Here is a 144,179-nt window from a genome sequence, read left to right as displayed (position 1 = left end):
ACTCCAAGCTGATGCTACTATAAGTTGATGAAGGAAATGCAGGCAAGGTTTGGGGAAGTGATCCTGGGAAAGGGACGACAGGCAGCAAACAGTGGCCTCTAGCTGGTCATCTCTGCAGGCAGCTGGAACCCAGGTGTGGAAGTGCCAAGAGATTAGCAGAGGGCTGGGCCCGTTGTTAGGCCGTCTAGCTGGTTCGAAGAGTCAGAGGAATGGCCAAGTAAGTGAATACAGAGGTCTGTGTTGGAACCAGGCCTGATGCCCCACAGTGGTTCCCCTGAGGGCTGAAGTGGAGCATTGGCCAAAATTGGTACAGTTGTCAATGTTCTAGGCAAGGTAGAGAGCTGTAAGCATGTGTGTGTATGGAATGTGTATGTGTGAGCGTGTGTGTAAGCGTATGTGTGTGAGCATTTGTGTGTGTGTGTGTGTGTGTGTGTGTGTGTGTGTGTGTGTGTGTGTGTGTGATTTTAGGGCTAGAGATTCAGTTACCAGAAGCATCACAACTGGGAATCCAAATGCCAGACTTAAGTCCCACTCTGGGTCCTGAGGTCTTTGGCCTCCCACTCATTGCCTGCTGGGAGCTTCCCCTGGATCAACAGGGTTGTCCAAGCCAATGTTAACTGGTAGGGCCACAACTTCATCTCTGTTACCAGGGCAGCCAGTAGCTCTAACTGGCTACTGTGCCTTTGAGAGGGGACACTGGAACGTTGGAACCGAGATACGAGTCACTGCTGTATTCCCAGCAGACATCTGTCAATCACACATACTTCCCCACATGCCCCTGTTCATTCTCTGTGGCCCTTAGAGGCAAAAGCATTTGAGAATAAAGCTGTGAGAATAATCCATCTTGGGGAAGATGAGAACTCACATCCAGACTGCTGACAGAGGATTTGTTTCACCGCCCCAGCGCCGCCTCTCTGGAAGGGAACCAGAGTGAGTGAGGGGAGCTTTGGGGTCTCCACCCTGGAGCCTGACATCCTCCATGTCTCCAACTAGGAAGCTTTTCAATCCAAACTGTTCATTTCCCTTTTTCTTTCAAAGATCAATATATATGTGTGTGTGTGTATGTGTGTGTATACACACATACACACACACACATATAATGCATCATTTTAAGTCTTGTTTACATAAATAACTATTTATTGTTAAATAAAGCACTTCTAAATGATTCCATTTCTGATTGATCTTTCGATATTTAGTATTGTAAATCCCTTATCTGGGTCAGTGGTGAATGGCAGATGCCTTGGGGAACATACAAATCCCCCAAATACATGTGCTTCTTCCAGCCTTCTGGGTGGCATTAAATGGGTTTATTTTTCACCCTGCACCCCCTCTGCCCACTGCACATCATGACCCTTATTAACCTTAAGTGTTCTTGCTTTGTGCAGCTTGAACGGCTGGCACACGGGATGTGTTTCAGGGAAAAAAATTAGATAAGAGTTAAAAACTCATGATTGTAAATATTCAGCAGGCATTTATTGTTTCAAAACAGCTTTTGTGATGTAGGGAACATGTTTTTCTGTCAGCTGTTCAATATTTATTTTAACATATTAAACAGCCTCAGAAATATTCAATGCACGGAAACCTTTCTGTGTCTGAGTGGATTAAATTCACAAGCTGAATTAATGGTATAAATTGCATTTACATAATTCATTTCCTACTAAGCAGAATTTATTTAGCTGGCATCTCTGCTAATATATATATTTATGGAAAAGGCAGCCCCTTTCTGTTGGTCATGTAGTTAATTTAGCCTAAGTAGAACTTAGAAGGCATCTTTGTGTTTCGTTACAGATGTCTCCCCTCCACCAGACACCATCTAAATGTGACAATTAAATAGCGTATGTGTGCACAGTCTCACACAAGGAGACAGATCTGCTGAACAAGCCAGAGTCCCTTATTTGGCTTTCCAGAACACTCCGTGATATCTTTACAAATCATCTATTACTTGTACTTTGCTAATTTTGTGTGAAATGGCAAAACCAGTAAGAGATGAACAGAACAGGCTGAAGATCTCACGGAAACTTTGAAACCGTTAACTCAAACCAGAATGGATTTAAGATGGAAAAACAGGTCGAAAGAACCAAGTCGGGATGCTGGCAGTGCACACAGGGACCGGAAAGGCTGTGATCTGTCCTTTAACTGTCCCGTCGTTCTCACAGAACAGGGTGACAGCCACCTTGCATTTGCTAGTACAATTCTGACTTTGAGAATGTTTGGAACAATGTGTTTTAAACAACATCAATTGTTAAGGGCCCCGTCGTTGTCCAGTGTTGGGTCTCTTACTCTGTCACTGGCAGAGAGGACATCACTTCACATGTGAGGCTTGGCTTCCTGAAGTGGGCGCTAAAACAGGCATTGTTGCCTCAATCTCCCCCTCTCCCGAGTGTTCCCCTCAATCTCTCCCTCTCCCTGAGTGTTCCCCTCAATCTTCCCCTCTCCTGAGTGTTCCCCTCAATCTCCCCCCTCTCCCCGAGTGTTCCCCTCAATCTCCCCCCTCTCCCCGAGTGTTCCCCTCAATCTCTCCTCTCCCCGAGTGTTCCCCTCAATCTCCCCCCTCTCCCCGAGTGTTCCCCTCAATCTCTCCTCTCCCCGAGTGTTCCCCTCAATCTCCCCCCTCTCCCCGAGTGTTCCCTCAATCTCCCCCTCTCCCCGAGTGTTCCCTCAATCTCTCCTCTCCCCGAGTGTTCCCCTCAATCTCCCCCTCTCCCGAGTGTTCCCCTCAATCTCCCCCCTCTCCCCGAGTGTTCCCCTCAATCTCCCCTCACCGAGTGTTCCCCTCAATCACCCCTCACCGAGTGTTCCCCTCAATCTCCCCTCTCCCGAGTGTTCCCCTCAATCTCCCCCCTCACCGAGTGTTCCCCTCAATCTCCCCTCTCCCCGAGTGTTCCCCTCAACCTCCCCCCCTCTCCCCGAGTGTTCCCCTCAATCTCCCCCTCTCCCGAGTGTTCCCCTCAATCTCCCCCCTCACCGAGTGTTCCCCTCAATCTCCCCTCTCCCCGAGTGTTCCCCTCAATCTCCCCTCTCCCCGAGTGTTCCCCTCAACCTCCCCCTCTCCCGAGTGTTCCCTCAACCTCCCCCTCTCCCGAGTGTTCCCCTCAATCTCCCCCCTCACTGAGTGTTCCCCTCAATCTCCCCTCTCCCCGAGTGTTCCCCTCAATCTCCCCTCTCCCCGAGTGTTCCCCTCAACCTCCCCCTCTCCCGAGTGTTCCCCTCAACCTCCCCCTCTCCCGAGTGTTCCCCTCAATCTCCCCCCTCACCGAGTGTTCCCCTCAATCTCCCCTCTCCCCGAGTGTTCCCCTCAATCTCCCCCCTCACCGAGTGTTCCCCTCAATCTCCCCTCTCCCCGAGTGTTCCCCTCAATCTCCCCTCTCCCCGAGTGTTCCCCTCAATCTCCCTCTCCCGAGTGTTCCCCTCAATCTCCCCTCACCGAGTGTTCCCTTCAATCTCCCCTCACCGAGTGTTCCCCTCAATCTCCCCTCTCCCGAGTGTTCCCCTCAACCTCCCCCTCTCCCGAGTGTTCCCCTCAATCTCCCCCTCTCCTCGAGTGTTCCCCTCAATCTCCCCCCTCACTGAGTGTTCCCCTCAATCTCCCCCCTCTCCTCGAGTGTTCCCCTCAATCTCCCCCCTCTCCCCGAGTGTTCCCCTCAATCTCCCCCCTCTCCCCGAGTGTTCCCCTCAATCTCTCCTCTCCCCGAGTGTTCCCCTCAATCTCCCCTCTCCCCGAGTGTTCCCCTCAATCTCCCCTCCCCGAGTGTTCCCCTCAATCCCCCCTCTCCCCGAGTGTTCCCCTCAATCTCCCCCTCCCCGAGTGTTACCCTCAATCTCCCCCCTTTTCCCCAAGTGTTACCCTCAATCTTCCCCCTCTCTGAGTGTTCCCCTCCATACCCCCCCTTCCCCAAGTGTCCTATTAAATCTCTTTGTGAAGAAAGCCAGCTGCTTGTTTTCGCTCAAGATAAGGGCTGAAAAGAGCATTTAAAACACTCCTGCGGAGCCTTCTTTCTGTAGGCCGTCTCTGTTCTCTTTGCTATCATCTGTCTAGAAGATGGCATTTACTAATTCCATGGTAATAAAAATTCACAGAAACACAAGGACATAATATGGTGTTGGAGTCCCCACGGAAACCGAGGGTTCTCACCTTCACAGGGCTTCTTCTTTCCCCATACTAGTTTTTAAACTAAGCTATAATTTTATATACAGTCAGATGTGCAAATTTTAAGAACATAATTTGCTGAGTTTGGACCAGTGTGTTTTCACACATCGCCACCATCTCCACTGAGATATAAGACATTTATTACCACAGAAAGTGCCTCCCCACCCCCTGAAAAGCCACTGTGGTTTGGCTTGTGGTCACCATCAGTGGCTTTGGCCAGATTTTGTACTATACATAAGCAGAGTCCTACAGGGCATATCCTCCCGGGTCTGGCTTCTTCCTCAGTACACCACTCTCGAGATTTATCCACCTGGGAGCACAGATCAGTGGCTGGCTGCAATGTCCTGGGCAATGTCCTTGAGCTGTTCTGTTCCTGGGCTTGTTAGTATTTTATTTCCAATTTTGGTTATTTCTAACTACAACAGTTAGGAATGTGTGTCTATATAATATACATATCTGCAATACACACATGGCTTTGTGTTGATATTTGCTTTCATTTCTCTTGATAAATGTTAAAGTGTATAATCACTAGTTTGTACGGTAGGTATGTATTTTACTGCGTAAGAAACCATGACAAGGCAAGACAGTGCACAGGTTCCCCCATCTTCTATTCTGGCTGAGGCCATTTCAGGTTCAACAGTAATTTGATATCCTTGATGGGAAGCCCTGTGGAATATTACCCAGCTCTATTCTAGGAACCTGACAGGGTCAAGATGTCCCAGCTAACTTTTCTTAACTTCTGTTAAACTGCCTGCTTGTACAAACCTCCCCATCTAACTGCACAGAGAGATACCAGGATGTGGTTTTTGCCTTAAAAACCCCTTGGTCTAAATGCTCAGAGCTACACCTGAGTGTCCAAATACCTGAGTGTAGCCCCAGCCGGCTGGAATAAATACTTTCAGTTGGCTATAAATTGTGTCTGAGTGATCATCTTTGGTGGGCTCCCCATGAAAAAAGTGACAAAGAGCTGTCCAAAGTGGCGATTGAGTCCTTTTCTCTTTTAGGAAAAATAAAACATGGATATTGAAGAAATAATGAATTTTGCCTCTGGTGGTTAGACCAAGAGACTATGGAATTTACCTGGGCGTCAAGGCAAGGTGTTACCTGTCCTGTTTTATTATTGTGGTTGTTTTGCTTTTTATTTTATGTGTATGGGTGTTTTCCATGTATGTGTCTGGTGCCCTTGGAGACCAAAAGAGGGCCTTAGATCTCCCAGAACTGGAGTCACAGACAGTTGTGGGCTGCCATGTGGGTGCTGGGAGAGCAATGAGTGTTCTTAGCTGCCGAGCCTTCTCTCTCTCTTGTTTCTGCTATTCCTCTGCGTCCCATGACCATATGACGATGCACATGCGCCACATGCCCAGCTTTGCCTTTCTTTTTGGCACACTTTTACTTTGGGGTCAGTGTCAGGTCCAAAGGAAACTCCAGTTCCCTAAACTCCAAAAGGGAGTCCATATATCCAGAAGTGAGGACTACAGAGGATTTCTGGTGGTAGATGAAAGCCAGATTTCCTTAGGAAACCTGGAAAGTGGTTCCTGTCTGCCAAAAGGAGCCATTCCCTTCTCTTCTGGAAGGGACAAATGATTACTAGCAGTTGTATATCAAGCACGTGCCAGCCTCTAGCCTCCCTCAGTATCATATTTGTTATGTATTTGATATACATTTCAAAGACCGTGCTAGTAGTCCTTCTCACCTCCACAGGCTTCCCTCCTCCCAGATACTCAGTCCCCCCATTAGCATATCAAAGTGGACCCTGGCTGCCACACTCTCCCAGGATCTCTTAGTCCCTACCTGTTACAGGGTCCTGAAGGCTGGCACACTCCTCTACTCTGAACTCTTCAGCCCAGGGGCTTGGCTGCCCTTCCCCAGCTGCTCTTCCCTGTATAATCCAGCCATCTTGGCTACATCGACCATTTTCCCTTTTTAGCTTTTTTGTCTCCTGGTCTCTTGGTCTCCCCTCCCCGCTCTCCTCACATGGCCTGATCGAGTCTGCCCCGTATGTCCACTCTGGACTCTCCCAGATGTCTCTGCTCATTCCCATACCTAGGAGCAGTCATGTCCTGTATGTATGTATGTATGTATGTATGTATGTATGTATGTATGTATGTTGCTGGAGGGCTTCTCTCCAGGTTCCCCAAGCCCCGCAGTCCCACAATCCACTTATAAAATAATCACTCAGATGCTTATATCACTTATAAACTGTATGGCCATGGCAGGCTTCTTGCTAACTGTTCTTTTATCTTAAAATTAACCCATTTTTATAAATCTATACCTTGCCACGTGGCTGGTGGCTTACCAGAGTCTTTTCATGTTGCTTGTCCTGGTGGTGGCTGCAGTGTCTCCCCTCTCAGCCTTCTGCTTCCCAGAATTCTCCTCTCTCCTTGTCCCACCTACTTCCTGCCTGGCAACTTACTTCCTGCCTGGTCACTGGCCATCAGTGTTTTATTTATATAGAGCAATATCCACAGCATATATATGTATGTATGTATGTATTATTTTTCATTCATACAACAGCTGGCCTTGAACTCAGAGATCTGCCTGCTTCTGCCTCCTGAGCACGGGGATTAAAGTCGTGCAGGTCCTTCCCACAGCCTCTGCTGTTCTCACTGTCTTCTCTCTATTCTCAGCTCCCTGCTATTCTCCCTCCTCTTGAAGATAGTCCCCACCACGTCCAGACTGCTGGCCATGTTCAGTCCACTTCTTTCTCTGCTCTGGACTCTTCCAGATGCCTCTGCCCACCCCCTTCCCCCCACAAAAGAAACCCAAAAAACCTTCCCAAACTGTGGAGCAGTTACCTAGGCAGTTTCTTACCACACCCCCTCAAGTACAGAAAGGGCCTAATTTTGCTTTTTGTCAACAAAGACATTTGAGGTGTGACAACCCTACCTTAGTTAGTAAGTGGTATTTAGCTTCTCTTCTGCTTTAAGAAGGAGGACCTGTGCCCACGACCCAGGCTGGCAGGAGCTAGATATAAATTTGAGCTACATGGTTAAACAATCAAGAATGAGACCCGGGGAAGCCTGAGGCAAGTGTTCCCAGGAAATATGCCTATGTGCCCCAGGTGTATGCTCTAATAGACACAAGACCAGATCTGCAGGTTCCCCCATGAAAGGAGTTTGTCTCTCTGTAGCAGAGCTCAGTCCGCATCAGTCTCTGATGCAGGCCGCAGGAATATATCATAAGAACTCAGCTGGTTATGGTAAAGTCACTACCTGGAGGGATCAAGGAATTCCTCCAGAAGAAGCCAAATTCCAAGGAGCTTTTGGTGTTATTTGACTTGTTATATATCAGTTGTATTCTGTTATGAAAATCATGTGTGCCTTCATAGATTTCCCAATTGACTTTTCCCTAAGAAGGGCTAACAGTGTGGACTGATCACTCTCTGGACATACACATTCCAGGTATTTGGAGAACAGCCTCAGGAAAGGCTTTCTCTGGAATCAGATATCTCCCTTAGCCACTTTCAAGGACTAACAGTAATAACAATCCACATGAAAGTCTCCTGATTTAAGGTAAATTCCACAAGGAGACACCGCCTAGGTCAGGTGGATGTTAAGTAATAGCTTTACACAATTTAGCTCGGACCCTCCTTTCTTATAGCCTTACTAACTTTATAGACCTCTATCTCTTTACCTAACCACTTGTAGGGATATTTAGATAACCTTCTGTGCTAATAGCTATGCTCAGCCTGAACCCCAGTTCAAGCCTCCCTGTAATTATCATTATTGGCAGCATCTGGCCAGGTCCATCCCCAGATGGAGGAAAGTACCTTATCAGAAATATCTCTGTACTCTCTAAGAACAGACTTAAGCATCCAGGCTACGTGTTTGAGAAGGCCTGGCAGATGTGCCAATTAAGCTTTACTTCCTCCTTTCCCAAATCTTGCCTCTGGTTCCGGATCTCCCATTAACTACCACCACGACTGAGCTCACTTTCCCCCACCCTACAGAAAAACGGCAGAAAGCTTGGATAGATAGGAGCCACAGGAAAAAAGAAGACAGTTTTATTTTCTCCCATTGACCTAGCAACTTATAGATTCTTAACATTTTCTACCAATCATGTTTAAGATTATAGTTGTGCACGTAAGATCCCTCTTCTTAGATATTACCCAAATTTAGCCTTTAGTTAATTCATTTCCCCATTGGTCACTTCCCTTTGGGGCTGCAAATGATAATTAATGGTTATTGCCTCTCTGTGATTCTTATCACCCCTCCGTTTGACCCTGGAAGCCTGGCTTTGACTTCCGGGGCACGTGGAGAACAGAGAGACGGAGAACGGGGAGGAATAAGGAGGATTTTGCCCAGAGAGTACGTGTGGACGAGATGGAAGATGAGGAAGAGTCAGATGAGGAAGTACTAGCTGGGTAAGAATAAGATAAAAAGGACCCAGATGAGGCAGAATTAAGACAAGAGAATTAAGATAGAATTTAGAGGGAGCAGTAGATAAATACAGAGAGAAATCAGGCAAGAAAGGAGCTAGGCACGAGAACAGAACTGAAACTGTGTATAGGATGTTATGCCAGAGGAATTAAAGCAAGTGGACTATAGAGCTCGGTGTGCTGAGATTCCATTTCCCAAAAATAGTCCTCACCATTAGTAGTTCTCTCTTCTGAGCCCCTGGGATGTATAATAATAAGGCTGGTCCCTCTAATATTATACAAGAAGTCTCTCCATGGCAACACAGATGTCTCATGCTGATCAGTCAGAGGAAGGAGAAGAAGGCCGGGAAACTTGACAGCTTTCTCGTGAGCTCTGGGACAACGATGAAGACTCATGGATAGTGTCATGCCCAACAAATGTGTGGACCTTCTTCACACACAAGTTGCTCAGGTACCTTAAATTTGCCATAAGCAAACTGGCTTGGATATTTTGCAATGTTTCTGATCAGTTTATCTTGATGTGACTGAATACTGCTAATAAAGAAATAACACTGTATTCTGCCATCTAGTTTTCCAGTTTGGCAAGGCGAGCCAGGGCCTGTGGTGTGAGCAGGGTCGTGGGTATCTCCCCCACCTCTCCCCAACTTTACAGGCAAGTTATCTTTTTTTCTTTTTTTTTTTTTTTTTTTTTTTTTTTTTTTTTTTTTTTTTTTCGAGACAGGGTTTCTCTTGTGTAGCTTTGCGCCTTTCCTGGAACTCACTTGGTAGCCCAGGCTGGCCTCGAACTCACAGAGATCCGCCTGCCTCTGCCTCCCGAGCGCTGGGATTAAAGGCGTGCGCCACCACCGCCCAGCAAGGCAAGTTATCTAACCAGCAGAGTCCTGCTTAAAGTTCAGCATCCCTGGCTTCTTAGTTTTGAAAATTAACACCATACTAACACTAGAGCTGCCCAGTCATATAAACCAAAAGCCAGAAACCAAACAAAACAAAAGGAATGAAAACAAAAACAAAAAACCAAAAGAAGAAGCCTGGGAGATGCTCAGAGGGTGTCATCGTTTACAGCATAAACCTGAGTTTACTCCTGGGACCCACAGAAAGGTGGAGGGAGGGGCTGTCACTTACCCCTTGGGTTGTGGGCATGCTATGTAAGAAAGGCCTTATTTCCGATTCTTAAAACTTTTTTCTTCTGAAAACTCAGCAATATTATATTATCATTATGTATCACTATACTACGCTAATGTTAATCATCACTATAGCTATACTCGCTGTGCCTTGAAGAGGTGCTGAGATTTTGCTCACTGTTGCGTTAGATCTCACATGTCCCTGCTCAGCCCATCTGCCACTCCCTGTTTCCTGTTCTCCTTGGTCTACAGCCTGTGGTGTTCTTGGGAGGTGGCCTGGCCCTCCAGGAGGTGGGGCCTACCAGAAGGAAGTGAGGAAGTCCCTGAGGGTGAGAGGTGTGGTGGGGGACGGTGAGGGAGCAGATGCTTCTGAGTCCCATTGCTTTCCTGGGCAGTTGCAGCGGCAGGAATTACCATTTTTCTTAGAAAGAATTCCAATACCTCTAGGCTGGAGAGACAGCTCAGAGGTTAAGAGCACTGGGTGCTCTTCCCGAGGACCTGGGTTTGATTCCTGGCACCCATATAGTGGCTCCAAACTGTCTGTAACTCTAGGCCCCCGAGATCCAATGCCCTCTTCTGGTCTCTGTGGGTACTACATTGATGTGGTGCATAGATACATATGTATACAAAAACTCACACACATACAAATAAAAATGTTCTTAAAAATTAAAGAATACAACATGACCATACTTCTTGCTAGTTTCTAGATGTGTATGCGAGTCCCAACAGGAAAGCGCTGTTCAACAGAGTTGAGCCGCTGGAGATAATGTCTTGTTTGGGACATCGCTACTGCCAATCAGCCCAAAAGGATTTGGGATCTAGGACCCAATAGTGTTGAGAAGGCAAGTCAGGAGCAGGGGAATTCTACCTTCTGTTGGATCCTTCAGCTCCTAACAGAAGGAACTTGAGGATGCCCCTAGTGGGGGGAATTTAGCTAAGTACTATGTCAATTGCCCAGTCCTTTCCTTCATTGTCAAAAACTCCCTTTCTTTTAACTCCAAGACACCATCCCATCAACTCCTTTAAATCTATATATAATCTATATATAATATATTTAATTATATAATATATATAACATATATAATATACTCTGTGTGTGTGTGTGTGTATTTCTGCACTGAGAAAAAGTCAGAGGAAGGGTCCATCCTGGGGGTGCATAATAGGACAGTTTAAAAAAGAACAGATGCAAAGCAGGTTCAGGGACCTTAAGTTCCTTGGCAGCAGCAGGATCTTTCCAAGGCCCAGGATGCTTTCAGAGAGGAAGTCAGCACTGCAGAGTGAGAAACAATTTCATGGGGCCTGGGAATGGTGGTAGGAAAACTAGATCCCCTTCCCTCCCCCCCCCCCACCTCACAGGACAAAGTAGGTGTGAACTGAGGGTCCATAACTTTTACATCATAAAGAATTGTAAGTGAGCTCGGTGGCGCACGCCTTTAATCCCAGCACTCGGGAGGCAGAGGCAGGCGGATCTCTGTGAGTTCGAGGCCAGCCTGGGCTACCAAGTGAGTTCCAGGAAAGGCGCAAAGCTACGCAGAGAAACCCTGTCTCGAAAAAACCAAAAAAAAAAAAAAAAAAAAAAAAAAAAAAAAAGAATTGTAACTGTGAGGCTGGAGAGACAGCTCTGAGGGTAAGAGCACGGGCTGCTCTTCCGGAGGACCTGGGTTTGGTTCTTAGCACCCACACAATGGCTTTCAGCCATCTATAACTCCAGTTCCAGGGGATCCAACACATTTTGTTCTGGCTTCTATGGGCATCAAGCATGCATGTAGTACACATATGTACATGTAAGAAAACCACTCATGAACATAAAATGAAAGTAAATAAGTATGGTGGCATTTTATTTGTACTAAAATGGAGAGGAAAATTAAAACCATATATGGCTAACATAGCTATGAACCTGTGGGGTCGAGACTTGTTGCAACAATGGAATACTCAGATTAACATTCCTCCAATCTCAGAAACAAATCATAAACTAGCACATGTTTCTGAGAGAAATATTACAAGGCATTATTCTGAGTGGTTACCAGCCAGCCATATTATACAAGAACAGGGCACAACTGATGATCTCCCAAAGACACCAACAGTTCTACCTTTAAAATGGTTAATAGACAAGCCTGTATGGGTTCAGCAATGGCGTTTAACAACAGAGAAACTCTAGGCTTTAGAAGAGTTGGTAGAACAGTTAAATGCTCAGCATATTGAAGAATCAACCAGCCCTTGGAATTTTCCTGTATTTGTTATTAAAAAGAAATCTGGTAAATGGAGAATGGTAACAGACCTTAGAGCAATTAACAAAGTAATTCAGCCAAGAGACCTCTCCAAAAGAGAGCTACTTCCTGTCTATTTGTCTTTATATAGACTTTCTGTTCTGCCTTCTCATTGGTTGTAAACCCAACCACATGACTGCCTCGTCACTGCCTGTCTGTACAGACCTCCAGGTCTTCTATGATTGGTATTGAGATTAAAGGCGTGTGTCTCCAGTGCTGGCTGTATCCCTGAACACACAGAGATCTATCTAGCTCTGCCTCCAAGTGCTGGGATTAAAGGGGTGTACCACCACCACCCAGCTTTTGCTATGGCTCTAATAGCTCTGACCCCCGGGCAACTTTATTAACATACAAATAACATTTTAGTGCCGGGCGGGCGGTGGTGGCGCACGCCTTTAATCCCAGCACTCAGGCCAGCCTGGGCTACAGAGTGAGTTCCAGGAAAGACGCAAAGCTACACAGAGAAACCTTGTCTTGAAAAAAAAAAAAAAAAAACAACAACAACAAAAAAAAAAACAAAAACAAATAACATTTTAGTACAAATAAAATACCACCATAAATAAGTCTTTTAAAAATGGTCACTAGAAAGTTTTATAACTTTATTTTGTTATTTTAAGCTAGTGAAGCCTGGGCACTTGGGCTTTTTGACACATAGAACTGAGTGAGGCCTGCTTGCTGTTCGTTTTTGCTCACTTTGATTATCGGGGAATGGGAACAAGGCCACCGGCCCTTGAAAATGAGGAGTAAACTGTGGTGGAGAGGAACGTTCAGCCCTCATTCTGTAAAGTTAGAGACACAGTGTAACATTCCATATCTGACTAGCTCTCATTCTGTAAAGTTAGAGACACAGTGTAACATTCCATATCTGACTAGCTATCATCACTGACGTTAGTGTCCGTGGGCTGGATCTCAACACAGGCTGCTCCATTTGTGACTGTCATTCACCTTAGCAAACAGGATGGCAGCTGTTCCCCTTCTAGCCTTGAATGTGGCATCTGTTCAGATCATTTGCCTAGCCAACCCACTCAGTGTCTGAATCCCATGTCTGCTCCGACATCTGGGGCTGGCTCTCCAGCTCTCCACTTGAGCAGCCCTGAGTGCTTGCCTGAGCCGCGTTGCTAGCCAAAAGGAGAGGAAACTGAACAGCTGTGTCTGCAGGCTCCTGACGAAGCAAACAGGAACAGGACTAGTGTCCAGCCCAGGATAAGAGTGATTCGTTTATTTTATTTTTTTATTTACTTAAGTTCATATGCTAATTTGAAAAAAATGAATGAATACTATTTGCAGAATAATGATTAAAATTTTAATACCACCATGGGCTGGAGAGACTGCTCGGTGGTTAAGAGCCCTGGATGATCTTGCAGAGGACCTGGGTTCAGTTTCTAGAACCTGCATGCTGTCCCACACCCTTTATAGCTCCAGTCTCAGGGGATCTGATGCCCTCTTCTGGCCTCCTTGGGCACTGCCTGCGTGTGGTGCACAGTATGTTTTCCAGTGCCAACACCAGGCATGCGAGTTCATCCTGCAGATACTCACGAGTCCAGTTTTGGTTCGTCTATAATCAAATGAGTGACCCCAAGTGAGAACCACCCAGCTGAGCCCATCCTCTCCCAGCAATTTGAGGAGCAACAGTTAATAGTTGGTTACTCTATTAGGCTTTGGGGGTAGTTTTTTTGTTTTGTTTTGTTTTGTGATAGTAACAGGAACGACTTAATTATGAGACAGATGTGATAGGTTGTAGTTTGGATTTTAGTTACAATTCTCACTCCTGTTAAATTTCATGATAGATGAGACTAGCTTGGGAAAATGCCATGATTTATGGTTTAGAACAGCATTGGCTAGAGTGCATTGAACTCACTGATTTTATGCTTGGAATGGGCTTTTATCTGAGATATATGTATATATTTTATCTCTGTAAATGTCCTGAAATGTAGCTCAGTGTCAGAATGCTAGCCTAGCATGCACAAGTAGCCCTGTCATGCTTTTAATCATTTCCAAATAGAAAAGCACCGTAGAAGCTGAACATATGGCCACCTTGCCTAGCCAGTATCACCACTGTCCTGAAATTGGAGGCTTAGGAGTGTGGCCCAAGGCCACATAGCTAGTGAGTGTGGGAGCAGGGTTTGAGTCCATCTGACTCGATGAGTTTGGTCTCTGGGCATTTGACTGGCAACCCCTGAGGTGACTCATTTCCTGGCATTCTATGGCTAAGGGTTCTTGTTCTCATTTCCCCTTTCCTCACTAATCCCCTCCGTGGGATGGCCTACCCATGCAGACTTCTGTTTCTGGCTTAGTGGAATGGTGAATATAAAGCATCCCAAAGTTCATCTGGGTACAATCTTCGTTTCACATGAGCACTCTAGCCAGTGGGTGTCCTGTATCCAATGACTGTTTGGAAGCAGCATGGTAATTTAAAAATTTTAAGTGAGAGGCAGACAATGCCTATTTATAATAACTAGAAGCATCATCTTGCTTAATAGTTAAAAATTAAAAGTAGAACGCTCTAAGCAGATAGCACATACCTTTAACATAAAAAGACTGTCTGTAGGGGCTGGCAAGATGGCTCTGTGGGTAAAGGCACTTGCTGCTAAGATAGATGATCTGGGTTCAATTCCCAGGAACCATGGTGAAAAAAATAGACTCCAGCAAGTTGTCCTCTGACCTCCACATATACACCTCACCCTCCTTCATTACACACTAAATAAATAAGTGTAAACAAGAAACCAAACCCACAAACCTGTGTTTTGGAGACTCTTTTCATGAAGGGTTTTATGTAGGCAGTCAAAGCTTACATGTTTTTGATAGGTTAAAAAAATGAATCATGTGTAAAACCTCCATAAAACTGTGAAAGAAAGGCCAAGGAAACTTGAGAATGTATTTGGTTACAATGGACAGGGAACATCTTCATAAAGCGAAGGGCACGTGAGCACGTGCAGGTTGTAGATCTAGCTGCAAATCTGCCCGGCCCTGCATGCAACGCAGAGGAGAGCCCTTGGGAGCTGCGCCAGTGTAGAGCAAGGACACCTCTCACCTTCCTGGACATCAGGTCCCACCCCTCCGCTCCCTCCTCACACTCCATTCCCTCAGAGCTCACTTCCCTTCCTTTAATGAAGACAACCTCTTTGGTCTTAGCCTTCTTAGGATCCACACTTTCACCAGGAGCTGTGAAAAGGCTTTAGACATTGCCATGTGTGGGCTGTGGAGATAGTTCTGTGCCTGCTGTGCCAGCCGGACCTGAGTCCAATCCCCAGAACCATGTTCAGAAAGCTGAATGTGGCGCCATGGACTCACAGTCTTTGTACTGGGGAGGTGGAGACAGGCAGGTCCCTGGGGCTGGTTGGTCATCTAGTCTAGCCTATGTGGCAATTCCAGGCCAGTGAGAGACTGCCTCAAAAAACCAAGGTGGATGGTACTTGAAGAATGATACCTGAGGTTGATCTCTGGCCTCACATGTGCACCTGTGTACACGAACACACACGTTTCTGTTTGATTACAGGCAGCTTAATAACTTGATCATTGAGTTAAGGGTGTGTGTGAAAAGAGATGAAAATTAAAAATTCACATTAGCCAGTGTTTTCTACAAATACAGTTTAGGAATAGAGGAATAAGATGAGTGGCTTTTTGGTAGGAAATACTGGGGTCTCCTAATGCCAATGTGGCTCATGCCGCATCTACAGTTCTGTCCCGGGGCTTTGTGGTCAGTCTGAAATAGAGAGATGAGTGGTGTTATCTCAGCAGCAGAGTTGGTGGTGGGAGGAGGAGGTTGTAGGGGAAGGTGCTTCTCTGATGCTAGTTGGGGAAATAGTTAGGGAGGCTGTGTGTGTTTAAGTCTGTGGCTGGAAAATTCCCTGAGTTAGATGAGACAAATTTCAGGATTCCTTCTGAGCTGCTGCGTGTGTGTGCATGCACTGTGTGTGTGTGTGTGTGTGTGTGTGTGTGTGTGTGTGTGTTATTAACCATCTTTCCTGTTTGCTCTTGGGTTGGGTTATGTTCTCTCAGAAGCCTACTGGTTGCCAACTATTAGCTTGGTTTGGACTGACGGATTGTGTTCTATTAGGGAAAGCATCTGTAAATACAGCCCTGAGTGGGAATTAATCAAAGCATTTTCTACAGATCCACTCCATGGAACTCATGTAGAACTGACACTTGAAGTTCAATGTGTCACGGGCCATGGCATCCTGGGCATCTCCCCAGCCTGGGAGCGTGTGTGTCCATGGCCAGGGCTCGATGTGGGACAGACCTCACATGTGGCTTCGTTTTCTTTCCTATTCTCTCCAAGGCTAAGAGTTTCACCTAGATACATTCCATGAAATGGACCCACTTAAAATGTGAAATCCCACGTTTTTTAGTGTGCTCAGGATTGTGCAACATCCGCAGTTAGCAGAACCCTTTTCCCCCTCGAGAAAGAGCAATCATTCTGCTCCACAGCCAACTTCTGTTTCATTAGCTGCTGCCCTGCAACACTGAAGCGTTTTCCGTCTGTGTAAACGACTCTGTTAGAGACATTTCTGTGAAAACAGAATGGTACAACATCGTTTGTAACTGACTTTAAAAATTAAGAAAAATGTTTTCAAGGTTCACCAATGTAACTGTTAGTATTTTGTGCTTTTTAAACTGTCAAATAATATTCTATGATAGGAACATACTACATTTTACTCATTCATGTTAAAGTTAAGGGGAGTATGTGTGTTAACACTTTTTGGTTCAGCTATAAACAGTGCTGTGTGAGTCTTTGTGTAGACACGCTTTCGTTTCTCTTGGCTATATACCGAGGAGAAGCTGCTGAGTCATACGCTAACAGCTCTTGCCTCTGGAGGAACGCCAGGCCAGGCCACTCTGAAGTGACCTCACCTCCTCCCATTTCTTCCACGCCGCTGGGCAGGCTTATGGCTGTCGTCATCCTGCTTTTCAATTGTCACCATCCTAAGGTGGCACAGCCCACAGGGGTTTGTTTGCATTTCCCTGATGGCCAGGGATGTAGTGTATCTTTTCCTGTGACTCTTGGCGATTTGCGTATCTGTCTTCTCTGGAGAAATATCCGTTTAAAGTCTTTGCTCACTTTTACATTCAGTTATTTGTCTTTTTTGTGACGGAGGTATAAGAGTTCACTGCACGTCCTAGATACAGATGCCCTTCCAGATGTGCCGCTTGAATTTCCCCCTTCACTCTCTGGTCCTTTTAACTTCCTGGACGATGCCATTTGAAACAGAGAGACATGTAGTTGTTATGAAGCTCTTTGTTGCTCAGGCTCTTGATTTTGTATCTAAGAAACCAGAGTGGCAGAGACCGGCGGCCACTGTGACTTTGTGTTCTCTATCTCACCAACAGGAAAGTGCCTCCCGAGGTTCACAGTGGGCCCCCCCCCCTCAGACCTCGAGGTCTGTGATACCTCACTTGCTGATACCTCCTACTCCCCAGCCTGTCGGCTCTTCCCAGGCACTCCCCGGGCCAGCCTCCTTCCTCCTTAACTTCCTGTCTGTTCCGGTCAGGCTCCCCAAGCCGTGAGCCGCACTGCTCTCGCAGGGGACCTGTGTTGTGGGATAGTTGTGCACTGTGTGAGGATGCGTTGCTGTGATTGGTGTAACAAAAAGCTGAATGGCCAATAGCTAGTCAAGAGAGTATAGACGGGACTTCCGGGCAGAGAGAGAACTCTGAGAAGAAGAAAGGAGGACTTGCCAGTGAGACACAGGGGAAGCAGGACACACACCCAGAGGTGTGTTTAATGTGACTCTAAGCCCAGTTGAGTTGAGTTGACAGTAAATATCAACCATCACAGAGCCTGCTACTTCAACAAGGTGACACTTTACAGACTCCAGGACTGACCTGTTACAGGAGAGGAAGCAATTTGTTCCTTCACTGTTACACTGACCAGTTATTTCTCCACTGTAAAATAAAAGATGGTGGTCTGTGGGTATGACCGCATATCCATTCTGAAATTTTTATCAAATACTGACTGGCAAGTCTCAGCTAGGAAATGAAATACATGGTTTATAAACCTGGCCGACTTGATGCATGACCATGTGATGACCGGTATAATGGGCATAATTAGTATGAAGAGTCAGTATTTAAAAGTGAAACTGGGTCCTGAATGTTGTTTCTTCTCTAAAGTTATTGGGACATCTTGCCTCTGAATTCATCTGGCACTTGTAGTTTTCCTATGCCTTTGTGGGGTGTGTGTGTGTGTGTGTGTGATCTCTCCCAGCAGACGTTTCTGAGGGATGATGTTGGCTGAATAGTTGACATGGCTGACACCCCACGGGATGTGTGGAGGGAGGGACGTCTTTCCCAGAGGCCCGTGTTGTCATGAGGCTGTGTTCACACTTGGTGTTCCAAGACACAGTTGACTGCACTCGTAGACACACACTAGAACTGCACAGTTCTTTACTAATTTCTCTTCCCCAGCCATTGTGACATTTGAGGCGAGTCAGGTGACCACGGAGGGACAGGGTCAGTGTGTGCCTGTGGTACCACACCTCAACGCTATACAGAAGTGGTTTGTCCATGGTCGCTGCTAAGCGGAGTTTCTGTTCCTGTGACTGGGGACTAGTTTGGAGTCTGGGGAGGCCTGCAGGAAACAGCCATTGTCCCGGGTGTGTACAATTCCCAAGAGGGTCTGTCTGTCTCAGTAGTACCATAAAACATCCCAGGCTAGAACCCAAAATGCAAAGGACATTGATCCAGTCTGCGACTGTGTGGCTGCCTATATCCAATACATCCCGAGGACTGCCACAAACTGGGGTATTTGTGACTAAACGTCTGGGGCGTGTTCCTCAGGCAGCTTCTAAGCACTTGTGGTATCCAGGGGTGGAAGTGTGGCCAGGACAGGTGTGTGACAAGTGGGCAATGCACCCAGGAGCTGCTGTACTGACCCCCGCCTCCAGGTGACTGACATGGAAAGGCACCCGTGCAAATGCAGGTGGCCGTGGACCCTCAGGCATCCGGCTGCGTCTCTTCAGACTGGGCCTCGGTCTGGAACTGGAGGAAACGTCACTGGGGAGGCACTACTGAGGTGGCTGTGAAGGAGACTGAGGCTGACTAGAAAGCTCTGGGAAGCAGTGGATCCAGCCAGGACAGCGGAGCTTCAGGGAGTGCGAGGGGCAGACAAGGGGCCTTCATCCTGCAGGGAGGTAGAGAGGCGAGAAGACACAGTAGTAAGAGGCCAGAGGTGGGAGGTTCAAGGGGAAAGACACAGGGCAGACTTGACTGGGGGAGGTGTGAGTGCGGTGTGGACAGCTGTGAGTCCATTAACACTCTGGGAAGGCATCTGGGAGCTTCTCTTTCCCTAAAGATCATTTTGTTTTGTATGTATGGGCGTTTTGCCGACATGTATGTATGTGCACCATGTGTGAGCACAGTGCCCTCAGAGGTCAGAAGAGGGCATTTGATCTCCTGCAATTGGAGTTACAGACAATTGTGAGCCTTCATGTGGGTGCCAGGAACTGAGCCTGGGTCTTCTACAAAAGCAGCCAGTGCTCCTAACCACTGAGCTTCCTCCCCAGCCTGGGGAAGCAAAGCCGCTTTTATACATTCTATAAACACCCTTATTTAAGGAAAACTGTGTAGGAGGAGAAAGCCCTCTGTCAAAAGCCTGAGGCTCACCAACACGCTGCCAGATGATCCGCAGTGCAGAGGGCAGCTGTGGTGGTGGCCAAGGCACCTGGTGCATGCTTGACAGGCGTCTCGGTAACCTCTCCTCTTACCAGTAAACCCCGGCTTCCTACCATTAAAGCCAAGAAAGAGGTCAGCAGGGCACAGGAGGGTGAGGGGTGAGGAGCTCTCAGCTGAGGAGAAAGAGTTGGCCAAGAGACTCGTGATCTGAAAGAGGTTGTTTAAAACAAGGCAGGGCTCACTGCTGCGTGGCTGCCATCCCCCCCCACCCCACTTGAGAGGTTGAGTTGTGAAGACCAGGAGTTTGAGGCTAGCCTATGCTCCACCGTGGGTTCAGGGCAAACCTGGGCTACGTGAGACTGTTTCAGAGAGAGAAAGGAGGAAGAGAGAGAAATGAGATTTAGGCCAGAGGAGATATAATTCTGTGGATCAGGCCCTGATTCAGCTACCCCTTCCCCATGGAGTGGGGACTCGGATGAACGTGAGTTTCAGGAAGTCAAAAAGCTCCATTATTGTGTACATTTGTGTTGAAATGCAAAATATTTCTGATCCCACACACACGGTTCTGTTTTACTGGGAGCATATGGACGTTTGCCCTGTCTCAGTCTTTCTACCCTCATTCTTCCCTCTCTGCATGTGTTAATGAGGCAAATTTAACAAACTGCGATAAACTTGTTTTACTGTCTTCAGCACATTAGTGAGGGGTGAGAGACAGCATTCCCTGTCTCGAAGCGGCACAATGTCTATCCGACAGGGAGGGGTGTGGTTGGTTGTTTAATTCCTCAGTGGTGTGACGGAGAGATCTTTCCTAGTCCCATATCACTAATCTAGAAGCTCGACGTCAGAAGACCTGGGAATGTGCCATCTCTGTTCAGAGAGCACAGAATGGGTGACATCCATGCACTCTGACAGCAGGTGCTCGGGTCTGTGCTGGTGAGCTCTGCCAACTTGACGCGAGCTAGACCCTCAACTGAAGAACCGCCTCCATCACACTGGCCTGTGTCTGTGTCTGTGGGACATTGCTTTCCTCATTGCTAATTGACGTAGAGGGCCTAGCCCAATGGGAGCAGTGCCATCCCCAGGCAGGTGAGCCAAGGAAGCAAGCCCAGCAGGGCAGAGAGAGTCAGCTGGGAAGCAACACTCCTCCATGGTCTCTGGTTCAGTCCCTGCCCTGGTTTCCCTCAGCGATGAAGTGTGGCCTGGAGGTGTAAGCCGAAATAAACCCTTTCCTCCCAAGTTGGTCAGGATTTCATCACAGCAACAGAAAGCCAACCAGAATAGGTTCCTCTCTCATTCTTGTTTCATAACAATTTTCCTTATCTGAGTTCTAGGACAACAGGTTAGAAACCAAGATAAAGTGGAAATGAGTCGGGGCCAGGCTCCCTGGACACAGTGCTGGCTTCTGACCATCAGACCCAGGAATCAAGAAGCTCCATGTGGTACCTGATGTTCAGTCTAATTGCTGAATGTGAGGACTGAACTGGAAGGAGGGAGCTGGAGCTTCGGGCCCATGGTCAGGCGGTTTCATTATCTTGACTATGTATGAAATGAGGACCTTTGCTGGGATCTAAGCAGCCACCAAAGTTAATCCTTAAAGAGGCAAATGCAGATGACACTTAACTCGGCTTAAAAGGGGGCAGGCACAAACATAAAGCCATAGAGCCATGGCAGTATCCGCAGACCGTAATTGACCAAAATATTGTGTTGTGACTCAATCTAAACATGACATGAAATTGGTAGATGTCAGAGAAGGACCCTGACGAAATTTGAAAAGGAAAGTGACATAATCCAATAAGTCAGCATCCTGCAGCATGATCTTTGGGAGTCAGAAAAGAGAGGGAACTGAGCCTGCCCTTGGTTCCCTTCCCCATGGTCACACTCCAAGTGTGAGTTTATCAAAACTTTTGATGTACTTCTCATGAGAAAAAAAAGAAAAGTAAATCATTCTTCATGAGGTCTTGTAAAGAATCATTATTGCGAGAGAATGCTAACAAGGTGCAATTTACAACGCAGCCTCGGGAGCCACGCACGGCCCATCTAGATTCAAGTACAGAAACCAGGGACCTGAGATGAGGGGTCACACCCACTCGTCAGGGGAGACACTGAAGTCTCACTGTGTAGGAGAAGGCGGAAAAATGGCCTTGAGTCTTCAAGTGTCTGATGTATGCTGTCATTGGACCTAACTGAAGACCTGGACTGATGAAAACCAGTGTTTTAACCCACGGGCTCCATGCATGCTGTTCAGCATCTCAACCGTTAATTAGTTCATCTGCCTGGAAACATCCTTTACCACATAACCCCCCATATTTCCTCGGCTAATTTATCTGTTAGTAACTATTTGTTGAAATATAGGAAATGAGTTATTACGGCATTTTTACTCATTTTAGTAACTGTTTACTGTTGTGGGATATTTGTGCAGTGTATGAAGATGTATTGCTGTGATTGGTTTAATAAAGAGCTGAAAGGTCAATAGCTAGGCAGGAGGTATAGGCAGGATTTCCAGGGAGAGAGAGAAAGAGGAGGAGAAATCAAGGAGCAGGAGAAGCCAGGAGACACGGAGAAGAAACAGGAGGTGCAAGACAGAAGAGAAGTAACACCATGGGATAGAACGTAGATTAATATAAATGGGTTAATTTAAGTTATAGAAGCTAGTTAGGAAAAAGCCTAAGCTACAGGCTGAGCTTTCATAGTTAATAAGAAGTCTCTGTGTCATTATTTGGGAGCTGGCTGGCAGGACAGAGAAAGACTTGTTACAGTTTACATTTGGACTTTTCTGTGGCGCGGGTGAGGAAGAAATGAGAGGCCTGAGTCTGTGAGGGCTGAACTTCTCTGTGCCCTGCAACCACACTTGCCTCAGGGAGCCACTCTGGATTCATAGGATTGAGAATCAGAAGGGAACCAGGCTGATGGGGGTTTATACAGCTGCGGGGGATCCTATGTAATAAAAAGATTTTTTTCTTAAGTGTTTATTTGCAAAGAACAAGTGTTTATTTATAATGGAAAAAAAACCCCAAACAATCATAAATGAGAAGTCAAGGTATGCTAATTGGGATATGTATGCCTTTAAGGTGTTCTGTGCAAGTGCCTACCAAAGATTAAACTTTTATTAGGTTTGAGGCAAATTTTATTCTGATAATCACAATGCCCCAACCTTCACACCTTCCCCCAGCAAACTCAGTGCTTCCAGGTTTTTCTTTTTCTTCCATTTTTAAGATTTTATTTTTAATTATGTGTGTCTGTGTGTGGGTTTGTATGTGCAGTGCCCACAGGGGCCAGAAGAGGGCATCATATGCCCTGGAGCTGGAGTTACAGGTGGTTGTACCTGCCAGATGTAGATGCTGAGAACCAAACTTCAGGCCCCTGCAATAGCAGCCAGTGCTCTTAACCACCGAGACAGCTCTCCAGCCCCAGCTGTCTTTGAGCTGCCCACAAAGAAGCTAGTTAGGGTTGATGAGCTACTTACATATGCAAATGAGCCCCTTGTTAAGAGACCCCCTCCCCCGGCCCCCATAGATCAGCATCTACCGTAGAAACGTAGTTCCTTGGGCTTTGCTTCCTTTTCTTTTTTCCTTTCTTCTTTTTTAAAATATAAAATGTTATCATGGGACTTGCAGGTTCACCACCTGTAACTCTGTAAGAGGAACCAGATGAGGCGAATGAGGAACTTTTAAATTCTACAACCATAAATTGTGAAGACTGATGCGATTATTGGTGTTGGAGATGAAGGGGCTCCACCCTCAGGAAGTCCTGCCTACCATCCTCTTTAAAAAGAGAATAGCCAACAGGGAATTTAAGATGTAAAATATATGTATCCTGCATACAGCTAAGTATTCGGTGGATTTCAATGGTGACAAGCAGGTTGTCATCATGGGGTGAGAGGCGTCTCTCTGTGTTTCATCTGTGTTCTTTCCTGTAGCATTTTGCTTGGGTAACAGCAGGCTTCATGAATGTTTGATGAATAAACATTTATGGTACAATAGGATTCCGTTTTATAGGGGTGGCAGGACCCCGAGGGATGGATGTGGGCTGGGCCTGCAAAGCTGGGTAACTTCACAGGCCTGTTGGTTATGTGTAGAGTAGACTCACAGGGAAGCCAAATGCTCAGAGATTCTCCATCCACCTCCAGCTAGTCTAAGTTCCTGATGGATAGAGTCAAGAGAAGTAATATTGGGAACCAAATAGACATTGGCTTCCCACCAAGTCAAGAAAGTGGTCTCCCGAATCCAAAAGAGAGATTGTATTCAAGTGAGGCAATAAAGACTGGGATGACATTCACATCCAAATGCCACTCCCTCAGGGCCTAGGTACTCGGGGTGGGTGCTCCCTGCTTTGGCAAGAGAGGCCACCTGGAAGCTGTCTAGAGCCAGGCTAGCTGTAGCATAGATAGGCAATCTTAGAGACAGTCTAGGAGATTGACTGGCATTGACTTGGAGACTCGGGTCACCAAGCTGGAGCATCACGCTGTTCTGGGCTCTGTTACAGCTGATGCTCTAAAACTACTGCTGTGTGTTTTGATACATGACATATTCTCTTCTGGGGCTTCCAGTGTCCATGGAGTTCCTTCTGAATCTTATTATAGGACCCCCATGGGTTATCACTGATGACCCCTTCTGCACAAAGAAACTAGAGTAGTGGCTCTTAACCTGTGGGTCGCCACAGGGTCACATATCAGTCATCCTACATAGCAGATATTTACGTTGCTATTCGTATCAGTAGCAAAATTACAGTTATGAAGTAGCAACTAAATAATTTTATGGTTGGGGTCACCACACCATGAGGAACTGTATTCAAGGGTCGCAGTATTAGAAAGTTTGAGAACCGCTGGTCTAGAAAATCTATTCCAGATCTATTCGACCGTCTTCCCAAACTCTAGTCCAGCAAGCTCCTGGAATGCCTTGAGCATTGGCACAGACTTTGTAACGGGTCTTAGAGCCGCCCTCCTCCATTCCAGGCAGCTTCGTGGTCTTAAAGACACCCAGATTCCAGCAGTTGTTTTCAAAGTCTCTACTGATTTGGGCCATGCTGTTGTGTGGTGGTTTGGGGGAGTATCTGGCAATGGAGTGTCCAGAAATCTGCCTTGCACTTTGGAATGGGAAGTCAGATCCCTTTCAGGGCACTCATTGGTGCTGGGAGTCCATAACACACGGACACGTCCTCTCTGTGTTCTGAGAGCAGATTTCTTGTCTTTGTGTGCGCTGTGGGTGTTGGGCTGCAGGCGGCCTTCTCTCAGCACTTGGCAGCTGTGGTCCATGTAATGTTTCATTTTGAGAAATGTCATTTTCTTAAGACCCTGTCGTAATGAGATGAGGTGAGGTGATAATGTGTTGTGAAGCACTCAGAGGGAATTTAGAGACATAAATGAGGTCACCCGTGTTAAACGTTGACAGCTTACAGCACTTTTTGGCATTTAAATAAATTATGTGTAAGGAAAAAGGGTTCAATCAAGTCACCCCATGATGTGAAATCCCCAGAATTCTCTGGGGCAGCTGAGTTGGGCCCAAAAGGCAGAATGAGAATGTGTGGGGCCTCAGTGGACTTTCTCGGGTTCTTTGTGCGCCAAGGACTGGCCTGTCACCCCTGTCCATTTCCCTCCCTGTCTTCTTAAACATGGCAGGCAGTCTTGTTCCTCTCTGTTTTATGTTATCATATAATCTCTTCCCACCACACTGGGTGGTTTCTAGGCAACAGATTTCTAGTCTTCAGCCTGTTGACTTTGAGACGAGTCTCAGTACAGCAAAAATAGTGAAATACATTCTTTTGAAATGTGTTATATCGGATTTTAGTCACTTATTAAAAACAAATATTCACATATGACATAGGGCTGTTTCCTTTCTGTTCCAGGTTTTTAAAATATTTATTTGTATTTTTAATCATGATTACAGTGCTTGTGGAGACGTAAGGGATTGGATCCCCTGGAGCCAGAGTTACAGGTGGCCTGTGTGGGTGCTGAGAACCCAAAGCAGCAAAACCCTTCTGTTCTAGTTTGTAAAATTAATTATCTTTTCAATTCTTTCCTTTGGTTTTCTTTGTGTGCATGGGGGTGGGGATGGGGAATTCAAGACAGGGTTTCTCTGTGTAACAGCCCTGGCTGTCCTGGAACTCACTTTGTAGACCAGGCTGGCTTCGAACTCACAGAACTCCACCTGACTGCCTCCTGCACCCTGGGATTAAAGGTGTGTGCATCACTGCCTGGCTCCGTGTTTAAGTAACTTTTAAAAATATTTATTTGTATTATTTTTAACTGTGTTTAAGTGTGTATATCAGCATATGGATATGTGTCTGTAAGTGTAGGTGCCTGTGGAGGCCAGAGGTTCAGCTCCCCAGTGCTGGGAACCAGACTCGAGTCCTCTGGAGGAGCAGCAAGTGTTCTAACCACTGAGACATCTCTCCAGCCCCTTAAGCAACTTCAAAAGTCAGCAGCATTTCTGGATGTTTGAAACCTGAAGCAGGCTGTGCCTCATCTTGTTAGTCACAGTTTTCTTTTACCTAACTGGAAAAGCAATCAAACTTTATCTATATGAATACAATTTAAAGAGCTAGGTACTACTAAAACTTCCCTTTTTTTCCCCACACAAATCCATTTTCTAAAGATGAATATTAAAATCATCTGTAACGTATCCCCTGTTGGCTGACCTATAGCTAAAGAATGCCTTTCTAACAGTCTTGATTGGATTTCATACTTTCAATTGTCTTCCCATTTATCTTTAAATCCTGATGAAAAGTTACCTTTTTAAAATTCTGTCTTCCTTGTCATACATAATCAATTACCTTTATTCACGGAATCAATAATCAGCCTTTACATGCTTATGCCTTAGTTGTAGAGGGACAGAATGTATTATGACTTCCCTCCTGCCGGTCACACGCTGACCAACCTTACTTTCCCAAGAGGCAGATGTGTGTGACAATTCAGCCGCCAGGTTCCACTTGGCTCTGGACTCAACAGCTGTGCTGAACAACCCTGGGTGGTGCTGGACACTACCTTCCTGGCTCCCTTTCCTGATCTTTATTCTTTTTCTTTAAAGTATTTATTTATTTTTATGAACATGAGAATTTTGCCTGCATGTATGTCTGTGCACTGTGTGCATATCTGATGTCTGAAGAGGTCAGAAGGTCTCAGATTTCCCTCAACTGGAATTACAGACAACTGTGAGCCACCGTGTGGGTGCTGGGGAACTGGAACTGAGTCCCTGGAAAGGCAGCCAGTGCCCCTGTTGGTCTGACAGTCTCTAACCCCTTTCATTCTGACTTCCACTGCCCCTTGCTAACTGCATAGTACCTGGTGTTTGGGGCCCAACTTCACCAGGAAAATGGCAATAATGAGGTGTTTACTTCCCAGGCCTGGGGTAAAGAGTTGATCAACCTGTATTTGTAAAGCAGTTTGAATGGTGTCTGGTCCAGGAAGCACTATGCATACAGGAGCCATTATTATATCTTGTCAGGACACCGATGCGTTAGTTTCCCTGAAAGAGGTCGATGGGAAGTGGGTTTTAGAGAACTGATCTCAAAGCCTTATTCTCACCATTTTCCTTGTCGACCCTTTGACTAAGAGGCCTTCCAGGGTGAGGGCATTTTTCAGTTAGTTCATATGGCAATGCTTTGTCTCTGTGCTTAAGCTGGTGCGATTCTGGTGACATCCTCTTTGCACAGGAGTCCTTGTTTTTCCTGGGAGCTGCTGGAATCATCGTTTAAGATTCAGTTTTGGATTTCTGTTTGATGATTCATATTCATTCACTATGCTGAGAGTATCAGTCTGGTAGATATTATCATTATCATTGGAGTTGTTTCCATTTTTATAATCTTTAAAAGATTTCTTTTTATTATTTTAAATTATGCATGATGTATGTGTCTGTGTAGACAGATTTTTTTTGGGGGGGTTGGGACCGCTGGCTCCCCAACAATGACATGTAGACTTATTATTAATTATAAATGATTGGCCCATAGCTTAGGCTTGTTACTAACTATCTCTTACAACTTAATTTAACTGGTATTACTTATCTATACTCTATCATGTGGTGGTACTTTTTTTCAGCACAACATGTTTATCATGTACTTCTTCTGCTTCTGTCTGGTGACTCCACCCTCCTTTCCCCCAGTGTTCTTTCAGTTTGACTCTCCGACCTAACCTCTTCCTGCCTAGCTATTGACCAGTCAGCTTTTTATTAACAGTGAGAGCAACACATCTTCACAGTGTACAAAATGGCTATTCCACAGCATTTCCCCCTTTTTGTCTAATTAAAAAGGAAGGTTTTAACTTTAACAGTAAAATTATATACAACAAAACAGTTATCAAGTAAGAATTATAGTTATAATATCCAGTCCATTTCTATTTGGCAAATTTAGAGTATATCTGACAGACATTTCTGAAAAGCAGGGAGTTTTGAAGGACTGTCCTACCTTGTCTTGGCAAAGTTTGGTAGTTGCTTTTTTTGCATCCTGCAGGTCCAGTTTGGACAGCATACTGTCAACAGTCAAAGCAAGGACAGTTTCCCCCCCAAATGACTAGGTTTTGCCATAAAGAAAGCAAATTCCATATGGAGTTTTTTCGATGCCACCATCTTCTCTGAAGTAAATTGGTGCTGCCAGGAGCAGACATGTCTCACTGTCATGAAAAGCCTTACATTATTAAAACATTTAAAATGCCATATTCTGTAGGTCTTTGAAGTGTTTGAAGACCATCTACATATCTAAATATATCTGTTTAACCTTGAAAACATACCTAATATGACTACAAGTTTGATTATTATAGATGACTAATTACTAACCTGTATTTTTTAATTATACATTACATTTTTAAATGAGTTATATAAACACAATACCTAAAACAAGAATAGAAACATACATACAGCACAGCAAAAATAACTTTAAATTTGTATTAATAAACCAAAATCCATGCCAGTGTAAAATAATTTGAGATTAATAGGTGTTTTTTGGATTAAAGTAGATTCAATAATTTACTTTTTTCTATAATTCCTATATCTCCCCTTTTAAAATAGATCCAATAATCTACCCTCTTCCCTCTCATTCCTATATCTTCCTTTTTTCTTCAGAAAGAGATCTTTGAATCTAATTCTTGTTTAGCATTTTTTTTTGACCATGACCAATAACAACTTGTAACCAACCTCTGCCCTCTCCCCAAATAATGACAAACACCCATAACCCATTGCTTGGCAAAGTAGGTGTTTTTTTTTTTGACTGCTTCCTGCTATCTGGGGACACTAGTGTCTTTGGGGGAACCTTGAAAAAATCAGGATAATGGTTAAGTTTTCACTGGAGTAGTCTGTGAGGCTGGATCATCTCAGCTAGCAGCAACCTTGAAGTCATTCTGGATACAGAACTCTGAGGAAACTGCAACAGAGGTGCTCTGAAACATTGGATCACTTGAGCCATCCATTTTATTCGTGTCTGGTCTCCTTGTTCTGAAAATACATAAACTTTTATAGGTAATATGCATATCTGCATTAATATAAGTATAGACTGTGTGTTGTTCACAAGTTAGCCAAAGATCATTTTTTGTTATGTTTGAGTAGGTAAAATATATGTTATGTGTCTTATAGTTTTTCTAGGTTTATTTCTTTATGTTTATAGCCAGGAGTTTCAGGGGGTCTTCCCCAATCAAAACTGATCATTTTCAACATTGAACAAAACCACAGCCTTTCATTTTCTGTGGGAACAAAACAGAACCTCTTCCTCAAAGTAACACATCTTTTGACTTCCACTTTGAAGTCTAGACGCTTTTAAAATACATAGGCTGGTTTAATCCAGCAGCCTTCACAATCAATGTCTCTCAGCAGCTGTTGTTTGTTCATCAGCAATCAAAGAATTCAAAGACAACACAACACCATACAGGGTCCAGACTCCCTGTGTATTTTCCATCTTTACATGGCTTTTTTCTTTTATGTTACTTTACTCCTTTTTTTTTTTTAAGGACTTTACTATTATTTTTAAACTTTTTTTCTATGACTGTCTAAATCCTTCTTTCCTTCTCAAGCCTATGTATGTTTTAAAACACACTGTGACCTATTTAGAGGTTTCTTCCTCCAGGATCTGTCTTTATTGAGCATCTGTAGTGTTCTCTGATTGCATCATATGAATATTAAACTGTTATGTCAGCCACTGGCAGGGCTCAGCTTAGTGTGTGGTGGCTGGTGGCTGGCTCCATGTTGCAGGCAGCTTCCAGGAGACATATCTCTGTACTGTGGCTGGCATGAGACTGTGAGACTAGAAAGCCACATTTGGCTTCATTTCTGTGTGTTTGGAACCTTTTCTTAAACTTTCTCAGGTCTTGTGTGGATATACATGGCCAGATGATGGGTGCCATTTGTAGATGGAAGTTTCTGTCCTGCCAGTCAGCTCCCAAATAACCACACAGAAACTTATTATTAATTATAAATGCTTGGCCAATAGATTAGGCTTGTTACTAACTAGCTCTTACAATTTAAATTAACCCATATTTCTTATCTATGATCTATCACGTGGTACCTTTTTTCAGCATGGCATATTCATCTCCTGTTTCTTCTGTGTCTGGCTGGTGACTCTGCCCTCCTTTTTCTCAGTGTTCTCAGTTCAGCTCTCCCACTTAACCTCTCCCTGCATAGCTATTAACCAGTCAGCTCTTCATTAACAATGAGAGCAACACATCTTCACAGTGTGCAAAAGAATTATTCCATGACAAAACACCATTGAGCTGAGGTTCTGGACTAAATAAGAAGGGGAAAGTTAGGCAAGCACAGTATTCCTCTCTCTGCTTAGACTGTGGACACAATATGATCAGCCTGTGCTCCTGCCTCATGCTCTCCTACCATGATGGACTGTATCCTCAAACTCTGAGCCAAATAGACCTTTCCTTCCTCAAGCTGCTGTGATGGCTGATCTTGGTCGTCAAGTTGACTACATCTAGAATTAACTAAAACCCAAGTGGCTGAGCACACCTGTGAGGGAATTTTCCTCAATTAAATCATTTGAAGTGGAAGGACCCACCTTTGATCTATATTTTTTGGGGTGGGAAGAGCCATCTGAACCACACCTTCTTATCTGAACCACATAAAGGACATGGAAGAAGGAAGCTCACACTTTGCTTGCTGTCATTCTCACTGGCAAGTCCATTCCTTCACTAACATTAGAGCCTACTTCTCCATGAGCCCAGTAACTACTGAAGACCAGCTGAGACATCCAGTCTCGTGGCCTGGACAACACCTGGATTCTTGGATTTTCTGTTGATAGACAGCCATTGCTGGACTAGCTGAAGCACAGCCTGTGAGATATCCTAATAAATCATATATATATTTATATATATATATTTTCATTCATTCCATATGTTCTGTTCCTCTAGAGAGCCCCGACTGACACAGTGGCTTTTAGATGTACTCTGTCACAGCAATTAGAAGGTAACCCACCCACTGCCATCTCGAGGGATGCTTAGAAGCTCCATGATGGTAAAATCTCCAGGTGAAACCTCCCCCCCATTTTGTCATTCATGGGTCCCCAGAAGGTGAGGTGTGAGCTCATGTTGGACATCTTACTCTGAGGGATAATGGAAGGATGGAGCTCCAGGCTGGACTTCAGGGCCAAGTGGATACTTACAGGGAGAGATCAGTGGGTTTTCCTCCCTCTCATTTCCAGGAACCCCATGGTGCTGCACACTTAGGGCAGCCTGTGACTACTCACGAATCTGCTCAGATTTACCCCTTTCCAGCACACTTTGAACTCTTACTTGTGACCTTGGCTTGTAAAGTCCTTCAATATCCGGCTGCAGTGCTGCTCTCTGGATCCTGTGCACTGATCCAAGCATGGCCACTCCATCCTCACCACGTGAGCCCTCACGTCCCCACTCTGCACCTTTGGTCATCATGAATGTTCAGAATGCTTCCTTGTTGCTGGAGGGCTTCTCTCCAGGTTCCACCAAGCCCCGCAGTCCCACAATCCACATATAAAATAATCACTCAGACGTTTATATCACTTATAAACTGTATGGCCGTGGCAGGCTTCTTGCTAACTGTTCTTATATCTTAAATTAACCCATTTCTATAAATCTTGCCACGTGGCTGGTGGCTTACTGGCGTCTTTACATGCTGCTTGTCCTCGAGGTGGCTTTCAGTGTCTCCCTCCTTCTTCCTGTTTCCCCAATTCTCCTCTCTCCTTGTCCCGCCTATACTTCCTGTCTGGTCACTGGCCATCAGTGTTTTATTTATATAGAGCGATATCCACAGCACCTCCTCTCTTTCACCTCCATGGGCCTGCATGCTGTCAGGGTTAAGGCATCTCATCTTCCTGGAAGCCACTCCATGTGCCTCCCAGTCAGAGCTACCACTTCCTCCTCAGAACTCCTGTGGCATGCTTCTGGCTCTCATGACACCCTGACCTTTGACCTTTGGTTAGTTACTTGTGTTATGACTCATTTATCCTGCTACACTGAAGTTTGTTGAGGGTGGGTCCACGAAGAACGTGTCTAGTCCTTGGGTGATATGCTACACATAGCAGATTCCTGGTCACCATTTGTTGAATAAACAAACTGGCAAACACTGACCAAAATCCATGGATATTAATGTTCTTGGAGCAGTGTGTGTTAAAGTCCATTCCAGGAACTATTCACTTGGGATGGAGTCAGGAATGTATCAAAAACACAGATGCATGGACCCAACTCTGGATTAGAATCCACAGAAGGGGAAGGTGAGGCCTTAGAACTTGCTTTTAAAATAAAATCCCCGAGAATCCAGTCCTTGAGAGTTCATAGAATTCTAAATAGGCTCAGCTTATTTTGACTCAGACTCCCTTAAGTTAATGATCTAGAGAGTGAAGACTGCCATGTGCAAAGGTTTGATGTGCTTGTGAGAGGTTTGACTTCTTGTGTAGTGCTGTTGGGCCTGTTAGGGAGTTCATAGATCAGTGGAGAAGCCTGAGATAGCCCCCCTGGCACCTCCTGAGATAGCCCCCTGGAACCTCCTGATATCTTTTCAAGAACAGACTGTCCTGAAAGCCTGAGCTGGGGCCCACCTGCTCTTGCCTCCTCTCTGGCTGTGTGCCCACTTGTTCATGGTTGAATCCCCATCCCCATCCCCACCCACACCCTGCCCACCATCATCTGACTCACTTGGGAAGGGAGAAGGCTCTCACCAGGATGGAGCTCTGTAGGCACCATGCCCTTGAAGACCCCAAACTAGAACAAGCCAAGACAGAACTCGATAGACATGATGCCCTTGAAGATAAACTGTGAGCTGAATGAATATTCTTAATCTTTTTATTCTTCTTTTTAAAATTGGCATATACTCAGTGTACATACTACTGGGTTTCATAACGATATTTTCATATACATATATAATTTCCTTTGACCTGTGCTCCCATATCATCCTCTCCTCCACTCCTTCCCCACCCCTCCTCTTTGAGCCCTTCATTGGCCTAGACAATTTTGGGTTTACTTTCATATCATTTATACATGTATACATAACTTTATGTATCTATATAAAATATAGTAATCATAAATTAGAGAGAATGTGATATCAGTCTTTCTGTATCTGGCTTAACTAATATGATTATCTGCAGTGGCATCCATTTTAATTGCCTTCTTTATGACTAAATAAAATGTGTGTGTGTGTGTGTGTGTGTGTGTGTGTGTGTGTGTGTGTGATCTGCTTCATTGATTCTTGTTACTGGACACCTGGCTTGGTTCTATGATTTAACTGTTGTAAATAGTGCTGCTGTGAACATGGATATGCAAGGATCTTTGACTCACTGATCCTGAGTCCTTCAAGCCAACACTTAAGATGGTACAGCTGGGTCAACTTTTAGGGTTTTTTTGGGGGGTGGGGGAGCGACCTCTAAGCTGATTTCCATAGTGGATGGACTAATTTACATCTGTGAACAGTATTGCTCTATTTAATGAGGCAATTCCACATAATTTATCTGGTAATCAAGAGAGGTTTATTTCTGGGACAACTTACAGCCAATAAGGATTGGTGACAGGATCCAGGAGAGATGAGGTACTGTCCAGCAGAGAACTCCGGCTTGGTCTCCCATCCAGATTCCAGGACCATGAGGTATCCAGAAGAGAGAGCAAGCACATATGCACCTTGAGTCTTAAGGGGGTCCCTCTTGGCCACGCCCCAGAGGCAGGTCAGCCCCAGGGGCAGGTCATAGTCAGGTGTGGCAGTTACCTGCCATCACTCTAGGGGCAGCATTTCAAGGTCAAAGCTGGAACAGCTACCCACTACAGAACAGTATGTACAGGCTCCCTTTTCTTTGCATGCTGGTCAGCTTAGTGATTGCTATTCAAATCCCCCTTCTCATACTTAATCTGCAGCAGGAGTTTTATTACGGTGTCAGGGCTCCAGGGGAATCTCTATCCCCCTGATAGAGAGATGGCATCTGTACCACTGTTAAGGTTAGAAAAGGCAGATTGAGAGGAATATTAGTCATGGTTTGTTGGAAACCTGTCAGGAACTGTACCCTGGAGCAGACAGTTTGTGTGCACCTACTAATCTGTGTTGGGTCCAGCGTCGGACACCTGGGTAGAAAGTTCAAAGATAACTGGTTTGCTGAACAGACTCAAGCACTCTTATTAATCACAAGCTAATTGTAAGTGAGGAGAGCAATTAGGGAAAGCAGCCAGGCTTAGTGCTCAGAGTGAGGCAAGTGTTGCTGGAGGGCTTCTCTCCAGGATCCACCAAGACCCACAGTCCCACAATCCATGTATAAAATAATCACTCAGACGCTTATATTACTTACAAACTGTATAGCCATGGCAGGCTTCTTGCTAACTGTTCTTATATCTTAAATTAACCCATTTCTATAAATCTATACCTTGCCACATGGCTGGTGGCTTACTGGCATCTTTACATGCTGCTTGTCCTGGAGGTGGCTGCAGTGTCTCTCCCTCCCTCTTCCTGTTTCCCCAATTCTCCTCTCTCCTTGTCCCGCCTATACTTCCTGTCTGGTCACTGGCCATCAGTGTTTTATTTATATAGAGTGATATCCACAGCACAAGTTCTGAGGGATGTGAAAGAAAACACACAGTGCCCAAGCGAGCATTTAATGGTTCTGAAAGTAAGTGTTGATAGGGAAGGAAGATGGATCCCTGTGGACTTTAATTACTATTGCCGGAGGATACCAAAGGGAACTATTCTTCTGTACTGACTTTTCAGGTCACTTTAGCCAGGTGGAAAAGCTATCAAGAAAAATTTAAAAGAAGCATCTCTAGCATCCTGCAGAGAAGAGAAATCCAGAGAAAATCATCGTGATCTTTACGGAAGAAGTCTTCTCCTGCAGTGTCGAGGCTGGGGGTGCCAGGCGAAAAGGGAAGGAGGCTGCAGAAACAGCAGCTGGCTGCTGCGTGGGAAGACGGTGAACGAAAGAGGTGAACCACAGGGAAAATGGACCCAGTCGCTCCCAGCTCTCCCCCAGGTCAGAGTCTGCTAACGAGGGCTGTCAGCACGGCCTGCACACCTTTCAGCTCTAGCGCGCGCACACACATGGTTCTGGTTCTAAAACAGAAGAGACAGGCTTTTCAGTTGCTAGAGCAGGTGAGCAGCCACTAGCCCATGCCCCCATGATGCCCTCTCTCTTTTTTTTATTCAGTTTAATTTTCAACTTAATACTGTTCATTAATAGAAAGTTCACCTGGTTGATAATTTATTATCTTTAATTTCTTTATGGTGCTGGTGATGGACCCCAGGGTATTGCATACTCTATCTAGTGTGGCAAACACTATGCCACTGAGTCACAGCCCCCAGCCCTGGCTTGGTCCTTTACACACAGGTTATGGACTATTGTGTGGCTAACAGCCGTGAGTCTACCAGCTGCGCGATGAATCCTTTCCACTCAGTACTCCGAAGAACACTGCCACTCCGGGTTTCCCATGGTGGCCCTGGAGGCTTTTTGAATCTCCTCTTTACCTGGTAGGGACAACAGTGGGACGTTTCAGAGGACCGACAGCATCATGTTTCTCTTTTTTCATTCTGAAAAAGTGAACAACCTAATGCGGACTGTCAGGGCTGACGAGGTCACTGGGTCATACTCTGGTGGCCTGATGGTATGAACACCTGGAAGGACCTCATTTGCTGTCTCAGTGTTACCCACACAGAGTCCTTGTCACAGTGTCTTATGCCCCAGGGTGGGCACATTGAGTAAATGGATGAAAAGATGGGGCCAATGCGCTTGGTTGCTGCTTGGCTGGGGTGACAATTTCCACCTTGGTCTGCTGCTCCAGTAGGTGCTTAGATCAGGCTCCTGGGGAGGATCAAGTCAGTTTCTATTCCTGAAGGATTTGCATGTGTAAGCCTGGCATTACCACCGTGGCTACTGAGTATTAAAAGAGAAGTCAGAATCCTGGATCATCCCCTGTGAAGAGCTTTGCAGCTTAAAGACGCACAAAAGACTACCCAATGCCTGGTGCTGACTTTAGTAACTGACTCCTTGCATCCCTGGCTTGTGAGTTTACATCAGACTTCACCGCTCTGTCCATCACTTTGGACTGTCAAGGACCCTTGAATGCTGAATTATTCTGTCTTCCCCATGTACTGTCTCTCCCACGGCTGTTGGGATCAGAATTACCTGGTCTGCTCTTTGTTATTTACTTTTGGTGTAAATTTGAATCAGGATATTGGCATAAAGGTTCAGAGCCTGGAAAGTAATTTGTCAATTTGGAGTTATTTCCTATCTGTGTAGACCAGGCTACCACTCTTCCTAATGTAGCAGACAAATTTAGCCTCACTAATGGGAGCACCTAACTGTTCAGTGTCTCCTGATGTAGCATGATATGAAGCATAATACAGCTTTTTCTGATGTATTCTAGCAGATAAATATTATAATTTAATACTTTGGGTATACTTTCCAGTTTGCAGATAATATGATAATGGGAGAATAAGCTTGGTGACAGAGCCTAGGGAAGCAAAGAGGCGAAGAAATGCCGAGGGTAAGCCTTCAGCTAGACTACTGACATGCTCTCTTCTAAGGCCTGCTGATGTGTGATTGTATTTATGTATTTGTGCAGACTCATAAATATCATAAGCACATATAAGTGTGTGTGTGTGTAACAATAACAATCGGGGGGAAGAACATCCTCTCAATCTGAGAGTGGGGAATATGGGATGAGTTGGAGAGAGGTGTTTTAGAAGGTGCTGGAGGGAGGAAATGGAAGTGATGTCATTGTATTTTAATTAATATGTATAAAAAATAAAGTAATGATATTAGAACAATGTTCAGGATGAAAGGTGATTAAGGAAAGTAACAGTTTTTATAATGCGTTGTCCTAGATGGAATGTTGGATCAGCTAAACCAGAAGAAACTGGGACGATGAGGGATGTTTGAAAGGTATTAGAAGAAAATGAACTGACATGGAAAGGTAATTTCCCCTAGACACAGCTAGATGACTATGTGTAATCTATATGCATAGATGGTACAGAGGAAAGGTGTGGAACATTCTATGCGCAGGCATAATAGGGAACAAAACATGTTAATTTTTGTCTCTTTTTTCAAGACAAGGTTTCTCTGTACAACCCTGGCTGTCCTGGGACTCACTGTGTAGACCAGGCTGGCCTCAAACTCACAGAAATCCACTTGTGTCTGCCTCCCGAGTGCTGGAATTAAAGATGTGTGCCACCACTGTTCAACTTCTAACTTTTTAATATTGGACAGGTACTGCTTTTTCTCATTACAAAAGGTCATTTTTTAAAAAGTAAAGAGACCATCACTGGGCAGCAATGACAAAAAGAAACCTTGAAGCTAAGTCAGCCCTGTGCTCACTCACACTGAGTACTTGTGAACACTTAGCACACATCTCAGGACCCCCTCTCACTGAGGGCTTGTGAACACGTAGCACACATCTCAGAGGACCCCACACACACTTGTGAACACTTAGCACACCTCTCAGGACCCCAGTGGAGACTGTAATTCTTCAGTCATGTAGCCTCACTTTTTTCAATCTGAGTCCAGATGAGCAGTTTAGTATTTATCACAACAGCAATGTATGAGCACAGAGACTTCCTCTTGGTGGCACAGTCCAGTCCAGTCAACCTGCTATGGAGGGTCTGGAGGGTCTGGAGGGTCTGGAGGGTCTGCTGCCAACTGTGGCATGGCACTCTTTATTATTATTTTAAAGTTCATCTTATTTTTAATTGTGTTTATGTGACATAAGTATAGGTAGCCACAATTATGAGCCACCCGATGTAGGTACTGGGACTTGAACTCAGGTCCTCTGGAAGAGCAGCACGTGCTCTTAGCGGCTGAAGCATCTCTCCAGCCCCGGGTGCCCCCCCTTTACAGTGAGGTATTCTTTTTCAATGTAGATAACTCCAAGAGCTGCTGCTGTTGTCATAATTGAGTGCTGTCACTGAGCATCACTATGTTGCTGTGTTTTCATGTGACTTTGTGAGTGCCTCAGTGTGAGGAGAGGTCAGGATGGCCGCAGCGTCTGGGAGACAGAGCTTGGCGGCGGCTGCGTTGTCATGTCAGGGTCCACAGTTGGCTGACACCTCAGCATACAACTCTCTCCTCTGACTGCTCACCAAAACTGGGCTCTGGGATTCCCAGAAATCACCCTACCCTCGTACAGGAAACTTCATGCCTGTGGTAGCAAACTGAGGTGGTGCAGACAATCCCCAAAGGAATGAGCCTCTCTGCGTGGCTGCAGCATCCCTGAACTTGAGACAGCTTTCCGAGGCCGCTACTTTGGAGGTCACAGGCTTGCTCAGACGTGTAAGGGCTGGCTGTGTTTCTTCTAAACCAGCTGCCTTACTTGTTACTTTATAGTCACACCTTGGAGGGAAGATCTCAGGGTGTCCAGGGTCTCTCATTTCCCAGGTGAGGGTTGTGATCTGAGGTTCTCTTCCGAGAGGCTCAGAGCTGGATCACTGGGGGCTTTATTCTACGGTTTGAGTTTTTCCTTCTGCTGTAGCCACAATGCTCCTTGGACAGTGGTGTCCCCAACACCATTTTTCACAGGGACAACTGTTGGTCACATAGCACGAGCTGGTACTGATATTTTTCTCTCCCTGCCTCTAGTTTTCTGGTGGCTAGGGTAAAGAATTGTGACTTTTTGGACACAGTTAAATAAAAGACTGAAATTAGTAACACTTCCAAAGAGATGATGGAGTCTGAGGCTCAGTCTGAACTAATTTTCTGTGTCATTTTAGGCAAGTTTATCTACCCCCTTGAGACAATTTCTTCTTAAAAAAAAATGAGGACATTGAAATAGACAAGGCTCTAACCATACAATAACCTTGTAGAAAGCTAGGGAATTATTTAAATTCTATTACATTTAAATATTTACCATTGCAGAGGAAGAAAGGGAGAAGGCAGCTCTGGAACGGGGAGGCTGGTAGGAGTTGGAAATATTTGAAGGTATTTCCCTCTTCCTAAGAAAACCTAATAACAGAGTTCTAGGGATCCCAGAGAATGGCTGTCAACATTCAGTTTCTTGATCCCTTCACACATTTGAAAATTGGAATTCATGCAGTTAGTCATTGGTGTTGGAACGAGACTATAGCTGTGTGTGAAGGCTGATAGTGTGTCTTCCGCTGTCTTGAACACGAGCCATCAATTAGACAAAAGGACGGCATTTACAGGATTTTAACTTGGTTTTGGGCTGATGTGAGTTGGAGTATTAGCTTGTCGTTTTGTATATCAGATGTCAAGCAGGATCAAGACCAGAATAAAGGTGTGCTCTCCAGTGACGGTAGAGTGCATGGCCCTCACTGGGGACAGTCTGCCACCTTGTGGCCAGCTGTGGGGCTTAGCACTGCACACCGTCACTGCAGCAGGCGGCCTTTGGCTGAGCTCACACAGGAGCAGTATGTGACGGCATTTCCAGGTTTGAGGACTGAAGCGATTGTGGTGGACTCTGTTTGTGACCAGAGTCTCATGTTGACTGTAAAGTGCTGGCATGCACCTGATCCAAGGAGCTCAGTGGGTTCGTGGATGGTGGGAGCGGAGGCTAAATATGGGGCATTTTGTGCTCCTGAGCTGAGTCTTGTTTGTTCTGGAGCTGGAGATGCCTGCTGTTTCCTGGCTCTTCAGCTTAGCCTGAACTTTGGGAAGACCACCAAACTCTGTCAGTCACAAATTGTGCTTTACTATGGTTCTTGGCGTCTGCCTGTGGCAGATGATTAAGACTCGGGGCATTAAGTAACTTGCACAAGGCCACTTAGGTGACAGACAGTGGAACTGGGGTGTGACCCTTGGCAAGCTGGCTCCTAATAACCTTTCTGCCCCAAGTGAATGAAATGATGTAAGAATGCCTACTCCAAGCTCACAGGAAGAAGCATCAGACTCAAGATAATGATATAAAAGCAACTTCATAATGAAATTAATATGTCCCTACATAATTAAAAAGATCAATATTCCAAAAATTGCAGACACTTCATCTCTCCTCTACCTGCAAAGCTCCTGGCTTGGAGATGGCATGGGGATAACATCTTGACAAGTGCTGGGCTAGCAGGTGCTAACTTCTCAAAGTCTAACATTTCAAAGTGGTATAAGCTTGAGGATGGTATAGAAGCAGGTATTTAAAGAGACAGAGTTTTCTCCAAACACTTTACTTTCTAAGTTGTAGAAGAGTTCGGCACTCTCTTTTCTTCCTCACCAAGACCTGATGTGCTCAGTTGAGTGTGACCCTAAAGTGTAGTGATTTGATGAGGCACTTTTACCGCTGCAGCTGATCTGGCCTCCTGACATCATAAGAACCAATGGGCATGGAGAAAACATCCCTTCTCACATGGCAACTGGTGCAAACTAGTCCCCATCTATATGTTTCCAGGCTAGGGACTCTGTACAGAGCCTGTACAACCTGTATCCTAGCAACAGGAGGATGCTACAGTTGACTTTGGTTTTCCAAATGCCCTGGAAACAGTTTTCCCTCCCAACCCCCCAACTCCTTTCTTTCTGTTGTTTCTCAGGTGCAAAGCTGTTGAAGTCAGAGCCTGAAAGAAACAAGGTGGGAAGAAAGAACACAGGACATTAGTAATGTTGGTAGCAGGTGTGTGCGAGTTGGACCAGCGGGAATTGTGAAGCATGAATATTAGGGAAAGGAGTGAATTGTATTCACTGAGGCAGCTTGGGAGATAGGTAAGGAATGAATTACAAGATGTTTACTCTGTGAAATATTAATTAACCATGCCTGGTTTTTGAGCATAGAAGACGAAGAATCATTGTTGCAGCTTGGTACCATGGTGCTGATCCCCTGAAGTTCACTGTATAAATGCTTCTGTGAACCCAACATTCTGAATTCACTTAATTCCTAAGGCTAGTTCTGTAACATAGAGATGACAGACAGATAGATGGTAGATAGAGAGATGACAGATAGTAGATAAATGACAGATAGACAAGTACATAGACTGATAGATAAATATACATCTAATGCTGATTAGAATAGATAGATCAGTGAAATAGAACAGAAAAGCCCACAAAACTCCAACATGTGAAACTTTATCGTGTGCTAAATGGCGTGTCTACCTAACAGAGGTATGGATGAGGGATAGATTGATTATTCTAGAAGATGAGCTGCAGATGGCTCATATAAACATACAAAGAGATGCAGAACCTCACTTAACTAAAGTACATTAAAGCTGCACTGCAATGCTGTTCTTTTGTATTTTGTATTTGGTAAAAAAAAAAAATATCTTTGAAGTTCAATAAAAGACAGCACTGTTGATGGCTGGTGGGGATGTTACTGGTTAAATCTCCACAGAGGGCAACATCTTTTGAAATAATCAATTATTATGTCCTAAGTTTTAATAGCTCTATTTTCCACAACATCTCCAAGAGGTGAACTCGTACATGTGAAGTTGATAGAGACCAGAGGATGATTACAGTTCTCCAGACATCTGTAGAAAGGACCCTGTGTGTGTCCCAGGGGAGACTAGGAAGAGTGTGGGGAGTTGGTATTATCAGGTACTACAGACCCCATAGTCTTGGAAGAGCCTGAGCCCAGATGTCCAGGAAGACAGGAAAGAGGCAACAGGCAGACTGTGGACATCATGAATTGGGGGGGGGGGCATAGCCACCTGACCCCAGAACAAGCTGGGGCTCCTGGTTGATTAACTGCCTTTGTTCTCCTCCCCTGTGAGAACTGCCAGCTGGAGATGAGATGGTAAGGCCTTGGCTCTGGAGTATCAGCCGGCCACCTTCTCAGGGGACGGGCTTTCTGCATAAAGCACAACTTGGAGATTCAATTCCCGCCTCCACTCCTGACACTTGTGGAGAGATGTAGCATGAGCCCTGGTGAGCCACTTACGGAGTGACGTGTGCAGAGGCTATTGTTGTAGTGTTTTGTAGAAATGAAAAATGGATGCAATATAAACAAGGACTACTAAATAAATCATAACAAAGACATATGCTGTGTTCAAAATAATGAAAAAGGTCTTTTTTCGTTATTGAAAGGTAATGGAAATTATCTTTCATTTGGAAAGAGCCCAGGATGTATTGTTAGAGGATGGAGCAGGGCTGAGAACAGTATGCATAGTTAGCTGCCACAGTGGAGCAGCTGGTCACCCTGCACACATGGGAAGCCATGGGAGTAGGACAAAGAGTTCTGCTTTTGCCATTTGCTGATGGAATTGCTAGCCTTCCTTTGACTGGATAAATAGATACCAGACAATCAAGGACTTAGATGCACACTGGCCACTCTGCTGTTGCTGTCACATTGGTGGGATCTCCGTGAGCTGGGACCCCTTCATACTGCACTGAACCTAAAGATTATAACCACTCAGAGGTCTTTGTTTTTCTTGTTGAATTCATGTTGGCATTATAAAGGCTGAAGACACAAGGAAACCCTGTTAAGTTAAAATTCTAGAAAATGCCTGAGTCAGATGACGGTAACCTGGTTCGTCATTTCCCCAGTGGGTTTTTACAAGTGGTTTAGTGGAGGAAATCCTTCATAATGGGCTGGTGAGACGGCTTAGTAGGTCAAGGAGCTTGCTGTGAAAGTCTGGGTGACCTGAGTGATTTCTGGAACCCACAGTGGAAGACTCCACAAGGCTGCACTCCCTCTCTGCATACAGGCAGTGGCATATGTGTGCATGTACCCGCCCACGTACATCATACACATCCACATGTCCTCTCCCTGCAACACAAATACTCACATACATACATATTAGATAAAGCTGATTTTTTTTTGGTGGGGGTTGGAGACAGGGTCTCTCAACACAGCCCTTGTCTGGAACTCACTATGTAGACCAGGCTGGCCTTGAACCTACTGAGATCCACCACCTCTGCCCCCCAAGCTTGGATTAAAGGCGTGCACCACCACTGCCTGGCTGTTAGTGTTTTTTTTTTTTTTTTTTTTAAAGGTTTATTTATTTATTATGTATACAGTGTTCTGTCTGCATGTGTCCCTGCAGGCCAGAAGAGGGCACCAGATCTCATTATAGATGGTTATGAGCTGCCATGTGGTTGCTGGGAATTGAACTCAGGGCCTCTGAAAGAGCAGTCAGTGCTCTTAACCTCTGAACCATCTCTCCAGCCTGTTAGTGTTTTTTAAACTATTTATTTTTTAAATGTATGAACTTTTGCCTGCATTTATACATGTGTACCAGTGCCTGAGGAGGCCAGAAGTGGGTGTTGGACCCCTGGAGCCAGAGTTACAGATGGTTATGAGCCTCCGTCTGGTTGCTGGGAATTGAACCTGGGTCCTTTGCAAGAGTAGTCAGTGCTCTTAATGGCTGAGCCATCTCTCCAGCCCCAGGGTTATTAATATTTTCCTATAACGAAGCTGAGTACTTTCATAGGAGCATCTTACAAAGCCGTGATCACAGTGGGTTCCCACCAGTGCAGCTGGAGTAGCCCAGCACAGGGCCTGGGAAGTCCCCCTGAACCTGAACCTCTGTCTGGCCCTCCCAGACCACTCCCAGGTTTCTATGAAGTAGCTAGCCCCTGGGTGGTGTTGGTGCACGCCTTTAATCCCAGCACTTGGGAGGCAGAGGCAGGCGGATCTCTGTGAGTTCAAGGCCAGCCTGGTGGACATAGCAAGTTCCAGGACAGCTAGGGCTCCATAGTGAGACCTTGTCTTGAAAAATAAAAAAAAATAAAATAAAAAGAAAAAAGAAAAAATGAGAGAGAGAGAGAGAGAGAGAGAGAGAGAGAGAGAGTTCATTTCCAGCTGGTTATGGTGGCACATGCCTTGGATCCCAGCATTTGAGAAGCAGAAACATGTGGATCACTGTGAGTTCCAGGCCAGCCAGGACTGCCTGGTGAGACCCTGTCTAAAAATGAATTTAGGGGCTGGAGAGATTGCTCAGTAGTTAAGAGTACTGGCTGCTCTTCCAGAAGACTAAGATTCACTTCCTAGGAACCATTTGTAACTCTAGTCCCAGGGGATCTGATATCTTCTTCTGACTTCTGTGGGTACTGTATGTACATGGTGTCCAGACACACATTTGGGAAAAACATAAAAATTTAAGAACTTGAGAAAAAATTAATTTCGTTTTCATATTCTCTAGAGGACCAGGAAGGGCAGAGCAACCTCCACTCATCCTGCTTTAAATAGAATTCTGATTGGATTCCTTCTGAATACTTAGTAGCATTTGAGCAAACAAAAACCCTGAGTATCCAGCTGCAGTCTCCCTGAGCACATCACATTCTGCACCTCTCTCTAGTTGGAGGACTCCATAGTCTGTTGCTATGGAAACAGTAGTCAAGTCACTCTTCGACAAAGGACCTCTCCTGGGTTCGAATATATTGTTTCCTTCTGTTTGGTTCGGTATCCATGGAAACCCGCACCTTCTGGACAATCTGCTCTCCATGGCTGACTGATGAATGGATGGGAGAGCACGTAGCTCTGCTGTGAGACGCTCCTGCCAGGTGGGCTACAGGGTCTTATCTCACCCTTCCTCCCTTCTTCCTCACTCCTCCCCCAGTCTCTCTCCTCTTCTCTCTCCTCTTTGCTGTCTGTTTCCCTTCTCTTTTCGTGGAGTTTCACTGTGTAGCCCAGGCTGGCTTCCACCTCATGATCCTCCTGCTGTAGCCTCTCAGTGGTGGGGTCACAGGATTGTAGGCTGTGTTTGATCAGATAATTTTAATGAGACACACATGTTATAGAACTGGCCCGTCTTCCAGATAAGCAGGAACAATTTTTTATAACAACCAAATAACACAATTTTCAGCTGGTGGCATGCTGTGACTCACAGGCTGCTGGAGGCAGACTCTGTTACTGAGCAGAGCTCAGTACGCATGCACAGTGACTTTTCCATAGTACTTTCAAACAACTGGTGTTCATGTTTCTTCCCCACTCCCACTACTGTTCGTATACTATATCCATATGACATCAAAGCCAAATGATTTTTCTCAAACTTGTGGGAGACAGTTTCCACATCCTCTTCAGCATGAAGGAACCTTGCGGTGTTCTGTCTTGCTCCTTTTGGAGGCTAATCATTACTGGCTGTCTTAATTTGGTCTCTGTTGCTGTGATAAAACACGGACCAAAAGCAGCCTGGGAGAAAGGGTTTTATTTCACCTTAGAGATCACAGTCCATCATAGAGGGAAGCAAGGGCAAGGAACTCAAGGCAGGAGCCTGGAGGCAGGAACTGATGCAGACACTGGAGGAATGCTGCTGTCTGTCTGGCTCTCCAGGGCTTGCTTAGGTTGCCCTCTTTGCAGCCCAGTCCCACCTGCATAGGATGGCACTGGCCACAGGGGACAGGCACACTCACATCAATCATTAGTCAAGAAAATGCCCCCAAGACTGTCTACATCAGTCTGATGGGAGCATTTTCCCAATAGAGACGCCCTCTTCCCAGGTGGGTCTGATTTGTGTCAAGTTGATGAAAATGAATCAGCACCCTGGCCTTCCTGGTGGCCTCCTGAATCCAGAAATCGTTTAAATCTCTCAAAGAAACCAGTAAGTACAGAGGGTCCCCAAGTTTGAATCAACACCAGTTTCTGCCTCCCGCCATCACTCTGATGGTTGTGAAGGTCACTGGAACCCCCCTTCCCTATCACAGTTCATCATCAGAGGCAGTTAGGGCAGGGATGCAAACAAGACAGGAACCTGGAGGCAGGAACTGATGCAGAGACCATGGAGAGTACTGCTGACTGGCTTTCTCATCATGGCTTACTCTGCCTGCTTTCTTATAGAACCCAGGACCACCAGCCTAGGGGTAGCACCACCCCAATGGGCTGGACCCTCCCACTTCAATCACTAATTAGGAAAATGCCACATAGGCTTGGCCACAGCTTGATCTTATATTATTATTGTTTTTTTTCGAGGACAGAATTTCTCTGTGTAGCCCTGGCTTTTCTGGAACTCACTTTGTAGATCAGGCTAGCCTCAAGCTCCAAGAGATCTGCCTGCTTCTGCCTCCTGAGTGCTGGGATTAAAGGTGTGTGCCACCACACCTGGCTCACAGCTTGATCATATGGAGGCATTGTCTCAACTGAGGTCCCCTCTCTCAGAGGGCTGTACTTTATGTCTGGTTGACGTAAACCAGCACAAGCACTGTCCTTCCATTTTTGCAAAATGCACAATAGTTTAGAAGGTCTGACCTGATATGAACAGATTTACTTCTCAGCGCTTCTTGAAGCACAGCATAGACGTAATGAGCAGGGTTGGACGGACTCCCTGCAATGGCCCGTAGTAACATGGCTAGTGTGATGTAAAGGATAACAGACTTCTTATCAGAAGCTTGTATGGTCTTCAGAGCAGGAAACAGAATGAGTCAATGTATTCATTTGCTTGAGGTTAAAAACAAAGTTAGTAACAGCCTGTAAAAAGTGGCCTCTCCGAGGTTGAGAGACAGATGACTCAATGGTTACAAGCACTTCCTGTTCTTCCCGAGGTTCAGGTCCCAACACCCACATGGTGGCTCACAGCTGCCTGTAACCACAGTTCAGGAGATCCAGTGCTCTCTTCTGGTTCTTGTGGGCATCAGACATGCATGTGGTGCACAAACAGACATGCAGGCAAACACTCGTACAACATGAAAAAGAAAACCAAGTAAATCTTTACAAACAAACAGACAACCCACAGAAAGTGACCTCTCTCAGGACCCCTGCCGGCTCATTGGACCACAGAGCTTAGCGTAACTAGATGATTCCTTCTTAGTTCCCAGCCCTGCCCAGTTGGTGTAGTCTTTTCTGATGGGCTGTGTCTTTGTTGGCTTTAAAGCCTTCTACAGACCTATGCCTGAGAAAATCATCTGGGGTGGGAACTGAGAATCAGCTCTTCTGGGCAAGGCACATCATTGCTATTTAGAGTTCCCTAGCAGCCTAATTAAAGTACAGAAATCTAAGAGCAATTAGGTGGGAATATTTGCAAAATGAATGCATATTAGTACTCTGCATAGTTACAGGGACCTGTCACTCAGGTATGTGGATATGTTGATTTTACCAATGTGTGTGTGGGGGGAAAACAAAGAAAATTATCTGCCTTTCATGACTCTAGTCTATTCTTGGCTGAGGTGCTAAGATTTCCCCAGGGATAGAGGGTTTATTTATAAAATTGGGAATCACTCACATTTGGAGCCATAATGCCGTGTATGAAAAGGCACTTTCAGATTAGTGAAAAATAAACCAATGTAAAGACAAATTGAAGGAAGGTTGGAGATTAAAAAAATATTTTTTATTAAATCTCTGAAAATATCACAATGCACCCAATGTATTTTCATTACATCTTAATTTCATTGTACTCAATTCTGGAGTTCTTTGCTCTTGAGGCTGCACCTTCACCATTGGCCGCTCACAGCCAGCACAGCCGATCTCCACGATGCTCCCTGAGCCTTGGAAAAGGGTATGATGTAGATTTCTCTTCTAAGGCTGAGAAGAGACTTATTTTCTACACCTCGATTAGTTGTGAGTTTCTGCATTAACCACTGTCCAGTGCACAAAGGAACTTCTCTGATGAGGTCTGAGAGATATACTAATTTATATTATGTAGAGAGATAGCTACTTAGAAGACAGTGGGATACTATTCATTTAGAAAACAATAGTAGTAGGTTCACTCTTGGGGGTCTATGAATTCCAGAGTCCTGGACTCTTGGCCAGATTTAGAGTATCAAGCAAATACTTCTTCCCACGGAGCAGGCCTCAATCCAGCCAGGGAGCAGCTGATTGGCCCATAATCTTTGTGTCACTCTCGCGTCATGGGCATACTTTGCCACACAGTCACCACTGCAGCTTTCAGGGTTCAGTGAATAAAGCTGTCGGTGGCTCTTCTCCCCCAGCAGCCTGCATGGTGCCTTCTGGTATCACAAGAGCTGGCCAGCAGGGAGGACGCGTCCCAGTCAGTACCAAGTCCCAAGTCAGTCCCATGTGCTGTGAGCAAAGTCATCAGAGACAATGGGGTTCTCCTGGACATCCCTAGACAACTGTAAGGCAGGTGCTGTGGAATAATCTTTTTTTTTTTTTTTACACTGTGAAGATGTGTCAATCGGATTGATTTAATAAAAAGCTGAACGGCCAATAGCAAGACGGGCAGAGAGGACGCTGGAAAGAAAGTGGAGTTGACAGCCAGACATGGAGGAAGCATGGGCAGTACGAAATAAAGGTACTAAAGCCACAAGGCAAAAAGCAAATTAATATAAATGTATTAATTTAAGTTATAAGAGCTAGTTAGAAACAAGCTTACACTATTGGCCGAGCTTTCATAATTAATAATAAGTCTCTGTGTCATTATTGGGGAGCTAGTGGTCCTGACAAAAAGGTCTGACTACAGGCAGGTATCCCACACTTGATGTTGAACTTTTTATTTGGTGTCCTGTGGCTTTTGGGAACTTTTAGTCTGAAGAATTTTCCAAAGTAAATGTCACAGCATGGACCAACTGAGGCCTTAGACACATGAGCACACAGAATGGTTAGCAGGCGGGTACAGGACACACTGTGAGAACAAGCAGCTGCTGCTTCTGCGCCTGTGGAAGTGAGAGGAACTCAAACAGCACCAAGCTTGAGATATGCACACTGCATCTTAAAGACTTTGTTTGATAAGGGAATATAAAACATCTCCTTGAAATACTTTAAATTAATCTTACTCTTTACTGCTTTTCTTTCTTTCTTTCTTTCTTTCTTTCTTTCTTTCTTTCTTTCTTTCTTTCTTTCTTTCTCTTCCTTCCTTTTCTTCCTTCCTTTTCTTTCTTTCTTTCTTTCTTTCTTTCTTTCTTTCTTTCTTTCTTTCTTTCTTTCTCTCTCTCTCTCTCTCTCTCTCTCTCTCTCTCTCTCTCTTTCTTTCTTTCTTTCTTAACAAGATGGCTAATTGGGAATCTTAAATTACATATTATTTGATTGTATCCCATTCCTTTTAGGGAGAGTCTTACTGTAGTTTAGGCTGGTCTAGAACTGTGTAGCTCAGACTGGTCTTGAAATTGGGGCAATTCTCCTGCCTCAGTGTCCAAGTACTGGGAATATAGTCATGAACCCCCACACCCAGATGGTATTATTTTCTATGAGACAGCACTGTTGTAAGAATAGGAAGGCACTGGTTTGTAAAGAACATGTACACATGCTATTTGAAGTAGCAAACCAGAATTGTGCTGGGGATGACCAGCATGGGGACAGACACATTTTCTAGACAGGAATGGATATGTATTTTAATAAAGAATACACACTGTAGTCAGAAACAGAGGGTAAGCACTCACATGTGTAAACTTGTCAAAGAACAAATTTAATTTCTTAAAGTGTGGCTTGATCATAACATATCTGAGCTTGGAAGGGGAAGGCGGGTATCACAGCCCACCTTTAGCTGACTCAAGCATAAAATCCCACACTTAGCCATGGAACTACTGGCAATTGTTAGTTTCTGGGAGAGGGAGGACCAGTGTTTGATAAGAGTGTGACCCCTATTTAGTTGGCCAGGCCCCGGTGGAAGACCACTCATTGAGGAATATTGGGGCAGTACAAATTGGTTTTGGTGGGTTTAAAAACAAACAAACAAACAAACAAACCACAAAGTTGGGTGGGAAAGAAGGGAAGTGGATCTGGGAAAACTTGGGGGAGGGAGATGAATATAATAAAAACACGTTGAACAAAATTCTCAAACAATCAATATTTTTTTAAAAAAAAATGTGACTTAAGAGCCAGGCAAAGCAGCCATACCTTTAATCCCAACACACAGGAGGCAGAGGCTGGTAGGCCTCCATATTTGAGGCCATCTTGGTCTACGTAGTGACTTCCAGGCCAGGTAGGGCTGCATAGTGACAGCGGCCACTTTATCAGGTGATCTAACTTGATTATATCTATATGGCCTGGGGACAGTGGAGCAGAGGCAAGCAGAAAGAAAACAGAATGCATCTGTGCAGACCACCTGGCCCAATCGACTCCTAAGGTTAGAAGAAAGGTTTATTTGGGCTCACTTTCAGAGGTTTCTGCCCATGATAGATTGGATTTCCAGTATTGTGCCTGCAGCAACATAGTATATTATGGTAGAGGTGGGTAGTGGAAGTGGTTGTCCCACTTTCTGGTGACTGGGAAGTAGAGACATAGAAAAAGGAGAGATTGGAATCCCAGTACCCCCTCAAATGCATACTGCCAGCACCTAACTTCTTTGCAGTGGGCTCGGCCTCCTAAAATATCCTCCACCTTCCAGCAGTGTCACAGGCTGAGAAACAGACCTTCCACACATAGACCTTTGGGAAATATTCAAGATCTGAACTCTAGGGAATGTCTAACTCCATCCCCCCTTGGCATTATATTATCTCACTTATAGAGTGCCACACACGTGTGTATCCAGATGTTAAAAAAGAAAGAAAGAAAGAAAGAGAGAAAGAAAAAGAAAGAAAGAAAGAGAAAAAAGTAGAAGGTAGCCTGCAAATACTGGCTCTTTTGTAGTCGCCAATGCTCTGCGTGCTTCTGTGTGTTGGTGTAAACAAGAAAGGTGTGTGTACTAGTCAATTACCAGTGAGCTCTGTGGCTCTGCTGGCCAGAGAACCAGGGTGGGCAGAGTGGAGAGAAAGACACTTAGTTATGTTTATATAAAACTATTATATATGTTAGGTTTTTCTATCCCAGTTTTTAACATAATCATTGTTTTCATTACAAATGTCTATTTTGCAAACTAAAGAGGAAAACCTGTTGACAAACATGGTAGTAATTGATTTCCCTGAAGCAAGCCAGCAGACTCAGAGAAGAGTTAAACATTCAAGGAATCATAACGACCAAAGACAACAGTTAAAAAACAGCTTGACAGAAGACAGGCACACTAGAAGCAGCAAAGAGGTCCTCTCAGGGATTCTCAGGAAGGAAAATACACTAGAGAAAAAAGTCAGTGAGTTAGAAAGCATCAGAGGACAGTAGTTACAGCAGACAAAGAACAAACAACATACGAATAATTGACACTCATGATGTGGAACCGTAGGCTGTAATTAAACCTTATGGAGCACAACGACTTGCAAATGGATTTTCCTAAAGTCTAAAGACTGAGATTGATGTAAATAATAAAAAAATTAGAATTATCTTGATCTATTTACTTCAGGAATAAGAAGTCATGTAACTCCTCCTCCCCCACCAAATGTAAAGCAAAACCAACAAATAATTCCAACTATATATATGTAGATTATTTTTAAAAAATTGCTCTTGTGCATGATCAGAAGGGGAAACAATAAATCATTTAAGGTGTTGTGTCACCCTTTCCCCATGGAGTCTCTTCCTTTTGAGTCCCTGTTTGACTCAGAGGTGTCTGCGCTGCCCTGCTGACATGTCCCAAATGCTGACACTCAGGAGGCACGTGGTGATGCCGGTGTCTGTTTGGCATGTGTGGAGATGCCGGTGTCTTGCTGATTGATGGAAGAATCAATGAAAGGCATTCCCATCTCAGTCAGCATTGATTTTCCTTCATGGTTGGTCCTTACATGGCTTTTTGACTGTGGACTAATGTTTTACAGTCTTGTCATCAGGACTATAACAAAATTGCACAGTTACAGGCCTATAAATACAGTCTACCCAATGACAGAGACATGGATAACAGGCACCTTGGTAGTCTACTGTATTATTTTCTGAAGTGTTCACCATTCTCTTCCTGTGATAGGATAATTCATTTATGTCCGCAGATATCATGTCTGTCACAGGACTTACTTTGGCTCATAGTATATAGTGGAAATGAAGAATATTACAACCTTGCAGAAGTTCTGTTGTTATGCTTGGAGACATGGTCTTGCTAGGTACCCCATGCTGGTTTGGAACTCATAATCTTCCTGTCTCAGTTCCCAAGTGCTGGGATTACAGGAGGGTCCCACCAAATCTGGCTCCTGGCAGAAGTTCCAGGAGCTGTCATGTTGTTTGTGCACGTTCCCCTAAGGTCAGTGAGCCCCACAGGGGCTGCTGCCTTGGCCTGGATACTGGAAATGGACACAGCATAGATTAAGTCCACTTTCAGCAATGCAGAGACTCAAAGCTGATGAATGTGCTGAGAATAAGAGACTACTGGGTGCTCAGCCCCAAACCAGACATTTCTACAAACTTCCTCAAGGCACAGGAGTAGCACACAGGCCGGGGGGCGGGGGGAGGGAACAGAAGAACCAGGGAATGGGGAAGCGTACTGTGGAATCCTGTCTTCTGGACACGACTTGGCTCTGCCTTCCTGAACTCACTCTAGATATGGTTACTTGCACAAGATCAAGTCAACATTCCATCGGGCAGCACCAGACTCAGTGAGTTACAGAACAAAGAGCAGACATGAATGTGAGATGGGGCATGTTGAGGGATGTCTGAGGAGAGGTAAGGGAGACTGGGAGTTGGGGGTAGGTGTGATCAAAATACATTATATGCATGTGTAAAACTGTCAAAGAACAAATGAAAGATATTCTTAAGAAAATACAGTATTAACTTTAAAAAGATATGACCTGAGTACTTACAAGTCTCTGAAGTTTATGAGACTTAAATCTTGAAATCGAACATTTCAAACATACAAGGAAAAGATTTGTAAGATGTTGAAGTTTGGGGGAATTATTGCAACATAGGTATATATAAGCTGATTGCTTAGAAGTCTCTAAGTTTATGGACTTATATTGGTTTTCATGTGGCTTGCATGGTTCTCTGAAGGACTCTTGATTTAAGAAGAGGGTAGCCAATGAGTGGGTCATTGCAGATCAGCCCTCTTTCCCATGAGAGTCAAATTGAAGGTATTTCAGATAACTAGAGCGAAGGTGGGATGACCTTACTTGAGATGTGTTTAAATCATATCACCCTCAAATACTTAGAGCACTGTAAGAGGTATGGCCAAGTCATAGTCCAGTTGTTGGGGGGCTACCACATGTATGCACACACACATATATTTTCTCATGAGATCCTTGAAAATAGGAAGAGAACATTATTTGGACTGAAGATCACACCTCGGTTCGGGACGTCATCATAGAAGTTCTCCATGGAGAGAGGGTGGTCTAAGAAGGGAAGGGAGGGAGGAGACACTGTCACTCGGAAGGAGTCACTCCAGACTTTCTTCCTTCTTTGCCATTAGAGCTGAGTCCGTGGTGGATTCATAACTTGTGGCAATAGCTTTCTATGCCCTCCAGAGCAGAAAATCCAGCATCTGCACAGAGAATCCCACTGGATACATGGTCGAGCTCACGGTGTATTGGGGACCCAACTGCAGTTCAGTGTTGATGGGTTCAACAACTCACAGCAGCTCTTCACAGCGTAGAGGCTGAAGTTCCCTCCCGGGATGACCTCATTTGGTCCCTTGGCAACAGTGCTGGTGGGAGCAGAACCAAACTGTTAGTTGGGCCTCAGAGGGCACAGGAGGGGTGTAGACAGTGATGCATTGAAAATGGTAAAGGCAGGAAGCTGATTTCCTTGTTCCCAGGCAGAGACCCCTCAGGGTTAGTTAGTTTTGGTTCTCAATATTCTGGGTGGCCTTGAGGACTCCCCCTGTTTATCTCAGAATAGCAGTGACCGGATAGGATCAATTCTTATTAAAACAAAACAAAACAAAACACTTGAACAGGAGTTGGAGAGATGAGTAAGAATTTAAGAGCCCTGGCTGTTCTGGAGGACCCAGGTTCAATTCCCAGCACCCACATGGCAGCTCACAACTGAACCTCCAGTCCTGAGGGAATCTGATGCCCTCTTCTGGCCTCCATGGGCACTGCATGCATTCAGTGCAAAGACTTACAAGTGTATACACTCATACACACAAAACCAAAATCTCAATAAAAACAAAAACCAACAGCTTGTACATTAATAAGAACTGTGAGGGCACTGATCTTGCAAATCAAAACTGTAGAGGGTGGAGATGCATGGCAAGAGTCACTGGTAGCCTAGCCTCTCATCCGCCTTTGCCCTTTACCATGCTGCCAGAATCGCCGGGATTCTTTTGAAAATGAGGCAGTAAAAGGAGGAAAAATGGTAGGTAGCTAGTTAGAAAATAGCAGTCTTGAGGTCACTGATGCTTGATTCCATCCCACGAAATCAGCCTCTGCCCCTACTTCCTGTGTCCCTGTTAATTTTGCAGGTGAAAATTAGTGGCAGGCAAAGGAAGGGTCCAGTTCACAACTGGACCACCTTAATTTTTAAATTCTATATGAAATTCTAGGCAGAAGGTCTGCAGGCTGAGGTAGCAAGCAGGGTTCTGTTGCTATCTGCCAAAGAAAGGCAATTCCTGGGGAAGCATGGCTGTGTTTACAGATTTCTTTCTTTAGTTCTTATCTGCTCTGTCACACATTCTCTGTGGGTCCAAGAGTGGGATCTGGTCCTATCTCTGTCCCTGGGTGGAGACAGGACATTTTAAACTGCCTAGGAGATCCTGACATCTCTATCTAGTTAGAAGGTTTCTGTAAGGAACAAAGCTTTGCCCTCCCCTTTAAGAACTAACCTAAACAGACCTGCCAATCACCCGGACGGAAAACACTCCCCAGGAAAGGATTTTAAACAATAGCATAAATACAAAGCTTATCTGAAAATGTAGGTTGGCCTTTGTCCACTCTCATCCCTTGAGGCTGCTCCTCTTTACTCTGGAATAAATATTACACTCTGTGTGTCTCATCCAAATTCTTTCAACTGAGATCTCTAGGACTGTGGACCTGAGGTGAGGCCAGAGCGAGATCCTAGCAGCAATAATTAAGGACACTGGCTTTGTGGACAGGCCTGAAGTTCTTGTCTTGATAATGCCGAGGCTGATGTTGCTTGAATAGACACAGCCTCAGCAAGGCTTCATTGTGTCAAATGCAAAGGCAAAGCTGATTGAGCCTAACTTACATGGTGACTGCAAAGTTTAAGCGAGTTTGTTCACACAAAGTGTATAATGCCATACACTTGTGAGCAGCCTAGGGAAGTGTTTTAGTTTCTAGTTTTCTAGTCTTATCTGAAAAGGAAAGGCACAGGGTTGTCAGAAATACCTTGAGTTTTCTCACATGACAGTTGAAATAAACAGTTAAGGAAGCCATGAAAACAAATGGGTGTGGTCTTTATGCTGGGACTGTAGTATGGCCGTTTGCTCCTAAGATAACGTGATCACACTATCTGCCTTTCTGCCCACCTTCATGGAGCAGAGATAAGCTTGGCCAGTCGTCATGGCAACTAAGTAAGTGCAGTAATAGCATGATAGCTAGGTCTATGGTAATAGTAAGAGATCGATTAGCATTCCCTGTAAGAAGATGGGGGAGGAAGGCCAAGAAGCTTTTACCTGGGATCTCATCTACCACTTCCCACCTCTCAACCACATGCAGTTTTGGGAGGTGCTAGAATATGCGTCACATGGAAGGTTAACTGAAGGTGGGACCCTATGACACAGTAAGTCGTCACCCTTACTGGCATGAGACTTTTCATTGATACTGCCATTTTGGGGCTACCCACACTTCTGGAAGGAAGCCTACTAATCTCACTGGTTCACCGAACAGGCAGGGCTTTGAGGAACTGTACACTTTGTCTATTGTCCGTGCCCTACCTGGAGTGAATAGATATTTGCCCACATCTCCCCTAGGAAAAGGCACACAACAGTTGGATTTATTATTACTAAGAGATCACAGAATAATAAAAAAGTACCTGTTCAACAGACTTTGGCAACAAGACACCACTTCAGTTGTGTTGCTGAGTAAATTGTTCTCTAGAATGTGATGGCAGTTGATATCTACGGGGGTGCTAGAGAGTATGCCTGGAAAGGAACAGAGTGCCATTTATTGTCATAATTTACAGAACTCGCCTTCTGTTCTCAGCTTCTCCACTCCATCCCACGCATTTCACTTTACAGTGTGCTTAGCCCTGCTCTGGTTCTCAGCTTTCTGAGGCAGCATATGCTGCACATGCAGCCTGGAAGCCTGCCTCCCTGAAAGCTTCTGTCCTGTGGGCACCCAGGGCGTGAAGGATGAATGTCATACCTGCGATACAGGCTGTCATGAAGCAGGCAATGGTCCCCGCAATCAGGGCTCTCATTGCTCCAGAGGCAATGTCACGCTTTCTGGATGGAGCTATGGATGCTGGAAGAGAAAGAGGCATTTGAGGATTAGGTCGATTAGAAACCCAAATTTATAGCTTCTGATAACTCTTTTGTGACTGGACTCTCAGGTCAATTGAAAAGAAACAAGTCGTAAAATTATCCAAAGGGCCCAAAGAGCACTGAGAACACAGCAATGTCAACGGGTTACCAGGAAGAATCAATCAGCAAGATTATGTCTAGTTAGCTGTTGCCATCTATGTCTACATCCATGGCAGACATCAGTAACAAATGACAGCATCTTCTATAGTAAACTTCCATGGGCCCCAGAATCCCTCTTCAGATAGCTGTTATAAATCTATGAGCATCGGTAACCAAGAGACTGGTGATATTGGCTTGAGAGAAGTATCTGTGTGTTTGAACATATTTATCTTGAATACTAGAGTGTGCATAAGAAAACTGTAGTCCAGAGCAAGGGGGCTTTATTGTTGAAGGGCCATTTTCCCTGACACAACATTATAGAGCAGGATGGACTCATAAAGTCACAACTGTTGTTGAAGAATATTCTTTTCACTTACTAAGTCCGCCGATCACTATTCCTAGGGAACCAAAATTGGCAAAACCACAGAGGGCATAAGTCGCAATGGTCTCCGAACGAACCTGTAAGCAAGCATAAACACTGATGTGCACATGATCTGACACACCTTCAGAAATCTGACACCTCAACTGGGCTTCATTGGCTACAAAATTAATGTTGATAAATAAGTACACACTGTAGACTATCTAATAACCATTGATGGTTTCTTTGTGCTCTTTAATTTTGAGGGAGAGTGGAAAGAAGGGTCTAGATTCAAGGAACACTGACAACAGACTGGGAATTAGTGGATTTGACATCTAGAAATGCTACTTCCTGTTGATTGATAACTTCTAATATTCCATATAACTTGGTCACCTGCTGTATTATAACAGGCACAGTACTAGTTGGTGGAGATAAGAAGTTGGTCTCAGAAAATATTTACACTATATTTATCTGACAAAAGACTTACTTAGAATATGAAAAGAGCTGCTACAATTAAAAAAGGACTATTGTCCAAGTTTTGGATACATTGCTACAAAAGATATGCAAATGGATAATAAGCATATGGAATAATGCTCAGTATTAGTCAACAGGGAGGTGCCAACCACTGTATGGAGAGCCAAATAAATCCTTCTTTAAGTTGATTTATTTTAGGTATTTTATCAGTTACTGAAATAGCTAAAATTAAAAAACAGAAATTGCCTATACTAAGTATGTCAGGATGTAAAGCATCTGGGATGCTAATGCGTTTCCTTTAGGAATGTTATACAATGTGCTCTCCTGGTAAACCAGTGGAGTCTCACTGAGGTCACACATGCTTCCTGAATTATCATTGAAAAGAAAATAGAATGCATCACATGATGCATCCAAAGAGGCCACAGATTCCTGAGAATGTGGCAAAGCCAGCGGTTACAAGGAAGAGCCTGTCTATGAGATGATGTCTCACTCAGTTGTCACTGTCTGTGTCTACACCCCAGGAGATATAACGACGCAGGCTCACAGGAAGACTGCTCATGAATGTTTGTGCAAATTTGCTCACAGGAGCCTCACATTTAGAACTCAAATGTTCTTCATTAGAGGAATGTATAGACAAATTGTGAATATCCATAGAATAGGACATTGCTCTGCCAGAAAAGGAAAAGTAGTATGCATGATAGATGGCATGGATGCTAATGCAGTCTATTTATTCAAACACACAAAAGTCATTATTATGGTTGATCTTGAAGCTCACGTTGAAGGCCTGGTCCTCAGCATAGCAGTGTTTAGAGGTGGGGTCTTCGGGAGATATCTGGCTTATGAAGGCTCTGACTTCATGAGTTGGGTTGCTCCCTTTATGAATCCATAGCTGGATGGGTTTGGAGGAAGGGGTTTGTTGTAATACTGAACCTTGTCTTTAGATTCCTGACCTACACCATGCACGTGCCTTACCATTACCAGCAACCATAATGAAACCTCTAAACAGGGGCTCTGAGTAAGCCTTTTGATTTATCTCAGGTATTTTGTCACAGTAATGAAAAGTGATTACAGTCATCTACAGTGAAAAAAAAGTCATTAGTTGCCAATAGCTCTTGGGGGGGGGTTGTCTTTTAATGGCCATAAGGGAAATTAATTATATCAGTAAATAGGAATTCTTGAGCTGTAACAGGAGCTCCCTTACAGTCTAGCCTGCCTTTGTTCTTCAGCTCAGACAATCCCAGGAGAATGTTAGGGTGTCCATTTGGAAATGCAAGAGTGAGTAGCCTTTCCTGGGGCAGTGGGAAGACAAAAGTGAATTATCGAAAGGGGGCGTGTGGGGCTGTCTCTGTTCCTACTCAAGGCTGCAAGGTCTGTGACTGTCTCTCAAGTTGAATGAAGGGTCCAGCACAGAAGTTTCTGCTGACTGGTGAGTCACTGCTTCTCTGCAGCACACTGCTTCTCTGGAGAACACTGCTTTTGTAGACCACATCCAACCAGTAAAAGCACTGTTGAGGTCAAACTGAGGACTGCCTTGAGCCATTGCACATTATATAAAACAATGGGTTTCCAGATTGACCCTTGTTCTGAGAGATTCCATTTCACAAACAGTATTTGACTCTATATTGAGTGTGAACACAGGATGATTATACTTGGTGGACACTGAAAACAGCTCCACCTGCCTGGCACCATCGATGAGGCCCAGACTAAGTCACTTATCCTAAAAGGAAAAAGAGTGTTACCTATATGCTTATCAGAGTAAGTATGGCATATGCACATATCAGCATCACACCAAGAACCAGGCCTGAGAGGCCCCTGGACACAGAAGATTGAGGAAAATATGCAGCACCTTGACCCAGACCCCATAGGAGACATCTAACACTTTAGTGCTCATTGCTGACAGGGATCTGGCAGAGGTGTGTGCAGATGTGGCTGTGTATAGTTTTATCAGAAGTAGAAAAGGAGGCTGGATGATGTCACTTTCTTTTGCCCCCAAACTCAAATGATTATGCAGTGGAACGAGATGGGCTGTACTAAGAAGATAATGGTCTCCCGTGTGTGAGCCAAGATGCTCAGAAATTTGGAGTAACTGCTTTTTCCCAGTGCGACTCAATAATAGCAGAACTGTTTTCACATGGACCCTGTGTGCCTGTCTTCAGCTGGACTCACTCCCAAATGGAATCATCTCTACAATTGGGGCCCCGCCTTCCCAACAGGCTTTTCAGAGAACCAATTAGTTTTGCCAGAACTGGCAGCTTGCTTTGCTCATTAACAAAAGCACTTTCTCCTGGCAACGGGGAAGTAGAAAACATGTCAGTTAATTTAGCCTATTGTTTACTCTGGGCAGGGAAACAAACGCTTTAGATGGCATCCAGACAATGAAGATAGCTGTCCGTGTTCCACTGTCAGGTTACCTGAAAAATGAACAGTGGGGACAGAAGACCCACGACCCCCAATCCTGTCAGATTGGGGCAGTGCTGCTGCCAAAGTCATTGACATGAGGATGCCCGGGGCACTCACTCCTCTTATATACTCCATGTTTGGTTTTGGGGAGTCCAGGGAGGAAGTGGTGGTCTCTGGGTGAGTATCTAAATACTGGGCAATAAGCTTTAATGCTGGGGACAATAACTCCAAATGTGTTGTTTCAGAGAGAGACAGAGATGGTTAGATATGCCCGTTTCTCTTACTTCTTTATGTGATGATTCTGATCTTTGGAGGGAAAAAAATTGGTTATTCAGCTGCAAATACTTCTTCATCCTAGTTAAGTTCCTCACTCCATCAAAGCCTAAGAAGACATGACTGCCTCTTTGCATGATGATGGTGTGACTGACCAAGGTTTCCATCACAGATGGAGGCGTTTTATCTCCCTCCTCCCTGTCACAGCGGCAATTGGGCCTCATTATCTTTCGAGGGTGATAAAGTGCAGAGGGACTTGTAGTCAGTTTCTCAGAACCTGTGATGCTAGAAGAGGCCTTTGTGCTCAACTATCAGCTCCAAGAAGGTAAGACCTGCTGTACTGAGTGTCTCCCACAGGCCTCTGTGCTCAAGGTGGGAGTTGACGGAACCTTCAGAAGGTGTAAGGACAAATCTACTTGACACACCCTTACTTTCTGAAGAGGGACCCTCAACTGAAGAATTGCCTAAATCAGTTGGCCTGTGGCATGTTTGTGGGGTATTTTCTTCATTGCTAATTGATGTAGGAAGGCTCAGCCCACTGTGGGCAGTACCATTTCTAGGCAGGTGGGTTGTGTAAAAAGGTGCTGAATGTGAGCCCAAAAGCAGACAGGAAATAGTGTTCCTCCATGGTCTGTGCCTCCAGGTTCCTTCCCTTGGCTTCTCTCAGTGATGAACTTTGCTGAAAATGTAAGCTGAACGAAACCTTCTCTTTCCCAAGTTGCTTTTGGTCATGGTGTTTATCACATATCACAGCAACAGAAAAGCAAGTGAGGCCAGGAAGTCAGGTCCAGGAAAGGAAGGTAGGTCCCTGGACCATGCCCTTGAAGGGATTTTGGGGCTCTGTCCTCTCCTCTTCCTCTCTCTTTACCCACCAGTTTCTTTGTGGTGAAAGTCCATCCCCACCTCGATGAACTGCTTTGTATAGAAGATCAACGAGGCCAGGGGGTTGAGAGCCAGAAGCTCTGAAATTGTGAGCCAAGAGGAGCTGCCTTAAGTTGCCTACCTTGGGTGTTGTGTTACCATATCACAAAGGTGACTAGAGAGGCCATTGGTGCCCTGGTGTTACCTTAGTACCCGCCACTCTGAGCATAGAGGGCACTGGATAAATCTGGGCACCAATGCCAGTCCCAGCTCATATGACCCTGGGTTTGTGTTTATAGTCTTTAATTCCCTCCCTCTTCTCCCCCCTCCCTCTGTCCCTCCTTCCCTCTCTTCCTTTCTCCACACAAATATCACATGGTCAAGATAACGTGACTGCAAATTATGCTGTGCTCAATATAAGCTCTACAAGATCAAGGTTTTGGACTGTTCTCTTCTATCACTCAAGTTTCCGACAGACAGAGGAACAAATCACAATGCATTTGTGTGATAATTATACATACCGACATATATTGCTGCACGCCATTTACAAATTTGGGTCCAGCTGCTTTTCTCAAATTGATCCATTTTGAGAGGTAGTCATAAGCCACAAATTCATTGAAGAATGTCTTGTAACCTATGAGTTTGGCGACCATAAAACTGTCTTGCCAGTCGACTCCCATCATGAAGGAAAAGGGCATGAAGATGTAGGAACAAATGAACTGCAGAGACAGAGGTGTTGACATGGATTAAACAGCACTTTGCCTATAATTCTGCCACCCACCCCCTTAGTGACTGGGGTGTTCCTGCCTCTTCTGGGCACAAGGAACCCCTTACATTCAGCTGCCCATCTTTATATATCAGGAGCATGTGGGTAGTCTTCAACAAAACAGGTGCCAAGGCTTGATTCTCATGTAGTGGCATCAATGGGCACATGACCCTTAAAAATCAGTGTCTTTCTTATATTGCATTAGTTCTCTGTGGAATCAATTAATTTGAGAGAGTATTTGTTTAAAGACGGTCAGCTCCTCAGTTCCCCTTCCATTTTGAATGTGCCTTTTTCTCTTCTCTGTCTTACATGTGACCCTCACCTGATACAATCCCTCGACTGTGGATTCTCAGCTTTCAGAAAGTTAGACAATCCTTTTTTCTTTATAAACTTCCCAATCAAGTGTCCTGTCATAGCATAGAAAGCACACTAAGCAGGAATTGGGTTAGAACTGGGTCGTTAGAAACAGCATGTATTCTTGGGAAGAGGTCAGCAGAGAATGAATGACTGCTCTGGGGAAAGAGGGTGACAGAAGACAGCGCAGGGCGGGATGATGGGGGTGACCGACGTGTGCCTATAGTGTATGAGGGAGTACAACATGGTTGGTTAGGAAAGGCTGCTACACTTTCATGACTTGTTTCCTGGGCCTAGGTCTCATTCTGTAGCCCACACTTGGCAATCCCTGTCTTGGCCTCCTAAGTGATGGGATTAAAGACATGAGCTATCATACCTGGTTCCTAAACTTAAGCAAAGATAGTCAGAAACAAAACACGACAGAATCATACCTCAAAACTCAACTGTGGGTAGTCGAACATGTTTCCAAACCAGGACAGAGCCGAGTTCACAAAAGACAATAAGGCCAGGAAGGCGATGAGATTCACAGCAATGTTTGCTACCAGGGGAATGGACGAGGATGCACCCTGTGTTGCCGCCTCCAGGAAATTTCTTGAATCACTTCATCAAAAAATGGGAATTCCAGAATTACCACAGAGTATCTCTGGATGGATACTTCAGCACAGCAATGGCCCAATCTTGGTTGCTGGGTAAGAGGTGAACCCTTAGACACATGCCTTCTTCGTCAGAGTACTAAGTCACTTACAGCCTCAAAATCATCATGGGGCTTAGAATTGTTGATTCTCAGTGGTGGGGATGTGGGACTCCACTCTACTTCATGCACACTAAGTATACATACCCATTCCCACCCCTAATCCAATAGTGCTTTTTAAATTGGGGGCATTTATAATTAAAAAAAAAACAAGAAGTGACAAAATTGTATAAGTTTAAAAACTATTTATCAAAAATAGCACCAGGGAATATTTATAAAATCTCCTGGCTCGGCTGGGCAGTGGTGGCGCACGCCTTTAATCCCAGCACTTGGGAGGCAGAGCCAGGCGGATCTCTGTGAGTTTGAGGCCAACCTGGTCTCAACCTATAGAGATTGTTTCAGGACGGCCAAGGCTACATGAAGAAACCTTGTCTTAAGCCCCTCTCCCCAAAAAGATTGAATCTCTCTGTGGGCTCGTCTCTGACTTCCCATTTACCCCTATAATCTCAGAAGCCTACCCCTAAATCTATTCATCCCTCCATTTTCTTTATCACTCACCTACATGGCTGTATCCTTACATAACATACCTTATGTAATATACTAAGCAAATCTTCATGGTCTGGCTCTAAGTAGAACCTTCAGGATGCTATTCTTTATCCCAGTTATTTAGACCAAAAGTGTTTCCTATTTTGGTGTTTGAGATAGTTGTGTTATCCATAACAAGGAGTCTTGTAGAAGGAGGGTAAGGCTTAAAATCTAACTATATTAACTGATATCTCATATATACACCTAGTACACACGACTTGAGAGTAATTAAATATTTATTATTTGCTATTATTTTTCGTGTGAGCATGATGTGTATGGCCGAGGTCATAGGACAACTCTGTGGAGTTACTTCTCTCCCTCCACTCTGGGGACCAAACGCAGGTCTCCAGGTTTGTACAGGGAGTGGCTTTACCTGCCGAGCCCTCCTGCAAAGCCCTATACACTATCTGAAATAACCCATGCCGAAAACAGAGCTGGGCGGCATGGATTTTCCACTGGTGCCATCGTGACAGAACTCGCGATTTCAGGTTTCTGGGTTAGGGATGCCCACCCTTTATTTAATCCCTTTGACAGGTTCTTTTCATACTTCTGGTTATGACTATTTCCATGTGAGTAAGGGATGAAGCTCAGACACGCGCTGGTTAAGTTACGTGAAGTGTGAGATACTTATAAATATCTTCGCTCCTGCGGTTCCTCTGCCACTTTGTATTTCTTTTTTCATAGAGCAGAGGAAAATGAAGCGGCTTTTTTATTCCACAAGGGACCTTGGAAACAGTCACCTGTGACTTCCCAACAGTGTTAGAGCAGGGCTCAGGGAACACTGGGTGTATTTGCTCGGAATCACCTTTATCACGGGCACTTAAGAAGCAGATGTTTGAAAAGGCTCTCCTGAGTATGGAAAGAGTTTGTTTTGTTCCTTAAACTCTAAGAAGTCATTGTGAAATTAAATGTAATACCATTCTGATGCCAAGATTGGCTGTGCTTTCTTGCTATTATCAAAGTCGATTTTGGCATCCCTAGCCTGTACAATTATTAATTAGGTGACATGTCGACTTACCCACTTTCAATTTTCATGGCATTCTTGAGGGTCACTTTGGGTTTTTCTGTTTCAGGCCAAAAGAGTTTGGCCACAGCCAGGGATGCCGGCGCCGACATGACCGAGGCGGTTAGCAAGTGTGTGGCTGACACCTGTGGTGGAGAGGAAGAGGCTGATCTCGGGCCAGAGAACAGTGTTTCCTAGGAGGTCTGGAAGAACAGCCGCTCCCAGTGTGCCCAGTCCTACTGGGAGCAGAGGACAAGACAGGAATTCATGTCACCTGACACCTCCTTGGGAAAAGCACGAAACTTAAATCTGATTATTTGAGATGAGAACTAATCCTGCATTGTAAGAATTTTCAAAGACTTCTCAACTCCTCTGCTGTCGCTGAACATTCAGCTGGCTCTACAGTCCATATTCTGTCACATTCCCAGTTCAGATGGGGGTGTGCGAGGCAGAAGGACATGGAGAAAGGACAGAGATGGACAGTGCCTACTCTTCCTGCCTCTTCTCTCTTTACACCATTAACTCATCCTCTCTCCCTTTGTTGTGTGAAGTATTTCTCCTTTCCTCATTGCATGTCTAGTCCCTTCTCACCTACTCCACACTGGAATTGTTCTGGATTTTCTCCCCTTCGGCGAGGGCTCATCTTGGTTGTCAACTTGACTTGTGGCGGTTTGAAAGAAAATGGTACCCAAAGGGAGAGGCACTATTAGGGGGCATGGCCTTGTTGGAGGAAGTGTGGCCTTATTGGAGGAAGTGTGTCACTGTGGAGGCAGGTTTGAGGTTTTATATATGCTCAAGTTACTGCCCAGTGTCTCAGACCACTTCCTGTTGCCTACAAGATGTAGGACTCTCAGCTACTTCTCCAGCACCATGTCTGCCCACACACGACCATGTCCCACCATGATGATAATGGACTAAACCTCTGAAAACGTAAGCCACCCCAATGAAATGTTTTTCCTCTATAAGAGTTGTCACTGCCGTGGTGTCTCTTTACAGCAATAGAAACCCTAACCAAGATACTACATCTAGCATAAACTAAAACCCAGGCCTCAGGCCACTCCTGTGAGTGATTTTCTTGATCAGATTATTTGAAGCAGAATGATTCACACTAACTGTGGACCTCACTTGCAGCCCAGGTGAAAGGACATGGAAGCCAGCTTGGCTTTTTGCCTGCCTGCTCTCACTCTCAATGGCGAGTCCATCTATCTGTTTGCTGTGGCATTCTTCCACTGGTATTACAACCCACTTCATCTGGCTTCCAGTGTAAACAGAAAGGCCAGCTGCTTGCCAGGAATCCTCTGCGTCTTCAGGACCAGGTTGGGACAGCTGAGACAGCTGGCTCATGGACTGAACAACTGCTGTGCTCAGGGCCTCTTTAGTGTAAGACGGCCATTGTTGAACTGCCTGGACCATATCCTACAGGCCAGTCTAACAGATCATATCTACATATGTACACACACACACACACACACACACACACACACACACTTCATTCTGTCAGCTCGGTTCCTTTAGAGAATCCTGACTATATTTTCAGAGTCCCAGAAACAGTGTCTCCCCCACTCCCATTACCATTACACCTAGCTCATTGATGAAGACAGCGCTCCTACCTACAGCAGGGGAGGGTGGACCATTTGTGAACTTCATAGATTGCTTATTCTCATAGCAGCCCATGATTTTTTCCCCTTTTCCTACTCCGGGGTTCTCTCAGGTCTTTCTGAAGATCTGGTATGAAGTTCACATATCTTCTAAGAAATCCTGATGCCCACTGCATTGCTAATTTCCCTGCTAGGCTCTCTATCAATGTGGGGCCTCAGCATGTGCCAGTCTTAAAAAGTGGCCACCAGCTCTCAGAATTCAAGTTTGCCAAAAAATATTGATGACTAGGTCTCATTCCAAGAAATTCTTCTTTAATTACTCATGGGTGTGTGCCAGAAAATTAGGAACTTTAATAAATTTCCAGGGACCCTAATGAATCAAGGTTTAAGAACACTGCTCTGCATAAGAAGCCCTTTCTTTCCAAAGGGTCAGGTAAATATATTTGGCTTTGATGGTCAAACTATTCAACCACACAAAACAAAAGAATAGGAGAATCTCATTTTCGACAAAGGCTTCTAGAAAAATCTAGCAGGATCTATATTTGGCTCATGGGATATAATTTGCTTACCCTTCGTTTAGACCAGGGTTCTTACAACTTCCTAATGCTGTGACCCTTTAATACAGTTCCTCATGTTGTGGTGACCCCCAATCATAAAATTATTTTCAATGCTACTTCATAACTGTAATTTTGCTACTGTTAGGAATTGTAGTGTAAACATCTGTGTTTTCCAATGGTCTTAGGTGACCCCTGTGAGAGGATCTTTCACTTCCCCAAAGGGGTCATGACCCACAGGTTGAGAATCGCTGGTTTGGACTGTCTTTGTTGATGTCAATAATGGGTATTGTTATTTCCCCCCAGATTGAAATTTTTAGGCAAATAACCTTGTCATATACTATCACTTTGTGCCGGGCAGTGGTGGCGCACGCCTTTAATCCCAGCACTTGGGAGGTAGAGCCAGGTGGATCTCTGTGAGTTCGAGGCCAGCCTGGTCTACAGAGTGAGATCCAGGACAGGCACCAAAACTACACAGAGAAACCCTGTCTCGAAAAACCAAATAAAATAAAAATAAAATGCTATCACCCTGTTGTGGTCAGGTACAATTGTAGGAGGGTGGCAGGAGTACAACAGCAAAGCCCCCGGTCTCCTTGGGGTCACTGTGTTCAAATGCCAGGGCAACAGTGGCTTCTTTTGTCATGCTAACAAGGGGGATGCTTTCTTGGTGTCATTTTCCAACAGCAACAAGAAAGAAAAGGAAACAATAAATAAAAAGTGGGAGATCGAATTTACTTCAGTTAGTTATATACCAAACATTCTTACCCCAAAAGAGATGTAGGCACCCAATACGCTTCCAGCGATCGTAGCAAAGCCAGCTGTCATAATGGCATGGAGTTCTGACCTGGTGACATGTGGTAAATATGGCTGGACCAGTAGTGGAGACTCTGTCTGGAAACGAATGTTAAATGTTAGCTTTCAGATGTTTAATGTTGTATTCCCTATTGCAGTTGTTAGACTCTTAGATCGTCTCCAGTGTCACCAAGAGCTCTGGAAATGCAAGTCCTCCAGCTGGAGTCAGAAACGCTAAGGTTGCTCCCCCCTCCCAGCCCAAGTCTGTCCTTTGACAGCTTTCCAGGTGATTCCTGAAGATTGGCCAAGTAATTCTACCTAGTAGTCTCCTTATAGACTGGGGATTTCCAAACCACTGTAATTTTCCGTCTTCCAGGTTGATCTTGACAGAATCAAACATGTTTTGTGGAAATAGAGACCATTATGGAAAAAAAGAATAGCATCAGGTACCTATAGGCCCCTTCATAACTAAGACTTTGACAGGCCAGGTGTAGTGGAGCAGGCATGAATCTCATTACAGAGGCAGGCAGCCTGCAACGCTGGGCTCTCCATCAATAACAGCAGTACTTCGGGCATATTAACTATTAAAGTGAGCGCCACAGACACATGCGTCCTGTTTTACAATTTTCTGCTCATTATTTCTAATTGTTCTGTGAGATTGAATGTGTTGGGTCTCAATTTACAGACTACATGGGAGCCCAGTGTGTGAGACCCTTTACCCCACAGGTACTAGCCATCATCTCAAGACTGCACCTTAATTAGTCCTGAGAGATTTTATGACTATAATTATTATAATTGCAGCTCCCAGGGAAGGAAGCATTTTACCACCACACACACTAAAGACGGCTTCAGGCTGGTGAGCCAGCCTTACCCAGAAGGCTCAGCCTGCCTTGAGCAGTTGCAAGCCTGGGATTTGGGACTATGTATTTTCTCTGGCATGGTTTTTGCTTCAAGTCCACTTTCTTTGGGCAGTGTTGCTGGCAGCATTGTGGGATTTCATTTTCCCTGAAGCTATGTATCTGGAGCGGTGCAGCTCAGTGGCATTCCTAATCTCTCCATTCCTTATGGTTGCTCCAGTGTTGAAGGATTACAGTTCTTTGTTTTAATGAGCTTCAGGCAAAGGGGTATTTATTCATCTGATGGATTAGGAAAGTGAGAATCATAGCCTTAAAGTTTATCTTTGGGCCGGGCGGTGGTGGTGCATGCCTTTAATCCCAGCACTCAGGAGGCAGAGCCAGGCGGAACTCTGTGATTTCGAGGCCAGCCTGGTCTCCAAAGCGAGTTCCAGGAAAGGCGCAAAGCTACACAGAGAATCCCTGTCTCGAAAAACAAAAACAAAAACAAACAAACAAAAAAAGTTTATCTTTGATGAGAAGAAAAAACCCTGAAAGCATTTTCTGCAGGCTCAGCAATGGTGGATGGCTGAACGTGTCATGGATGAGGCTGATTTACGTGTCAATAAGACTGTTGGTGGCAGCTTTTCTCTGTCCTCTTCACTGCCACAAGCATTGTAGGAAGGACCTGAGGGTCCCTATTTACTATCTACAGCTCAGACAGTGAAATCCATCTGAGGTGAACAGCTACTACCCTCTGCAGACTTGACCAAAGGCCTCAATGGATAAAAGATTTGTGGAGAATGTGTACACGAGAAGCCCTATGATTTGATAAAAATAATGGTGTTGTCTCTCTGAGCTTCCATATCCCTTCCTCTTTCTACACACACACACACACACACACACACACACACACACACACACACACACACGATACTAAGGATTTCTTATTTTATACTCTTCACTCTACGATAAAGAGGTGATGCATCCATGGGCATCTTTATCTGCTTTGGAAAGAGAGCATCCCTATCAGTAACTGCTTTGCTTTGCTTAGTTTTTGTTATTACAACTTACCTGCCCAACAAATATGTTGCCAGCAGCAACTACAGACTCAATGGGAGATGACCCCATAGTGACAAGCATTAACCATCCAACCTAAAAAGAAGAAAAGGACAAAGTTAGCAAAGAACTATTTATATAGCAAAGACTTAACAGTCGGCTAAAAATTGAATCTGCGTTAAAGTCACTGGGCTCTTTAACGACTAATGGTGGGTTAGTGATGGGCTAAACGTGTGGAACTCCTCCAGCCACAGAGCCAATCAACCACGCCTTCCCACTCTAAATCTGCACTACTGTATCTAGTTTTGATCACTATAGAAATGGGTTTCTGTAGATCAAGTAAAAGTAATGAATAAATAATTGCTACCATTGACAGAAACTTTTTCTGTGGTCCAGGAATGACTATAAGCAGCAGACCTGAGTAACCCATCTATTCCTGGCTCCTTGGAGCGGATGCTGTCGTTCCCTCTATTGCAGAAGAGGGGACAAAGGCTCGGGGCAGGTACTCAAGGCCAGCCCACAGGAAATACTAAGATGGGTGTGGCTGAAGATGTTTTCCCTTCTTAATTCAAATGAGCACATTTTTGGGGTTCCTCTTTTGTGATGGCTTCATAAGATAGTTAGATCTAGAGAGGCCTCCAAATGTCTACACATGAAATGTCTGGTACACAGCCACAGTGTTATTAGGAAGTGGTGGCTTTTAAGGGGTGGGACCTAAGGGGAGGCCAGAAGCTGTTGGAAGGCACCCTTGGAGAGATCTGGGGATTCAGTCGTTCTCCCTCTATTTTGCTTTCTAGGCATGAGGCCAGCATTTTGCTCCACCTGACACTCCTTTACCTTTTATTTATGTGTGTGTATGTTTTGTGTGGCTGTAGGCCACATGTGTGCAGATGCCTACAGAGGCCAGAAGAGGAGGTCAGTGGAGCTGATTGTGAGCCCTGGTTGTGAGTGATGGGAGCTGAACTCAGGCAGAGCAGAAAGTGTTTTTATCAACTGTGCTCCCTCTCTAGCTCCCTTGTGTGCTGATAAAGATGAGGACTCAATTGTTGGGGCACAAGAATACGACTAACTTGCTTAAAAGAATTCTATGCTTATAAAACTCTTTCCAGAGCAAAAGCAACTTCTTTTTGTTTCTATTTCTGTACCATCTGCAAGGCCTGGAGGACCTCTGGTAGCCCAGTGGGAAGCCCTGACTATGACAAGGAGAAGTAATGCTGCTTCCCTGGCAGGCATCTGCCCTCTGTCCCCTCGCTGCAGAAGTAACTTTTATGGATTCATGGAGATATCCAGTGAGTTGCAAGTCAAAGTCCCTTTGAAGGTTCCTGAGGTAAAATTCTTGATATGGACACATGAAGGATTATGGGCTGGGACTTAAGAACTTAGAAGGTGGTAGAGGAGAGTCTTTGTAGAAAGAATGGGATATATGTAAATGCCCGAATAACATGTGTTAGGACTTTGACTGAACTAACTCTACATCAGCCAAGTGTACCCCAGCAAAGTCTGAGTTCAAGAGAGAGAGGTCATTTTCAACAGCCCTGCACCCCAGTACCTTTCTGATGATCCATTGCATCAGCCCCACATAGTAGAGCACAGACATCACGGTGCTGAAGAAAACCACGATTGGCAGGACCTGTGGGTGGGATGGGGCACAGACGTGGCCACTGGTCAATGCAAAAAGTACCACGAGTTTCCTACTAAGCATACATACATACAAACAAAACACTCATACCCACTAAATAAAATAAATAAAGAAAAAAGATGAGATGAAGTAATTAAAATGGGATGCCCATAACAGAAGTAATGGCTCCCTTCTCGGACCCTGCCCTACCTCGCCCTTCCCCCACAATCCATAGCTAATTGGCCAGAGGCAAGATGCCAGAAAAGGGGCTGGAGAGATGGCTCAGAGGTTAAGAGCATTGACTGGACTGTTCTTCCAGAGGTCCTGAGTTCAATTCCCAGCACCACATGATGGCTCACAGCCATCACAACCAAAAGAGATTTGGTGCCCTCTTCTGGCCTGCAAGCAGACAGAATGCTGTATATGTAATAAATAAAATAAATCTTAAAAAAAGAAGATGCCCAAAAAATTTGTGCAAGACCTAAGTTAGAAAAATCTATTAATAATACCCCTAAAAACACATTTTGTCTCAGCATTAGTGTTCTTTTTATTTTAATAAACAGGCAGAGAAAAGGTGTCTGGAGTTACCTTAAATGCGAAGAAGTGGTCTGTATACTTCTCACCGAAGACAAACATAGCTCCAGTATCAGTGTACCCCAGGAAAGTCTGAGTCCAAGAGAGAGTGAAGTCATTACAAACCATGAACCAGTACTACGAGCCACAGACGAACCTGAGGCCCTGCAGAGGATGGATGGGCCAGCACACTCATTAAGCAGACTTGGGAAGTCAATATTCTCAGCATTGATGCTCTAGTGCGTGCTATGAATTCCTTCTTTTGAATCATCCCTACATGTAGACTTCCTGCCATTTCTGACACTTAGTCTGACTTGCATGGACTGTGGTCATCAGCTCCAATAAGCCATGGGTGCTGTACCAGGGGGACTCTAGTTACCACTGGATGCAGAGAAAGGCTCTTTCTCTATTTTGGGGAACTGTCTCAGAAGTTTGGCACCCCTTGGGGGATGATGGGGCGGTAGGGATCAGGGTGTGGTCAATGGATGACACAGGAGGAGGCAGCAGCAGGCTCAATCAACTACACAGGTGAACGTGTGATACAAGCAGCAGCCTAACCTGTGTTATGGAATTGTAATTAGGGCACAATATTACAGATGAATTACCTACTTAAAATAGTCCTGAGGGCCACACTTCCCAAACGTTAAAAGCACAAGTACAAGTGTTTTTTGTTTGATTGTTTTTTTTTTTTTTTTTGACAAAGTCTCATGAGGCTCAGGTTGGCTTCTCACTTGCCTTGTAGCAAAGGCTGGTTTTGAACTCCTGACCTCCTGTTCCAGATCACTCAGCTCTCTTTTGAACTGCTCACCTGAACTTGTTTTCCCAGGAAATCAAAAGTAATAAATCCAGGCTTAGTCCTTAGAATTAAGAGCCCAAGAAGAAACTGTAATCCAATTCCCCAAAAGACAGGCCTCCAGTAAACCTGTGGAGAAAGATGGAGACCGTTAAATATCATGCTAACTTCAACATTGTGATGAGGCTTATATGAACAACCAAAATTGGGCATACAGAGCTTTCAGAAATGGCAGCAGACACATTTTGGTCGTAGTTATCTTATTAGGAAGTTAATGGTGACCTCAACATAGATGTCCAAGAGGCCACTGTTCCCTTAGGAACATTCTCATGTGTGACATGTGGCTGGGGAGGCCAAGCAGCCAGGAGCAGAGAATTGTTTTCCAATTGACTAAATTTTGCTCTTTGACAATTTCATACATGTATATAATCACGCCGATTACTCTCACTCCCTAGCCTTGCCTGTCTCTCTCCCAGCCCTGTCTATCCTGCTCATCCTTACAAATCTCTTTCTCACATTCCTATTTGCTTTGTTTCATAACTCACTCAGTTTAAACAGGGTTGTCTGTGTGACCATGAATTTGGAGCAATCCATGGGGTCTGGTGGGTTCAGCAGTGGGTGGCACAACTGAAGACAATGACCTCACCTCTCCCAGAATTTATCAATAGCCTATAGCAATGGGACTAATGATTTTAATCATAAATATGACACACATAGAACTATCTGGGAAGAGTCTCAATGAAGGATTGTTCAGATTAGGTTGACCTATTGCTGTATTTATTAGGGATTATCTTTATTATATTAATTGAAGTGGGAAGATATGCCTACTGTGGATGGCACCATTCCATACACAGTCTCTTCTGAGTAAGGATGGAGAAGGGAGCTGAGCTCAGGCATGAATGCATTGATTTATTGCTCTCTGCTCTTGACTGTGAATAATATGACTAGCTGCTTCATGAAGTTCCAGCCACTTTAATTTTCCCACAGTGATGGATTATAACCTGGAATTGTGAACAAAATAAACCTTTTCTTTCTGAAGTTGATTTTGTTGGGGTACTTGTCAAAGCAACAAGAAATGAAACTAAGACAGGCCCCACAGAAGTAAATTCAATGCAGTGGTTGTGTTGTGTCCAGGATGGCATTTCAAAGCCCTTCTGTCTTTCTCTGGATCATCCATTCTTCTTGCACCCTTTTCCACAGTGTTCTCTGAGCCTCAGAGGGATGTTATAGAGGTCTTATTTAGAGCTGGGTACTCAGCCATCACTCATTCTTAGCACCATGGGCAGCTGCAAGTCTGCATTCACCCACCACTCACTACAAAGAGAGACCTCAGAGAATATTTAGATAGAGACATTCTGTAATATATATCAGGGCTGTATCCACTCTTTATAAACCTTGGTGCAAAATCTGAAAAAGTATGTAATTATGAAGTCCTGATAAATGACTTGGGCACAGAGAATCGTCTCTGAGACACCTGGTCAAATTGTAAATGTTACATGTACAACTATTTCTCCATTTGGAAAATGGAAAGGTAGAAATTGATTTTTCTGTGTTCAAAGCTTGTTTATCTGACAATTTATAAGTGAATTAGATGAAATTTGACCCGAGTAAGGGACTCTTGTTCCATAATAAAGGAAGCAATGACCTCTAATGCAGACCTAGGATGACAGAGGAAATGGACTGTCATATACATTTATCTCGTAGCAGAAACGAGTGACCTAAAAACTTGGGATTGATGGCACAGAGAATGGAGATATTCATTTGAGCAGGGCAAATAATTTTCCTTGTATTAGGTCAACTTGTTCTCTGATTAATGTTTTTTCCGTGGGTCATCCTTTTAGCCAGAAAGGACTTCTACAGCTTGTCGTCGTGATTTGCAGGCAAAAGATTTTAGTCCCAGAATTCATACCCATTTCATGGGCTGAAGGCTGATATATATATATATATATATATGGAAGAGGAGTGAGAATTGGATACAACAGGGGAAGAGTGTATCAGGACAAATTTTGAGAATGAAAAAGCCCAAATCATAAACAGAATTTTCATAAAATACAGGATTGAATTTTATGAGAGACATAGCTCAGTTGCTGGAAGACTTAGTTAGCATGCGCAAAGCCTTAGGTTCAATCCCCAGTCCCCTATAAACTGGGCATTATGGCACCTGCTTTGAATTCCAATACTGAGGAAGCAGGAGGATCAGAAGTTCAAGGTCATCCTTAAGAGAGTTTGAGGCGTCTCGAAAAACCAAAAAAAAAAAAAAAAAAAAAAAGAGAGAGAGTTTGAGGCTAGCCTGGGATATACAAGTTCCCATCTCAAAACTAAAAAGTACAGGACTGAGTATAAAATGGGTCAAAGGGCATGAGTTTTCCTGTGTGTTTGACAGGAAAGGAACCTGAGTGGACATAAGGAGTATTTTACTTGTATAACTGGAAATTACTAGAAATAAAACAGTCAGACAAGCACCCTTGCCACCTTAAGGACTCACATGGGGGGGGGGGATGTTCATAGTTAGGTTCTTTCCCATTCATTATTTTGGAGTCTCATGCATCCCCTCTTCCCATGACCAGTTTGTACTTACTCTGGTTGGATGTTTGGAAAATAGAAATAACAGCACAATGTACATTATGAGTCCACCAAAGGATACCAGATGCTGTTTGCCCAATTTGGCAGTGTCGAGGATCAACCAGAAAATAACCGCCAGGATCAATGAGCTCCACATCACCCTGCGAGAATGGAAGGAAGGAGCTGCTGTCCTTTATTGTGACAACTTGAGCAACATGAGGAGGCTTACACTAACAAATGAAAACTGACGGTGAGATAACACACTCCAGACCGGAAGCTGTGCTTTCAGTCCGCTGTGGCTATAGTCACATGCGCCCCTCTTACCTTCCAGCGCAGACCCTCATAAGTTCAAAGATGAGCATCAGAGAGGAGAATGGCTGTTTGTACAGGAGTGTCTGGTCTCTGTTTAAAGGTCTTTGAGAGACATGTTAGTCTCCCTCTGTCCTTTTTGGGATGGGTATTGCCTTCCTTCCTTCATGAGAGAACATGTTTTCTGTATTTGGGGGACCTCGGCAGAGCTCAATCAGACTGTGCATCCTGTCTTCCCTCATGAGAGTCTGGTGGACATGACAGGTGACTCATGACTCTGAAGGCAATGAGGAGTGTATGGCGAATGCACTGTCCTGGTGAACTAGATGAAGGTGGGTGAAGTGTCCAGGGTGGCCCACGGGGTTCTAAATGGAGAGAACCAGCCCTGTGAACTGCCCAGCAGGGCCATCTCTAAGGAGGGGAGAGAACCAGCCCTGTGAACTGCCCAGCAGGGCCATCTCTAAGGAGGGGAGAGAACCAGCCCTGTGAACTGTCCAGCAGGGCCATCTCTAAGGAGAGGAGATCCCATGGCAAAAAGTCAAAGAAAAGCCCTGGGGGTCATTGTGAAATGTGGGTCCCTTTAAGGGGGAGTTAGGTCCCGAGGAGCCAGCCCCATTCCTAGAGCAGGAAGCCCCTCCCTAAGTCAGAGCTATCCATGTCCTCATCTTGGCACTGGCTGTGAGGCAAGCCTAGAATCAGGACATGGGGAGAGGGAAAAGATGGGGGTTTGCCTGAGTCTTCTCTAGCCAGGGATGGAAGGAACATCTCAAACTGAAATCTTTACATTTTGGTACAACATAGAAGATAGATATTTCCCACTAAAAAAAATGGGATGGGGGAAATAAAAATGTCATAATTTTAGTACATAGCTGACACAGAAACTTGTGTGCTAGACCTTCAGCATCAAGTGGATTTTAGAGATCTAGGTTTTTTTGTTTGCTTTTGATTTTTTTGATACAGGGTTTCCCTGTGTAGATATGACTGTCCTGGAACTCACTTTGTAGATCAGGCTGGCCTTGAACTCAGAGATCTGCCTGCCTCTGCTGGGATTAAAGGTGTATGCCAACACTGCCCAGCAAGATCTAGTTTTTAAGAAGCAAAAGACATAGAAATAAATGAGAGGAATTGAAATCCTAATCTAAAAATTACTGAATTCAATATCCAATAAACAAATGCAAATAATGGGATACCAGTTGGTCCAACTTAATATATAAAAATACTGTGTATCTTCATTGTGCATTGAAAACACACACACACACACACACACACACACGCACACACACAAAACCCCAAGTTATCATCTCATCTTGGTCTTCATTTCCTGTTTGAAAACTATGGGTAAATAAACTAATAATAATAATAAATAATAAGTGGAATAAAGCATATTCAAGATTGAATCTAATCTATGATTTCTATTTTGTAGAAGAATTTAACAATATTATGCATAATTATACAAAAGGGAAAAGGTTAGAAAAAAATGCAAGCTCACATTGTCATCAGTCTTTACTGTTTTGTACTTATAAACCAATCTAAAATCAGCACTGAAACCAGACGGCATTGTGCAGCTGTTCTCTGACCTGGGGCAAGACAGACATTACTGATTGATCATGATCTCATTCTACTGACAAGGTGGAAAGAGAGCTCACGCCATCCCTGTGTGACTAGAACATTGCATTGTCCTATGTTCTTGGCTAATTCTTAATATGTAGATACCTAGGTGTCTCTCTAATACAGACATGAAGATAAGCAGATTGTCTTTGGACATTTACCATTGAACCAAGGGGCTTGGTAGCACACTTGAATAACTTCCCCATAATCCATTATCTCAGCCTGGTCTTCATTTCTTGCTTGTCAAATTTCTTGCTTGCTGTAACTGATTGCCTAGCATCAGTTATTTCTAGCATCAATATCCCATAAATGAGGATAGAATTTTAGAACATGTTTTTGGAAGAGTATTGGAGAGAGCCAACATACCTCCACTGCAGTAGGAGAAAAAGTGGTATTTACCATTTCAACCAGAACCAATGTCTGTCGAGAAGCCTTCTGCCTGGAGACAAGAACTCTTCAATTCGCTGCTCATATTTGGCCATCAGATGATCCCAGATAACAAAGAAGATGGTAACCACGGTGATAACAAAAAGAGGAAGGGCTCTGTGGAAGTTCAGTACACAGGCTGCAATCAACAAAGCCAGGAAACCTGTCCAGGAGGCAAATCCAGACGGTGAGTTTACCAAACCAGTGATCCTGGGCTTCCCACCTGGGTCCTTCCCCTGAGCAAGGGGAGGCTTAAGTATCTACTGAATACAGCGTGCTTTAGTGTGGATACAGACTTTTTAGCTGAGACCTTTGCTTTTCTTTCAAGCAAGTCCCTAGGATTTCACCATGTTGGAGAAAGGACGCTGTTTTTGTTTTTGTTTTCCTCTTACAGCACCTTCTTAGTTTTTGAATCCTGACACTTAGTCACTACTGCTGCATTTAAAGAACAGGTTACAGGATAAGAATACCAGGTGTGGTAATGCACACCTTTAATCCCAGCACTTGGGAGACAGAGATAGGTGGATCTCTCTGAGTGCAAGGCCAGCCTGGTCTACATAATAAGTTCCAGGACTCCAAGGGTTATACAGTGAGACCTTGCCTCAAAAAAATAAAATAAAGTTTCTTATCCTAAAAAGTCAGCAAACAACGGCCCACAGGTTAAGTCTGACTTGCTCCTAGGGAGGTGGCAAGATCAGTGGCATTTGCTGTGTGTACTTGTACCCTCCAATCAAGCAGTATTGCTCCACAGCTGTGCCTTTCTACTCACATATTATCTGCGGCTGAAGGTCCAATATGGCCAGACCTAAAAAGGCTCTCTGCCCTGCCAGAGGGAAGATGGCTAACCTTTGCTATTCCTGTTCCAGCTGTTTGAACACCAACACAACTCTTGGCTTTGGAGGTGTAGCATTCTTTACAAATGCCTATGGGCTTAGTGTGAAGGTTCACATTTTATAGACAAAGTTTTTTTTACAATGAGCTTTGAAGACTTTTGTTTTGGGAAGACAAAAATCAGGGTACATTCTCATGTGCCTGTAGGATAAATGCCCTGGGTCTTACTTTGTATTCACTCCTACAATTACTTTTTGTTCTTGTTTAACCTGGTGTTCATTGCAAAGTCTGCCAGTTGCCCAGGTATTCTGGATTTGCATTAGCCAATGCACTTCCTCAAAAGCATGTCACAATAACAAGGGCTCTGTGAGTCCCAGGAATAAGGTAGTACTATGGTTTGAATGTATCTCCCCAAAGTCTGTGTGTTGGAAACTTGATCCCCACATTAATATAGTGATAGTAGCAGAGGTGGGGCTTTGAGGAGGTAATTGGAATTGGATGGATCCTAAGGGTGGAGCCTCCATGATGTTACTAGTGGCTTTAAAAAGAGCAATAGAGACATGGGTCAATATGTGTTATCCCATGCTGCAAGGCCCCCTCCATGTTACAATGGAATAGAAGGCCCTCACCAGTGCTGGCACCATAATCCCGGACTGTGTTCCAGAACCTGAAGAACTCTGTGATTGAGCCTACAGTATTCAATTACAGCAAAGAAAATGGACTAAGACAGTAGGAGACTCAAAAACAAAATTTCTGGCTGCCTTCATGAACAAGGCAGGCAATCGATCTGTGTAGGCACTCCCTCCTGGGGCTTGTCGATCGACTTCACCACTTCTCTGGATAAGTCTGTGAGGTCCAGCAGAAGGAGTGATTTCTTTCTTTACACAGAAAGCTAACACTTAAAAGATCCCAAGAAAAGACAACAACATTCCCACAGCTCTTTGGTATTTACCAGTCAATAAAATGCCCCCAATGATGCGCCGAAGAATGATTCTGTGCTTTCTACAAATCTCACAAATCATATCATACTTTCTTTCCAAACACCTGCAACATAAAAGCAAAAGACCCACAGAGTAAACACCCAAACACAAGATATCTGGCATTTGAAGCCTGGGCTAGGCTTTGTAAACAACACAAACAGGTTTCTGGCCGGGCGGTGGTGGCGCACGCCTTTAATCCCAGCACTCGGGAGGCAGAGGCAGGCGGATCTCCGTGAGTTTGAGGCCAGCCTGGGCTACCAAATGAGTTCCAGGAAAGGCGCAAAGGTACACAGAGAAACCCTGTCTCGAAAAACCAAAAAAAAAAAAAAAAAACAGGTTTCTGAAGCCATGTCTCAAAGATGAAATGGAACATTTGTCTTTGACAGACACTGGCCATAAGGTGGATTAACGACTGAATGAGTGTGCCAAGCTCTGAGGGAGAGAACAGAATGGGGATGGATAACTGTTATATACCACCAGGTATACAACCAATTAACCAAAGGAAGGGCAGGGCTTCTGACTAGAAGACACACAATGACACTATCACTGTGGGAAATGTTCATGGTTAGGAGTGTATGTGAAAACGTATGCTGAGATTCCGAAATACCACTCTAGAAGATGTTAGGTGAATTGAAGTTTCGGGGTCTAGTTCAGGAAAAGCCAATAATGCGTTATCCCCTCAGTGGAGGAGATAGTGTTTTGTTTGTTTTTAAAGTAGCAACAGTACAGAGCCACTTTAAATAGACCCTCTGTCCGCTGCACATTGACTTTACCAGATCTTTTAAAAGCAGAGAATGTGTGTAATTCATTGCAGCCATCGACCCTGTGAAGCAAAGTCACTGGCGTAGACACCAGCTTCATTCGGCTGTCTAGGATGAAATTCTCAACCCACTGGTGATTGCTTCAGTGCCGTGAAAACTGGTGAAACCCGAGGACACGTGACTCCTCAAGAGACTTTTGCAGGCCCCTGGATCAGAGCTTCATGAAGTAAATGAAGGATGAAACTTGACAAATGTCCTTGACAGTGTACATATATCAAGATCTCTCAGCCTCAATTCTAAGTGGTGTGAGACACATTATTCTGAGGCATAAGAATAACAGTTCTTCTGGAGCTGGAGATGCGCTGTGGTGAGGAGTGCACACTACTCCTGAGGAGGACCTGGGGATTCCCAGCACCCAAACAGTGGCTCACAACCATCTATAGTGCCAGATCCAGGGGATCCAATGGCCTCTTCTGGCCTCCACTGGCACCAGGTACATACATAGTACATGCAGGTAAAACACACATACACTAAAAATAGAGAAATCTTTAAAAAGTTCTTTAGCAATTTATACAAAATTTTACATAGGAATTTAGAAAATGGACCCATGTAATATGACGCAGTATCAGCCTGAAGTTCTGGACTGTTTGCTCTCAAGTGGACTGACCTTGGGTAGGTCACTTCTTCAAGTTTCATTATGCTAACCCAAAACCAAGATAATAATACTGCCTCAACCAGGTACGGTGGCTCACACCCATAACCCTAGCATTGGAGAGCAGGCAAGAGGGATGGTAAGGGCAAATTCAAGGTCACACCCGATGTCTCTCCTGTCTTAGGAGATTATAAAAACTTGAACCAATGCAAGGCTACAAGATAAGAAAGGCAACAGTTTAATTTTTGTCACTGTGTTTCTTTGTTTCATGTGTGTATTTGGACACCTGTGTGCACAGAACAGATGGGGAAATCTGACAATGCTCAGCAACTGGTTCTCTCTTTCCAGCAGGTAGGTCCTGGGGGTTACCTGGTGGTTGCCGCCAGGGCACCAGGCTTGGCAGCAGGTACCTTTACCACCAGCCATTGCCCCGGACTAGTTCCCTGAGATTTAATGTAGGCTTTGAGAAATCAATTGCTATTGATTGCTATGGAGAAGAAGAATTGACTCTTTATGTAGGGATTGGAGCCATTAGTTAGTAATTTATACCTTTAATGAGAAGACTGTCCTGGGTGAATGTAAAAATAAATACTGGTTCCTAGAGCAACATCTTTTCAAACTGACCACATCTATCACCCCCAAAAGCCATTAATTTTTTCCAAGTTGTGCTGGATGGGTGAGGCTCGAGGTGGTGACAATTTCTAATGAGGCATAGTAAAATTTAATTTAGAAGAGAATAAAGCAAAATGACAAAACATGGAATAAAACACACAGCGGGTAGATGTGGTGATATCCCTGGCTTAAGAACGGTACCCTTTTTGATGCTCATCTTGGTCATCATCCTCCACGTCTTCTTTGTTTCCTAGAGACTCCTGCTCAATCGTGATCTTCCTGTCACCCTGGAGATCAAACATTGGAGAGAAAGAATAATGAGAATCTGGGCACCATGGACTCTGGATTCCTTTGCTCAGCATTCAAACAAAGAATGTTCAACAATCCTTTTAAAATTATTATACAGGAAATGGCTCCCCTCATCTACTGCATGGGCATTTTTTCCCTTTTATAATCACAAGAAATTCAGGATCACATTTACTTCCTCTTCCCTCCCAGAGGAGCCTCTGGTACCCACCCCCCATCACCACCTTTTTCATTTTTTAAAAGCGAACATGTTTGCATTTCTGATCTTGTTCTCGTTTCTGCTGTAATCATTCGACACCAGACACCAGCTCTGGTTTTGGAAAGGGCCAAAGGAAGCTAACAACGAAGGCTGTGTAATTCTCCCTCTACACTGAACCAGCTCATTTCCAGAGTACTGAAACCAAACCAAGGCTTGGCTTGCAGATGTGAACACCTGCCTCCTCCTTTAAGAGACTCCCCTCAGGACTCACGAAGGCATTGCCCTTGCCCTAGTGACTTAAATGTAACATGCACCTGAGCCACTTTCCGTGAACAGTTTTTCTGGGAACAGTATGAGCTTTCTCCAAATATCCACGACCTATCTATCCTTTCCCCAGAATAGCTCCCTCTGTCCATCCCACAATAAGTCTTCAGGTGCCGGGGAGCGTTCAGGTGTGGATCGGCTCCGGCCGCGCACTGGCAGATGTGATGCTTCTGCTCCCTGCTGCTCACAGAGTGGCCTTTATCCTCTGCACTTACAACACAGAGCCAGACACACTTGTGACCAGAAAGGCGCCACAGGTCACACAGCACGCCGAGGACTCTCCCTGCTTCTGCCTCCTGTCAGCTTTGTCTCTGGAGTGCTCCTCAAGAACTAGGAAGGCCTGGGCCACAGGAAGAGTCCAGCCAACCTCCAGATGCTGCAGTCAGCCATTTATGTCCTCTTTTAAAAACAGACTTACCTATGTTTATTTTATGTGTATCAATGTTCTGCCCATAAGTGTATGCACCACATACGTGTAGTGCCCGCAGAGGCCAAAAGAGAGTGTCAGAGCCAGGCGGTAATGGCGCACGTGAGAGGCAGAGCCAGGTGGATCTCTGTGAGTTCGAGGCCAGCCTGGTCTACAGGGTGAGATCCAGGAAAGGCACCAAAACTACACAGAGAAACCCTGTCTCGAAAAACCAAAAGATAAATAAATAAATAAATAAATAAATAAATAAATAAATAAATAAATAAAAAAGAAGGTGTCAATCCTATGGGGCTGCAGTTACAGATGGTTGTGAGCTGCCCTGTGGGTGCTGGAGGTGGCAGCCAGGTCCTCAGAAGAGCACCCAGTGCTCTTAACTGCTGAGCCATCTCTCTAGTCCCTTATCCATTTATTCCTACCTGACATCTAGCTTGGCCAACTTTAGTAAATATTTGATTTAAATGGTTATGATGTTCTGTTGTCAACGTGTCCCAAGCTGCTTGCCACCTATGGGACACTTCTGTTTAATTTACCATGGACACCAAATTTATCCTGAACCTCCATCATCACAGTGGGTTCAATCTATTCCAAACCTCCATCATCACGGTGGGTTCAATCTATCCTGAGCCTCCATCATCACGGGTTCAATCTATTCCGAACCTCCATCATCACGGGTTCAATCTATCCTGAGCCTCCATCATCACAGGTTCAATCTATTCCAAACCTCCATCATCACAGGTTCAATCTATCCTGAGCCTCCATAATCACGGGTTCAATCTATCCTGAACCTCCATCATCACGGGTTCAATCTATCCTGAACCTCCATCATCACAGGTTCAATCTATTCCGAACCTCCATCATCACGGGTTCAATCTATCCTGAACCTCCATCATCACGGGTTCAATCTATCCTGAGCCTCCATAATCACGGGTTCAATCTATCCTGAGCCTCCATCATCACAGGTTCAATCTATCCTGAGTCTCCATAATCACGGGTTCAATCTATCCTGAGCCTCCATCATCACAGGTTCAATCTATCCTGAGCCTCCATCATCACAGGTTCAATCTATCCTGAACCTCCATCATCACGGGTTCAATCTATCCTGAACCTCCATCATCACAGGTTCAATCTATCCTGAACCTCCATCATCACAGTGGGTTCAATCTATTCTGAACCTCCATCATCACGGGTTCAATCTATCCTGAGCCTCCATCATCACGGGTTATCTCCCACTTCCCATCACTGCTGGAATTTGTGTTTCTTCCTGCCACCATCTGCTCACACCCGCTCCCTGACGGGTCCACTGTGTGTACAGATGTGTGCACACCTACCCAGTGGCTTCCTTTAACTTCACCCAATGCTTGTTGCCACCAAACCAGCTGCTACTCAGCCTGTGCATTCCTGCTTATAGTTATGAAATATGGAAGTTTTGCTCTGTTCTTGTGTGAAACAACGAAAAAATAGACTTTTTAGAGCAATTGCAGCTTCACAGAGAAGTAAGCTGTAAATATGGAGACTTCCATAGATCCTCACACAGTCCTTTCCTCTGCGAACAGCCCGCACCAGAGAGGTCCATTTGTTACCACAGATGAACCTGCTGCACTGGTGACCACGCAGTCCCATAGTTTACCGTCAGGGTTGTCATGTCTATTATCGTTTGTCAATTGACTACATCTGGAGACTCAAGTGGCGGGTATACCTATGAGGGTTTTTCCTTAATTAAATCTTTTGAAGTGAGAAGACCCACATTTAATCTGGCCACACCTTCTGCTGGCAGCCTTTGTAAAGGACATGGGAGAAGGAAGCTTTTGCTGTTTGCCTGCTTGCTCTCTCTCTCTCTCTCTCTCTCAAGTCTGTTCCTTCACTGACATTAGAGCCTCCTTCTTTAGGATTCCAGTGTGTAGTGGAGACCAGCTGAGACCTCCAACCTCATGGACTGAACAACTACTGGATTCTGGGACCTTCCATTGTTAGCCATTGTTGGACTAGCTGGACCACAGCATGTAAGCCACTCTAATACCCCCCCACATGCACACACATTTTATATATATATATATATATATATACACACACACACACATTTTGTAAGTTTTTTTCCTGTAGAGAACCCTGGCTTATACAAGGGTCATTTCTGGAGCACTCAATCTATGGATAAATGGTTAACAGTGGATCTTCGCTGTTGTAGTGTACAGGATGGTTTCAGTGCCCTAAAATTCCTGCCGCTCACCCTCACCTTCTCCCTAATCCCTGGAAACCAATATCTCTTCACTCCTCTATGGTTTTTCCTTTACCAGGATGATGTTACTGGGGTGTCGTGGGGTGTCCCCATTGTAAACTGGCTTCTCTCACTGTGATATGCATGGACAGCCCTTCTAGTTCTTCTCAGCCCTTCATCATTTGTTTCTAGTGTTGAAAAACATCGCATTATCTGGACAAACCACCATTGATCAGTTTTACTGACGGGTATCTGGGCTGCTTCCAAGGTTTGCCAATTATGAATAACAAAAGCTGCTGTAAGCATCTGTGTGGTGGTTTTCATGTGGACTAGCTTGTTTGCTGGGGACACTTGGTGACATTGACACTGTATGGAATGAGAAAAGTGGTAAGTAAGAGGGAGTGTGATCCCAGTATCCACATGCACAAGAGTCTGTTTGCCTAAACATAGGCTACGTTCCAAGACATACCAAGACTCTCCCCTCGGGTAAAATGACAACTTTCGTCATTTTGCTGCAACAATTTTTCCCAGTTTTTGGTACTCAGGACTAGTTTTCAATGGACGATCTACATGAGTAACTACTCACTTTCCTGCCCTCCCCCCCCCCCCCCCCCCCCCCCCCCCCGCAACTAAAGAAATTCTACCTAAATCTAATTACACAGAGTTCCTTGCCAGATGTGGTGTCCATACCTGTCATCCCATACTTGGGATGCTGAAGCCCGAGGATCAGGAGTTCAAGGTCACCCTCTGTGGCATATTGAGCTTGAAGCTAGCTTGGGTCACTTGAGACCCTCTCCTCCCCTCCCCGCCAAAAAAATTAAAAACAAAACAACAATAGTAAAATGAAAACAATAAACAAAGGCTGTGTAAACTGAAGTCCTGTAAGGGACTCTCGGGCTCGATGGAACCGAGCCACCCCCCCACCCCTTCACCCCCACCCCCCGAGTAGCCGGGCTACAAGGGTGCTCATCCATGCTGGCCTATGCCTGGGCTTTTGGCCTTGGGCTGGTTTCCCTTTTGGGGAACTCTGAGGCTGTCTGTAAAGGCGAAGTCTTGTTGTTAGGATATGTGTGCTTCCTAGCTGACTGCCTTAGACACACTAACCACATTTCCTTCACAGGCGGCAGAGGATCGCCATAGCAACAGTTCCTTCCCCATCCTCCACACCTGTCCTACCTGCTTGGTGTTTCCTCCTTCCCCACTCTGCACAACTCTGCTCCTGACTGTGCCGTTTCCTGGTGTCTCCTGCCCTTCGAAGTCTTCGTCCTAAGAAAAAAGCAAAGTGAAAAGATACGGAGTCAGAGCCCAAACACAAATGTCCTTCAGTGAAGATTCCAGGAAGGATTGGCAGGAGGCCAGCTTCAGGGTTCAGATGAGGCACCTGATTCAGGGAACTGCCAGGGAATTGTGGGCTCGTAAGGAAACAGATGAGTTTTGCTTTATTTTGCTCTGATGGGAAAGAAAGATCCACATGCTGCACACTGAGGAAGGACAGACAGCTTCCCACCTTTGGCTCTGACTGCAGAGTCAGTACCAGGGGACTTGGGTGTGGACCTAACATTTCAGCAGGGCAAGTGAATCACCCAGCTGAGGGACCACCCCTCAGGGAGGCAGCTCCACCTTTAAGCCATGCTCAAGCGATAGGAGAAATGATTATCCCTTTCCTTCCCAGAATTCCTGGTCCCAGTGTGGACATGGGCATGAGCTCCAACTCTGGAGCTTCCTAAATTGGAGTAGTTCCGAGGCAAGCGCTTCCCTCTCCATCTCTTTTCTGGCCACAATTTCTCTAAAGTTTCCTTCTCTTTAGGAAGGAACATGTTGCTCACCTCCATGCCTGTTTAACTCAGCGGCACGGCCTCTTCTTTCTCTCTTCTGGGTAGAAGTTCCATGCCCCAGGGCTTCAATTTTAAACTCTAATAAAACTGTCCTTGTGTGTCTGTTCTTAAATAGTCTTCCTTCCTTCCTTCTTCCTCCTCTTCCTCCCTCCTTCCTTTCTCCCTCTCTCCTTTCTCCCTCCTCCCTCCCTCCTTCCTTCCTTCTTCCTTCTTTGTGGCCCTGGCTGTCCTGGAACTTGCTATGTAGACCAGGCTGACCTTGAACTCACAGAGATTCTTCTGTCTCTTGAGTACCCGGATCAAAGGTGTGTGCTACCACTCCCACCTTTAAATTCTTGTAAGGAGACTAAGACTCCAAGCGGGTGCCGCAATCTGCCTGTAACATGTGGCTTCTCTGGTGGGTCTCTCAGGAATTCCTGGTGACGGAATGGGAGGAAATGCAGCGTAGGTATACAAAGAATGGGGAGAGGACAGAACAGTGGCCGTTGCACTAAGGGCCCTCTGGGCTCTTTACTATTCTGCATTCATGGATTCTTACATGTTCCTTAACATTTAAGTTGAAAACAACAGGCTCTAGGATTACACGTGTGAATAAAATCAGGGTCCCTAATTTAAAGATGCAGTAAGGAGAGGATTGAGGGGAAAACTTCAGCACCGGCCTGAACCTGAACCCTGAGACCAAGGGCAGAGCACCCCCTCAGCACACTAACTCTCCCCTGGACCTTGGGGTTTTTATTTGTAACTGTGTGTGACACTCCGCAGACCATATCGTTCTAAACCTCAGTTGTTTGTCCACACAACAGCGTTTTCTTTCTGGCTCTTTCCAGAATCCTGAGATTTTCTCCCTGGAGGAGCTTCAGCGTTTTGATGCTGACCATGCCTGCCACCTGCTGGCAGCGTCTGAAATCTTTGCTGAAGGACTCAGACTGTGGGTTTAAATCGATGATCACGAAAAGTGCGTGTGATCGTGTGTGTGTGTGTGTGTGTGTGTGTGTGTGTGTGTGTGTGTGTGTGTGCTGCCTTACACACTCACAGAGAGAACCCTAAATGGGTTTTCTCTTGTGTTCTGGGATTGCTCTGTCCAATGGACTCACTCCTTGGTCTTTATATTTCCAGGAAGACAAAGGCCTCCCACTCAAGGATTTAGAACAGAAGTAAGGGTTATTGTGGGTGTGGGTGGGTGAGTGGAAAATGACCAGCTTCTCTCTAAGTTGGAACTGTGGGTTTATAACAGAGGCATCTATCACTTATTAGCCACCATTTCTTTCTGTCTATTTAATAAGTCAGATTACTGACACCTTTGATTCTCACACCTATAAGCACTACCTTCTCAGGTAGAACCTCCAGGACACTGACTGGAGGAATCACATATATGTTTCAAAGCAATGGAGCAGAGGCTGAAAACATGCATGCATACATGTAAATAAAACTTAAAACATATTTAAGATATTGAAGATTAATATCTTATCAAATATATTTAATGAGATATTAAACTGTATTTCTGATAGAACATATTATACATCTCCATTAACAGTTGGACTGGCTGGTTTTGTGGTCAACTTGACACAAGCTGGAGTCTTCAGAGAGGAAGGAGCCTCCGCTGAGGAAATGCCTCCATGAGATCCAGCTGTAAGGCATTTTCTCATTTAGTGATCAGTGGGGGAGGGCCCAGCCATGGTGGGTGGTGCCATCCCTGGGCTGGAGGTCCTGGGTTCTATAAGAAAGCAGACTGAGCAAGTGATGGAGATCAAGCCAGTGAGCAGTGCCTGTCCATGGCCTCAGTCAGCATCAGCTCCTGTCTCCAGGTTCCTGCTCTGAGTTCCTGCCCTGACTCCCTTCAGTGCTGAACAGTGATGTGGAAGTGTAAGCCAAATAAACCCCTTCCTCCCCAGGTTGCTTTTTAGTTACAGTGTTTCATTGCAGCAATAGAAACTCTAACTAGGGTAACAGTTAAAAAGGTACAAGGACAATAAAACTCCAGGCAATAAAACCCAAGGTCCAGGGGGAGAGTGTATTGAATGCTCTGTCCTTGGTCTTAGTGAATGAGCTGTGCTCCCCTCAGGCCCAAGTTGAAGTCTTCCCCTCCTACCCTGGGGAGACAAAGACAGGTGGATCTCTGTGAGTTTGAGGTGAGCCTGGTCTACGTAGTGAGTTCCAGGACAGCCAGGATTACATAGCTAGATCCTATTTCTAAAATTTATTATTCATGAGTGCTTTGCTTCATGTATGTGTGCAATGCTCATGGAGGCCAGAAGAGGGCATCCGTGGAGCTGGGGGTTCTGGGAGCTGAATGGTCCCTCGGCAAGAGCAGTCAGGGCTCTTAACCTCTGAGCCGTGTCTGCAGCCCAAGAAACAGTGAACAGATTCATCTGTGAGCATGGGAGCACTTTCATTTTATTTGTACACAGCAGGAAATCTCAGTTTTGCCTCTGGAGCTGTCCACACTATAGTCTGGAAAGTAAGTTAGAGTGAGAAGCGTAAGCGTGTCCGGGAGCAGAGGCTTCAGCCTGTCACCATTTAGCTTCTTAAGCAGTAAGTGAACAGTTTGAACATTCTTCTTAGCTGTCTAAAGTCCTACTTCATGGTTTCTCTCACAGGGTTTTGCTTTTCCCCACTGGAATTCACAAGTCCTGGTCGTATTTCCATGAAGTGCACGGCTTCCAGCACCAGGGTGCTGCTGTGTAGTGTCCACTAGGGGGCTCCACTCCACCAGGGCTGTTGGGACAGTGACTCCCACACTCCACCCTGACTCCAGCAGGCTCTGCCAGCGGGACCAGCTTAGGAATTAACATGCGGAAGTGCTGGGCAGCCAGACAGGCACCTCGGTCCTCACCAGCCGCTTTGTGTTCCACCTCCCAGGCACAATACGAAAAGATGGAGTTTTCAGGGGAAGCTAGCTCCTGGTTTCTGGTCAAAAGAATGGAACCCTGGGGCCAGAGAGGTGGCTCAGTAGTTAAGAACACTGGCTGCTCTTGCAGAGGACCTCGGTTCAGTTCCCAGCATCCACATGGTCAACCATCTGTAAGTCCAGTTCCAGGGGATCTGACACCCACTTCTGGCCTTCATTGGCACCAGGCATGCACATGTGTGCACAGACATACACTAAGGCAAACATTCATACGAATAAAATAAACCATTTGTGTGTGTGTGTGTGTGTGTGTGTGTGTGTGTGTGTGTGTGTGTGTGTGTGTGTTTTGAGACAGGTTTCTCTAGGTAGTGCTGGCTGTCTTGGAACTTGCTCTGTAGACCAGCCTAGCTTCCAACTCATAGAGATCTACCTGCCTCTGTCTCCTGAGTGCTGGGATTAAGTGTGTATCACCACACTTGGCTTTTTCTTTTCTTTTTTCTTTTTCTTTTTTATTAAAAATGTATTTTTAAAAAGGAATCTAAGTCCTACCTCTGGCCTTGGTGGAGAACAACATTCTGCTGCCCTAAAAGTGAGAACGTTCTATGTATGTATGAGGGCCATTCTATGGCCCTCTCCCTTAAGAGCTGACCCAGCTGGATCTGCCAATCACCTTGCTAGAGCACCCCACTGATCTATTTGAAAACTGTATTGATTTATGACTGTGTTTGCTTTGTGGCTGTAAAAACTTCATGAAACTTATCACATTGGAATACAGAGTTTGGGGTAACCTCAATCCGTGTTCCTAGGTTATTTGGCTCCAGAAGAAACAACCTCTTCCCCTTTTTTTGGTGAGAACTATTTTTTTCCTTTTTATCAATCTGAACTATTTCAACTGCCACTGCCATGAAAAACAAACACAAATAAGTACTGGAGAACGTGGTAACTGCAAGAAACTAAAGACACATAACCAAGTCACTTGTGGTGTCAACTTGATGGGACCTGGCGTCACCTAGGAGACAAGCTTCCAGGCACACCTGTGTGGTATCAGTCAGGTTGACTGAGGTGGAAAGACCCACGCTAACCCAGGGCAGCCCCATTCCACGCGCTTGGCTCCTGGACTGAGGAGAAAGTGAGCTGAGCACCAGCATCCATGTTCCCGATGGTGGGTGTCATGTGACCATCTGCTTCAGGCGCCTGCTGCCTTTATGTCCCTGCCATAGATTGTAAACTCTGAGCCAGAGGAACCCTTGTCTCCCCTAAACTGCTTTTTTCGTTTGCTAGTTTTTGTTTGTTTTTGAGACAGGGTCTCCGTGTAGCTCTGGCTGTCCTGGAACTCACTGTGTAGACCAGGCTGGCCTCGAATGCAGCCTCCACCTTCCACGCTGGGATGAAAGGCGTGTCCCACCAATGGGCCTAAACTGCTTTTGTCAGAGTAGTTTATCATAGTGACAGGAAGAGGGATTAGTAAGAGATATCTGGGGACACCTGAGAAACAGAACCGCAAACAACCCACTGGGTGTTACTGAACTGATGAGTGGTGTTGCTTTTCCTGGTGATGAAGGAGCGATCAGCCTTCTTGTGAACTCAAAAGGGAGTCCAGAGAGACCAACAACAGCAAAGTCAGACGTGATGGTTGTGGGCATGCCTGTGTGTGTGTGGGCAGTTGTGTGGTTTTAATCATGTGGAGGTGGTTAATGACAAAGACTAGTTAGTTCCTTTTAAACCTTCAACCTTTCTGCAGGTGAAAATTATTTCACCCATTCTTCCGCAGTAAGAGACCCGAACAACCACTAACCTGGCTGCTAAACGCTGTGGGCACAGAAGAGGCAGAGGATTCCTGAACTCTCTGGAGCAATGAGAGAGCTTCCTTGATGTAGTGAGCCCTTCACTAGCCCTGAGAGGTAGAGAGAACTTCTCTGCCCAGAGCTGACTTAACCCTTTGCAAAGGTCCTGGGAGGCGGCCTTCCAGTTGGCCAGAGGAAGAGCCTGACTTGAGTAAGTGCCAGTTAGCAAATCCTCCTACCCTTTCCTGCTTTTTGCAACTTCCACACCTCTGACTGGGCCTGAACCTCTCCCTGTTTCCTCATTCTTCCTCAGAAGGCGACTCACCTCTGCAAAACTGAAAGCTCAGGCTAGTTCACGAATGCAATCGGTCCTCACTGATTGTACTGATATCAGTGTCTTGCTTTGTTCTTTGGGGGAAACTATCCAAAGCTCTGAATCCATCCTCCTCAAGCGACTGATCTCAGGTATCGCTCAGATGCAACTGGAGGTAGAATCTCCATACCACTCACTGTCCACACCACAGACTTGTCTTACACCCCCACAGGACGATTATAAAAGACAACAGTCAAGATTCAGACGATGAAGTAGGTGTGAATCAAGAGGACATTCCACTTCAAAAAGGAAAAGCCAAGCATAAGTAGCTGACAGCTAGTGCCACTTTAAAACTAATGGGGCAAATGTGCATTAGTCACATTGATTTCAATTTTCAGAAATAAAAGATTTGCACAAGCCTTACCACTGTCTATGGTGCTATCTGTAACACCCGGCACATGACTATGATTTGACCCAAATAAATCTTCAACACACAGAACTCATACAGGAGAGACCTTGTCTCCAAAAGACCAAACAAACAAACAAACAAACATCCCAAACCAAACCAACCAAACAAAACAACAAACTTCCCCCTCCAACCAACCAAACAACCAACCAACCAAACAACCAAATAACTAACAACAACAACAAAAGAAAAAGACAAAAAACCAGTGCTCTTAACCACTGACTCTCTCTACAGCCCCTTGTATCTAAGGTGGTTCTGGGTTTAAATTAAAGCAACTTAGGAAGGAAAGGATTTATTTTCCTTACACTTCCACATCATAATCAGTATTTGAAAGAAGTCAGGACAAGAATTTAAACAGGGCACAGTGCAGGAACCTGGAGCTTCCCTGGAGGAAGCTTACTCCCATGGCTTGCACAGCCTGCTTTCTTATGGAACCAAGAACCACCAGCCCAGTGGTGGCCCCACCCACAATGCACTGGGGTGGAGCCCATCAATCACCAATTAAGAAAATGCCATATAGCCAGGTCTTATGGAGGCATTTTCTCAATTGAGGTGCCCTTTTCTCAGATGACTCCAGCTTGTGTCAAGTTGACATAAACTGGCCAGGACAGCAGGGTCCCCAAGAAAAGTGGGGTTATGTGGCAAAGTGATGCCACTGAAAATCTTACCCTGTAGAATCATTGTTTTTCTGAAAAGTCTGATGTTACAGAAAGACACAAATAGGTTAGTCTGTTTCTGACTTGGTATGGTCATGACAGTAATCCTCCTGCCTCCACCTCCCAAGTGCTGAGACTACAATATGCATTGCTATGCCTGGCTCTCCCTTTATTCTTAAAGGTTGGTTGACTTCTGTGCCCATCATTTGTGTTGGACTGTGTGCATAATGATTTCTGCCTGATCTAATTTCCAGTACTGTTTCTCGCCTTTCTCTGATTTAGCTTGGCCTGTTTGATGTAAAGGAAGATATTCCCATGAAAACTTCTAAAATATATTCTGGAGCCGGGTGGTGGTGGTGGTGGTGGTGGTGGTGGTGGTGGTGGTGGTGGTGGTGGTGGTACACACCTTTAATCCCAGCACTCGGGAGGCAGAGCCAGGCAGATCTCTGTGAGTTTGAGGCCAGCCTGGTCTACAGAGCGAGATCCAGGACAGTCACCAAAACTACACAGAGAAACCCTGTCTCAAAAAACCAAATATATATATATTCTGGAGGGAGAGGGCCAGAGAAGTCTAAAAGCAGTCTGACCATGCTTCTGCTTCTCTGTGCCAGCCACGGCTTGCTGTGTTTCTTCACATGGCGTTGCCGAACCTCTTCACTGGAGTCCGAATGTGTGGCCTTTCAGTCTGCCCACACTGAAGTCTTTTTCCCTTTGAGGCTCCTGATGGAGTCTGAGACTAAGAATGTTTATATGTTGTCTAATATTCACAGGCAAATGACCCCAAGATGGTAACAACACTTGTCCGAGACACTATTTGGAAAGATATTTTTCAAAAACTGAGAACAGAAAGCATGGCTTCAGTTTCTCTCTCTCTCTCTCTCTCTCTCTCTCTCTCTCTCTCTCTCTCTCTCTCTCTCTCTCTCTTTCTCTCTCTCAAAACAGAGTCTTATACCCTCTCTCTCAAAACAGAGTCTTATACCCTCTCTCTCAAAACAGAGTCTTATACCATAGCCCAGGGTTTTTACCTTCCTGGCAGGAGAGCAGTAGAGAAGGTATTTCAAAGGGAGACACTTTTGCTATCAGATTATCTAACAGAATCTCATGCCCAGGGCAGGGAAGCCTGTTGTTAGGCAGAGGGGGAAGAATTTACACACAGTTCTGATAGCAGATCATCACACTTGACTGACCAGAGCAGACACAGGGGAGGTCAAGGGTCAATGACGGTAGGGACACATCTTGGCTGGGAATGCTTAATCACACACACACCCTCTTGCCCTTGCCTTACACCCAACTCATACCCACATCAGAAGATGCCTTGACATTTATCAGTTGTTCCTCTTTCCACTGTAACCACACTGAAAACAGCTCATTTCTCTGCTTTTCACCATTTATCTCTTTAATTGGCGTACTAGGGACAGGTGGCTGAATCTAACTTGTGGGGGCTGGCAGACCAGTGTAGACCCTAAAAACTCCTGCACCAGGCTGGACCACGCACACACTGTTCCCCTACCTCTGCCTCCCAGGGGCTGTGTACTGCCTGCTCAGTGGTCTTAGTCCTTTGCTCAAGTGAGACTAGGCTAGGACGTCAGGCTGAAGTGGAGGGGTACAGGAGGGGGGTACAGGTGAGGCTGAGACAGTGGCGGTCATTACTGACGCTTTCAGCCCATAACTTCCTCTCAGATTATGGCTGCTTCTGTAACGATCGACTGATCTGATTATCACAATTTGGTTTGAGACAAGATTTGTCCATATAGTAAGTTCCAGACCAGCCAGGGCTACATAGCAAGTCTCTTCTGTCTGTCTGTCTGTCTCTCTCCTTCCTCCTGTCTTCATTCTCTTTGAAAAACAAATATCAAACGCATGTTATAGGTTGGGACTTACTGCATCTTCAGTGACAGTCACTGACCTCCAGTTACATTTGGAAAACAGTTCTTTTGTGGAGATTTCTAAATTAACTTGGCCATGTCACCTACATCAAAGAGTTGATGATTAAATAGATATGGGACCTCATGGCATGTATTTATATACCATAAAGACTTTAAGAAAAATGTTTGCCGGGTGGTGGCACACGCCTTTAATCCCAGCACTTGAGGCAGAGGCAGGCAGATCTCTGTGAGTTCAAGGTCAGCCTGGGCTACAGAGCGAGGTCCGGGAAAGGCGCAAAGCTACACAGAGAAACCCTGTCTCGAAAAACCAAAAATAATAATAATAATAATAAGAAGAAAAACGTTTGCCTAAATAGGAAATAGGTAGACATGACCAGGCCACAGTCGGTGTCAGTTGCGAGTTCGACACACCTGTGAAGAAGGAACCTCAATTAAGAAAGTGCTTCACATCCACGGCCACAAGTTAAATCTGATGGAGGCAAATTTCCAGTTGAGGTTCCCTCTCCTGGGTGTGGCAAACTGACAGTTGAAGCTGTGACCTACTCCAGGCCTCTGAAGAGTAACTCCAAAAGCCCTCCCAGGCACAGCTGGGAGCCACGCTTGGCCCAGACCTAGTGGCTCAGGGGCTTCACACCGAGTGGACCGATTAAGTCAAAGCTGGGTATGGACACAGGGTGGTGGCACAGGCCTATCATCCCAGCTCCTCAGGAGCGGGGTGGGGAAGCATCATGTGGCATCTTCACAGGCCTCACACCAGGGACCCCAGGGGTTGTTACAGGCAGAAATTGACATTCTGAACTCAGGTAGCAGTCCAGCTACAGGGTGTGAAATCATTGCTGATACTGGAGCATTTGCTGAGGCTGGGGCTTTACACTCATTGCTCAAGAGTGCTGAGGCAGGGGTGGGGCCTGTTTCCCCAGGGGCTCCTGGTTTGGGGCTTTCATTTCTCCATAGGACTATAATGCTGGGCATTTATTCACCTATTTTCTTAATTTTATTTTGTGTATGGGTATTCTGCTTGCATGTATGTATGTGCACCATGTGTGCCCCTGGTGTCTGTGGAGGTCAGAAGAGGGAATGGGGTAATGGATGGTTGTGAACAACCACGTGGGTGCTAGAAACTGAACACACATCCTCTGTGTTCAACAAATGCTCTTAAGCACTGAGCCATCTCTCTAGCCCTTCACCTAAATTTTTAAGAATTTATTTTTATTTCTAATTATTTGTATGTGTGTGGGTCTGCATGTGAGGATGCGCATGTAGGTTTGCACAGAAAACAGAGGCGTTCAATACCCAGAGCTGGAGTTACAGGGTGACCCTGGTCCCATTTCTCTGGAGTAGTTCCTGCCCTTAACAGCTGAGACATCTTTTGGATGAGAAAGAAGTAGAAAAGTTAGAAAACCTGCCTGAGTAATGTGAGTGTGCATGCATGTGTACATGTATGTGTATGAGTGTATGTGTATGTATGTGTATGTATGTGCATGTGTGTGTGTGTGTGTGTGTGTGTGTGTGTGTGTGTGTGTGTGTGTGCACGCACATGTATAGGTGTGTAGTTGCAGATCCAGGCAGCCTGAGTCAACTCTCCTGCACAGCCTTTGCTTTTCCTGCCTCACAGTGCATGGCTTTTCTCTTTCCCATCTGTGGTGCCTCCTGTTTCAGAAGTTAATCACTGTCTTCCTGTTGGCAAGAGGCCACTTGTCATATCCAGCCAAGGTCTCTGCCACACTGAGGACAGTCAGTACCTGGAGCACCGGCAGCAGCCTTCCCGCCCCCCCAGGCTGCCCTGGCTCAGTTCCCCTAGAACTTTCTTCCTCTTCTGACATGAAGCCTGTATTTTACAGGGGAACAAGGAAGTAGCCGTGTGGGCCAAGAGGATGCTGGTGTTTGGTGGCCCCTGGGATGTCGTCTCTCTGTTCTTCCCTGTTGATCTGTTACCATTCACCAAGCATCTGCTGCTCTATCTCCTGTGCTTTACCTGTGCTGGCCGGTGTCTCAGTGAAACGTTTCCCTTTCAGAGCTTCCTGGCCCTCACACTAGGCCAAGGCTCTCTAACTTCCTCTTTGCAAGTATATCCCTGACCTGATGGAAACTCTGAATTCAGTTACTTTAATTAGAAATATTCAGCCAGGCAGTGGTGGTGCACACCTTTAATCCCAGCACTCGGGAGGCAGAGCCAGGAGGATCTCTGTGAGTTCGAGGCCAGCCTGGGCTACAGAGTGAGATCCAGGACAGGCACCAAAACAACACAGAGAAACCCCATCTCAAAAAACCAAAAAAGAAAAAGAAATGTTCAAGGTGGGTGTGGTGGTGCACGCCTTTAGCTCCAGCGTGGCGGTACATGGGGGTGGGTGGCAGGAGGGCTGGGGGGCACTGGGGAGGCAGAGGCAGGCAGATCTGAGTCTGAGGCCAGTCTGGTCTACAAAGCGAGTTCCGTGACAGCCAGGGCTGCACAGAGAAACCCTGTACATGTTGTAGAACTCACAAAGCTTTAAAGTCATGAGATTGAAAGAGAGGGACACTGAAGGAAGCTGGGGGACTGTCAGGGGACAACCCCACAACCCTACAGCGCCTGTTGGTTTGGTACCCTCCCGAAGATGGGGAGGTGAGGAGAATGTGTGACCCATCTTGGTCTCTTTCGGACTGTGACTGACACTTTTCCATGGCATAAAGAGCTTCATCTCACATTAGCAGGCTGCTTTCTGATTGTATTTCATGGAGAATTCGTACCACCACTTTAGTTCTTTATCATTCACCTTACTAGTTTATTCTAGAATGTTCTTGAGTACATAGAATATAGAAGTTCAATTTTAAGTCTGTTACTGATTGTAGAAGCTTAGGGCCAGGATTTTGTAGTCAGCAAGGTGCCTTGAGGTAAGTCAGAGAACATGGGTCGGGCTGCTGTCTGCCTCCCTTTTCTACCCTGTCCACTTGCAGGATCAAAACCCTACCTTCCCATCCCAGATCTGATTCTTCTTCGTAAAATAAAATATAGGAAATAGCTCAGGCGGCAGCATCCTGTGTGTCCTCATCAGTGTTTCTTTCTGTCTAGCACCGGATAGCTGCTTAGGATAGTTTGACTGAATGAAAGTATATAAAATGTTCATTTGGCACAGGTGGAAACAGTGACTCCCTGATTCCAGGCAAGGTGAAGGCCCCACCTAAGCCGGGAATACAATTTTGCACACACACACACAGAGTGGTACTAGTTTGTCATTGCTTGGTGATAGCCAAACAGAGGCCTTCTGTTTGTGGTTCCTGTGATGCCTGGCACGGTGTCAGGCCTGGCACGGTATCAGGACTCACTCCACTTCTGATGAATTCGTAGGTCACACTTGAAGTCAAACAGCTTTGGCTCTCAGAAGCCAAACAAAAACAAAGGTTTGAGGGCCGGAGAGATGCCTCAGCTAAGAGCATGAGCAGTTGGTGTAGAGGCCTGGAGTTCTGTTCCTAGCATCCATGCGATAGACCAGCCTGACTCGTCTTCAAGATAAAAGCCATTTTGTTACAAGGTCAGAGGGAGTTTGTTTCTCTTTGCTGCAAACTTCAAGCTGACCGACCGCGCTTTCACCTGTTTCTGGAATCTGACTTGCTCCCCATCCCATGGAGTTTGACTCACCCCTCAATGTACTCTATCCTGATAAGGTTTTCTGCCAAGGAATCTTGAGATATCTCGAGATGTTCTGCCAAGACGATCCGTCAAATAATCTAGTCTGCTGTCTGCTTCTGTAAAATTTGCTTGCCAAGTCCTTACGTTACCAAATTCCTTTGAAAATCCCCAGTTGGCACTTTTTCCCTATAAAAGAGGCCTGAAAAGTTAACCCACACTGCCCTCTTCAATCCTGCTTTGGAGAGTTGCTCCTATGCATAGTAAATAAAGCTCGCTTCACTGGCTTTAATTTGGGTGGTGGTTTTCATTCTCGCTCAGTGGGATCAATACATGCAGGGTGGTTCACGGGTGCCTGTAAGTCCAGCCCAGGGGGATTTGACGCTTCTGGCCTCTGTGGACACTCACATGTTCATACCCACGCACAGACATGTGCATACTTTAAAAGCAAAGGTTTGCATCACAGAAGCAGAAGACCAGAGGGGGAGACGCCTGTGAGGTTCCTGGTAGACATGGGCTCTGTTCTTGGACAGGCCCACAAAGCTCTGCTTTGTTCCCTGGCAGTGGACAGAGGCCGGCATAGGACCATCCTTCTCTCTTTGGTAAGAAGCAAACAGCAGCGGTGCTCGGAACCTCAGCCCCACCCTCCTCCTGACAGAACACGCGAGTGCTCCCACCTCCAGATGTGCTCAGCACTGCTCAGCACTCTGAGGAAACCATCAAAATTACTTATCAGAACACTAGGGGAAAATGACAGCCTTTTGAGGCCCAAAGGGTGTTTATCAAGTAATATCTCAGTGCAGCCAGCTCTGAGACGCCTTGTGCCCCCTATTTCTGGTCTCTCTTCAAGACACAGGACAGTCTTGTGAAAATACTCCTGCAGCCTCAGAGGGTAAAATACATTAAATCTCCCCCAGAAAACTGCCAGTATTTAACCTGCCTTTAAGGTTCTTAATAGCTCCTGGGAATGAGTTGTCCAAAAAGGGCTTTGGAAAGTGTGTGTGTGTGTGTGTGTGTGTGTGTGTGTGTGTGTGTGTGTGTGTGTATGGCTGAAACCCATTTCTCCCACTATTTTTTTTTTTTTTGTCTTTTGTTTTTTGAGACACGGTTTCTCTGTGTAGCTTTGCGCCTTTCCTGGATCTTGCCCCGTAGTCCAGGCTGGCCTTGAACTCACAGAGATCCGCCTGCCTCTGCCTCCTGAGTGCTGGGATTAAAGGCGTGCGCCACCACCACTTCTCCCACTATTATGAAACCAGGGCCTTCCTAGTGTTAATATTCTGATCTGCCCCTTGAAATCCCACCCCTTAGCTCCACCCTGCATCCTGACGTAAAAGCCTCATTCTAAGGAAAAACTCCCTTTCCTCTCTCTTCCGCTTTCCTCCCACAGAGGTGTGCACCCTTGACAATCCCCCTCTCTCCCCCTCTTCCTCTCTTTCCTATCTTTCTCTTCATTTATTATAATAAACTCTCCACGTGGATGCAGCATCTGGTTGTGAATTACTGGCCACTGCTTCCATGCCTGCATGGCATGCATCTGCCCAGTCCACCACTGCATCTGCCCAGCATGTTTCCCTACGCGCACAGGATAACCTTGGGGTGTCCTCCCCCACCCCTGTACATTAATTCATAACACCCATGCTAGGTAAGTGCTCTTCCCAGACCACAGGCTTAGAAAAGCTGCAGACATCCTGGGAGAATCACATATAGCACATGGACCAGAAGACAGATTACAAAGAGTTAATTCAGTCCAGTCACCAAATCACCAATGAGAACAACCAAACAACAAACCGCTCAGAAGGCAGAAGCAAGTTCATTGCAAGTTCAAGGCCAGCCGGAGCTTGGTACTGAGCTCGAGGTCAGTCAGGGCTACAAAGGAAGCCCCTGTGTCAAAAACAAATCAAAACTTTAGTGATGAGTGGGAAATCTGTTTTCTAAAACCCACATTATTATTATTATTATTATTATTATTATTATTATTATTATTATTAGTTTTGATTTTTTTGTTTTTTCCGAGACAGGGTTTCTGTGTAGCTTTGGTGCCTTTCTTGGAACTCACTCTGTAGCCCAGGCTGGCCTTGAACTCACAGAGATCCTCCTGCCTCTGCCTCTTGCAACACTGGGATTAAAGGCGTGCGCCACCACCTGGCTGCCACATTATATTTTTAAAAGTCCAATTTTAAATAAAAAATGTATGAGACACACAAATAGATGAGATGGTTCGTACCGAGGCTGTCGGACTTACAAACATGTTATGGTCCCTATTTTAAATGTGTTCAGAAAGCTAAAGGAAATTAAGCTTAAAAGAAGACTAGAGTCTGTACTAGAATAATACCCCAGCTAGAGAATATCAATAGAGAGATTCTGAGGGCTGGGGATGTAACTCCGCTAGTAGAAGCCCTGGGTTCCAGCTAGGTGTGATCGCTGCACCAGGAATTCCAGCAGAGCAGGAGACAGGAGGGTCAGAAGTTCAAGGTCATCCTCAGCTGCACAGCTTGGGCTACATGAGAATTTGTCTCAAAAAAAAAAGGGCACTATCTAAAAATTAATGATTGGCCATGATGATAAATACCTTTAATCCCAGCATTTAGAGTTGGAGGCAGGTATAATTCTATGAGTTTGAGGCAATACTGGTTTACATAATGAGTTCCAGACCAATCAGGGTTACATAGTGACACCCTGTCTGTGCTGGCTAAATTTATGTCAACTTGACACAAGCTAGAGTCACTGGAGAGGAGGAGCCTCAGTTGAGAAAATGCCTCCGTATGATCAGGCTGTAGGCAAGCCTGTGAGACATTTTCTTAATTAGTGATGATATGAGAGGGCCCAGCCCATTGTGGGTGGGGCCACCCCAGGACTGGTGGTCCTGGGTTCTATAACAAAGCAGGCTGAGCAAGCCATGAGGAGCAAACCAGTAAGCAGCACTCCTCCACGGCTTCTGCATCAGCTCCTGCCTCCAGGTTCCTGTGCTGTGTGAGTTCCTGTCCTGACTTCCTTTGATGACGAACAGACATCATCCACAGTGTGTGCTGTGGAAGTGTAAGCCAAATAAACTCCCTCCTCCCTGGTCATGATGTTTCATCATAGTAATAGTGACCCTGTAATAAATAGTGACACTGTAATAAATAGATGAATCAAAAACAAATACGTAAAACTTATGAGATGAAGCTAAATGAGTGTCTAGAGGGAAATTCAGAGTTTGTAATTGCTTGCCCTACAGAGAAAAAGATTTTAAATCATGGTATGGAGAAATGGCTCAGCAGTTAAGAGCACTGTCTGCTCTTCCAGAGGACCCAGGTTGGACTCCCGGCACCCACCTGGAAGCTCACAATTGTTCATAACTCCAAATGAGGGGATCTCACACCCTCTTCTGTCCTCTGAGGACAGCAAACATGTACATGGTGTACAGACACACGTGCAAGCACACACATAAAATAGACCTAATCAATAACCTAACAGTTCACAGAAAGAAACTCGAAAAGAACAGCAAACTGAACTGGACGGAAGAACTAGTGATTAGGAGAAGGGATGGAGTCTGGCTGCGATGGAGTGCTTGCCTAACATGCTCAAGGACCTGGGCTCAAAAAGCAAAGCAAACCAAAGCAAAAAAAGATCAGAACAAAGGTAAAAAGAGACAAACTAGAAAAATAGAGTAAATCAATAAAACACCAAGTTGGTATTTTAAAAGGAGCAAGTGACAGCTGTTTAATAGGCTGACAAACAGAAAGAAAATAGAACCAACTAGACTCAGGAGCGCAAGCCAGGGCATCGTTTGGGCACCGAAATAGAGTGCTGAGGGAGATGGTCAACCACTGTGTCCAACAGAACAACCTGCCCTGTGTTCTCTGCCCAGGACTGGGAGTAAGAGGGCCTCTCAGAAGGAACCATTCAGGAGTGTTTGAGCCTGGAAGGCCTGAGCCCAAGTGCTTTTCCTGAGGGGTCAGGGAAGTGATTTTGTTTTCAGTCACTTAGGTTTCTCCCCAGATGAAAGTTAGTGTAGACACATTCATGCCCATTTTAGGAAGCAGTAGACTTTTTAAAAACGTTCTTTACCAATATAAATAATAAATAAAATGGACATAAAGACGAGAGGGGACATGCTGACATGTTACGGCAGCAGGGAGGGAGCAGAGAAGGGGAAGGTGTGGATATGATCAGGAGAATTGTGTGTGTGTGTGTGTGTGTGTGTGTGTGTGTGTGTGTGTGTGTGAAACTGGCAAAGATTAAATAAAAATATTAAGAAAACTTCCTTTACTGGAAGTCACTGGTCAGGAGCCAGAGGATCTCTGAGTTCATGGCTAGCCTGGTCTACAGAGTGAGTTCCAGTAGCCAGAGTTGCTACATGGAGAAACCCTGTTTCAAAAACAAACAAACAAACAAACAAACAAACAAACAACAACAGCAAGTCACTATCCTGGATTTTATACTTCTTAGTTCATGTGTGGAAAGGCTCAAGGCCGGTCTAGTTAATCTTGTCCGGAGCCCTGAGAAGAACCCCTGAGCAGCCTGCATGTGACTTGTGACTGGTTAAGATGCCGGCCCTCCTCTATTCTGTGTGATTCCACCCAGCCGTGAAGTCATCTACACCTGTTTTCCAGCTGGTCACATCCTTGCCGGATGGACTCACTCTCCTGAGCTCTCTCCAGTTTGAACTCTGCTGAGCAGGCTTTCCAAACCTGCCTGGCTGGGTCCCCACCCTATTCACTGAGTCATTCGGCTGGTGCTCAGGGTTTGCAGAGTTGAGGTGCAGTTCCAGACTCGGGTCGTGCCCCAACCTTGCCTAAGTGGGTCCCACCCAGCTGACTTTTTGTTTGTGTTTTGTTGTTGTTTGTGGTGCTGGGCATGGAACTCAGGCCCTTGTGTGTGTCAGGCAAGCCTTCTACCCTGAATCTGAGGGTCACCTGTGGTAAGGCTGATGCTCGTGCACAGGAGGAAGAAAGTTGAATTAGGGTGCTAAGGGATACCTTTTAACAGAAGCGTTCTTTCAAAATTCTGCCTGGATTGTCACCTTTGGAAACTGAGCTCTGTGCGACTTCCCCGAGTCAGTTCTATCTCCTCTGGATTTTCTCCCACTTCCTCTGAGTTTGAGGAATTCTTTCAGATTTCCTATTCTAGAAAGTGTACCAGGTGTTGATACTTGACAAACGTGTTTATGGAGTGGGAAAAAGACTATCTTTAAAGAAACAGAAGGGTTGGAAATGACTCCCCATTTACACTGTACATTAAACCCAGTTTCTGGGAAACTAGAGACCTCAATGAGATGGAACCCAGGACCTGGTACATGCTAAGTAAGCGTATGTCACTGAGCTATAGAAGAGCCTATTTACCTTTCTCCCTCCCTCCCTCCCTCTCTCCCTTCTTTCTTTCTTTTTGAAACAATTTTTAGACAGGATTACACCACATTGTGTAGGCTGACCTCAAATTCACCATGATGCTCCTGCCTCAAGCTCCCAATCCTGGTATTTGCCTGTGGCACTAAGTCCGTTTATACTACATGTCTACTTTGGGAGACTTACTCACTCAAAAAGTCTCACTGTGTGGCTCAGGCTGGCCTTGAACTTGCTATTAACTCAGGATAACATTACACTTGTGATTCCCCATCTCAGCCTCCTGAGAGCTGCGTTACAGGCTTGGGTCACCACATACATAGAAAACAGCTTACTATTTACTTTTTCAGTGTGTGTGTGTGTGTGTGTGTGTGTGTGTGTGTGTGTGTGTGTGTGTGTGTGTGTCAGAGGACAACTTGCCCCTACCATGAATGGAACTCAATCACCAGGCGTGGCAGCAGCCCCCTTTTTCTGCAGGCTGTCTCTCGGGTCCCTCCAGAGCCTTTCCTGCTGCAGAGTGTGGGTCTTTAGCTTACAGAGGGAGGCCCATCCTGCTCCCCACATCTCACTCTGGCAAGCCCAGAGACTGGCCTACACTGTCTAGTCTGTGTAAAGAGGGTATTTGTACAACAACAATATTGCCTGATGATGTATATCTCAGTGTGCTGTGTTAATTGATAATTGTATAATTGTATTGCCACACACCCACCAGAGTGGCCGAACTCACACAGTCAACTGAAAACTGTGAAGCTGAGGAGAAGAAACAAGAACCCACACCCTTCTGATGGGTCTAAATTGGCATAATCATCTGGGAAGCCAGTTTGGGGTTATTAGTGTTGAAAGTATCTGGGCTCAGTTAGTAGCGTGCTTGCTCAGCATGTGCAACATCTCCCTTTGGTCCCCAGGACCACTTAATCCAAGCTTTGCCGCACACACACCTCATCCCCGCCTTAGGAAGTAGAGGTAGGAGGATCATAAATTCAAGATCATCCTCAAGTACACAGAGAGTCAGAAGCTAGCCTGGGCTATACGAGACCCTGCCTCAAGACAAAACAAAAAGCAAATACCAGGGCAACAACAACAAAAAGTATAGATGGATTTCAGTGTCACGTCCTAGCAATTCCACTCCTAAGCACAACCCAGAGTGAATTGTTTCTGGTGTTCCAGGAGGGTGTGCAAGTGTGTCCAGTCCTACACTGATTTTAGAATCTCCAAGAAAATCTCCACCATGATAACGCACATGTCCGTTCACAGTAATATTTATGGGACAGAGAGCTTACGTCAATGCAACTGTAGGGACTGAGAATAGCCCACAACATGACTGTGACTCTTAGAAAGCCTGCCACAGAGGCTGGACAAAGCCTCCGATTTGGTATCCGTGTGAAGACAGCAAAGGATGCATTTTGTGTTTCTCGCTGTAAGGTTTAAAAGCAGCGTGGATGTTGTGTAGGATCCGTAGCTAGAGGTTACTGGTGTCAGCAAGGGAGAGGGGCTGGCCAGGGTCCGCTCTGTGTGGGACTTCGGGTCGCCACGCCTGGTCCTCCCGGCCACTATGCCTTTCTTTCTGTGGACCCTCTTTCCTATCCCCGACGACCCTCACACTGATCTGACTCTGCTCAGCCCTCCTAGTGGCTCTCCCTGCCTCCTTCTCCAAATCCTCCAGCTTCCTCATTCTTTGAGCCTTGCCAGAGGATCTACACCTTGATGGAGACACTTGGGATCTCAACCAACAGGCCTCAAATGGAATTCATCCCTTCCCTTGACCCAGCCTTACTCTGGATGTCTTTGATAAACAGGAGAAATCTCTGACATCCTGGGCTAGAAAATTTCACTTTCCCCCGCCACACCACCAAGTACCACTGTTATTATTATGTTTATGCTATGTGCCAGGCTCTGTTTTCCACAAACACATACATGTGTGTTACACGTCCTTCTTTATAGTGCAGTATACTCGAACCTTGGGTTTTCTCAACAGTTCCAGTACAGGTAACATTCTGATCCTATCTAAGAGAGGAAAACTGGAAGTTCAGAGGGAGACTCCTACACACCCTGTCCCCACCCTGCTCTTCACCCTGGAGCGGCTCATTCCCTGTCAGTGCCTGGACTGTGGCACCTGCCCATGCCTGTGGCCTGGTCTCCTTGCTGGTGTCCCATCCACACAGCCATCCTTCAATAGGGTCACAAAGAGCATCTTTGACAATCTGTCACTGGAGATTTCCTCTTTAGCACTTTGCTCAGAGACCTCATCATTGGGTGCCACAGCCTCCTCACGCCCTGCGCTCCTGCCCCACCTCTGCTGGGACTTGCATTCCTCTCTTATGCCCCCGGCCCCTCGGACAGACAGCTCGTGGCCTCGTCGGACGGCCCCACCTGAAGCCCTCCCTCCCTCCAGGGAGCCCTCATGCTCCCCAGTAGGTTCAGCTCCAACTCCACACTGGTTTTCAGGTCCTTTTTTTCTGTTGCATCTTTCTGTGAGTTGGTGCCCTACTCTGCTTCTTGAGGGCAAAGGCTATGGCTGTCTGCTTGAACCGGCCTTCCCACTTAGCGATGGCCACATTTAGGGTGGCAGGTAATGGTTCTGCTTAGCAAATATGGGTGTACAAAAATCCCCCAACTCCTGGCAAAACAAACTTTGGAGGAAGGAGTAACTTGGACTCTGTTTGCCAGGGGTGGTACCTGCGCTGTGAGAGAACAGGAAGGGTTGAAAAAAGAAATGGAACCGTCCCCGGACCTTCTGTCCGCGTAGCCAGCTACTGGTGACACAGACCTGCAGAGCCCTCCCCCAATCGCTGCCACCTCCACCAAGCTTCCTTTCCCTCTGAGTGGCAGCTCCCTCCCGTGTTTGAGCTCCCTTCCCTTCGTGCTTATGACAGCACCTTTCAAGGCTGTGCCACCGTTCAAGCATGCCAGTGTCCCCCAAGAGTGTGCCAAGCTGACTCCGTGCTCCTGGCCTTCCTAATGCAGCCCACAGGTTTCCCTCCCATGGTGCACCGGGAAGAGACCTGAGCCAGCGGCCCTTTAGCAGGGAAGTCTTCGTAAATAAAGCTCAAGACAACAACCCTTGTCTTCCATGAACTCTCCATCTACTTCTAGTCACTGCAATAACTTACTGACCCAAAAGCCCAGTCCCTTGTCTTTCCCGGTCACATCTGCACAGTACGCAGCCGCGTGGTAAAATGGTGCACATGCCCTGGTCTTCACACACCACCCCTGCAGACTCTCCACCTCTTTTTTTCTGAGACACCATACACGAGCAATTTAAAATGCTAATAAAAATTGTATGATTTTCCTCCTTCCCACCAACTTGTCTTTTACCAGTTTAATGTGTAGGACTCCTTATACCTATAAACCACGGGCTGGGAGCCATTGTGACTACTGATAGACAATCAAACCTGGTCTTCCGGAACTTACAGTAACTTGGTGGTGGAAGAGACCTGGCTCATGCCAAGCACTTCTACCTTCCACTTCTTGGGCTGGCATTTAAAAGTTGTGTTCTGCCCATTAAGTGCCCATGAAGCCCAAGGGTTCCTGAGTCCTGCTTAGGTCAGCCTCCTATCTTTTCAAAACTCTGTTGCTCGACAAATAAGGAGCAATGCAAATCCAGGTTCCCGGGCAGGGCGAACATTACAGCAAGCTCAGATACTGACCTCCCTCTTGGGCCACCTGTGGCACCCAGCCCCGAGACTAGTAGTATTAATCACTCAGTAGTCCTGGCTGAGGACACAGCTTTGCGTAACTAGGCTGTCCTGGGCAGGCTCCTGGGCTACATTCCACGGGGGCTGAGAACCCACTCGGGTTTCTGCTGCCTCCACTGGGGTCTGAGGCCCCTGCTCTACCCCGGTCCAGATCTCGGGGAGGAAACCTGAGGGTAAATCCTGAAACTTGCTGTGAGTCCAGAGGCAGAAAGAAAAAAGGCGACAGTTTGTTTCCCGAGTGACGATTGCAGTCTAGATCAACACAAGACCTTGAAAGACACTTTTCAGGTTTATCAACCAGAGGAGTCCAAGTCGGAAGAAATAATGGGCTTAAAGCGTACCCATTACAGATGAACATTCTTTCTGTGGCTCAGCGAGCCCACGGCTCTAGTTACTAAGCTTGCCAGATGTGAAGACAGCAGGTTCCCTGGTCCCCTTCAACCCTGCTCACCTGGAAGGCTGTGTTGCTGAGACCCTGGTTCCCCGGGGCTGTTGGCCTCAGCTCCATGCTCATCTCGCTGCCACTGGGCTTAGAATTCTTTCCCTGTTCTGACCTGGAGGACATCCTCTGCCTGAGAGCAAGCTCTGCCTCTGCTATGCCAGAGGGCCACCTGCTGCTGCCTCAGTTTGGAAACCCTTCCAACAACTTTTTAAATGACTTGGGCTGGAACCTGGTTGGGGTGGGGCAGGCGGGGCAGGCAGGAGGGCGGAGTGAGGTCTCTTTCTGAGCACGCCCACCCCCTTCCTCTTTCCAGGGATGCCCAACATAGACTTCCCATCACAAACGGGAACCTCCGTTTTCTCTGTAGTCCTTTGCAAAATCGTCTACTTCCTGTGGATGGCATTGGGGGCTAGGCGGGTGTTGCTGCATCGATGCCAGCCAGGCACGTGATAGGTACAATGTGTATGACTTTGTATTCTTTCTTTGGGAAAGACAGAAAAGGGTGAGGAGAATCAGATGCAGGTCTGGCCGCAAAGCCGTTCACTGCCCCCCTGCTTCAGAGCGAGGATTTCAAAACCTCAAGAACAGAAATGCAGAGGTGTGCCGCATGTGTGGCAGGAGGCTGTTCACTCCCTAGTAATATACTTCCTAGTATTTTAAATGAACCTCTCACTGTATAGCTCCTCTTCCTCCTCTTCCTCTTCCTCCGTTATTATTATCATGTAGTTTCTCATTAGTGAAAAACTAGAATTATAAAATTTAACACCTGGAGACAGTAGATATAATAGGAGAAAACCCCTCCTAGAGGCCATATCTGGATGGTGGTTTTATAAAAGATTGCTAAAGTGTCCTTTGTATTTTCTATGCAGTTCCTGGCTTTCATTTTCACTTCTAGACTGTAAATAATGCTTAGGGGATCATCCAAACTTGTTGTGTGGCTTCAAATCCTGGCTTTCTTCCTCTCAGGTCATCAAACTATAGCTTATGAGCTAAATTCAATCTACTTCCCATTTTCATATGGTCTAAGAGCTAAGCGTGAATAATTGAAAATAATTAAAGGGAAGAATATTTCACCTTTTTATTTTTATATTTATTTATTTATTAATTATTATTATTATTATTATTTTGGTTTTTTGAGACAGGGTTTCTCTGTAGCTTTGGAGCCTGTCTTGGACTAGCTCTGTAGACCAGGCTGGACTTGAACTCACAGAGCTCCACCTGCCTCTGCCTCCTGAGTGCTGGGATTACAGGCGTGCGCCTCCACCACCACCCGGCCACTCTTTTATTTTAAGTTAATGTTTTTAGACTGGAGTACAAAGTAATGGGCTTTATCATTGCATCTTTATATGCATGTGTCCGAGGGTGTCCTGTTGGTTACTGTGGGCGTGTGAATGTAACTGGCCCCCATGATCTCAGGGAGTGGCACAATAAGAGGTGTGGCTTTGTTGGAGTGGGTGTGGCCTTGCTGGAGGAAGTGTGTCACTGTGGGGGCGGGCTTTGAGGTTTCCTATGCTCAGGATACCACCCAGTGTTGACTTCCTGCTGCCTGCAAGATGTAGGACTCTCAGTTACTCCTGCAGCACCACATCTGCCTGCATGCTGCCATGCTCCCTGCCATGATGGTAATGGACTGAACCTCTGAAACTGTAAGCGAGCCCCCTCAATTAAGTGTTTTTCTTATAAGAGTTGCCGTGGTCATGGTGCCTCTTCACAGCAATAGAAACCCTAACTAGGTCAGTTATCCTCCTCCACAGGCGCATTGCCCCATCCACTCCCCAGCTGATTCCATTCTTCCTCCAGTTAGATTTCTCTTGTACTTTCTATTACACATAGGGAGGAACATTTTGTGACACATGAAAGTCATATGAGATTCTAATTTCAAGCTGGGGCAGCAGCACATCCTTGTAGCCTTGGTACTTGGAGGCAGAGACAGGGTTGCTGCAAGTTTGGGGTCAACATGGTCTAGATAGTTTTAGCTCAGCCAGGGTCAGTAGTAAGACTGTGTCTTAGGGGAAAAAAAAGAGCAGGAAGATGGCAGAGTGGGTAAATGCACTTTTGGCTCAAGTCTGAGGACCCAGTTTTGGTCTTGGGAATGGTAGAAGAGGAGAAACAACCCTGAAAACTGTCTTCGGACCTTTGCTCTGTGGTCGTCAGACTCCCTTGAAGACATGTAATGAAGTCTTTTTTAACATTAAAATGGTAGTGTCAGAAACGGTTTGACTGGAACATGAGATGCCCATTTGCTTATGCACGGTTTAGGGTGGCTTTATTGTAATTGCAGGGACCTGACTGATAGTTGTCATTCTCTCAGCTGCCTGTTAAATGCTACAGTCCTGGAGCTAGGTCTCCACACAGGGGTAGGACTTTTGTGGAGCAGCAAAAGGCCCTGGGTTCAATCCCCAGTCTAGGGCAGTAAGCCATAATCCAATGTGTTTTCTGCCCATCGGGTAAAGACACAATGCATGGATATTTTTGAGCCTATCCTCTGGCAACAGAGAGGACTGTACAGTCTGATTATAAAATACAGTGCTCTGGATACAGTGGAGCATACCGCAGAGAGGATAGAGAGGACTGTGAGTTCACGATCAAACTGGGCTGTGTCCCAAGACCTTATCTCACCCCACCCCTCTTAACACAGTAATCACTGCTTCTCATTCTCCAACCACACCATGAACACTTGCAACCTGAGGAAGTTGCCTATACAACCATGACCCTGACATGCCCCAATGGTCACGTCCAGACTACAGGTTGATCTCATATGCAACCTGGAGCCTGTGCAGATTTAACTACCAGAACCAATGGGAACCCATTGCTGAAACATGAGCACTGACTGGACTTACAGTGGTGTCCCTAGAGTGGTGATGTCTGCTGTGAGCACTCTGGAAACAAGCCAAGCAATCAGAAGAAGAGATGAGAATTCTTGCTCGTTTTCTAGGAGTGGATTTTATATCATCCAGACTCATGTCAAGTCCTGGTTGTTAGAAATAGCTGCGTCTCTCAACCCCTCTGGCTCTTTTCATCTTCAAGTCCTCCAATCTCATGTTTTCTTTCTTTCTTTGTTTTTTTTTTTTTTTTTTTTTTTTTTGAGATTAGGTTTCTCTCTGCAGCCCAGGCTGTCCTAGAACTCACTCTGTAGACTAGGCTGGCCTCAGAGATCCACCTGCCTCTGCCTCCTGAGTGCTGGAACTAAAGGTGCACACACACCACCATCACCAGGCAGCCCCAATCTCATTTTCAAACCTTGAAAGCACCACGTATCAACCAAACCAGTGGGCGTTTCAGCCAGTCGATAACTGAACCCTTTGCCTCATGATGGCTGAGAATCCCTGCGTGTATCCACTGAAAGTACGAGAGAAAACACACTCTTCTTCCTGCCTATGTGTGTCATGCTGTGAGCAGGCCGCTCTTTGTGAGGGCATTTTCAAAAGGAAAACAAATAATTAAGGCCACTGTGTGTAATCCATGTGCAGCGGTAAGCAGGCCATCATGGGCTGCTTTGCAGCCATATTTGCCTCTGCTGTTCTCTGGAGACTCTTCCTGTGTCACACATCATCACCTGTCTGTGTGCTGCAAGATAAAAGAGCATTATTAACGATGATATCCATACTAAAGCTAAAATAAAACACACCGGGTGCCATGGTACATGCCTGTGCCCCTACGTTCCAGAAGCTGAGGGAGGAGGATCATGAGTTCTGAGACTGAACTGGGCTTCACAGTGAGGTTTGTCTAAAAAAAAAAAAAAGCCCTCCTGCATGGTTTGTAAATTGCTTAACCTAACCCACTTTAATTTTCCAGATTACCCAGTGGCAGAGAAGTTGTTATTTGGGGATAAAGCTGCATGGAAGTGTAGAGAATGTGTTAGCGTGTATGAGGCCCCGCCACCAGCCTCTAGCCACCAATAAACAAAAACAAATAAGTTCAGGCAAAAGGAATTATATTGAAACCTGGGCCGCCCCCAGGCTTTTCTTAGCAACACTCTGGGCGGCAGCTGGGTTCCCTTTCCTCTGCACATGCTGCCACCAGGTCCCAGGAATGGCGTCCGAGTGCTCTTGGTGGCAGAGCCCTGCCAATGCCTTTGTGTGGCTTATTTGGCTGTCTGATCACTTCGATTAGAATTCCAAAAAGGACAATTTTGGAGACAGGAAGGGAAGAAAAGGAATGTGTGCTGAGCACACTGGGTGGCATTAGGCATTTGCGTTGTTTCCATGTCAAAGCTCAATCCAAGAAGACAGAGGGAGTCTCTCAAGGGCCTGACGACAAGTCACAAAGTCAAAATTTGGGCTCATGTCCCTGACATTTGTGCAAACTCCACAAAGTAATAATTCCTAAAGGAAGCAAAAGAATGTCCCAAGTTTTCCCAGTGTAGGAAGCAAGCTACACAGTGTGGCAAAGGAGCAATGGTAAATAAAACACCCAGAAGGAGGAGAGCCGCCAGGAGACTGAGTCTAATTCATCTCAGCACTGTGAAGCCCTCAGCGGCCTGGGCTTCAGTCGGGGCACGGGTACCACTAGCCATCTCCAGTCTCCGGAACTGAGTGCTTGGAGTGTGAGCAGCAGAGGCGGGAATCACAGCCCGACATCCCTGCTCTGTCTGCCGTGTTTTGAGGGCTCTAGCTCCAGGCTAAAGAACTTACTCATTGATCAGAGGCGAATGGAAGAAGGAACTTGGAACTCTGGGGATTGAGAGGGTGATGGGGAATCCCTCTTTCCTGCCTTCCATCCTTCCTGATCTGCCTTTTGTGTTTGTTTGTTGAGACAGGGTCTCACTATGTAGCATTGACTGCCTTGGTACTTGTTACAAAGTAGCCTCAAACTCCTGACAATCCTCCTGCCTCATGCTTTTGAGTTCTGGGATTACAGGCATACACCACCATCGCCAGCTAGTAAAGTTCCTTCATTATTTCTTCTCTCTCTCTCTCTCTCTCTCTCTCTCTCTCTCTCTCTCTCTCTCTCTCTCTCTCTCTCTCTCTCTCTCTCTCCTCTCTTCCTCTCTCTCTGTCTCTGTCTCTCTCTCTCCAGGGTCTTACTATCTACCTGCTGTTAGTTGTGAAATGAGGCTTTCAGTCCCACTTGTCTTGTGTGATGAAGACTGGATGAGGTTGGAGGTTGCTGCATGGAGAGTGTTTAGGACATGGAGTCAATGTCCACACACAGAAGACTGCAGGCAGACCTGCGGGCGCTGCCTTTCAGCGTGATCCCTGATCAGGTGTGGACCTCCCACTCCGGCTGGGTCAGAAGAATGGTAACATTGTGTCTATTCAGATAGGCTGACAGAGGCGGGAGAACAAACCCTGACTTGTCCTGGGTGAAGACCTTAGCAACGGTCAACGTCTGTGTCAATAAAGATCTTCTGGGAAATCCATTCTGAGAAATGATGTGCTGAGATAAAGGCTTTTCCTTTTAATACTGTTATTCCGTGTGTGATGTTGTGAGAACAGCGTGCTCGGTGGGCGGGCAGCAGACACACCTTTGCATGGACACCTTGGATAGAATTCTCTGTAAGAGGCCCTTACCAGCAGTGCCTGTTGCATCCCTCTGCAGCAATAGTGTGTCAACTGTGTGTAATTGAAACCTCTGCAAACCCAGCCTAGGTGTGTGTGCGCGAGTGCACGTGCATGCACATGCATATTGTGTGCATGAGTGAGGAGGCCAGGGCTTGATGATGTTAGGCATCTTTTTCAGTCCCTCTCCACCCTCTCCATGGGTCTCTCATGGAACCCAGTTTGCTGCTTTGGCTAGGATGGCTAGCCAGCAAGCCCAGGAATCCTCCTGCCTATCTCCCCAACTTTGGGATTATGGGCATGTACTGGCTTTTTATCTTGGTGCTAGAGACCTGAACTAATGCTTGTGTGGCAAATACTTTACCAACTTTGCTGTCTCTCCAGGCCCTCCAAAGTTTTCTTTTTATTATTATTTTGAGACAAGACCTCTCTATGCTTCTTAGGTTAGCCTGGAAGGAACCATATAGGTCAGGCTGGCCTCAAACTTTGCAATGTTCCTGTCTCAGCATCTTGATTTCACAGCAGGCCAGTGTTGGCTGTAGTGCAGAGCATGGTAAGAAAGTACCCTGGGGCTGGGCAGGATGGCACATGCCTTTGATCTCAGCACTCAGGAGGCAGAGACAGGTGGAAGTCTGTGGAATCTGTGGCTTCAGGGCCAGCCTGGTCTACATAGGGTTCCAGGCCAGGTACAGGTACCCTGTCTCAAAAAAAAAAAAAAAAAAAAAAAAAAAAAGAAAAAAGAAAAGAAAAGAAAAAAGAGAAAGAAAGAAAAAGAAAAAATGAAGAAGCTCTACTAGCTGGCCTTGATGGTGTATGCCTGTAATCCTAGAACTCAGGAGCATGAGGCAGGAGGATTGTCATGAGTTTGAGGCTACTTTGACAGTCAGACAGACAGACAGACAGACACACACACACTAAAATAAATGGATGAACTTTTTGTTTTGTTTTGTATTTTTGAGACAGGGTTTCTCTGTGTAGCTTTGGAGCTTTTCCTGGAACTCACTCTGTAGCCCAGACCGGCCTTAAACTCACAGAGATCTGCCTGCCTCTGCCTCCTGAGTGCTGGGATTAAAGGCGTGTGCCACCACTGCCTGGTGTTCTCCTGTTTTTGTTAAAGTTCATCCATTTAGGGCCGGGCAGTGGTGGCGCACGCCTTTAATCCCAGCACTCAGGAGGCAGAGGCAGGCAGATCTCTGTGAGTTCAAGGTCAGCCTAGTCTACAGAGTGAGTTCCAGCACAACCAGGGCTGTTATACATGGAGACCTTGTCTCAAAAAAGAAGAACAAAACCCAAAGAATAAACAAACAAAAACCCAACACTACCACTAACAACAACAACAAAAAAATCCACATTAGAACGTAGAGTTCTGGTTCTCATACTGTGACTGGAAGCCAGAGCAGAGACTCTCAGTCTGGAGGCCTCAGGCACCACCCTCTATCCTGGGTCTCCAGCTTGCAGGCACATTCCCAGACTTTTCAGTTTCTTCGTACTGTGAGCCCATCCCTCTGACCGAATGTCAAATATCTGCATTTACATCTGTTTCTCTGAAGAACTCTGATGTAGGATTCAATAGTCTCATTTTACAGCAGAGAAAACTGGAACAAGGCTGTCCCCTCAGTGCTTTTGGGATTTGTTGCTCTGAATAAGGAAAAAATCCTAGATTCTAACCATAAACCCATGTGCTTTCTAAGAACCTACACCGTTTCTCAAAAAGCAAAGTAAGCTTTAATTCCAGCACTTCCCCCCCCCATTTTTATTTATTTATTTCTACTATCAGCTTGATACAGTACAAATTCTTATCCTAATAGTGAAACGCTTCATTGAGGCTTGCCCAGTAATAGAGTAAAACCAAAACTTATTATAAGCCACAGTCATCCTAGGGTCCCCCCTGCTATGTAGCCTCCCTGGTTCTGTGGGTTGCAGTCTGATTGTTCTTTGCTTTATATCTAGTATCCACTTATGAGTGAGTACATACCATGTTTGTCCTTCTGGGTTTGAGTTACCTCACTCAGGATGATATTTTCCAGTTCCATCCATTTGCCTGCAAATTTCATGAAGTCATTGTTTTTCTCTGCTGAGTAGTACTCCATTGTGTATATGTACCACATTTTCTTAATCCATTCTTCAGTTCACGGGCAACTAGGTTGTTTCCAGTTCTGGCTATTACAAATAATGCTGCTATGAACATAGTTGAACATGTATCTTTGTGGTATGATTGAGCATTCCTTGGGTATATGCCCAAGAGTGGTATGGCTAATCCCAGCACTTTAATGGGATTAAAGGTGCCTTTAATCCCAGCACTCTGGAGGAGAGGCAGGTAGATTTCTGTGAATTCAAGGCCATTCTGGTCTACACAGAGTTACAGGCCTGCCTAACCCTGTCTCAAAAACAAACAAACAAACAAGCTAACTAAATGTATATTGGCAGGGCATAGGATGGTACCTGACCATACCTGTAATCTCGTGCCTGGGGCTGGCAGGTAAGGCTGAGACAAGGCATCTTTTATGAGTTCAAGGCATCCTGGGTTATACAGAGAGATCCTGATTCAAACAAAGAAAAAAGGGGAATTCCAATATAAGGACAGATGACCAAATCCAAATTTTGGATTTTGGTAATATATTTATGTTAAACATCCTGACCTTGAGAATTGTATTGTATTGACTTTTTTATTGTTTATTTTTCAGAATGGTTTTAGGACACACACAAATGGTTTATTCATAACAACAGCAGCCATAGCAATACAGTGAATATGTGAATGAGCTTGAGATGCAATAAGGAAAGCAGACCCAGCAGTGAAGGAGAGCCTGCTGCAGGGATTTGGATTATTCTTGGAACTTTTCTAGAAATTTGAAATTATACTGAGTAAAAATGTAAGAGAGAAATTTTCTGGATTATTCATATCTATAATGTACTCAGCCTTTCAAGCTGTCTGTCTCAAAGCTATTGACATACCAAGTATTAGTGACATTAAATTAAAAAAGAAGGATTTGGATTGGAGAGATGGCTCAGTGGTTAAGCACTGGCTGCGTATGCACAGGACCCAGGTTCAGTTCCCAGCACTAGCATGGTAGCTCACAACTGTCTGAAATTCCATTGCCAGGGGATCCAGCACCCATTTTGGACTTCTACCAGCACCAAGCACATACATGGTGCACATGCACACAGGCAGGCAAAACAATCACATAAAATAAAATAAAAATCTTTAAAAAAATTAAAAATTAGAAAATCACATTTAAAAAAGAAAACAAAATAAAGAAGGGGTATAAATTTATGTGATTGCAGCTGGGCGGTGGTGGCTCATGCCTTTAATTCCAGCACTCGGGAGGAAGTGCCAGGTGGATCTCTGTGAGTTTGAGGCCAGCCTGGACTACAGAGTGAGTTCCAGGAAAGGCGCAAAGCTACACAGAGAAACCCTGTCTTGAAAAACAAAACAAAACAAACAAACAAAAAGAATTTATGCGATTGTAAGTGGTCCTTACAATTTACTGTATGTCTAAAAGAAAATGTTTCAAATTATATTTCTAATGAGCATAATTTTTGCATTGTCTCATTACTTCACACCCCACAGAAGAATGAGGTAGTGTCTTGGCTCTTAGATCAGGTGGTGGAGTATATGCAAGGTGAAGAATTATTTGTGGGCATTGAGAATATGAATACTTTTGGTTGTCTAATTTATTTTTGATATAGGATTTGCTGCATGGCCCAGTTTTATCTCAAACTTTTAATCCTTTGCTTCAACTTGGAGAGTCCTGGGATCCTGGGTGTGCACCACTCTGCCTGGAGTGACATGTAGCTTGAGTTTTTCTGCCTTGCCCACAGTCAGGACAAATCTTTGTCACCCGCCAGTCCCACAGCTGCTCAGACCCAACCAAGTAAACACAGAGACTTATATTGCTTACAAACTGTATGGCCGTGGCAAGCTTCTTGCTAACTGTTCTTATAGCTTAAATTAATCCATTTCCATAAATCTATACCTTGCCATGTGGCTGGTGGCTTACTGGCATCTTCACATGCTGCTGGTCATGGCGGCGGCTGCAGTGTCTCTCTGCGTCAGCCTTCCACTTCCCAGAATTCTCCTCTCTCCTTGTCCCACCTACTTCCTGCCTGGCCACTGGCCAACCAGTGTTTTATTTATTGACCAATCAGAGCAATTTGACATACAGACCGTTCCACAGCAGTGACAGACATGCTTTTAACTCTGTTCCCTTCATTGCTGTAGAGCAGTCGATGATCAGAGAAAGACCAACTTTCTACACAGCGCAACAGTTACAGCCAAAACCAGACAAGCTTAGGGAAAGGAGCGCTGTTCATGGGTTTCTCAGTTACTGTTAGGGTGTTATTTATGTGTGTTGTTGCCCTTCGTTAGCATCATTCAAAGCAGTTATTCTAATAAATTCCAGCCATTCACTCACTATACATTAGAGCTAGTTAGAAAACGGTTGTATTGCCCAGCTTCCTCTTGTGGCCCTGTGTGATGGAGGGGTTGGTGTCCTGGCTTTCTGTGATGGAGTAGCATGGGCCACTTGGCTCTGGCCTCCTCATCTAGTCTGTTTTCCTTGCTGGGAAATCTTTCTGGCCCTCAGGACTCTGATCCAGCTTGGAGTTGCACTTGAATTTGCATTGGCCCCTGGACTGGTGCTCTACCAGCGATGGGTCTTAGCCTCTAAGTCGGACTGTCCTAACCTTCCTCCAGCTTACCTCTAGCCAGGGGCCTGGTCTTGAACACCGTAGGCTCTCACAAATCAGAGGCAGAGCCTGACACAGAGGCAGCTCAGGGATGTAAGATCTCTGAGCAACTGGTACCTGCCTCCTAAGTATCACTGCCTACCAGTACCTGATCAGGCTCAATCAACAACAATCAGAGAGGTGTTTTTTTTTTTTTTTTTTTTTTAAGTTGCCTGTCATAGTCTCTAAAGAATATAGGTGAGACATGGGGAAGAATAGTCATTATAATGCATCAAAACACATCAGAGCTATGAATGTTCAGAAGTTCATAAGCATACTTACAAATACCCCCGTAACTCCACCCAAGTAGTTAATTGTTACATCAATAAACACTTTGAATAAATATATTGTTTTTGGAACAAGTGTGTGTGTGTGTGTGTGTGTGTGTGTGTGTGTGTGTGTGTGTATGTGTGTGTGTATGTGTGTGTATGTGTGTGTATGTGTGTGTGTATGTTTGTTGTGTGTGTGTGTGTATGTGTGTGTATGTGTGTGTGTATGTGTGTGTATGTGTGTGTGTATGTGTGTGTGTGTGTATGCTTGTTGTGTGTGTGTGTGTGTGTGTGTGTGTGTTTGTATGTGTGTGTGCATGTGTGTCTGTAGTTTCCTTCCTACCTCTGTGTTCTGACTACTGGGATCACAAGCGTGCTCCACCAGGTCCAACCAGATATGTATTTTATGATTCTTAGAAGACGAAAAGAAAGCAACTCTAGAAAAATCCTAGCAGGAGAAAAGCAAGCATTTACTCTGCCAACGAGGAAGAGTATTTCAGGGTAACCAAATAGCTCCCATGGGCAAGAAGTTAAGTCTTGAGTAGCACAGATAAGGGGTGGCAGACTTTGAGAGCATGATTCTGAGGCCCTTCAGCAAGGATTAGCAATTGGTGTTAAGTCCAAGGCTGGCTTGTTAGTGACGTGCTGGCTGTTAGAGCCAAAGGTCCAGGGGACAGTGACACAGCTTGATGTGGATATCAGATAGTCACAATACAAGGGGGTAATGTGCTTCAAGTGGCCCACAGACACGGTGAGCCTCTATGGAGCCACCAAGGCCCACAGACACGGTGAGCCTCTATGGAGGGGGTAATGCACTTCAAGCGGTCCACAGACACAGTGAGCCTCTGTGGAGCCACCAAGGCACATACCTTCCCTTCTGCTTCTGTATGTTTGCCGCTTATTTTTCTTAAGACCTTTTAAGATCAAAGCTGTCCCAGGAAATGCATGTCTCTAATCTCAGCATTCAGGGAGGGAATGGAGACTGGAGAATCAAAGGTTCAAGGCCAGCCCTGGCTACATAGGGAGTTCAAGGACAGCCAGAGACTCCTTGGTTTGGATCCTCACATGTCTAGGTTGGGGTCTTGAGTCATTCTGCAACCTGTCGGAGACTTTAAGGGCTTGTGTGGATCTAATGAGAATCTGACTTGAAACATTATTAGATTGGCAAACCAATCAGATATTATTACAAATGTTGAGTGTTTCCCAAATGAATGCTTGTGATAGTCACGATAAACATATGTAATATTAATGCCTCTTCCATCAAACCATCTTGGCCTGGGTCCCAGGATTTTAGATTTCTAGTAGTTATCAGGATGCATCCTCCAGGCTCTCCGGCCAGAAAGCCACCTGCAGGGCTTGTGTAAGGCACTTAAGGGACTAGAAGACAGGTATGCAGGGTGGGGAGGACCTGAAAGGTGTGGCATCTGAGGAGAGAGGGTATCTATGCACGCACACATGTGTACACATGTATGTACATACACAGGGTCTGGAAGGCTATCCAGAGTGACTGTGCTCCTGGTGTCTGGAAATCATGCATAAGGTGACTTGATGGTGGGGAGAAATACTTTACTCTGTTGGTTTCTGATTTCCCTGGCTAGACTGTGGGCCCCATGAAGGCAGAACTTTTTAACTCGCAGATGAACTCTGAGCCTCTGTAATGGTCCTGGTGCACAGTACATGTTTGCTAATATCAAGGCCTTCTTATTTGTTCTGTTCCGGATGCCAGGGGTAGAACCCTGGTCCTGGTGCATGCTGGGCAAAGGCTCTGATCTCTGAGATGTAAGAACTCCGAGAGATTGGACTCTGCCTCCTAAACACCATCTCCTAATGGGACCAGTCAGAACTACACACGTCTGGCCCAAATCTTAATACAGTTGCTCAAAACTTGTCCACTGAGTGTGAAGTGACTTTTACCTGGGTCTCATAGTCCTAAGAGGAAGAAGCGAATACGTGGCTTAGGTCTGCAGCCTGAAGAATGGCTGTACACACCTGTCTCCATCCAGACTTACGTCATGGAAATGTCAGAGCTGAGTGCTTGGGTGAGAGGCCTGGAACGAGCTGCATACTATGTGTCACTCACACAGCAAGGTTGGAGTTTCCCAGCCACTCCCTCTGCTTAGTTTCAGGAAGTGACCAGGAATCCTGATTCCCCAGCTCTGTGTTTCTCTTCTTTGGTCTTACCAGGGTGTGGGTGATCACACAGTAGCCAGAAGAGGCTAAGAACCTTAAGTTCTTTGCAGCAGGATGGAGAAGGGGTCAGGAAGTGGAGACCGTGTTTGGTATATGACTCTGGCCAGAGAGCAGATGGAGCAATGTTGTCTACTAACACAGGTGCCACACTTAGCCAGTCACCCTGTCTAGACCCAAAGAAGCCAGGAGGCTCAGAAGTTAAACCCCATGGCTGCAGGTGGCATCCAATGCCAGAGTGCTTGCTTACCATGACTAAGGTACTGAGTCCAGTCTCCAGAAAATAAGTTAACCCGTATCTTTTTTTTATTAAGAGATTTTCTATTCATTTTACATATCAATCACAGATTCCCCCATCCTCCTTCCTCCCACCCCCTAGCCTTCCCCCCCAACCCACCTCCCATTCCCACCTCCTCCAAGGCAAGCTCTCCCATGGGAGTCAACAGAGCCTGGTACATTCCCTTGAGACAGGTCCAATTAACCCATATCTTGGCTCACATGCTAGACTTGAGGGCTTCTCCTACTCTTCTTTTGTCGCCTTGGGTATCTCAAATATTTCCTGAAAGTCCCTGTGAGCAAAGCACCATCAGACACGGGGAAGTCACCGTGACAAGCACACTAAGCCAAGGTCCTTGATCTGACAGGCAGGATGAGGACAGGAGAGGAGCTGACGTCACAAGGGGAATGTCCTGAGTTCCTGGCTGGAGCTGCAAAGCCTAAGCTAGGAGAGCAGAGGGAAGACCCTGCCTGTGCACCCCTGGTAGTGCCATTGCCTCTCCCGTCCCTCCTCAGCTTGTTCCCCCAGCAGCTCCCTGCTAGCCTCTGCACCTGTGTGGATGCACCCCAATCTGTGGTCCAGGGGGCCGGATTTGATGGAGGGGAAAGGTCACAGTCTACATCTGAAACAGGACAAAACAACAGTCAGAAATGGCAGAAGAGGCTGAAGAAATAGATACACACTCAGGATGGGGATCCATTCTGTGGTAGTGAGTGCCTCTGGCCCCCCTGAGGAGGCTGAGCTACGGTCTGAGAGCTGCCTGTGACCGTTGTTGGCTTGTGTGCTCCATTGGAATTTATTAGAATGGCTTGTGGGTTTTTTTTTTGTTGTTTGTTTGTTTTTGTTTTTCGAGACAGGGTTTCTCTGTGTAGTATTGGTGCCTGTCCTGGATCTCAATCTGTAGACCAGGCTGGCCTTGAACTCACAGAGATCAGCTTGGCTCTGCCTCCCAAGTGCTGGGATTAAAGGCATTCGCCACTACCACCGGCTATTTTTTGTTTTTTGCTGCCTTTTTTTTAGACATGTAATCCAGACTGACCTCTGACTTGCTGTTGGATCTGGGTCCTTCTGCCGTCACCCCCTGAGGACTGTTCTGAGACCTTAGGGACTTTAGTTGCAATTCCGTGTGTGTTTGTGGGCGCGTGTGTGCATGTGCACCGCACGCGTGTGGAAGTCAGAGGACAGTCTCTGATGCTCCTCCTTTTTGTTTGAGACAAAATCTCTCATTGGCCTAGGAACTTTGCTGCATAGGCCAGGCTAGGTCTCCAGGCTTCCAGGGAGCGTCCCTCCCTCCTCCTCTTTAATCCCTTGCTGGGATTAAAGAGGTGCACCTCTGTACCAGGCTTTTGCCACCTCCTCCTCCTCCTCCTTCCCCTCCTCCTCTTGCTTCCCCCATCCCCGATGCCCAACTTTTAATGTGGATTCTGCTTTACTGTAACCTGCACACCAAATGTTGCCATCAATATATTTTAAAAATACTCAATTTATAATTTTTTATTGTCCTTTCACTATAAAAACTTAACAAAACTGCTACTACCTTGGATCATCGGGATGGTATGAATCTGTGTTCCTGGGTCATATAGTGACTCATATTTGGCTCCAGAATTATCTATGTACTCACTTTGAGGTAAAAGTTGTGCTTTTGTGTTGACACAACCAAATTAAATCAGGCTCAGAAGGCAAATTGCATTTTCTCTCAGATGAAGACTCTGCTTACATGTATATAATTATATTATATATAAAAGATGAAGACTCTGATTACACGCATATGATTATATTATATATAAAAGCTATGAAAGTAGAATCGTAAGTCTAAAAGGGGAAGGAAGCATCTAAGTTTCTTTTTCCATTGCTGTGATAAAATTCTTGAAGAAAAGCATCACAAAGGAGAAGGCTTTATTTTAGCTCACAGTTCAAGATACAGTCCCTCGTGACAGGGAGACACACAAGCTAATGCCAGTTCTTCAGTTCTGGATCCCCTGCTTGTGGTGATATTTTATTTGTGCTTTGATAAATAAAGCTTACCTGGAGATCAAGGGGGAAAGGCCAGCCATTTTAAGTAAACAAGAAGTTCGGCAGCACATGCCCTTAATCCGATCACTTATCAGGCAGGGTCTCTGTGTGTTCAAGACCACACTAGGGAACAGAGTCAAGCATGGTGATACACACCTTTAATCCCAGTACCAACCATAGAGGCCTGGAAGTCTGTACAGATAGACAGTGAGGTAGCTGGGCTAAGGTAGCCAGTGAGAGGGCAGAACAGCAAGGCAGTAAAGGTGTGGGTAGACAGGAAATAGTCCACATTTGGAAGTTGCAGAGCTGCTGAGGTAAGGTCGGCTGGTGGCTCTCCTATTTCCCGATCTCTCTAAGGCTTTCACCCCTATATTTGGCTCCGTGTTTTTTATTTAATAAGACCATTTAGAAATTCGTCTACACCTGCTGAAGGAATGGTTATATCCACAGTGAAGATGGGTCTTCCCACATCAGTTAGGACAGATAATCCTTCAAAGGAACATCCAGATACCCATCCCAGGAAATTCTAGACTCTGTCAGGGTACAACACCAGCACAGGATGCAGACAGTGGGGGACAAGGGACTAAAGAGGGTAGTGAAGGGCAAAGGTCATAGAAGGGTCATACTTGTGTCATTTCCTAGAAATTAAAAATATAGAAACAACAACAATGTCCGGGTCAGGAATCTGAATGATTGAACCAGAGAGAGGAGACACAAAATAGGAAGGACAGATGGAAGAACCACAGGAGACAATATGGCTCCTATCTACTGGGATACGAGGCTTCAGAGATGAGCACTGTGGTGGTGTAGGGTGGCGAAGGCTTGGAGACTCTTGAAATGCTGTGGACCTCATGAGGCATCTAAGCAGAGAAGTTGAGAAAGAAGTCTAGGTCAGATGCAGCCCTCAGAAGCCAGGATGCAGGCCTGTGAGCAGACAGGAATTCAAAACGGTGTGGACAGGAAACCGTCCACGGTTAGCTGTAGCACTTCCTGTTCTTCTCGGGGAAGATCACACTGAACAGAATCACACATCTAAACCCCAGCACAAGCCAGACATGCTGCCCTGTGCCTGTGACCTGAGCACTGAGGAGACAGAGGCAGAGGAGCAGGAGTTCAAGGTCATTCTCAGAAACATATCAGATTTGGGGCTGACATGGCACACTGGCTGGTTTTTTATGTCAACCTGACACAAGCTGGAGTCATCAGAGAGGAAGGAGCCTCAGCTGAGGAAATGCCTCCATGAGATCCTGCTGTAAGGCATTTTCTCAATTAGTGATCAATAGGGGAGAACCCAGCTCATTGTGAATGATGTCATTCCTGGGCTGGTGGTCCTGGGTTCTATAAGAAAGCAGGCTGAGCAAGCCATGTGAAGCAAGCCAGTAAGCAGTACCCTCCATGGCCTCTGCATCAGCTCCTGCCTCCAGTTCCTGTCCTGACTTCCTTCAATAATGAACAGCATGTGGAATTGTAAGCTGAATAAACACTTTCCTCCCCAAGTTGCTTTCTGGTCATGATGTTTCATCACAGCAATAGATACTAAGACACATGGGCTACAGGTGACCCTGTCTCAAACAAACCAACCCTAACACAGAGCTTGAAATGCACTAGGTACTCAGTGAATGTGAGCTCCTTTCTCTTCCACCAATACTTGCCCAAATGAACTGACTTCACCGATGCCCTCAAATAGTGATCTTCAAACTTAACTGAACTTTAAGAATAAACACACATGGATAGAACGGCAGTTTCAGAAGCCATTGCATGCTTGTTGAATTATACAAAGAAAAGAAGGTAATCAAACTGAAGTCTCTCTCTAGTTCTCTGCATTCGTCAGTTTAAGCCATGGATGGTCTCTGTATTTCCCTTTCTCTCTGCTGTGCCGAAGAAGGACCAGATGGCAGACTTCGGCTGGCCTTGTGTCTGTTAGGCTGCCTATAAGCCTTACTGCCCAGGTGTGTGACCCTGTGTCCTGCCAGGTTTGTTCCAACCTAGGATAGACTAGGGAAGAACAGGTAACATGAGCGCATGAATGTTTAGCACCAGGAGAAACACACACACACACACACACACACACACACACACACACACACACACAAACAAAACCCACTATGTCCTAGCTGTGAAGGGGATTTATGGTTTGAAAATTTGCTAATGGGGAGCATCCTAGCTGTTCTAGGCTTACAGGATTTGGGGTGCCCTTTCTGGAAATGACCTGGCTTCTGATACTCTGTGTACTTCCTGATGGCAATGAGTGAAGATAGAGTAAGGAGAGGAACTTGGCCCTTCAGCTAGAGCTTTAATGGCTGAAAGGCTGTATAAGGAGCAGATCGGAAGGGGGAAGATCCTGAGAGACACGGGGCTGTTTTCATAGTGCTGATTCTGAAACAGCATTGGGCTTCCAGGGGTTACTGAATGCCATGCATTCACCCGAGTCTCAGGTGAGAGCTGGAACACAGGCAGAGCTGAGAAAAGCTTGGGACTTCTTATGCTTCCAGCCAAGGGTGACTGTTTTTATGCTATGGACCCCTGCGATGGTCTGGGTGAAGCCTACAGCTCCCTTTCCAGAATATTTGTAAATGCATCATTTAACATAACATACAAGAGATTACAAAGAAAAAATCAATGTTCACATGTAATTAGGAATTTAAACCGTGAGACCGAGGCGAATCCCCTGGTAAGTTGCCAAAGTCTACTAAATAACACAAGCAGCTCTACCTAAAGTCAGTCTGCCCTGAAAACATAAAGGCAGAATAAGGACTTACTGGGAAAGTGGGGTCCAGAGGGGTGGGGGTGGGGAAGAGAGTTGGGGTGAAATCATTAAAGTGCACACATAAAGGAGACTTTTAAAGAGCGTGACACTAAGCCAGGGTAGTGGCACACATCTGCAACCCGCTACCTGGGAGGCCAGAGGCAGGAGGATGAGCACAGGTTGAAGCCAGTCTGGTCTACATAGCAAGTTCCAGGTCAGTCAGAGTGATGTAGACCCTGTCTTTACAAAATGAAAGTCAACCAAACCAAAACAAAATTTCAAACAACAAGGATGAAAATAATATAAGAAAGAATCTAAAAAAACCAACAAGAAAAAAACACCCCCCCTAATTTATGCATGGCCTGCGGTCTCTCCACAGGTGTATTGTGTGGACCATCCCTACTGTTCATCCATCCATCCTGTGTACTGAATACTGGACCATCCCCACTGTTCATCCATCCTATGTACTGAATACTGGACCATCCCTACTGTTCATCCATCCATCCTATGTACTGAATACTGGACCATCCCTACTGTTCATCCATCCTATGTACTGAATACTGGACCATCCCTACTGTTCATCCATCCTGTGTACTGAATACTGGACCATCCCTACTGTTCATCCATCCATCCTATGTACTGAATACTGGACCATCCCCACTGTTCATCCATCCATCCTGTGTACTGAATACTGGACCATCCCTACTGTTCATCCATCCATCCTATGTACTGAATACTGGACCATCCCCACTGTTCATCCATCCATCCTATGTACTGAATACTGGACCATCCCCACTGTTCATCCATCCATCCTATGTACTGAATACTGGACCATCCCCACTGTTCATCCATCCATCCTATGTACTGAATACTGGACCATCCCCACTGTTCATCCATCCATCCTGTGTACTGAATACTGGACCATCCCCATTGTTCATCCATCCTGTGTACTGAATACTGGACCATCCCTACTGTTTGTCTGTTCATTCATTCATTCAATCTTTAATACTTCTTTTGCCTCAACAATGCTTCAGGCAACATGTCCTAGGGCTGGGAGTTCAGGAATAACATCCGCCTGTCCTGAAGATTTGCTGTACCCACTAATTTAGTCCCCACAAACACCCCTTAACTTATACTGCTGTTACGACCACTCAGTAAGTGAAACTGGTATAATATGCTTGGTATTAATGCAGTACAGCACACTCACATATCTAATAGTTAACGTAAGTTCAAAGCAGTAAAAAGTAAATTTGGCTATCTGGAGTAATACACACACACATCACACACATATGCATGTACACACACACACACACACACACACACAGTGGGGGACCAGTGGATAAAACAAAATAAAAATCTTTAAAATCCCAGCTTTCTCCCATGTTCATTCACTTCTCCACAGGCTTCATAAATACCCAAGAAAAGCTGCCTTAAGCTTGTCAGCTGCTGTGGGGTCGGGTGTGGGGGGAGGCGGCTGCCATGCCAGCAGCCACCAGAGGAGTCCCTTTCTCCACTAGGTAAAGCTGGGACCTTGACCACACTACACACAAAAAACTTCAGGACCAGCCAGCGTGAAACAAAGTGAGTTTATTGTTTAGACAGAGTCATAGGGTAAAAGCATAGTGTACATACCAAATATTCCCAAGAGAGAGTTAAGAATTCCTCAACAGAGGTGATTTATATCAAGATTTAAAGATGAAACAAAGCTTAAATTTTAAGTTGTTTAAAAATTAAGTAAAGCTACATAAGCTTGTAACAGTCCTGGCAAGTGTGAAGAGAATCTCTAGGTACTCGGGCTCTTCATCTGCCGTGAGACCATTGAGATGAGGGTCCTATGAAATTAGAATTTCCCAGGAGTCTCACGCTGGAATAGGCCAATCAGAAGAGGACCCTGTCTCCCAGGAGATTTCACACAGCTCTGACAAGTCAGTGAAGCCCCAGAAAGACTGGGCATGCATGGGGATGCAAAGGAGGGGAGCCCCTCCCTCGGGCTCCTGATGGGAGCCCGGAAGTTGGACTCCAGCACATTCGCGGCAAAGGCTGCTGACACAGGGTTGTTAGTTCTCTACACCAAGACTTCGTGTTACAGCCAGGCCTCCACATGTACAAGACACTGGGGCCTCCCTTCCCGGACACCATACGAGAGTCTAAAAACAAGACTGCAGACTCTGGACAGAGATGCCCTACTCTTGGCATCCTGGGACTTTTCTTAGCCACCATGGGCCTGCTCCGTGTTCCCGGAACCACCCTGTGATCCCATTGGGCTTCTTAGCGGTACTGATGTCACACACTGCCACAATCCTGTTTATTGAGCTGCCGTGCCTCCTTGAGGAACCCACGCCCACACTTAGGGATGTCTCTCTCACTCCTTGCCACTCTCTGTGCTGGGGAAGCCCAGACCCACGTGCTGGGCGTTCTTCGCTCGCTGTCTCAGCGTCTCTTTCAACAGCTGTGCATCAGCATGTATTAAAACATACCATCTTCATAGAGTGGATTTTGTGGGTTACTTCCATAACCCTTAGACATTCTAACCTCACTCCCAGAATATACGTAATCTATATCAAGGCTTAAAGATTAAGCAAAAGTTAAGCTTGTTTTTGTTTCTTTCGTTTTCTGTTTAGAAGATTTCTTTTAAGGTGCATTCACGCTCACAGGCTGTTCTTGTGCCCTTAGCCATGTCCAATCGACAGATGAACCTAGCAAAGGCATCCTTGTTTTCCATTATAATGTTTCATTCAAAATTATTTTATTTTGTTTTTAGTTAATTAATTTAGATTTGTTTATTTTATTTTGTGTGTATGGCTATTTGGCCTGCACGTATGCCTGTGCATCACGTGTGTACTGTGCCCTTGGAGGACAGAAGAGGGCATGAGACCCCCTGGAGCTGGAGTTATGGATGGTTGTGAGCCAGCATGTGGGTGCTGGGAATCATGTCTAGGTTCTCTGAAACAGCAGCTACTGTTCTTAACCTCTGAGCAGTCGCCTCAGCCCCTATTTTTTATTTTGAAGACAGATTTCTTATATGCCAGGCTGGCCACAGACTCCGGGTTCCCTTCCTCCGCCCACCGTGTATGTAGACTATGGGTCTACATACTGTCATGCCCAGGTTTTCATTGCAGTGTTTGGTAATTCCAACATCCCCATGTGTCTATTTAGTTTTGATATTTGCCCATTCAAAATAATTTTTCCTTTTATTTATATTTTTACATTTTGTTGATAGCCAGATTTAGTATACCATGAGAAGGGAAATACATTGATTGAACAAGCAGGCCTTTGATAGTGTGTGATAAGAGGTGTGTGTGTGTGTGTGTGTGTGTGTGTGTGTGTGTGTGTGTGTGTGATTGTCTCATATCTGTGCCTTGAGGTATGGACTTCCCAGGTTTTCCTTGGGTCACGTTGGTCAGAAGGGGCTGCAGGGCCCACTAACAACCTCCCTGGCCGGAAGGACAGCAGGGACACACTTCAGCACAGACCCTGGCGGCCCCAGGAGTTGCTCAACGCTGTAGAGTGCAAACTCATTGTATAGCTGCTGAACATTAACTCACTTTTCAATTCCCGGTAACTTGAGAACAGGGACTAAGTTGCTTTGCCACAGCCTCATTGTCTCCTTGTTTCTTTCCTGGTACCCAGCACAGAGCCTGGTCCCGAGAGACAAATGCCTATTGTTTTGACCAGAGCCAAGCACGTCCTCAGCAGGCACCCAGAGGTCTGATGACGGAATCCCTGTAAGTCCCCCGTACATGTGATGGTGAAGGTGACACCATCGTGCAGTCTGAAAAGGGTGAGAAAAATTAGAGTGGAGAACGCGGAGGTAGGAGAGAGGCCACTCTGGGAGGAACCCCAGGAGGCTGTGGGAGAAGAAGGGACGCCCTGCCTCGATCTGGGGCATGGTGGCACATGGAGATCTGTGGCTGCAGGGATGATGGAGGGCACCAGTGCAGTGTGTGTTGTCTGAGCTCAGGGCACAGGCACCGCTGGGTCTGAAGTCACAGCCTGCTGTACTGATCAGTTTTCAGATCTCAGTTTCTCCATTTATAAAATGGGCACGGTTGCTTGCACCCTTATGGTGTTTTTAAGGACTAGCAAATTTTTAGGATTAAGAGTTCAATAATGGGTCTGGAAAGGTGGCTCAGTGGTTAAGAGCATTGGCTGCTCTTTCAGAGGACTTTGCTTCAATTCCCAGCACCCACATGGCGGCTCATAACTGCCTTCAGTTTTAGGGAATCTGATGCCCCTTTTTGGCCTTGTTGGGCACTGCACACACCTGGTGCACAGACAAACATTCAGGCATACATACATACATACATACATACTTACATAATACATACACGTACACATAAAGTAAAAATAAATGAAATCTCAAAAAAATTTTAAAAAATTCAAAAATTCAGAAATTAGCTAGGCATGGGGGAAAAAAGAAAAGAAAAAAGTTACTAACTTTGTAGGTGGAGTGACTTCTACTTGTGGTCCTTGAACACAGGACAAAGGAATACTATTAGCAGTTCACTTCAGAGAGAGATTATAAAATGGTTCTTAGAAGGTGGCGTCCTTTCTCGGGAGACTGGGACGATGTGACAATATACTGCTGGAGTGATCGCCCCAGCCGTGAAGGAGGGACGGTGTGCACTCCAGTGTGCACAGACGCCCATCACGTGACCGCCGGGCAAGGCACTCATGTTTTTGGCTCAGAGCTTCTTATCTGCGTTCCTGATGGTGTCGTTCGTGCAGAATGGTGTGCAACAGCGTAAGTGTGTAAGCAGCCATCCAAAGTCCCAAGGCCAGGCCTGTTATCAAAACTGGGTCTGAGTTCACAGAATTCACAGGGCCCTGGAGGGAACGGGGAGTCCTGGTGGCGTCTTCCAGCTGTGTTCCCCAGGGAGTGGCAGTGTTGTAGAACACCAAGAGACCAACGATAGTTCCCTCAACTTCTAGTTACGTGGGTTCTTTTGGTTTGAGCTGGGAGAGCCCGTCTGAGGGCAGGATGTCTGTGTCCACCCTCCTGAGGGGACTGGCCGAGTGGTGTAAGCTCGTCTGTCATTGGTGTCTGAGAACGGACTCTGCCTTGGTTTTATCCTTCTTCAACACTGGGGTCTGTGTTTACTAAGTCGAAGGAGTCTGGGAAGTAGGTTTAGGGCTCATTCTGATTTCCCCAAGGTTCCGAGGAGCTGTGCAGTGGAGAGAAGCTGTTAAATGGTGACGTGGGAAGGACAGCAGAGCGCTGAGGCAGTGGAGTGGAGTGGGCAGTGCTGGGGGCAAAGGGCACATCAGGGAAGCTGGGTGTGTGGGGGGGGCAGCATCACTCGGTAAGTGTCCTAGTTAAGGTAACTCTGGCTGTGATGAAACGCCAGGACCAAAAGTCTTGTGGGGGAGGAAAGGGTTTGTTCAGCTTCCAATTCCATATCACTCTTCATCATGGAAGGAAGTCAGGACAGGAACCTGGAGGCAGGAGCTGATGCAGAGGCCATGGAGGGGTGTTGCTTACTGGCTTGTTCCTCATGGCTTGCTCAACCTGCTTTCTTATAGAACCCAGGACCACCAGCCCAGGGATGGCTTCACTCACAGTATGCTGGGTCCTCCCTCATCAACCACTAATTAAGAAAATGCCCTACAGGCCTGCCTACAGCTGGATCTTATGGAAGCATTTTCTCAGTTGAGGCTCCCTCCTTTCAGATGATTACAGCTTGTGTCAAGCTGCTATAAAACTGGTCAACACGGTCAACAAGGCATGAAGCAAGGACTGGCCTTGAGCTTGTCCTCTGACCTCAGCACACAGCCTGTAGCAGGTACACTCATACTCACACACAGACATGAGCACACACATGCATACATTACATAAATAATTAACAAATATAATTTAAAAAGCCCAATCAGTTTGGAAGAAATTCTGGGCTTTGTGGAATCAGTAGTCAGCCCTCCATATCCACAGGTTAAATGCAGCGTTGCTCCTGAAGGATTGTGTCTGTACTGAGCATGTGCAGGCATCGTTCTTGTCATTACTAAGCAGTATGGAATAACAACTATTCAATCTTTTTATTTATTACTTATTGATTCCTCTCTCTCTCTCTCTCTCTCTCTCTCTCTCTCTCTCTCTCTCTCTGCAGTCAAGACAACTTTTGGGAATCAGTTCTCTCCTTCCAAAAGCTCCAGGACTCCTCAGACTCAGGAGGCCACATCTGCCATGAGCCATCTCACCAGCCCAGCAACTATTTAAATAGCATGTGCGTTGCATTAGGCATCATAAATGATCTAGAGATGACCTAAAATGCAAGAGGACGTGTAGGTTACATGCAAATACCAATGCTATCTCGTACATAGGTGGCGAGAGCATATGAAGCCTTTGATATCATGAGGATCCCGGATGGGTCCCAGTGTGCAAGGCTGGACTGAGGAAGTGACACCCTGTCTCAAAAACAAAACAAAACAAAACAAATAAAATAAAATAAAAAACAAGAAAAAATGCTTAATTAGATCTAGTTTTTTTTTTTTTTTTTAAAAGGCGCAGTGTGTTGGTTTCTGGCGAGACTAAGCTCTGTGAGCCACGAGTCACTTGAGTGAATTGGAAGGAGTTTGTGTATCTGTCTGGGCGCTGTGTGTGCAAAGCAGGCCAACCTCCAGTCCTTTATCTGGGGATTCAAGCCATCTTGTGATTATGCATCCTATGCAAACTGTGTCAGTTTTTGTCAACTTGACACCGACTAGAGTCACCTGAGAAGAGGGACCTTCAGTTGAGTAGTTGCCTCCATCAGATTGGCCTGTAGGTGTATCTGGGGGTAATTTTGTTGATTAATGATTGATGTGGGAAGGTCCAGCCCACTGTGGGCAGTGTCACCCCTGGGCAGGTGGTCCTGGGGTATGTATGAAAGCAAGCTGAGCAAGCCAGTCAGCAGGGTTTCCTTCTGTTTTGTCATTACAGCACTGTCACCCGGCTCTACAGAGAGCAGTGACCCTGCCGGGGCTTCCTGTTCTTTGCATCTTGGGAATCCAGGGCTCCAATAATCTAGACCAGATGCATATTTTCTTTTTCAGACAGGGTCTCAATATGTAGCCTCGGTTGGCCTGAAACTCATTGTCTAGATCAGGCTGGCCTTGAACTCATAGATCTTCATGCCTCTGCCTCCCAAATGCTGAGATCAAAGATGGGCTTTCCCCAAACACATCTGGGAGGAGTCAGCCCCACTCCACAACACCATCCCTTCTGCACCCATGACAACTTTGTTAGGGAGAAGCTTCCTATGAGAGGCAGGCTGTACATAGCTTAGAATTCCTCCTTGGGCACATTAGTCTGTTGGGAATAGATGGAGTCTTGAAAGGAGGTGTAAAGATGGATTAACTTACAGTAATGGTTTGTGGCCTGTGCATGGCCACAGTGTACAAATAGATACTGCAGTGTATCTTAGTGTTGGCATTTCATGGGCAGGAGGGTGCCTGGGGAAAGCAGTCTTACAATGTTCCTTAATGGGGACAGTAATATCCAAGATGTCTGTACTAATTTCTCAGGCATCCCTTCCTCTAGGAATACATCATTTCCAACATCCATGTTTTGAATGTGAAAACATCCATGTTTTGAACTGCTGGCTGCTGCTGCAGGCTGATGCTTTCCATGAGGCTCCCCCTGCAAGGCTAGCAACAGGATTCCACAGGTAGGTAGCCATCAACTAGGTGTCGGGGTTCTGTTCACTTCTGTAATGAGGGACCAGGCAGGGAGACAGAGACCCTGCTTCAGAGCAGCTGTAGGAGAGGGCCTTGTCTTGTCCTCTGGGACATGTGGATTATTTAAGTTAGACATAAGACTTTAGCTTGCCATAATGCAGGGAAACTGTCAGTGGTTGAGGGGACAAAGACAGCTTTCAGCCGCTACCTTCAGCAGCCCAGGACTTCCTCTAATCTTTTAGGGACATTAACTCAGGCCAAACCAGAGTCCATGGGGTCAACCCTGGAAAGAATTCCAGGAGCCAGTTTATGAAGCAGAGCTGGAGATTTTGTTAAAGATGTTTTGGTATAGGCTTAGTTAACGTGCAGAGGGAGTGGCAGGCTCGGAGGAGGGGAGGGAGAGATCAGATGGAGAGAGAGAGACACACCTGTGAGTTGGACAGTCCCCTTTCCTATCTCCTGTTGGTGATTGTAGATAGGATTTTGGAAAAGTTTCGGAATTTCATTGCTCCTGGGGCTTCTGGGGACCCCACCCCTCCTCTCCCTCTGTTTCCTTCTTGTTAATTGCTATGACAGGTTGACTTTGGAGACAACTTGGATGGGCTTACAATCTCACAGGTTGTAAAACCAGGAGCCACTTCTGTAAAAACCAGAAGCCACAAAGGTTGCTCAAGGAGTTTATCCATCCTTTCCCTAAAATGGACTTTCTGGTGAGATTCCTAGAAAACTGCAGGTTTGTGACTGGGAAGAGAAGGGCCATGGGCAGGTGATCACGTGCTGGGATTCCAGCTTTTCTGCTACATCTGAACCCTGTTTCCCTCCCACACCCCGGCCTTCCCGGTCTTCTGTCCTCCCTCAGAACTACGGCAGTACCGGGGCTTGCCTTTTGGTCAGGTCATTGGTGAGTTGGCTTTAGGGTTCAGGTTAAATTCTAACCTCGCTGAGCCTGCAGTTTTGTTACAGGTGAGGCGTGAGCATGGTGGTTGGAGGTACTCTACAAGCCACAGAACAGGAAGTGCTCTCACCCGCTGTGGGAACATAGCACACACTGCACAGGGCTACAGCTTCTCTTTAAGAGGAGCATGGGTTTATGGTTGCAGTTGAGTGACACTCTGAAGTGTAGAGTTCTGATTCAGGCCCTTCCAATAATAGTTACTGTTCCAAATGAGGAACTGTCTTCACTTGAGCAGTCTAGAGCATGCTTTGGAGGGGACTAGGGGAAGGAGACACAGGACACCTCCCGGGAATGGGGGAGGAGGGCCCCTGAGAGCTCCAGCCTTGCTGACCTCTCATTTTAGAATAAAGTGTTCTTTTAGAAGGGCACATTTAAAAAGGGTGAGGGCAGCCTGGGACATACAACTTTGGAGTAGACGTGTCTTTTGTGCAGAGCAGAGATGCTACCTTTCAGCATAGGCCTGGAGGCAGGGCTTGGAGTCAAGTGCAGGCTCTTCCCTGCTGTGGGGCCTCATTCTGTGGTCTCTATACATCTTAGATGTTTGCTGAAATCTCTCTTGCAGATTCTCTCTCTCTCTCTCTCTCTCTCTCTCTCTCTCTCTCTCTCTCTCTCTCATACACACACATACACACACATACACACACTTCTCTCCTTCCCTCCTTCCTCCCTCCCTCCCATGACAAACCCTGAAATGGGTTCTTTGTGGTATTTAAATTTTTTTGAGTTATAGTTCAATTACAATGTTTCTCCTTTCCCTTTCCTCCCTCCAAACTCTCCTGAGTACCCCTCCTCATGCTCCTTCAAACTCATGACCTCTTTTTTCATCGATTGTTATTGCACACACATATGTGTTTATAGATATGTATAAATCTCTAAATATAACCTGTTGAGTACATAACATGTCACTTGTGTGTACTGTTTGCTCTCCCCAACCAGCTGGGCATGTCATTTGGTGTCCTCCTTGACTCACATTTGGTCGTGCTGGTGAGACTTTACAGGTGTAGCTTCTAATGTTGCACAATCTCACAGCAAACTCCCTGATCCAGTGGTTCTTACAGTAATTGTTCCTCCTCCTTTTCCACAAAGTTCCCTCAGCCTTAGGGGCTTAGGGCTCCACAACTCTGTGTTTTGATTGGTTGTGGTTTTCTGTAGTGGTCTGTTGTCTGTTGCAAAGAGAGGTTTCTTTGATGAGGGGTGACCACTACACTTATCTGTGGGCATAAGAACAAATGTTTATAGATTATTGTTAGGGATTATGCTGGTTTAGTAAATTAGTGGTTGTAGATTCTCCAATAACCATCATTTCACTAGTACTGATTTAGTTAGTTAGCTAGGTTTCCAGTACCAGGCATGCTATTTCTCTTGTTGAGTGGGTCTTAAGTCTAATTATAGAACCATTGGTTGCCACCAAGGTATGTATGGCATTTAGGGTTATCATGCCGTGCGGTCATTGATGTGGTTCATAGGCGTTATGGACTGTTGGTTGCCTTTCTCCTTTGGTAGCTTTCTGGTACCATGAAAGCTAGTTCTCAGGGAAGGGACATTCAGGCCAGTTCTCAGAGGTCCCGTGTGTGTGTGTGTGTGTGTGTGTGTGTGTGTGTGTGTGTGTGTGTGTATGTTTGGTGTATGTATGTTTATGACCATGTGTGTGCCATGGTGTACTGTGGATGCCAGAGCACAACCTTTGAGAATTGGTTCTTGCCTTCTGCTTTGTTTGAGGTAGGGTCTCTGCTGTTTCTGTACGCATGCTCCAGGTAGGCTGGCTGGTGGCTTCTGGGCTCTTCTGTCTCTGCTTCTCTTGTCCCACAAAAGTGCCAGGGTTCTAGATCTCACTCCCATATCCAGCTTTTCACATCAGTTCAGAGGATCTGCACTCAGGTTGTCAAGCTTTCCTGATGATTTTACCCACAGGGCCATCTCCCTGGCCTTGCAGCTCTCTTGAACAAAGTTTTCTGTAACAGAGGAAACCAGGAGCAAGGTAGAACAAGGCTTAGAAACCGAGAGAGAAGTCAAGGTCAAGGGCGGTGTGTGTGTGTGTGTGTGTGTGTGTGTGTGTGTGTGTGTGTGTAAAACTGAGAGAGCTGGAGGCTGGAAGCCTGGAGGAGCCCTTTCAGAAGCTGAGAGAGAATCAACAGGCCACCTCCTGTGCCAGCGGTGGTGACTTAACCAGACCAGGGCAGGGAGCTGGTGGGGCGCTCTCTAGAGCTCCTTTATCTAGGGTCTACCAGGTGCCCACATGCCAGCTAGACTTGCCTGGGCACAGGTTCAGCTTCCCCTCACTCTCTGGGGGTGGAAAAGACAGGCTTGACTGAGGACTGATGAGGGTGAGTGGTGTCTTTGGGTTCATGTGCTGGCTTTGCACCAAGGGGCTCTTCTGATGGAAGCAGCTGTAATCCTTGGGATGGACTGTTCTTTCTGCCTGACTCCAGGGCTTTAGGAGTGTATTTTCCAATATTCCCAGTTGCGGATTGCTGGGGGAGGATGCTTCAGCCGGTTGCAGGGAGTTTTGACCTCACTGCCACACAGGCTTGCAGTAGAAAGGCAGCCCCTGGGGGTCAGGCCAGCTGTGGAGGAAATTGCTCAACATCTGGAGCCCTCTGGACAAGAGCTATAGATGTGATGGGTCAGGGGGGCTGTGCTGGGAGGCTGTGTCTAGTTTCTGTTTTGCGGTTGGTCTGATTCATAGTTAATGTGGAGCGTTGGGCACCTGCGAAGGGCTGTTGGGAAATCACAGATATTCTCTGTCCAGTGTCATCATTTTGCTGGTGAGGAAACTGAAACCCAGTGAGATTTGGAGGGTGCTCAGGAGTTTTGAGGTTGAGCAGGAACTCAGACTCTGGACTCTCAGCCAGTATTTCAGAGACTAAATGGAGAAACCAATGGCCAGCTATTCTATCTTCCTGGGCCTCAGTTTCCCCATCTTATATGCACACATAATGTATCTATATGTGTAAAGGACTCATGTGAGAGCTTCGTCACTCAGATGCCAGTCCCAGCATTTCCTGATTCTAGATCCTTCCCAGTATACACCCTGGCCTTTCCATTTTCCTTAAACACAGTTATTTGGTTGACTCATTGAAGTCAAACACTGAAAACATCTATGTTTATATCATTGAAAACAAAAGAATAATTCCATCAAGGAGCTCAACCTGGTCCATATTTGATAAAAGAGTTAAAATCTGCAGTGTGTCTGATTAGATCCTTCTACTATCAGTTAAGGAAAAAGCAGCTGCTTTCTCAGGAAGCAGAAACTTGAATAGTTGTCTGATAGTTCTCAAGTTACTATTGGGTTAAAAGAAGCGTGAAGTGGTACAGACAGTTTGCCGATGAAGCCATGTAATGCACACCTTATATGGACTAGTGAAACAATCACGGCAGAACACATGTAGTCCATACAGGTCAGAAAGGAGTTTCGAATGCAATGCTGATCTTGTGTCCGTCAGCGTTTACTTTGTTATGGCAGGCCCAGTCATTATCATTGTCCACAACACACTTTGTAGTTGGGTTAAATTATAAGAATAAGATTTCCATAGGACCTCCTGCCCATTTGAAGGTTTTCTTTGTGTGTGTCTGCCTGAATTTCTCACTTGGTAGGTGACATGCGCACTCCCTGCCAGAAACAGACATATTTGCATCTTTCCATCATGTCAGAATTTATTGACTAACAACAAATTCATAGCTCCATTGATTATGTTGGCTGAAGTGTGCCATGCTGTCCTGGTTTTCTTTGATAGCTGGCTGAGGCAAACACAGATTCTTTTTGTAGCATAAATCCTAATTGGTCTTATAATAAAAACCCGGAGCCAGATATCTGGGTAAATGCTGAAAGATCAGAGAGACAAAGGAACAAGCCACAGCCACCTCTCACCTCACCAACTCCTCAGCCGAAAGGGGAAGATCCTAACTCCATGAATCCTCAGACTGAATGCCCCTGAGTCCTCAGCTGAAAGGGTGCCAAACTCCTGTCTCCTCCTGCCTTATATGCCTTTCTCTGTCCAGCCATATCACTTTCTGTATCAACTTTCCTAGGCACGTGACTCCCAAGTACTGGGATTAAATGTGTGCGTCACCACTGCCTGGCTCTATTTCTCTTCTACACTGGATTAATCTCATGTAATCCAGGGTGACCTTGAACTCACAGAGATCCATCTGCCTCTGCCTCCTTAGTGCTAGGATTAAAGGTATGTGTCACCATTGCCTGGCCTCTATGGCTAACTCTGTGGCTGACTCTGCCTCTGATCTTCAGACAAGCTTTATTTGTTAGAGCATACACAAAATATCACTACATCTTTTAATTGTAATCACAATTATTAACTCTCAGGTCACAAATTATGCATCTCATAGTAAATCTAAGTATGTATTATGTATGTATCATCTATCTATCTATCTATCTATCTATCTATCTATCTATCTATCTATCATCTATCCATCAACTATCTATCTACCATCTGTCTATCTTTCAATCATCTATCAGCTGTCTATCTATCTATCTATCTATCTATCTATCTATCTATCTATCATCTACCAACTATCTGTCTGTCTGTCTATCTATCTATCCATCCAGTTACAGGATGACCACAAAGAGTTAAAAAGGACACACCAAAGTCCAAGGAGTACTGAAGAGGCCGCATGAGGTAAGCACAAGGCTGCTGAGGATGCAGAGGGAATCTGCAGGAGTTAGGTACTAGAGGTTCTGCCTGCAAAGTCAGCCTGCAGGGTCAGAGTTGAACTTCAGAAAGGTGGTACAGGGCCACCATGGAGGCTGTAGAGACAAAAGGCAGGGTGGGGTACAGGCAGACAACACATGAATGGTGTGTCCAGATGATGAACAACCAGATGAATGACTGGCAATGTGAAGAGGCCACATCACCAGTGAGGCCTGAGCAGAGCTGAAGGCCCTGGGCAGGTGGGACTTCTCTGCCTGTGGGTCTTTGATGCACACAATAGTCAGACAACAGGTGAGTGAGGACCATCGCCATCACTGTGTAAGCTCTTCCTCTTTGTGGGGTCCAGGGGGCATGCTGTACCCATTCTTCAGGTGGTGTGTTTTGTGAGTTCTTGGGCCTGGATTCCTTGATAGGATTTTTATATACCCATGTACTCATGCGTTCCCATTTTTCCACAGTATTGATAAGGCAGCCCCCTTTTTACTTCAAAGAACGAGATATTTATCAGCCTGGCCTTGTGGGTGGCACCCTCAGATGGAGTTGTTTATACAAACAGCAAGGTACAGAATCATCCTGCCTCTGAGTTTTCCCTCAAGATGGAATCAAACACTACTTGTGAAGTGGAGTCACAGCAAGGCACTGCGTGATCTCCATGGCAGGAACATTCACACCCTTGGACAACTGAAGCCATTACAGTGATGTCTTACCCCCTGGGCTAGTGTTCAGTGCTTTTCTGAATGGGAGGACCTTGGGGCTGTTCCAGAACTTAGCCTCGACCCTGGCGGCTACTGAATCAAGTTTGGAGTAGATGCTAAGGTGACACTGAGCAAAGCCTTGGGGATTAGAACCAGGCAAGCATGCTGGGACATCGCAGGCATGGAGTTAAAGACTCGGTGCAGGCCCCGAGTTAAGCAGCATGCAGAGCTCTGCAGACAAGCAGGGACCACCTGGGTTCTAAGTTTTATGCCATGTAGATCCCCGACTCCTCCATCTTCCTTCCCATATCCCTCCCCATTCTCTCTACCCCCTTCCTTTTCTCTGTGCGCGTGAAGGTGAATATGATGTGTACTTGTGTGTGGAGGCCAGAGGAGAACCATGGGTGTTCCCTAGGAGCCATCCAGAGTCTCTCTCTGTCCTGGAGCCAAGCATGCCAGGCTGGCTGGCTATCGAGCCCCGGGGAGCTGCCTGTCTCTCCCTCTCCAGGGTTTGGATTTACACCACCATATCTGGTTTGTTTTTTTTTTTGTTTTTTTTTTTTAGCAAAATTAAAAAAAGAGTGTTTAGGAATGAAATGGGGGCTGCATGTCTACAAGGCAAGCACTTAACCGAGATATCCTTCAAGCCCTGTGAATAAATTTCTATGAATATAAATCAAATGTTTTTTGTTTGTTTGTTTCTTAAAGGAGAAGGGAAGGGCTGTATTGGCCCAACTGAACTTTCAAGTTTTATCGCATCTAGGAGGCAGATACTTGGGAAGGAAAAGAGCCCAGCCTGTGATGACTTGAAAAGGCCACTTGGTGGCAGTGTTTCACTTTGTTTGGTGCTAGGTAACCCAGCCCCACGACAATAACCCCTTCTGGGGCTTTTTGGACAATCCCTCAAGGTTCAATTTATGGATATTAGGCGAAGATGCGAAATAGGACCCTGAGTGGAAAGTAATGGCTGGAACAGGCACCTCCTGGCTCCTCCCCGTCTTCTGTCCTAATTGCAGAGGCAGAGGGAGAAGCCAGGCTATATAGGAACTGAACGCTCCGTGAAGGGCCTGGAGGTAAAGAACACAGCTGTATCAACCAGGCAAGCATGCCAAGGAAGGATGTGAGACCCCAGAGCCCAAGCAAGTGACTTACACCATTGAGCGTTGGGAGGATGGTCGTAGCCATCTGAGTGAGGCCCTGGTCCCTTGCAGGTTTGTCCCGAAGGACACGTATGACTTCAGCCATAAAATAATACGCTTACTTAAAATGTTATGGGATTTTATTTATTTACTGTAACTTGATTGCATGATTCTCAAGTGTGAACTCTGCCAATGACAACATTGTGTGATTATCTAGTCTGAGACTCTGAGACAAGACCAACACCCACCCAGGAGTAAAGGTGCACACCTTTAATACCAACACTCTGGCAGTAGAGGCAGGAGGATCTCTGTGAACTCCAGACCAGCCAGGGACACACAGTGAGAAGACCATGTCTCAAAAAAAAAAAAAAAAAAAAAGAGTGTATACAGTTATCTTTAGGTGATGTGTATATGTATGTATAAAATCTGATGAATTTTGTGTTCACACTTGAACAAAACTCCCACGACACTCATGATGTATATGCAAATATTCTAAACTCAGAAAAAAAATTCTGAGTCTAAGCACTTCTGGCCCCAAGTGTTTCAGGTGAAGGTCACTCCACCTTGCAGGGGCCGGGAGACCACTCAGCTCCTGTCTCCTCAGTACTAGGATAACCATGGCTGTGTGTGGTCTCCTCAGACTCCACTGTGGTACCCAGCAGAGGCTGGGAGCTGCGAATAGAGGTTTGTCACCATCCAGTTAAGGTTGGTGCTCACATTTCTCCAGGCTCATCTCCAAGATGATCTTTTTATGTTTTGTTCCACGTCTAGACTTTTGATGTCATTTCCTGATACCTCCCAATGCATGCAGCTGCAGAAATTCCTGATGGGACTTGGCATTTAAACACAGCATGAAGCAGGTTTCTTTCTTTCTTTTTTCTTCCTTTCCTTTTTTCTTCTTTCTTTCTTTCTTTCTTTCTTTCTTTCTTTCTTTCTTTCTTTCTTTCTTTCCTTCCTTCCTTCCTTCCTTCCTTCCCTTCTTCTTCTTCTTCTTCTTCTTCTTCTTCTTCTTCTTCTTCTTCTTCTTCTTCTTCTTCTTCTTCTTCTTCTTCTTCTTCTTCTTCTTCTTCGTCTTCTCTCTCTCTCTCTTTCTCTTAAACACCAAACAACCACCAAGCTCCAGAGACAGCAGAATAGAAATTCCCATAGCTCTTGAGTTGGAGGGGCCTGGAGGTCACTTAGTTACTGTCCCCAGTAATGGACAAGACAATGGTTGTTAAAAATACCATTTCCTCAGACTCTGCTGTGGTTGAGACTAGACACTCATTAGCTCTTGGGGGTAAGTCCAGGATCCTTCAGGAATGAAAAACCAGAATGGAGCTCTTGTGGACACACTTCCAGGGACTCTGCAGTCTGACTCACTTTCTGTCCATGTTGTGGGCTGCTAGGTCTCCATGCACACAGATATGGCAGGAGGCACCAGGAATCTTGAGAATGTTCCAGCAGATGGGGACATACTTATGAACGGCCCTGTTTTCTTTCTAAATGTGCTCATGCCAGCTCTGCTTGGTGACATGATACACAATTTAACAGAGCATTAGGAAGGGAATTGGGCTGGCGAGATTGCCGCCAAGCCCGGTGACCTGAATTTCATCCCTGACACTCCCATGGTGGAATAAGAACACTAACCCATGAAAGTTGTCCTGTGGCCTCCACATGTATGTGGTAACACACATGCTCACAACAAATAAATGTAAAAATGAATGGTACCTCATTCACTATTTTTAAAAAAAGATTTATTTTTACTTTATGTGTATGAGTGTTTTACCTGCATGTATGTCTGTATCACATGCATGCAGTACTGATAGAGGCCAGAAGAGGGCATCAGATCCCATTCTGAAGTTAGAGAAGGCTGTCAGTTGCCACATGGATGCTGGGAACTAAATCTGGGTCCTCTGCAAGACTAGCCAGGACTCTTCAACACTGAGCCACCTCTCCAGCCCTGCTCAGTCCCCCTTTTGTAAATTCTCCTCGGAGGTCATTCCATGTGACATTCTGTGAGCATTCCAGAACACCAGCCACCACTTGCTTGCCCCTCTTCTAGACACAGTTTCCATGTCCCATGCCAACGCTGCCCAGGCCTTGATGCCAAGTGTAACTTTCCAGGTCTTTCCTTGCTGGCTGCTGCAGGCCCAGATTTCTCTGTCTTGAATTCCTGTATTTGATTTTTTTCAGCCTATAGGTGGGAAATGATAGAAATTATTCTCCATCTTGCTTCCAGCCCATTGTCTAGCTTGAGCTCTCTTTCTGTTTAGATCATGATGCACTAACCCATACAGCTCACTGGCTACATCTCCCAGCTTGCTCTTGTCTGTAAATCTGGTGAGGAGGCCTCTGCGTCTTTCCCTAGCTGTTGGGAAACACAGGTGTGTTGCTCAGCGACAGGGCACTTCTGCAGCTCGTCCTGAGGTGACCCCACTGCGGTTTGAACGTCGTAGAGCAGATCTGGGCAGTTGTGTTGTCACCAGCCTTGCGAGTGATGGCCCCTTCTGCTGCACACACACAGACACACAGACACACAGACACACAGACACACACAGACACAGAGACACAGACACACACAGACACGCGCACACACACACACACACACACACACAGACACAGACACAGACACATACAGACACACACAGACAGACATAGAGACACAGACACACACAGACACGCACACACACACACAGACACAGACACATACAGACACACACAGACAGACACAGAGACACAGACACACACAGACACGCACACACACACACACAGACACAGACACATACAGACACACACAGACAGACACAGAGACACAGACACACACAGACACACACAGACACACACAGACACAGACACACACACACACACACACACACACACACATACACACCAGGATTGAATCTTCAAGCTGTGTTTATTAAGAGAGCCAGGAATCTGTGAGAACAATGAATTCACATCCAAAGGATCTGTCTTCCCCAGAAGATTATGTCTGAGGGGAAACAAAGGCAGCCAGTCAATTCAAAGTTTAGCTTCCCCCTCTGTTCAGGTGATTTATTTATTTATTTGAGACAGGATCTCACTATGTGGCCCTGGCAGACCAGGAAGGCCTAGAAAACATGGACACCTGCCTGCCTCTGCTCCTAAGTCTCCTAAGTGCTGGGATTGAGGCATGCACTGGAATCTTGTCTCTGCTCCTAAGTCTCCTAAGTGCTGGGATTGAAGGCATGCACTGGAATCTTGTCTTGGAGACTTAGAGGACTGGGGCCTCTGCTCCGTGTCTTCTCTGTGGCAGGGGAGGTTCACAAACACTGCGCCCATCATTTGGATGACATCTAGATGGAAGGTCCTATGGGAACAAACCAATCATCAGCGGTGTGCATGGCATGTAGACTGCTTCTAGAAGGAAGTACAAAGGCACTTTACATAGGTCTTCATTAGGGTTTCTATTGCTGTGAAGAGACATCATGACCACGGCAACTTGTATAAAGAAAAGCACTTAATTGGGGCTGGCTTACAGTTCAGAGGCTTAGTCCATTGTGATCATGGTGGCATGCAGACAGACAGGGCTCTGGAGAGTTGGCTGAGAGTTCTACAACCAGATCAGCAGGGAATGAGCGGACACTGGGCCTGGCTTTAGCATCTGAGACCCCCAAGCCCACCCCCAGTGACACACTTCCTCCAACAAAGCCACACCTACTCTGACAGGGCCACAGCTCCTAACAGTGCCTATGAGCCTATGGGGACATTTTCATTCAAACCTCTACACATTAGAAAATGCAGTGCTGGGTCTGGGAGATGGCTCAGTGGATAAGAGCATTGGCTGCTCTTTCAGAGGACCAGGGTTCAATTCCCAGCTCCCACATGGCAGCTCATAACTGTCTGTAACTCCTGTTTCAGGGGATCTGACATCCTCACACAGACATACATGCAGGCAGAACACAAATGTACGTGAAATAAAAATAAACTATTTAAAAAAAAAAAGAAAAAATGCAGTGTCCTATGACTGCATCTCTATCAGTTATAATTTTCTGAAACCACTGTGTATTGGGGGTGGGTCTTGGTTGAAATGTAGTTATAGGGTGCACGGCTGTATGTTGGGGGACAGCGACGTGATACATTGTGTGCATTTTCTGCCGCCCTCAGTCCATTTAGATGGTATGTGTGAGGTGTGGTTCTTGATTCTGGCTTCACAGTGGAGAACGTTCTACCCTCCACAGCTTAGATTTTAGTGGACATCCTGGTGACTAAGAAGTCAAGCCTCCTGTCACAGAGACCTTGGTCCTTACTGAATTCAGCTCACACCTATTCATAATGATAATTATGTGCTGCGTGCTAAGCCTGGCTGCTGCCTTCAAGTGTGTAATATGTCTGCACTGACCTCGAACACAGGAGTCCTCTCAGGAGACTGAGCCCTTAGTTTTTTCTTAGGGTCAGTCCCTTCTTTAAAGATCATCTGTAAACTTTTTGAAACATTTTAAACTTAGAGAAGTTTCTATAAACTTACAACCAACATACCCCTTCACGACAACTTAGCATTGCCTTTGGAATTATTCCAAATTTTCATTTTCTGTGAGAAAAAAAAATCTAAATGTTGTTGGCAGCTCTGCAGTTGTACTGACGGCCACTGGAGGGCACTGCTGAACACAGATTGACTTCTATTCTTTTACTCTGATCTCACCCCAGGCCATGGTCTACACAGCAGGGGCCTGTCAAAGGCCTTCCTCAGCATAGTGGG

At 45.6% G+C, this 144,179-nt stretch overlaps 1 protein-coding gene across 1 annotated transcript; it reads right to left on the bottom strand.

Moving 5' to 3' along the window:
* Window positions 1–50,769: 50,769 nt before the first annotated feature.
* On the bottom strand, window positions 50,770–106,838 carry Slc28a3 (solute carrier family 28 member 3). Its single transcript, XM_028863845.2, has 18 exons — window positions 106,648–106,838; window positions 84,962–85,051; window positions 80,519–80,604; window positions 78,265–78,356; window positions 76,455–76,644; window positions 74,155–74,299; window positions 71,592–71,705; window positions 70,799–70,876; window positions 70,142–70,222; window positions 68,608–68,688; window positions 66,674–66,799; window positions 63,772–63,902; window positions 61,909–62,077; window positions 60,879–61,076; window positions 56,369–56,450; window positions 55,735–55,833; window positions 55,403–55,511; window positions 50,770–53,114 (listed from the first exon to the last, which is right to left on the bottom strand). Exons 1-18 carry the CDS (start codon window positions 106,759–106,761, stop codon window positions 52,988–52,990), a joined length of 2,112 nt encoding a protein of 703 aa, XP_028719678.1. The 5' UTR covers window positions 106,762–106,838; the 3' UTR covers window positions 50,770–52,987.
* Between the last annotated feature and the right edge of the window lie 37,341 nt (window positions 106,839–144,179).

This window comes from Peromyscus leucopus, chromosome 5, assembly GCF_004664715.2.
Source record: "Peromyscus leucopus breed LL Stock chromosome 5, UCI_PerLeu_2.1, whole genome shotgun sequence".
NCBI lineage: Eukaryota > Metazoa > Chordata > Mammalia > Rodentia > Cricetidae > Peromyscus > Peromyscus leucopus.
The sequence above is the reverse complement of the archived record's forward strand: the minus strand, read 5'-3'. Positions and strand labels throughout refer to the sequence as shown.

What these genes read in the sequence shown, in the direction of transcription:
- Slc28a3 (XM_028863845.2), bottom strand. Translation starts at nt 106,761, where the DNA reads ATGTCCTCCAGGTCAGAACAGGGAAAGAATTCTAAGCCCAGTGGCAGC. An exon ending in ACCACTTCTTCGCATTTAAG is followed by an intron (nt 70,223 to 70,798) that starts GTAACTCCAGAC and finishes TCCCACCCACAG; the next exon opens with GTCCTGCCAATCGTGGTTTT. An exon ending in GCAACATATTTGTTGGGCAG is followed by an intron (nt 66,800 to 68,607) that starts GTAAGTTGTAAT and finishes ATTCGTTTCCAG; the next exon opens with ACAGAGTCTCCACTACTGGT.